Source organism: Meleagris gallopavo, chromosome 15 (genome assembly GCF_905368555.1).
Source record: "Meleagris gallopavo chromosome 15, MGAL_WU_HG_1.1, whole genome shotgun sequence".
NCBI lineage: Eukaryota > Metazoa > Chordata > Aves > Galliformes > Phasianidae > Meleagris > Meleagris gallopavo.
This window is the reverse complement of record NC_139418.1, coordinates 17,402,355-17,523,303: the sequence shown is the minus strand read 5'-3', so window position 1 is coordinate 17,523,303 and position 120,949 is coordinate 17,402,355. Positions and strand designations below refer to the sequence as shown.

At 50.5% G+C, this 120,949-nt stretch overlaps 3 protein-coding genes across 7 annotated transcripts; 1 reads left to right on the top strand and 2 right to left on the bottom strand.

The window, feature by feature from the left end:
• The first annotated feature begins 23,030 nt into the window (after positions 1-23,030).
• On the top strand, positions 23,031-66,561 carry PPP2R2B (protein phosphatase 2 regulatory subunit Bbeta). Its single transcript, XM_085237062.1, is given in 10 exon segments — positions 23,031-23,226; positions 52,859-52,956; positions 53,988-54,153; positions 54,796-54,908; positions 59,069-59,246; positions 60,121-60,285; positions 63,745-63,914; positions 64,012-64,103; positions 64,746-64,847; positions 64,849-66,561. Coding segments are annotated over 10 exon segments (1,329 nt in total). The 5' UTR covers positions 23,031-23,156; the 3' UTR covers positions 65,024-66,561.
• Positions 66,562-67,489: 928 nt separating this feature from the next.
• Positions 67,490-99,553, bottom strand: TCERG1 (transcription elongation regulator 1). 5 transcript variants are annotated; one of them, XM_085237057.1, is made up of 21 exons: positions 99,388-99,553; positions 98,551-98,776; positions 94,894-95,046; positions 94,422-94,647; positions 91,463-91,705; positions 87,620-87,682; positions 86,123-86,323; positions 84,381-84,496; positions 83,140-83,228; positions 82,565-82,725; positions 81,898-81,982; positions 80,972-81,107; positions 79,857-79,946; positions 79,029-79,147; positions 76,834-76,984; positions 72,193-72,357; positions 71,222-71,404; positions 70,654-70,833; positions 69,653-69,736; positions 69,314-69,414; positions 67,490-68,568 (listed from the first exon to the last, which is right to left on the bottom strand). In XM_085237057.1, exons 1-21 carry the CDS (start codon positions 99,477-99,479, stop codon positions 68,367-68,369), a joined length of 3,066 nt encoding a protein of 1,021 aa, XP_085093183.1. In that variant the 5' UTR covers positions 99,480-99,553; the 3' UTR covers positions 67,490-68,366. The 5 variants fall into 5 exon arrangements, with proteins under 5 accessions (XP_085093183.1, XP_085093184.1, XP_085093185.1 ...); XM_085237058.1 differs by having other exon boundaries at positions 83,140-83,225; XM_085237059.1 differs by having other exon boundaries at positions 81,898-81,964; positions 99,388-99,552.
• A 9,730-nt stretch (positions 99,554-109,283) lies between these two features.
• On the bottom strand, positions 109,284-110,545 carry POU4F3 (POU class 4 homeobox 3). The gene is made up of 2 exons (XM_085236605.1): positions 110,426-110,545; positions 109,284-110,144 (listed from the first exon to the last, which is right to left on the bottom strand). Exons 1-2 carry the CDS (start codon positions 110,543-110,545, stop codon positions 109,284-109,286), a joined length of 981 nt encoding a protein of 326 aa, XP_085092731.1.
• Positions 110,546-120,949: the final 10,404 nt, after the last annotated feature.

Genomic DNA, 120,949 nt, shown 5'->3' with positions numbered 1-120,949 from the left:
ACCCGGGCGGGCTCCGCGCTCTCCCTCCGCCCCGCCGCGTGCGGCCGCAGCGATCGCGGCTCCTCTGCTGCTCGGCGACGGAGGGGCAGCGGCCGGCCCGGCAGCACGGCTGAGTCAGCGATCCGCCCGGCCGCGCCCAGCCAATGCCGCGCCGGTGCCGGCCGGGCCGGGCGTCCCGCTCAGCTCCGCTCCGCCCGCGGGGCTCCTCCCGGGGCCGGGGCCGCTCGGCCGGGCCGGCGGTTATGGGGACGGGCAGCGCCGGGGCCGGCGGGGCAGCCCCCGCAGCGAGCCCCTGCCTGCGCCATGTAGGCTGTCTGGAAACGGGGAAGATCCTCGTGGAGTGAGGAGGGCTTGCTTCATGTTTTCCTTTATTTTTAGAGGTTTGGTTGGTTTGGTTTTTTTTTTAAGCTGCAGATGTTTTTCTCGCCCTTTTTTAAATACCGTTTTTGGAAGATGAAATGCTTTTCACGTTACCTGCCTTACATCTTCAGGCCTGCGAACACCATCCTCTCCTCCAGCTGCCACACGGAAGGTACCGGCCCGGGGCGGGGGGCGGAGAGGGGAACGCGGCTGCAGCGCAGCGCTCTGCCCCAGCGATCGGCCGCTCCTGGCGGGGCGCGGGGACGGCGGCTGGCAGGGGTGGTTGTGGCAGGAGAAGGCTCAAAAGGCGGGGGGAAAGCGGTGTAGCAGAAAATTATTTTGATTCTGTAAATGCACGTATCAAGTGTGCGCTAATCGTGCGAACCAGCAAGCAGCAGGTCTGGCTTAAGGGAAGACTTTCTAGTTGTTGCCCTGCGTGGTTTTACAGGTTTATGTGGTTTGTGCCTGGAGTGCTTACTTCATCTGCATGCTCCTAAGAAAATGAGGAAGAAAAAAAGAGAAACCCAACACATCTTGCAGCTCCTGTATTTGCTTGTCTGTGCTCTTCCCCTCACTCAGGGAAGCCTGTTTCCAGGTCTCAGCAGAGCAGCCATGCAACTATTTGGGTTAAATGTAGTGCTCTCAACAGTGCTTGAACTTCATGTTTTGCACGTGGGAATGCAGAGCAGCAGGGCTGCATTTTGCTGAGACGTCAGTGAGAGCTCTCCCATAAAGAGTCCTTTTTCATACTGATTGATAATCCCACGTGATGATTGCATGAATGTTGGCTGTGTGTGAGCAATCAGTTTTGTGAATCATGTTCAGTTGTTCCCAACTTCCCTGTGCGGAGCTGCAGCACTTTCTCTCATGCTCCCCAGCTATAGTCAGTTGTGGTGGATAAATCTGTTGGTTGACAAGCTGTGTCCAATCATACATGTGCTACCAAAGCCACAGAATCGAGGAGAAATTAGGAGGCAAAGCTCTTTTAAGTTACACATGGATAAGGACCAGTACTGCCAGTGTTATTTTGAGGTCATTCAAGTAAGTTTATGTATAAATCTGAAGAAGTGAAGGAAGGACTGATAATTAAATGTGATACAATAAGCAGTGTGAGGAGGGGAATTCTGGCATAGAAAGTAGGGCCATCTGGTGATTCCTCAATAAGGGAAAGTAACCTTCCTGTCACTCAGCTTTCTGCATACTAATTTGGTTACTTCAAGGCTGTACTTGGAATGAAACACCAACCACATCCATGAACAAAATGACAATCGAGACACTGTAGGGATGTGTAGTCATGACTATTTTTGAGATGATTGGCTTCAATCTCTGTCCACAGCATGATGTAGCTATAAGGAGATATGGCAGGCAATACCTTGCCTTGGCTTCTGCTGCTTGGCTGAGAATGTTGTCAGGTTTAAGATATGGAGAAGAAGGGCTGAGCAGGAAGGACAGGGCGATAGACTCCAGGTTGGACTGCTCTCTCTCTCTTGGTTGCTATGTTTTACTTCAAACAGACAGTATGGACTTGAAGAAATAAATTGCTCTGAAATCTATTGGGATAATTTTATCTGCTTAGAATGACTCAGACTAATTCCAGAGTTAGTTACTCTGGAGTTCTTTCTTTGAAAACCTCTTCTCTGAACATTTCTTTTGTTTTCATTTTGACTTTGTCCAAAGGCACTTCATGAGATATTCTAAATAAGTAATTTTTGGATTGCTTTACTGGAATAAGTTATGCAATAGAGAAAGAGACATTGCTGTTTTAGGGGAGGTCATAGCAGAGTACTGAGAGGAAAAAATATTAAGGAATACTGTATTGTTGTGTTATCTGTTCTCATCCATTGCAAAAAAAAAAAAAAAGTTGTACAGAGCAACTTCTCATACCAGTTATCGGATATGTGTCATTAACTGTGGGTTGAACTGGGATCTGGAGGGTTTGAATGACTACAGGCTTAATTGCTGGCTGAAGTGAGGTGAGAACAGGCACAAGGAAGGTTCCTTCCTCAGTCCTCTGTGTGGCTGCAAGGGCCAATGGGGCAGACAAGAATCCTCTGCGTGGGGTCTGGCAGGAGCAGGAACCTGACATGTTGGACTGGTGGAGCTGCACTTGGAGCTGTAGCTTGATCTAGTGGGACACAGACATTCACAAATGGATGGAACTTCTGCGGGTGAAGCTGTGATGATTCAGTGATGGGATTCAGATCCTGCCAAGGAAGTCCTGCACTGGGCAGCTCTTTCAGGCCCTGCTCCACAAGCAGATGATGATGCAGGAGGGCTGAGCCTGTAGGACTGAGAAGGTCCTTCCCACTGTCAGCCCAGCAGCAGCATCTGTCTCCATATCACCCCACACACGTGGCTGTCCTGGCAGAGATCTTCCTCTGCACACAATTCTAATGCCATGGGAATGCTGCAGCACTGTTACATTTCCTGTGAATGTGCTGGTACGGTAATGAATTAGAAGGAGAGGGTTCACCTGGGGGGAGCTGGCACCTTTAACCTCTACGTTGGGTGGCAATGTGACTTGTTACTGCCATTGAGCTCTTGGTGCTTGATGTCATCCTGAAGTGCCAGTGCTTGTGACAGGGTTCAGAGCAGCATCTGCATCCTCAGATTTTGTCAGAGCATTGGCAAGCTGAGCCTCAATGGCAGCTGAGTGAAGCATTCAAACAGGCATTTAGTGTGGTGTTTGAATTCAGTCCTGTTCAAATGCACAGAAACATACACTTGTGTTCCATTGGGCCTAAAGGCGTGCCTGTAGCTTGGCTGAAGATGAGGAGTTCGACAGAATTTGAGCCAACAATGCAACTTTTTGGGCTTGGTTTGCTACTCCTGAGCTGTTTGAGGGTGGAGTATTGCTGTAGAAAAGCATTTCTCAATCTGTCACTTAGATTGCAAAGCAACTACTTGGGTTTACGTTGTTCTCGTGGTGATGTGTGAACTGAAAATTAGTCCAAATATTTCTTTGATACAGAATGTGCACTGTGGCTGTCTAACAGTTTCTATGTGCTGAAAAAGGGTTAAATGGTTCCTTGATGGAGTTGTATTTATGTTACTGATGGGTTTGCTTGGAGCTGTGGAGGAGCTGCAGCAATGATACACCTTGAGAATGTTACACAACAAAACACTTCAGTATGTGTGAACACGAGATACGTGAGCAGTGTGAACACAAACAGACTGACCACAATAACTGCTTTTTTTTTTTTCAAAAACAAAATTCTTTTTGTTTCTGCAACATGTTCAACTCAAGGATATGGATGATTGTTTAAACCCTGAGCTAAGTAATGCTCAGGAAAAAGCCTTTGAATTACACAAACAATGTCCTTTCCTGCAGCCAAGGAAGCGAGCACAAAGAAGGGAAGTGAGAGCTCTGAGGTCACGGTTACAAAGTTTTGGTCATGCGTGTGTTTTTCTTCCAGACCTTACACAGAAACGTATTCCTGTGTTTCCAGGAGAAATGCTGGCTGCTCTACCAAGTATTATTTTGGATGCTTTAGCTGAAGTTGAGATGTAATTGTCCTTGAGTTGAGACTCCTCGCCCTTAAACCTGTTGATGTACCTAGGAGATCTGGGTTGTTAAGTGCAGGTGCAGTTTTTAGTGTCGCAGAGTGTGAATGATGCACTTTTGATACTTTAATGCTGAAATTCTGAATGCTACAATGAGAACTTAGCATTGCTGCTTTCAAACTAAGTTCAGAAAAAAATACGTGCTGAAGATTTGATACTATTTCATTAACTCTAATGAGGATGAGACAAAGGTTGGAGTTGAGTCGGTGCTGTGTGTGGGCTCAGGTGGTAAACTCAGCATCTGTCTGCATCAGCACCTCTCACTGGAGAGCTGACCAGCAGTGTGGCATTACGCTGCATCTCTGTGCGTTCTTTGTGCAAGTAATGTAGATTGATTCAACTGAGGAGTTCAGTAAGAGGTTACAGAGGAGGTACCTTGGGATCAGCAGTAAGCTGAGCATGAGTCCGTAATTGTTAATGTGGAACTTTGGTGCTGGCCGGTTTTCTTGAGGAGAGAAACCAATGTCTCACTGCACTGTGGATAGACTTCTATTTGCTTGGAAAGTTGAGGGGGGGAAAAGAGACTTTCTGCATTAACTATACCCCAAACTGAGATAGCACAGGACCGGTGCAGCTCGCTTTGTGTGGTGCAGTTGAGCAGTAGCTGCCACTGGTAATGAAGGGTTTTGAAATCCTGCCATGCTTCATCTGAGTTGCTGTAGACGCAGATGTGAAGGGAGAAATGGTAAAATGTAACTTGTTAGAGAACAAGAAGTGGTGTGGGGTGCAGAAAAGTCATGGATCGCAGCTGCAGAACTGGAAAACAAAGAGTTTGCTGTACAATTACAAGGCATCATCTGGGTGTGAGTCTCATTAGTTACCATCTCTATTGTCTTTATGACGTTATCCTCCTGGCTGCAGTTACTGCCCTGCTGGCTGCTATCTGGCCCTTCTATTGAATTAGTGCTGGCTTTTTGTTGGGAGATGGTACTGTTAATGATTTACTTATTCTGAGCTATACTCAGTAGGATCACTGGCACAAGTGTGGGTTTTCCACATTGCCTGGGGATCTGAGTATTGGACCAAGGCTGGAAGAAAACATGGGTAGATAGCATGATGATGTTCTGGAAGGATTGTTGTTGTTTTCCCTGTTTTCTTCTGGGGAGAATCTTCAGTCCTCCGTTGCATCTTTGTGTTAACACATCAATCTGATTAATTAAGTATTCCCAGGATGGGGACTTCACTTTGTTGCAGCTCAGAGCAGCTCCAGGCCCCACGGTGGGAGGTGGTCAGAGGAGGGCTGTGTGGGAGCTGCCATGCTGGGCTGGAGCACGCAGTGCCCTCCTGCTCGCTGTCCATCTTGGAATCCTTCACAGGCTCTGCGTATCTTGTCAGCACTGCTGACCAGCAGAGCTGCTCTGACATTGCTGTAGCAGATCCCACCTGACAGAGCTCTGGGCCTGGGCCTGCCGTGACCCTGGGCAGGGCCCCCACAAAGCGCTCTGTGCGGAGCAGCCGCTGCGCTGTCTGTGGCCATAGTGCTTGAGGGCTGAACGTGCAGTTGAATAAATAGATTTAAATGAATAGATGGGGTAAATATGACACGTCTGAATGTTCCTTTCACGGCCTCTGGACAATGGCTGGCTCCCAGGCAATGCTCTGCGTGAGCCGCAGCTGTGTGGTGGCACAGGGCAGCGCCTGGCAGGGCCGCGCAGTGAGGGTGGGCACAGCCCCACTCCCTGGAGGGACAGCAGGCCTTTGTCCCCGTTGCCTTCCCCACAAGGGAGGGCAGAGCCTGCTGGGCTCAACTGGGGTCAAACCGGGGAGCACCAGGACCTGGTGTGCTGTACCCCGAGCTGGGTGCTGCTCCTGCTCGTCTGCCAGCCTGGCTCTGTGCAGCTCTGTGTGTGGCAGTGAGCTCTCCTCCCTCTGCAGCTGAGGTCCCTTCTGTGGGGAGGTTAAACATGAAGCACCTCCACGTTTCTTCAAAAGCTACAGAAGTGTGCACAGAGGGCAGCAGCGCACAGACTGGTTATGATCTCTGCCACCCGGTAAAACGGCAACTTGTTGGTCTCCTGCAGAGCAGCCTCTGTTTCCCTGACCCCAAATCTGCATCTCAGCTTTGGCTCTGTCACCTGCGTGTGCAGCTGGGGCTGTGCAGAAAGCACAGCTGCTGCCAGGAGCTGCTGGCCCTGCTGTGAGGCGGTGCTGCTCGGGCTGCCTGGGGCTGTGGTGAGTCCCAGACATCCTTCTGCACCTCAACCCTGGACTCAGGTGTGTGTGGGCTCTGCTCACCATTCAGGTTTGTGCAGTACATGAAAATATGCTTTGCAGGTGTGTGTCCTGTGGTCTCTGTTCGGTGTCACTATTTGACAAAGTAGAGCTACAGCAGGCTGCACAGCACAAGCTGTGGTACAAGAAGTCTGGAGCAACTTGCCTCTTTTGCTGGGATGACTTTAAGGATGTCGATCTGCTGCTTTAGGAGCTTAAGAGAACTGAGCTTAGCTGGAGATTAAATACTGTTTTAGTGGAAGAAAAATACGCTAAGTGATGAAACCAGCGTTTAAATGGACTATTTACTGAATATCCTAATGCCTGCAAGTTTCAGTCATTGAGAGGCCAAAATGTGGCTTTCCTGTTAAGTTAAAAGTTAAGTTTTAATTCCCAGATGGCTTTTCTCAGCAAGGCTATGAAACAGCACAGCAGTGTCTGTGGTCAGATCCCAGAGGCAACTGTAACTTTTTTTTCATAGAAGCTTTGCCTTTTTGGAGGTGACCCTGAAGGCTGTAACATTTTTTTTCACTTACGTTTGAGCTGATGTTAAAGCTTGAGCTCGAGGGAGAGCATTTTAGGGGATCTTCAACACCGTAGCTCTACCAAAGGCACCTTAAAACTGAGCTGTTTGCCTTGGGGGCACCTCTGGGCTTGGATTTTGGCATTTAGAGTATTTTTTATTAATGCATATGAGAAATTAAAGGTTATTTCCTCGCGTGCTCCAGACTGCAGCTTCCTCTGCGGTGACCGCAGAAAGGAATTCCAGCGGTGCCCTTCATTAAGTGTGGGGTTTGATTACGGTGCTGGGATGCGCGGACTTCGTGGGGGAGGCAGTAAACGCAAGGCGAAGGACCGCTCGTGTGGCAGCTGTTGGAAGTGCTTTAAGTGATCGCAGGCGTTAAACCGTCAGTTGAAGGGAAGCGCCTGAGGGTGGCAGTCTGAGCAGCGCCAGCAGCTCCCGGCTCCGTGCCGGCGCTGTGCAGAGCCGGCGCCGGGCGCCTCGTGGCAGCTTCACATTCACAGCCTCGGCGGCAGGCACCGGTTCTCCCTTAGTTCATTTCTGGGGATGTTACCATGGGCCTTATGCTTTAGCATCAGTGGATCGGTTTTGCCAGCACTGTGCATTACCACAGGTGTTCGTTTTTCTGGTGAGTCGGTCGGGCAGCAGCAGGTGGGAGCTCCATGGCTGCCCTGAAGAACACATAAATTACACTCGAATCAGTGCTAATATTGCAGATTGGTATGTGCTCTATAGGCACAGTGATGGTGCGTGTGTATGCAAATACTGCTGGTGTAACTAGTAGTCTCTAATTAGAGAGGCCGTTAGTTTAATGGTGATGGAATCACAGAATGGGCACAGGTTAGAAGGGACATCAAGGATCGTGAAGCTCCAAACCCCTGCCAAAGGCAGGGCCACCAACCTTCATGTTTAATACTAGCCCAGGCTGCCCAGGAGGATGGAGGAGAATACGAAGTTGAGACTGAGCTTTCTACAGTAATTGCATTCCTTGATTTAGCTGTTCTTCAACTTTTTGGATTGAATGTTGTATCGGCCTCTGCTGTTTGGTGAAGAGCATCAGTCTCCCCCTAATCTCCCTGCATCCTTCCATGTGCAGGAATCCTGCCTGGTTTGTTATTTCCATAAAGGTAAATGGAGTTTTGCGCAGCCATAAAGATATGGATTGTTTCTAGTGAGGGGGGGAAGGGAGAATACTTTATCCAAAATGTTGGGCATGGCATGAAAATGAAGTACAGTATATGAAAACTATTTCTTCTTCCAGCGAGCTTAAGGCTTTGTTTCTTCTGCATCAAATTCTATTTACTTGCTTGTCTTCACTCCTGTGGAGTTGAAACACAGTCCAGCCCTTCTGGATGTGTCAGCAGCAGCTCCTGCTGAGTGCCAGACATGGAAAAGAGCTTCAGTGGGAGAGGAGGAAAGCAGCAGGCCCCTGTCTGGATTCTTCTGTACAAGAAATAACAAACTCTGCCCATGCGGGAGGTGATGGGGAGCTCTGATAGCAGAGTGCTGCTCACAGGCTGGCATGGTGCCCCAGTCTGGGGCTGCCAGGTTCAGTTATTGGTATTCAGGCGTATCGGTGGTAAACACGGCTCTGTTCTCTGCACTGGGGATGAATGGTGCACCCGCATTCTTGTGGTGGTAACTCAGGAGCTGCAAATATCTTTCCTTGGCTGTGGTGGTTGCATTTGCTTTGTGTTTTCTCTTCTTTTGTCCATTTCAAGGCCTCTTAGGAAAACAAAAACATTTTCATTATTAATATATATATATATATTAACAATAATACACAATACACAACTGAAGTAGACTAATGATGTGGTGACAATAGCAGGAATCGTTCCAACAGGAATGGATTTTTGTGCATCTTTGAGGTCCCCTGATCTGTTTGAACCAGCCATGATACCTGTATATATAGAATATATATATATATTCTTACAGGTTTTTATTTTGTTCTTTATCACCTTTGGGAATTTATAAAAGATGATGATTATTTCAGCTCTCGCAGAAACAGGGCTTTATAGTTGCAATTATATTCTCTCAGTGTGTTTTTGTTGCCATAGAAAGCAGTCAGATACATTTGTCTGAATGGTGATGCTCTCAGAGCACTTTCAGTGTGGAAAAGTGCACAAGGCACTGACAGATGTTAGGGTGCCATTAGGAACTCAGCTTGAAGTCTCTAATGCACGGAATTTTGTCTTTTAAGGAGCAGAGAGTCAAAGATGAGAGAGAGAATGCATTTGGGATGATTTCTTTGTACTTCATTATCTGAGCCCATACTCGAGCTTTTGATGTCCCCTGGGGGTGGTGTAGCACTGGTGCCTGGCACTGGGCTGTGGGACAGCACTGCAGCAATGGGGGGTGGGCAGCGGAGCCCCCCTGCTTTGCACTGTGCTGGGTTTGTGTCCAGGCACTTTGGGAAGTCAATAACTGCTGCTGCCCCTCAGCATCCTCCTGCACACTGAAGAGGGGCTCATGAGAGTTGAGACAGACCTCTGTGCATTTCTAAGTGATTCCCATTCCTCCTTCCAGGATACGTGATGCTGTGGGCCCAGGAGACTGTAACAACAACAAAACAGACATCGGGGAAAACTAAACATTGTCTTCTGTTATCTCACCCCTGGGAGGAGCCCAGGTGCAGCTGCGTGAGGCTGCGATGCTGCACTGGCTGATTGGTTGGGGTGGTGCTATGGGAGGCAGTTTGCCAGCTGTGCAGTGCTGGCACCAGGGTTAGAATCCTTCTGCAGCCACCAACAGCCCCAGTGTGCTGACACTGTGTGCCTCACCTGCCCACAGCAGGTCCTTCTGGCCCTCCCTGAGGGTCCCACCAGGATTCCCGTGGATCCGTGTCACATCTTCTGCATGTGCAACTCTGCTGACTGCCTGTGGATGATCATTGCTCCTTTGCTGGGGAAGATCCTCTGCTGAGCTGATGTCAGCACAGTTGCAGCCTGCTGACAGCAGCTCCCATTCAGAGCACGTGTTGAGCTTTGGTTTGGGAGCTCATTGCAGGCACTGAACACCAACATGAACCAGGATGGAAGTCTAAGCCGCAGCTGATGCATTCTTCAGTTAAAGCTGAAATTTTTAAATCAAGTCAGACATTTCTAAACTGCAACATAAAGGTGCTTTGTATGCATAAATGAGATTTGTTAATGTAAACACTTGAGTATTGAGGCCATGGAATAGCTCTTACACTGCTGTAAGCTTACAGCCATAGTTGGTACAACTACCCTGAAGTGGTACTATTTTATTTGAAAAAATATAAAGCAGTAAATTCTAGGCTTTGATGAGGCCTGAGCTGGAGACCATCTTATTGCTACAGAAGTGTGTCATAGGCACTAATTTCCCAAACTAAAGTGTGACCTTATTTGTGTTCTCCCAAAGCTATTGGGTGGAGTTTGGATTGAGTTTGATTTTAAATTCTCATTGGCTTGATACTGAGCTGCTATTGAAAGGAATTAATCTCCATATCCTACTCAGGCCCAGAAGAGATGTCTGGATGAGCACAGTTGAGGAGGTTTTTCCCATTTTGCCTTTGGGTCCCTTTGGAAGAGCTGAGGACAGTCCCTCACACTCACACTGAGGCCCTGGGGGCTCTTTGCCTGGATGTGGTTGGGTGTCAGTGAGGTGCTGCTGGGGCTGTAGGTCTCAGGTGAAGTACACCTGGAGCAGGCTGTGTAAAGTTTTGCATGTTAGCAACCTGCTCTCTGTAAGGGAAGACTGGGAGCTGGGAAATTCCCTGACTGCAGTATTTGTCAGTGCAAATGGTCTCCTGCCCGACATCCACTCCCAGGCTGTCTGTAGGCTTTTTGAGTTTAATTAAGATGAGATTGAAAGGATGGATCTAGGATTAGTGCTGCCAGGGGAGGTGGTTATTAGAGTTGCACGCTGTTTACTTAAGCTGCTTACTAAGGGTGTTTCACAGGCCTTCTCCTGAAGCTTTGTTTCCAGGCTGGGAGGATCCGTCCTCTCATTATTTTTCTTTTTGCTTACTTGTTTATTTTTGTAAATAAAGTGATATTCTTTGGGCTCTGGGATGGCAGGCAGCTCTCCTGTGAGTCTGAGCACTGACTTACTACGAGGTCCTTGGTTTCGTATAGCAGCACAGGAACTTATTGGGGTGATGTTATAAATTGCTGCAGAGCATCTGCAGGGAAGTGCTCGGACCAGAAGCATAATGAGGACTGGCTGATATTGGCTTCAGGCAAAACAGCCTTCATGCATTTGGTATCAAAAGCACAGAAACACATAGCAGTTGTCATGGATAAGTTCTGCACTGTCTGGGAAAGCTGCCCCTTCCCTCAGAGCCCTCCTGGACGGGTGATGTCAGGAGGCTGCAGCAGCAGACATAAGGCCCACAGGGCCGTGGCCTGCGATACATCTGATGGGGCTGTCAAGTTCCAGGCAGCAGCATCTGAACTGCAGGGCTGAGCTGCGCTGCTGAGCTCTGTGGCCCTTCTGCACTGATGGGGTCATCCTGAGTGCCTGCGGGCAGCTGAACTGCTTCCTCCTTCAGTCACAGATAGTGCTGCTCAGGTTGGCTGCTTGTTTATATCAAAGATACTTGTAGTTGCAGATATTCCTCCCTATCATCAGAGGGTTTTAGAAGTGATTTTTCTTCTCCCTGTTTGTGTTGGTGGGTCACTCCCCTTCCTGCTCTGGTTCTAATCAGAAATCCCAGCACAACCACTGCTTTCCTGGCTGCCCAGTGCTAAGGCTTCCTGCAGTTCTGCATGTCAAACCAGCTTCAGCAACACAAAGGAGCTCATTTAAGAGTGCATTTCTAGGGCTCCAGAATTGTTTCCATTATGTCACTAAACATGGGTTCAGCTGTAGCTTGCTGGTGTTCCTTTATCTATATTTAGTTAGTCCTTAAATTGGCACTAAGGTACCCTTCTGTTATTCTGCTCTGAACAGACCTGACTGAGGCTGTGCAGCCAGGAGCAGAAGCAGCTGGCCGGGAAGCATTGCCCCTGAGCAGACCCATTTCCTCCTGCTGTGCCTTGAGATGCAACTCAGTGCTTTTGGGGCTGGCAGGATGACTGCCTGTAAGGAGCAAGCAGGGATCTTGCCTCTGTTCTCAACTCAGCAGCTTGACCTCGTGCACCATTGCAGGACCTGCTCTGCAGTGCTCCCCACTGTGACCCTGGTGAGACCTGGAGGTGCGAAGCTGCTGCTGGGGCTGGATGGTGAATGCCCAGTGACAGCCTGCAGCTTGGTTTTTCTGCTGGGAATTTTATGAATCACTGTTGGTGAGGTGCAAGAGGAGCCATGGGCCCAAGTGTATCGACTCAGTGGAAACATCCATGGAAACAGGAATCTGAGGTTTAAACTTTCTCTTTTTCTGAGGGCAACTTTGCTGCAGCAAAGTCATTTAAAAAAAAAAAGTCTAAAAATTACTTAAATGTTTTGACATCATAGTGAAGATGTGCTGGTGCAGTTACAATACACAACACCGTTCTTGTGAAAGGCTACTGACTATTTGATAGCAGTCTAAAAAACCGTATTTGATACTATGAATGATTTCCTAATGCAGATGATAAAAGAAAAGCAGGCCATCGTAGGCTGATCTTGCTATATTTGGGAAATAAGTGCCTTATCAGCTTTGTAAAGCCATATGGTGGATTTATTCAGAATCAGCAATTCCTTTCAAATGCAAGTTTGAGGCACTCAGTAATGTTTTCCAGCACAGTTCAGTACTCTTTATTTTGTTCTTTTGCAGCAGAAGGCTTGGTTGTGCTCAGCTGGCTGTGGCTGTAGGCCACCTATTGTCTCAGCAGTAGAATTGATCGCTGATCTTAGTGAGCTCTTACAAATTCCGGTGCGCTTCCAGTCATCAGTTCTTGTCCTTATGCAGAGCCATTTCCAGCTTTTTCTTTTCATGTGTTTTTGCAGAATAATGTAGCTTTTTAAGCTCAGTTTCTTCTGGAAATGAAGCTTGTAAGACCACACTCTGAGTGTTTACATGCGTGGCCATCAAACCTGCTCTCTTCTTTCTTCTGCTCCTACTCTGGATTTGATTGGGAGCTGGAGGTGTGAGAGACACCAACTCCATGTGATGTGTGCAGAGGGAGAAGGCCATCGTGGTGCCTGGGGGGATGCGAAGGTCTGGCTTCCAGGGAGGGAGCTCCGTGCCCGATGCCAGGGCCCTGCGTGCTGGTGGAGCCCTGCCCCTGCCAAGCAGGGTCTGTGTGTAAGGAGAATGACAGAATGGCCAGGGTTGGAAGGGACCTCAAAGATCATGAACCTCCAACCCCCACGCCACATGCAGGGCCACCAATAATACCAATCCAGGCTGCCCAGGGCCGCATCCAGTCTGGCCTTGAACACCCCCAGGGATGGGGCATCCACAACCTCTCTGGGCAGCTGTTCCAGCACCTCGCCACTCTCTCTGTAAAGAACTTCCCTCTGATGTCCTCAGCGTGGAGCTGAGGTGACCTGAGTCTGTGTAGAAAGCTGTGGGTGTGCAGGAGAGGGGTGCAAACACACATGGCTGTACCCAGTGTGGTGCAGTGCTGCGTGGGGATGGATGGATGTGAGATGGGACTCCTGGGTCTCCATCAAATGTTCTTCGGTGTAGGTATGTGCAGCTGCGTGTGATTTTTGGTGTGTGTAGCTCTGTTTCTTATGGGCTGCATTCCTATAAGCACTGAACAGTCATGGTTGTGTCTGTGGAATGCCTGCGGCCTCGCTGGCTGTGCAGGAAGCAGCAGATGCTCCATGGCTCGCAGGACTCAGTCCTTACCAGTTTATCACTGAGGATCTCTCCCCACGTATCTGAGCTCAGTGCAATCCAACCTGGTTCTTCTACCACACTGTCTGATCTCTGCCACAAATATCTTCCCCTTGTGCCTATTCCAGCTGCTCTGCCCACCTGCATAATGAAGACATTTAGCACTAAATGGCATCAAAAAGGCTTTTAAAACATTACCTAATTAATCTGCACAACATCTTTGTGAAGGCATTATGCATTAAAAAGCCAGAGAATAGGAAACTAACTGCAAATGGGGATGAGGTCAGGACCTGGTGCCTCTGCTGTGGATGTGTTTTGTATCTAAATGCAGTGTTCTATCACTATATTTGTTTTTCTTACTCCATTTGTTGTCTTAGTCTGGAACGAAATACTTACAGAATATTCACAGGAATGGTTAGCAAAATGGTGGGGGACGGGCTCCCCATCCCGTGTGGTTTTGGGCAGCATTCTCCACACCACACATGGTTTCTTGCTGGACTGGAGCAACTGCTGTGTGTCCACAGCATCACTGCTGAGCTCGGTCTGCTGCCTGCACACAGACAGCTGCTCCCCTGCTGCTTTCCAAGGGCAGCTCAGCCACTGATGAAATTTCACTTATGTGACTGAGATGGCTGAGGAAAGTACTTCTGATGGAATGTCACAGCCACGTCTTTTTGATGCATTATTCGAGGGCAGGAGTGCCATCACACTCTTGACACTTTATTCTCATAAATGTGAGTGTTGGGAAAATTAAGCACAGTAATGTCTGCTAGCAGACCTTGGCAGAGAGGCTATGTGGATAGATATAAAATAGGCTTTAGGTCTTTGTCTGATCGGGTGTGTGGGGAGTTGGATAGGAGGGCTGCAGGAGATGAAGCAAGGCATGTGTTTGTGACAGGCACGTGGGAGACCAGCACCATAGGAGCTAACACCTGTGCTTTGTCCAGGAGAAGCTGTGTGTGTCATCTCTTATCTTGGGGCATCTTTCTGCAGCAGTTCTGGTGTGTACTGCTACGGGCCAGGCTGAACGAGTTTCTAGTCTGTGTGAACTCAGCATAACCACCTGAAATACACCAATGCCTTTCTTCTTTAGCTAATGTGGTTATTGTTTTAGGTGAGTGGTCACGGCATGGAGTAACAGGCACAGAATTTCAAACGTGTAGAGTAAGATGCTCAGTGTTTTGTTGCCTTGGTACTGTGCTGAGTGCCCACAGAACGTGCAAATGAATCGGTCACTCCCCATGAAAGAGTGTTTCTTCCTTTAAATATCCAGAAATCATTAAGAAACATGACAAGAATAGAATCAATTTTGTTTGTTAAATTGGATTAAAGTAACTGCATTCCCATATGGATCGGGCAATTAGATTTAATGCCACTTTGCATATTGTTTCAGTTTCATCTTGGTGGAGATAGCTGTCTGTTTTAGGAAGTAATTTTTCTGAGGGACAATAAAATCGTAATGATCACATCAGTACGTTTCAATGCAGACTCTTTTGCACATAATACCACACTGACCCCATTGCTCACACTGTTCCCATGCGCAGTGCAGGAGGTGCCTTTCTGAGAGGCAGATCTGTGTGAGAGCACACACACGTAGTGGTGCTCGTGTGTAACACGTGTGGCGGAGCAGGCTGTTGGTTCACGGTTTGGTCAGGGCTATTAGATTCCTTCCCTGAGGCATTTTATAATCTGTTTAACATAACGCAGTCATTTGTCTTGTTTGCTGACTGCTTAACAGATGGATTTGTGGTTTTTGTAATTACTATACAAACGGTAATAAGACGTGATATCTTTTATTAATTAACAGGTTTTCAGGTTTGTTTTTCCACATGACGAGGTAGATTAGATGTAAATACCACAGGCATACAAATATTAGTTTTACAGTGTCAGCGTTTTGGGAAACAGCGCAAACTTCTAAGGGTCCTCATGGTGCCCTTCTTGTTGTTCCCAAGATATTCTTTCTCACTTCTATCTAGAAGCACGATCACTGTGTTTTGTTAAAATGTGGTCTCTGTGAATGGAGAGCACAGACCTGGTGATGTCCTAAAGCATTCTCTGTGTATTCTGTCTCTGTGATTTCATTGCGTTTATATCCTTAACATTCGCATCCCGTCTTCCCTCCTGGAGGTTTCCAAAAGTAGAAATCGGGTGTAAAGAAGAGCCATGGGCTGTTGGATTTGCTGACTTTGTCACTGCTGTTCCCTCTTTGTGGCTCTGAGTCATAGAGAAGGAGCACTGCCATCTAAATTCAGCAGCACATTCATGTAAGCAATGTTGAACAGGAAAAGCATAACATTTCTTGGCCTTCCATTAATACGCAGACACTTCAAATATGAACATAATTTAAGCTGAGAGATTATTATCTGAAGGGCTTAGTTCTATAGGAGATAATGATGAGATGCACGTGTAGGTATGATGTGAGCATCACATGGCTTCTACCCTGCGGATGGGCAGCACTGGATGGGTGGAGCTGCTTTCCTTTCGAGTGCATTCCATTCCTGCTCCCTTTACTCAGCTGTGTTGTGGCAGGAAGTTCACGTGCTAAATGCTACGGCTGTCATTTCCTGTGACAACCCTGCCTTTCTTGTAGAACAACGTGGCTTTACAGTGCCAAAGAAGTGGATGAGTCAGGGTATGTTATGATGACTTGTTGATTTTTCTCATACCAAAATAGTTTTGTGCTTAAAATACATTCCACATGGAATGAAGCACGAGTGGGGCTGGGGTTGCTTTCCAGCACTCAGATGGACCTCGAACTTGCCTTTGATGCCTGCAGACTTGTGTCTTTCTGTCAAGTCAGCTGTGAGGAAAGAGCTGGCTGTGAGCGGGAGGGAGCGCAGTGTGCGTTTGTTGCTCTGTGGAGGGTCACTAAAAGTGTGCAGGCTGCTGTGAATTTCAGAACAGTCAGCGAGGAGACCTGCCTGCAGATGGCTGATCCGGGCTTCCTGAATCGTCTGGCTTTCAGTATTGCAGCCAACATTTGTTTTATTTTGCCTTACCCGATGTCGAGCTTTCCACCGGGATGGTTGGGCAGCCATCCTTCGATGACTGCAGAACAAACTAATCCTGATGCAGGTCAGAACTGCTGCTCTGCCAGACGTGCAATATTGTTTTCTTTGGGGAATTAATCCTGTCTGGCTGATTAGCCCGTGTGCTTTCAGTTTTATAAGGATGGCTAAGCTGTATCCAAGTGTTCTACTCAGTTCTGCTGCTAGATGACATTTGAAGACGAGCAGGATGATTCCTATGTAATAATCCTAGTGCAAAGGTTTGCAGTGTTGTAAAACTGGCTGTGCTTGCGTTATGAGATGTAGGTAGCCCTGCTTAAATTTATGCTGTGATTTCATTACTCTTTGGTGTAGTCCACATTCAAATGAAATGAAGGCAGTGGAGTAATTGCAGTTTAGGATATATGATTCAAAATGACAAAGATGTGTTGGTGCCTTCTATTAGCATAAGTCAAATAAAATCCTCCTTTGGAGCCATGCAAAATCTTGTGTATTTAGTTCTGATTTAATAGAAATAAATCTTAAATAGTCATGCTGACAATGTTTCATCCTGGGTTGTGAGGGGAAGTCTCTGAGTGCTCTGTAGAAATGCATTGCCTGACAAACTCAGCTTTTCTCTGGGTCAGACTAACCCCGTTTTCTCCTTTGTGCTGCTTCTGGTCGGGCAGCTGATGGATAACCGGGTTACAGACTGTTGGTTGTTTGGTAACTTTCCAGTTTTCTTCACTGCTGAAGTGTGTGACTGTCAGCTTTGTGGAATTGTTTTTCAGCCTTGGCTCCACGACCAGACTGTTTAAAGTAGGATGGTGGTGAATGATGAGGAAGGATGCTATTGGAGGGCTGTTCACACTGGAATGGACACCAACAGCATCCGGTCCATAAAGTTTCTGTGAGAGATCAGCCTGTTCACTTTGCATCCCCCGAGCAGCGGATGAAGGGCACACCAAGCTGAAGCATGCTCCCATTGGGAGGATAAGGACATTATCTTCAGTATAGTTTTACAGTATTTCTTTTGCTCAAATGCACATGCAAATTCATGTGTTCTTCTATACAGTGACCAAATCTAAATTTTTTTGTATTTATATTGGTGCTTAATACATTGGAATTAACAGTATGACTTTTCTTCACCAACTGGAAATAAATCAATAGGGAAATGTGATAAATAAAATGTCGCCCTTATTTTTCCACCCTGTGCTCACTAGATTTAGTTATTAGGCCTTAGACTTCCTGTAATGGCTACCTTGTGAACAGTGTTCCAGTGTTGTCGTGCATCCTTTCTACCGATCTCAGACCTGGGTACCCAACCAACACAAATCAATTTCTGTCACTCTGCTGTCGTTTTTGGTGGGTTGTATGGAAAGTTGAGACAGACAAAAAGCCAACGACAGCAAATTGCCCCAACCACAACAGGAGGCCTCAGCTGTAGCACTGCTCTCAAGCAGAAGCGTATTCCTTCGCATGAATTGCTCTCAGTGAGTTCTGGTACACTGATGCTATAACAAGTGGCCTTAATCTTCAGACGTGGGAAATCCTATTTACTGAGTAATTATTTAAGCTAATTATATATCTGATGTGAGGAACATGTGACAAAGAGTTCTCACTATATCCTTTAAAAACATTGAAGCCTTGGATCCTCAAAAATAGTCTCATTCTGTTCTGGGAGTGTTGTATGTGTTCTGAAGTAATGTAGTTTAGAAATAATGCAGAGAAAAATGTGTTTGTGGTGAGATAATCTGTAGAGCAATAGAAGCTGCAGTTTGTAACAAGTCTTCCCTGTAAGTGCTTTGTTAGCACTGCGGTTTCACAGTTAGGGTATCTGTTGTGTTATCAGGAGTGACTGGATAAAAAGAAACACATTTGGGTTTTAAAAAGCTGCATTTGAAATCAAACTCCTTTGCAGAAAACGGAGGAACAGTATTTGATCCCATGGATACAAAACGTCCTGGGGGCAGCGCAGTTCCCATCGTACACTGACTGCCTAGGAGCATTTCTGCTGTGTGTCACTGGCACAGGCAAGGTCAGCATCGGCCCGCTGCCTGCCTGCAGGATGTGGCTGGAGCCAGAACGCTGCCAAGGGAAGCAGTTTGCTACAGGGAGCTAAACGACAGCGGGCCGAGCGGCTGTGAAGATGGGCTGTGTCCGCCTGGATGGACAAATAGCAGTGCAGGGCTCTCGGAGGTGGGATCTGCCCTGTTTGCACAACCAGGGCTGGTAGGGATGGATGGGCACGCACAGCCAAGCAGGCTGATTGCTGGCAACCTGTGCCAGGCTGTGTGAGCCACAAAGCTGCCATGCTGCTCACTGCACTGCCTGCTGGTCTGTGCCCTTCTCAGCAGAACAGCAGCTGTTGCAGGTGCAGAAATACAGGTCAGATTGCTATGCAGTAATCAGTAGGCGATCCAGGTCTGTTCTTTGGGACACACAAATGGCATCTCTTCTTCTGATTTAAAGGTATGCAATTGTTATTTCCACCTGCTTAGTTAGCTTTTCAATTCATAATATATAGATGTGCATGTATATAAGTAGTATGTATACATATGGAGTGAGACAGACTTTTACAAGTAACTCTACCTGTGCTTTTGGTGCATCACTGACAAACATAAGGTGGTTCCGTGTCCATAAGAGATGAGGTAGATAACCAACTGCGTAACAATCAGCAGAAGACCAGTTCCTCAGGGAAATCCTGATGCTAGCTGAGAATGACCCAAGGAAATGGAAAACAAACCATGAAAAGAGCTAAGCAGAGAACCCTAAGGCAGTACACATGAGTATATGCCGGATCAGCTCGTGTGCTAGAATAAAAGACAGTTCTCAAAGGAAGTGTGATTGTCCCTCAACTAAGAAAGATAAAAATAATGGAAGAAATTAATGGCGTATCCAAAATATACACAGCCACACATGTGCTTACAGATGCAGTTCTGGCAATACAGAAGAAAATAGAGAACGGTTTTGTACTGAAAAAAGGAGTTGCACTAGCTCAGTTATAGCTGCTGTTGTATGTACAAAAGGAGAAAGACTTCGTTCCTTGAGGAAGGTGGCAATTGTAATAATGGGCATTGCTGCAGTGGTGGTGGTATCTTCTGGATCAGCTCTGCTGTATTTAAGGTATCTGTTATCACAAAGTGTCATTCAGGATGGAGAGTATAGTTGTGCACTGCGTGACATCAGAGGGAGAGAATCTTTCAAACGAGTTGTGGCCTCCAAAAGTGAAAAGAAATGGAGTGTTTAAGGTGTTTCCATAATGTGCATTTAACTGGAGTAGTGGATACAGAGCAGCCTTTAAGGAAGTGTTTATACTACCAGAGTGCATCTCATTGGCCAACTGGGCAGATGAGTGAAGTTTTGGCTAGGTTAAAATACAGATAGGAGAAGTGCTGACAGTGGGCACTGAATGAGGCTGCTTGGAAAAAGGATAAAAGTAGCAAAATGGGCCAAGGAGGCTCTTCTCAGACCTGACAAAAATACTCATCAGGAAAAGAGTAAAAAGAAAGAAAGGCCTGCTAAAATGTCACAGAAACTGCCCAGTCTAATTCAAGGCAGAAGAGAAAACATCAAGAGCAGGTAATCTCTGAGCCAGGGCCAGATGTGACAGTGCTCGTTCCTGTTGCACCACTAACCAGGGAGCAGCAGCATGCAGCGAGGGTGGAAGCAAATCAGATCAGTTTATCACATTCCCTTTGGGAAGCAGAAGTCTCTGTTTTTTGCATTCAACAAATTTTTTCTTTCCTTTTCTGCCCTGAGGCCCTGACCCTGAGTCCCTCATGGAGGGAGGCATGCTACTTGTCCTTCACGCTCAGCCTGACTTCCCAGATTTCATTGTCTTGGTTTAAGTCATGCTGAAATAAGGTTCACAGTTGTCTTTTTTTGGTGCACTGTGTGAGAAACGTGGGGATGCAGTTTAGGAGCACCACATGGGGGAAGCTTTGCTATGCCCGTAACAGCAGTGGGACTCGCATGCTGTCCTGTGCCCATAGGGCTGCAGATGGAGAGGGAAACGCCCTCACGAGGTGCTCACCTGGAGCAATTCACCTGCAGTGTGCGTCCTTCCTTGGGCTGGGTTCGATGGGTGTTTGGTGGGCAGTGCAGGTGGTACCTTTCCTAGGTGTTCCCCAAAATCCATGGGCTCCATGGGCTGTGATTGCCTTGTGGCATGAGCCAAAGTAATGGAGAGAGACCTTTGAGGTTCAAAAGGAATGCTACCTAATAATATATTACAGTTAAAAAAAAAAAAAAAAAGAAAAAGAAAAAAGATGCCTTTCTAACACATACCAGTAATTAGGAAAACAGAATAATACTCATGGAAGTGAAGTAAAAACAGATTTGATGAAGGAAGTTTTTTCATGAGAGCTTCATGCTGAGAATAAAATCAGGTTTGATTCAGTTATTAATAATACGCTGCATAGGTCCTACAGAAACCTATGCACAGAGCCTGTTCTAATGGTAGCAAAATCAGTGGAGTGGAAAGTGTCCTGGCTCTTCAAGAGGTGTCAAAGTACAGAACGTGGAGGCACCTGGGAGCTTGGGAAACAGTGACAGCTCCAAGCTGACCTTTGGCGAATTTAATCTGCAAATGGGTTCCTGCTTATGACAGCTAATGCTTTTAGGTATTGTGGAGGCTCGTTCCTGGATTTTAAAAAGCTGAGAATAAATGGATTTCATGATGCAGCTCCTATGCACGTTGCATAACAAACAGGTGGCTTGCAGATGTATTACAGTGTATTGAGAAACTTTGCAGGACTTATGAATTTGTAATTACACATAACGAGGAGAATTTTTCTAGTTAATAAAGGAGAAACATGGCACGTGTTGAAGTGGAAATACATTGAAAGCAGAACCTGCTGGAAAGGAAGGAGGTTGCTGGTTTGTTCTTATGTTTCAAAAATAATATCTATAACAATTTCTGGAGCTTGTGGTTGAGCTGGGTGCTGCCTTTTGACCAAGAGTTGCCATCTGAGGCTTGAAGGGAGGAAGTTAACATTTGGTTATTAAAAAAAAATCTATCTTCATCTTTCTTCTCTGGAGTTGAAATTGCTTGAGTCAGATTGTATCCTTCAAAGAGTTCAAGTGCCTACCTGCAGGCAAGCACACATTGTAGGTAGAGATAATCAGATATCTGCGTGTCTATATATATGCATTTAATCTTTCTTTTCCTTCTCTTTTTTACTGTGGGACCATTAGCTCCTCTTTGCAGACAGGAAATGGATGTGGATAAGAACACAAGTGCAGAGGTGTGGTTTGTCCTGCCCGGGGTCAGCAATAGCTCCTGGTCCTATAAGTGCCGGTGTTCTCCAAGGTGCAGTTTTACGATGCCTTCTATCAGCCTCCACGTGACAGCATGTCAGAACTGGTCCTGGGGGGGCAGACAGCTGAGGAGCTGGGAGTTCACAAGGTTGGGGTATCTGGTCCTGTAGGAGCACTTGTCTGTGGGACCTGTGAGCTTCTTCAGCTGCGTGCTGTGGCACGGCCCTGCCCTGCCTGCAAGGTGCACGATGGAGTCCTTCAGCTTCCTCACCAGAGGAAGCTGTCTCCCGTGCTCCCCAGGAGACAGGGCCCTCCCAGCAGAATGCTGCTGGCTATAAAACGCTGCACTTTGCCAATGAGATTCTAATTATACTACAATTAGGAGAAGAAATCAAACTGCAGTGCAGCAATGTATTTTACAGTGTCACCCAGCATTTACGTCCATTCCCTCCACATTCCAAGTTTCCCCTCCATCCCAGTAACAGTTATGCTCTGATGATGTGCTGTGCTCTGTGGTGGGACTGAGGGGCTGCAGGAGGTGGGCACCCAGGTAGGACACAGGCTGTGTTCATGTGCCCGTGTTCCTTTGGCATTGATTGGGTGAAGGAAAGCTGTGGGTCAGTCGTGGCTCTGGTGTGAGACGTGGAGGTGTGCCTGCCTCCTCGTGCTGGCTCCCAGGGCACGCATCGCTGCCCTTCTGGGAATATCTTGTATATCAACACCATGTATGAGGTCTACCTCTGAGTTCAGATGCAGCAAGTAACAGAGGTGGAGTCAGGAAATCACCCTCGTGTATTTCTGTGTCTGACGGCTGCTTAGTCACTGCCAAGGCTTATTCCCTCAAAACACACCCAAAGAGTGATTGTTTGGTTTTGGAGTGCACCAGGTGCCACGTCCAGAACAAAGCCTGTCCTTTTGGAAGTGTTCCCTGAGATGCAGGACGCTCAGTTTCCTGGTGGTTCCTGCGTTTGTGCTGTTCACCTGGTGGTGTCATCTCTCCCCCGGCGTGCGTTGACCCTCGCAGCCGTAACTGCCCCGCAGCGCGACGGCTCTCCACAGCTGAGGCACCCTGGAGCAGCCCCGGGCGCTCACCGTATCGCTGCTGGCTGCGCGCTCAGCCCCGTGGCTCGGGACGCCTCTTTACGCGCTGCGGCTCCTCTTCTGCCGGAAAAGGGGCCTGCGGTCAGATCGCCAACGCGCTGCGGTTCGGGATGCGCGGGGCCGCGTTCCCAGTCCCGGTTCTTCTCCAGGCGAGAGCTCCGCCGCGGTAGGGGCATCCCGGGGCCGCCGCGCCCGCCCGAGCTGCGCCGTACCCGACGGGGCGGGCGGAGCGGGGCACGCCCTGCAGCGCGGCGCGGAGCCGTGCGGTGCCGTATGGGAGGAGCCAGCGGCTCCACCGCCCCTGCGCTCCCCCCACGCCGCCGCATTTCGCGGCCGGCCGCCGCGGAGCAGGGCGCGGGGGGGATGATGGATCCGCGGCTGCGGCTGCTGACGCCCCGAGCCCGCCAGCCCGCCGTCAATGGAGGAGGACGTTGAGACCCGCAAGATCAACAGCAGTTTCCTGCGAGACCACAGCTATGCGACGGAAGGTGAGCGCCCCGGGGGCGACGGCGGCGGCAGGTGGGGGCCGCCCCCCGGCAGCATCCCCTCCAGCCTCCGTCCTCCCGCTTCTCCTCGCGCCGCCGGCACCTCTCTCCTCCTCCCCGACATCTCCCCGGAGCCCGGCGCGGTTCGGCCCGCCCGGGGCCAGGCACTGCGGCCGTCCAGCCGGGCAGCGGCAGCTGCTGCTGGGGAGCGGGAGGAGGCGCGGGCCGAGCCCCGCAGAGCCGTGCGGGCTGCGGTTACCCCGCTCCGGTGACTCAGCAACGCCGGACCCGGTGCATTTCCACCAGCATCGCGGCTTGCCCGCACGCTGCAGCCGCAGCCCTCTCCGGATCCGGCGTTGCGGATGAGGTCTGACATCTTGGATGTACGAGAGCCTCTCGGGCGTCAGTCAGAGCTGTACCTCAGCGGATACCGCAAGGACTGGAGCCGCAATCCGGTGTTGCTTCCGCAGTTGTATGCGAGTCGGAGAAGCTCGTAACTGTAGCAAAGGCTCTGGGAGTGCTGCAGCGCTCGCGAGTCCCTGCCCTTCTCCTCGCCGCGCTCCAGAGCCGCCCGACGTCGCTGTGATTCTCGGGAAGGGCAGCGGATGTCTCTGTGCCGCGGAGCCGAAACGGGGCCGATGGGACGGGGCAGTGCCAGGAGCGCTTAGAGCCGGGTTTGTGCCTGAGCAGGAGCGAGCCGCTCCCTGCAGATTCGCGAGCGCTGGTGCGTGTGCGTGTCACTGGTGTGTGTCCGTTCCTCAGGGAGCTGCTGTATGGCTGTGCGGGCCAGGTGAGCACGGGACTCGTTGTCCCACTGCCTGTTCCTTTCTGTGGGAGTCAGCAGAGCTCATGTGGAGCAGAGGAGTTCCTGATTGCAACAAAGCGCTCATGCTGCTGCTGCCCTGCAAAGGCGAGCGTTCCTGATGGCTGCTGTGCTAAGTGGGAAGGCTTGGGGGATGCGGGTGGGCACAGGGTCAGAAGAGGCTTCCTTATCTTAGGATTGTATAGGCGCTTCTCTAAGTAGCCTTGGACAGTAGCTGTTCTTGTAGGGTAGGAAGTATAAATGAGTGTAATTGTTGTTACAGGAGTTAAACGGCTGTCTCAGGGCTATTCTTACTACAAGCCTCTGCAAGAAGAAACATGCTTTCTGACTTATGTATTACAGAGGTGAGGAGATGCCTGTTAGACATGAATGGGGTCATAGCCCTTGCTCAGCCTTGGGCCCTGGCCACTGCTGCACTGGGACGTGAATTTCCTGTAATGGTTCCAGGTTAGGGGAGGTGATGAGGCTGTGCTCAGTTCAGGGATTGAACAGTGAGCTGCAAAGTGCTCACCTATGGCAAGCAGGCAGCCGGAGCACAGCCAGCCACAGATCAGCACTGGTGCAGCCCTCCTGCTTTCTGCCTCAAGAGGAAAATGCAGTTTCTCTGAGACAAAACCCAGTGCCCCATCTGGGCAGTTATTGGTTCTCCTGTCAGAAATGACACCTTACAGGAAACTTTGACAACAGCCTCCACACCAGAGGGCTTGGGCAGGCTGATCAGCTGCTTGGTGAGCAGCCAAACACTCCTCACCTTACTGGTTCATTCTTGTAAGGCTCTGGAGAAAGATAGCATAGGACCAAACTGGTGGAATGTTGTGACTTCAGGACATCACTCAAGGAGAGTTAATCTGTCTATTGGAAAAATGGCACCTTAACATAGTAACTGCAAGCTTTGGATACCTGATGAGCCACACAAGAAGACCCTGTGCAAACTGGCACTGCTTTTGTGTAGCTGAAATGCAAGTACTCAGAGCTGACGGACTGGAGGCAGTGGAGTGATGCTGCAGTGCTGCTGGCTCCTGGCACCGTGTCCCAGTGCCGGCCCCATGTGCCTCGATCCACAGGGCAGGGCTGTGCTGCTGGCCTGGCTCTGCCTGCACAGGTGGGGACGTTTCTGTGTCTGTGAGATGACGCGAGACAGGGCTTCCAGTGGGGCAGTGCACACGGGGCAGGGGAGCTCTGTGCTCCCACCTGGCAGGCAGCCTTGGTTGTGGCCTGTGGAAGGATGAACTTGCCCTGACTGTGGCAGGCAGCACGTACAGATGGAATGTGGCTGCCCTGCTGTGACCTGGCTGGGAGGGATGAAGGGCTGAGCTGTGCCTGCAGTGAGGTCAGCCGGTGGCACTCGGAGAGCTGGGGATTTTCTAGCCTGCTGTTGCAGTGGTAAGATCTGGTCTGTCTGGTAATCCACGCTAAATTTCTCAAAGTTGTACGCTGATGTTTTCAGAGTGGTGTAGGAAATAGCACTAGAAAACTACACCAATCCTCTCCATAGACATGAAATAGACAGAAATGTTTGTAGGTAACCCACTGCTTCCGATTCTAGCTGTAGTTACTCTGCCCCAAAAAGCCGTGTGTGCTCTGAAGTGGTAGGGCTTACTGGTGTGGTGTGAAAGGAAAAAAATATGAAAGAAAATGTTCCTTTTTTTTGGCGTGTGTGCAAAAGCAGCGTATTCCTAAAGTGATCTGGTTGATTACATGCCTTCTGTTAAAAATCCTCCCAAAGCCTGCTCGGAGGGCGAAGACTTGTTTTGGAAATGGAGGTGTCTGTGGTGTGTCAGCTGAGGAAGTAAATAGGCTTATGTAATGTGGTTTAGTGAAGTGTCACTTAAATAGGTCTGGTATTTTTATGCAAATACAGGGTGAGGATGGTATTTCAAAAACACACACTCGGTGCCTTGTTCTTGTGTGACTCTCAGAAGTATCCGAATGAAGGAGATGCACCCGTTGTGCTAATTCGACTCTAGCTGCCAGGGAAGATCGAGTCTCAGAGATGTGGTGCACACCACCAGGGGGTCCGGCCCAGGGTCCTCCCCAGGGTAGTGCCCAGGGTTGGTGGCCCAGGGCCTCGCAGCGTCCCCAGAGTGAGTGCTGTGTGTGTGGAACACTGGGTGGTTTTGTTCTGCTGCAGAAATCCATCTTGATTAGAAATTTTGCTGAGCTCCCAGTCAAAAATAGGACAAATAAAGACTACCTGAATATAAACCAACCATCTGAATAACTTCCACTTCAAGATGTGCTTGCTAGAGATGCTGAAGGGCTCCTCACACCCCTATCCCCAAAGCTGGGCAGTTCCCAGCAGCCCAACCCAAAGCATCATCTCCTGAAGCCCCCAGCTGGGCTGTGAGCCGTGGTTGTGCAGCTCTCCCAGCCACCTGGCTGTTCTGAGCCCTTCCCATGGCTGCAGTTGGGCAAATGCTTCCAGCCGGGAGGAGCGTTGCTCTGCTTGGTGCCCGGGAGCTTGCACTCTGTGGTTTGGATGGGATGGGAGCTGTGGCCATCAGGGCTCAGCCAACGGGACACCAGATGAGAGGCAGAACTAGGGCTGTGCTCTGGGAGGTGTGTGTGTGTGTGTTTATCTCCCATCAGGTGCCTGGTTGGTGGGACAAGGCCCACCTGTCCTCTCTGTCTGTACCTTTTGTGCTGCTGTGGGACTCCAGGGCTGCAGTCGCAGAGAGCCCATGTAGCTCAGCCCTGCTGTAGAGCTCTTGGGGAGCTATACTTTACTGCTGGTCTGGTATGATACACAGGGAAATACTATAAGGCCTGACAGGTGCCTTTCCTTTCCAAATGTCTGTTCCCTTGCTCCAGAGGAAGAGTTCTCTCCTCCGTGCTGCAGACACAGGAGAGCTGTGGAGGAGTGTCTGCAGTGTGCGTTGTGTGGTGTGTGCCCGGCTGTACGCACTGCACCAGGCAATGAGGCATTGGCTGGCATTTCCCTGGCACACTCACTTTCCAGCAGGGCACTTTGGGAAGCTGTGCAGAATGCTTGGCCTTGCAGCAGCCACTCCTGGCTCCTGCCTTTGGCCAACTGGTGCTGTCCCAGTGCAGCGCTTGGCTGCACCTCCAGCAGTGCCCCTGCTGTCTGGCAGCGTGGCCATGTCTGTGGGGCAAGGGGTGGCCCTGGAGCTCTGCCGGGTGCTGAGGATGCAGCTCCTGCCTGCATACCCATGTGCTGGTGTTGGCTGGTGCTTCAGTGAATTGCTCTGAACTGTGTTTCCAAAACCAAATAGATTTGCCATTAAGAAATCTGTCATTAAGCACTCAATTCTTTTTCCCAGTTTAATCTCGCTCCTCCCAGCTGTAGCTCCTCTGCCACCCTCCATTCCCGTTCAGGTGTGCTCCGTGCATAGCAGTCCCTGCCCCATGGGCCCCAGGAGCATTGGATTGTGAACAGCTTCCTCAGGGCTCTTTTGTTCTGGTTTGTGGAGGGAGAAACAATCCATGCACCCAAACCTAGATGCCTCTGGCCACTCATTCCCTCAGGTCACCAGGTGACATAGGGTGCCGCTGCGTTCTCCTTGCACCAACAGAGCTGCAGGGATGGATCAGCTGGAGCCAAGTCTCGCTGTGCTGAGTGCCTAAAAGCTTTCTCAGTGGCCACTTGCTAAGAGCTCTCTGTGGCAGCGACAGTGACTTTTTTCCATCCATGCATAGTCCTCTTAGAAGCAGGAAATGAGGTGTTTCCCCTGTGCCTTGCTCAGGATGAGAGCTACCAGGTATTTTTGTTGTCATGAATGATGTTAATTGCGGTCTGGGGATCATCTGGATTGAGATTTTATTAATCCAGGAACCTCCTTGAAGTGGTTGTTTTATCACGTAAGTACTTTGATTACACAACTCCGTCCTTTGTGCTTTCAGTTATACACAGACACTGTAGGGCTCCCCGACCTCTCCCTGCACGTGGTCCAGTTGTTCTGCAGGGCTGTGGACACGTCTGCTATCTAATCCTGTGGTCACTGCAAAAGGGATGAGCCTGACTTGGCCATTCCTAGGTACCACGTCAAAGCTGACTTGGGATGCTCTAATCTGTGGATTAATGAGAGAATAGATTTGCTTGGGGACTCTGTAATCCTGGATTACTGGAAGTGCTGGGAGCGGGTAATGCTGAGGCTCAGGCCCATACTGATGGGGTGGCTGCAGCGATGCAGAGTGCTCACACCACGGGCTGCATCCGGGGCTGTGTTGGCGCTGTGGTCTCCCTGGGCTGTGCTGGGACAGAGGTGTGATAGCTCTGATGGGGAAACCTCTGAAACCTCCCAGAGCAGCAGTTACCTACAGGGGAACGCAGCTGGGAAGCTCCCAGCTTGTGGGTCGTTAGATCTCTGTGAACAGTGTCTGCAAGAAGAAACCGGGCAAGGTCATGAAAGCTGATGGTCAGCTGCTGCTTGGCTTGAAGTCTGGGCTGGAGCAGAGACATTCCACTCCCAGGGAGCTGGGGGAAGAGATCCTTTGAAAACCAAAATCCAGCTGTGTGAGATGCTGGAGATGGGCTGGCATGGGCTATGAGAGGTGTGTGGAGGTGAGGCAGTGGAGCAACAGCACAGCGGGGCCGAGGCTGCTGTTGACGTGGCAGGATGCTGATCAAGCAGGTTAAAAATAGCAGCTGCTCGCTCCTCCCCAGCTCGGCTGCGTGGCTGCGACCAGGAGCTGGAAGTGCTTATGTCGATGTGCTGAGCAGGCACAAAGCCCAGCTGCAGCCACGGGGACGGGTACCGCAGGGAGCGTGGGGCCACGCCGGGCTGGGCTGGGGGAGCTTGGAGCTGGAGGCTGAGCACCCAGCGCGTGCCCTCCTCTCCCAGTGCCCCTGTGGAGCTCGGCAGCGCATCCCGCGCTCCTCCTGCGCTCTTTCCGGCTCCCCAGAGCTGTGCCTTCAGGTGCTGGCAGCACCCCGGCCCTGCAGTGGCAGAACTGGGCCAGGAGCACAGAGGGGCAGGAGGTCGATGTGCAGGCTGGGGCAGGGAGGGGTGGACGTGGCCGGAGGATGGAGCCACTCTGCTCGCTGGCAGGAGCCCCTGCACCGCGGGTTCAGGCAGAGGTGGGCACTCGGGCAGTGGGTGGTCAGCGCCTCGTGCTGCCTGCACCATCCGTAGTGTCTGATTTCCCAGATGCTCCAGAAGTGCAATTCTGTGTGGAATGGGCACGAGTTGTGTGGCAGCTCTGATGGGAGATGTTGTTCATACATTGTCAGAAGTGCTTTTCACAACTTGCATCCTGCTGTCCTCCCCAGTAAAGGTGAATTTGAACAATTAAAGTCAATATCTTCATTCAGAGCAGTCATTCCAGCACTGGCTGCTATTTTTCTCCTACGTACTACTGTAAGCCTAATTTCTCGAGGGGAAACTTTTGATGGATTTTTTGACTGAAAGATTTTGTTCTCCCATAGTGGCTGCAGCCATGGAGGGATGGAGAACAGCACTGTTTCCCTTTGTGCTGTGCTGTTGGCCTTTGGGTAGCTCTGAAGGCACAAATTGGTGGTACCTCTTTTCAGCTGTCTGGGGTGGGTGCCTGGGCACCAGCAGTGCCAACCTCAGCAGCATGGGAGATCCAGGAGCAGGGGAGGTGGCTGTGTGGCTTCTGTGGCTTTTCTGTTTTGTTGCTTTTCAGTCTTTTACTGCTTCAGGCTGCTAGTTCAAACCAACCCTCACTGCAGCTTCAGCTCGCTTTGTTTTGGGGTCAACTTGCAAAGGATGTTATGTGCTTTGAGGTGCAATACATACCTTAGGAAGAAAGAAAGAAAGACTCCAAGTAGGTTAGGTACATTTTATTGCAACCTCCTGGGAGGTTAGAGGAATCACAGGAGCTTGGGCTTCAGGGCTGCAGGAAAGAGCCATTTCCAAGCAGAACTTCTGCACAGCCTTTTTGTTTCTTTTTACAACTGTTTGCTCTCTTGTGTGTGTGCGAGGCAGTCAGTGCTCAGCAGTGTGCTGCTCTCCTAAATCCGTGCTAAAGCAGATCCTTTGAATGGAAAGGTAATGAAAATAGAAAGCAGAAACCAAAATAGACAAGTAATCCCCCATTTTGATCTCCTCTGCCCTGTGGTTCAGCTCAAAGAGTGGGCTTAAAACACTATCTTAAAACCACTATCTCTGCCCCCCAAGTATGTGAACAAGCTGCCATGATTTGGCTTGGATCAGTCCATGTCCAAATTCTCTGAATAACAATAAAACATTAATGGAGATAAAGACTGTTATCTCCCTCGTGTCTATTTTGTCACTGGAATAATAACTTTAAATATTAAGAGTGCTGAGATTTATAGATGCCGAGCCTGCTCAGCAAAATCTAAATCATGTTCTTTAGTGCATGTTACCATTTATTGCTGCTGTATTGTCTGAAGCCTGAGTGGGTGTTAACCCTGTGATAGCATCCTCAAAGTAGATTTGATACAATTGTGTAGTTTAGTGTAAAAATCTGTTGGCTGTTTGGTTAGATTTGCAGCTCTTCTTAGAGAATATTATGGGAGTGGAGGCTGAACAAAGTGCTGACGCTCCCCAGGAAACGTGGGAGCGGGAGGAGTGCAGTATCGTGGAATAACCACGTTGGTGTCAGTCCAGTGAGCTCAGCTGCGTGTGCATTGGTTCCAGAGTCTTGTAGACTTTTGAAGTGACTTGATTCTTCTTTAAGTTTAATCTTAGCATTTTCATACTTAATTTAGAGGTCCTCATTGATATATCTATTAATGACAAATGTATTCCAGCTGTTATTTAATGGAGCACTCTGCAGCCCAGTGCTTTCTCGGGCAGCTCCGGGTGCTGCTGCTGAGCCCATGGCAGTGGAGCTCCACGTCCCCAGGTGCAATCCTGCCCACGTGAGGCTGTGTCACTGCTCCTGAAATGAGCTGTGCAGCCCTGTGGTTCATCATGAGGCATTTCCTTGTGTTCCCTTTGTTGTGCTCAGTGAGTAAAGGAAAAGTAATCTGACTGATGAAAAGCAGCCTGACAAACACGAGCGTTAGGCCAAATGTCAGTACCTGCTATTGACAATTCATTCCTGTGCAGCCTCGTTGCAGTTAGTAGCTGATGAGCAATGTTAGCAGGCATGACTGATGGCTTCAGTTGCAGGTTTAGTAAATATTGCCGGGTGAGAAGGGGACAGAGTTCAGGAGAGTGCAAAGGAGCCGTCCCCTCCGCCTCGCTGTGTCTGCAGTGAGCACTGATGGATGTGTCCAAACGCAGAGCTCAGGCTGATGGCAGCCAGATGCTGACTGCTGTCTGGGGGAAGCTATCGCTTGTTTAACACCTGGCTGCTGCCATTAAGCTTGCTCAGATATACGTTGCAGAGCAGTAAGTGCTTGTATTCTGGTGTTCATGGTGCAGCTCCTGGAAGAACCCTCTGTCTGTCACTAAGCAAGGTGCTGCAGGAATGTGGCAGCTCTGCAGGGCATAGCCTCAGGAAATGCCATAAGAGCTGCAGTGTGGGTTGCTCATCCCTCATGGAACAGGGAGAAAATGAACTTTGGTTCCTCAGGGCCCTTCATCATTGCTGCCAGATGCAGTGTCCTCAGCGCCCGGTGCTTCGTGTGTCTTTGAGGTGGGTGAGGAGCCCCTGTCACCGCTGTGCTGCTGAGCGCTGCCTCCAGGCACTATGCTTAGCCTTACTGAGACCTCTGAGCAGCTGAGGTGAGGCTGGTTCTTGTCACTGCCCTGATGCTGGGCACATAGGAGGTGCACTGCGGGGTGATGTGGTGCTGGAGTCCACTGTTTCTGTGTTCCAAGGATTGTGAACTGTGGTAGAGAAGTGAACAGCCCAGCTGCTTCTGCAGCCACTTGTGCGTGTTCCCAGCTCCCTTACGAACAGCTCAGAGAATTGCTCTTCTTTAGTCTTTTCATTGTAAGGGAAGCTCTTTGAGCTATGCTGTTGTGAAACACTGTGATGGTTCGTAGGGATGATACCTGGACTGCAGAGCTTTGGTGAGCTTTCTGGATGCAGGGAGCAATAAAGCACATTTTGCTCTTCCTGAGGAAGGGAAGTGGCCCTTGTGGCAGTGGTTGGACTTTGTTCTACCCAGACAACGGGATTATGCAGAGGAAAGGAACGGTCATCATCCGACCACCTACATCAGGAAGTGCTTTCATAGGCTGCTAATTCACACAGGCTCTACTGAAATCTAAAGGGAGCTGAACATCTCGCACTTTTAGTATGAGTTATCTGAGCACGTACAGGCAGATAAGTATGAAATGAACCCTTCTGAAATCAGATGCTGCAGTCAGTCCCCAGCTGCCTGCAGGTAGCTGTTGTCTGAGCAGAGGATGTGGTGGCTGTTGGAGGGAGGATGCTCACAGCTACTCTGCAGGTGAGCCTTAAGCAGTGGTGGGTGGAACTCTGAGCCTGTCTGGCTGCCAGAGCGGTGATCCTCTGCTGGGTGCTGGGGTGGAGCAGGAAGAATGAGAGGAGGTTTCTGAGGGCCCTCCTCAGAGGTCACTCAGTGAACTTGACCTGGATTGTGCCTGACAGGTCATTAATTATAATAACAGCATTGGCAGTGCTGCTTTGTAGCTGGTTCCCTACTGCATAATTCTGGCTAGCAGGAATGGCGTGATAGGTGAGAGATTGTCTCTGGTTGTGAGGATCAGCTCAGGGGTAACACTCAGCTGGAGGATACAAGTAATGCAGGTTCTAGTGTTCCTCTGGTTTGTTTGCTTGTTTCTTTGGAAGAAGCCAAGGTGTCATTGCATAGGCCCGTCAAAATCCTTGCAAGCGTCTCCACAGCAATTATCTTCTGCAAAAAGTCATTATGTTAGAAGAGACTGAAGTGAATTGGGATCTGCAGGTCTCCAAGCAGCGATGTGCTGCTGAATTCTGGCTGTGCTCTGGAGGTGTCCCTCTTCCTCCCGCAGATCTCTGGGCCGTGGGTTCCTGCAGCTCCCAGCCCACGGCCATACAGAGTACAGCTGGATCTTATAGCAGTGGGTCTCAGCCCCATGGCAATGCCTGTGGGTCCCAGACATTATGCGGAACTGGGAAATGTGCTGACATGCTCTGAGCTGCTGATGTTTGCATTTGCCATGATCTTGTGCCAGAGCAGAACCCAGCCCAGGGGTAGGAAGGAGAGTACCAGAGGCATGGTGGCAATGAGGGGCCTTCAAGCTGATGCCAGCAGGTGTGTGTGCGCCTGGGAGGCTGCAGAGCAGCCATCTCTGCTAGCCTTGCCCGATGCTGGGCGCGCTGTTGTGCTGCGTGGTGCCCTGAGCCGCGCGCTCCTCGTGCACAGAGCAGCTCCTGTGCCACAGCTGGGACAGACCCCATCTCACGCTGCTGTGACACTGATACCACGCTCTCATGAGGAGTGCTGCAAAATCCAGCAGCTGGGCATTACTGCTGAAGTACAGCAACAGGTTGTTAAGCGTTTCTTAGACGTGGAGGTAATAAAGAAGCATTCCTTCTGTGTAAAAATGCAGCCAAAGGCCAACACCTGAGGCACGACCTGCTCGAGTCCCCTGAGGTGCTGCCTGTGATGCCATGCAGAGGTCGCCTCACGGCCGGGGCTGTTCGCCTCCCCGGGACACGGCTTTGCTGCTCTCACAGCCAGGGGTGACCCAGGGACAGCGCTGCCACCCGTGTGCCCAGGGCACCTCTCTGCTGCACCGACGGCGGCGATGGTGACCCAGAGCCTCACACCGGCAGAGGTCAGAGCACCTCTTAAAGGAGATGAGGCTTCTTGCCTGAGCGGTACAAGTGATGTGCTGATTCGCGTCCATTAGAGCCCTTCCAGGGTACGTGCTGATCTTGGCAGATCTTGGCAGTGCTGCTGTGGAGCCGGGTGGAAGCTTGCAGCCTTACCTCATCTTTACATGGCTTTAGGAGGAGACAGTGAAGTCTCGTGTTTGGGCATTAGATCTAATGTAAGAACTTTCCAATTGGAATGTTTATGAGTTAATTGCATGATGCTTTGTTTGCTCCCTGCTGCAAGGCAGAGCTGTGTGTGAGGGGTGGGGAAGCAGATCAGCCTTTTTTTGGCTTTGTGTCACCCAAATGCATTATCTCCATCTGGCTGTTTCCTCCCCCTTGCGTCCCTCCACTGGAACTAAGTGTGTACCAGGGGCTATTAATAGCTGAATCCTGCAAGTCTGCTTCTGCAGATGCAATGTTGAGCTTCTGAATCCTAAAACTCATTACAGATGAAGCAGTAGGCTGTGTGGTAGTTAATGCAATTAGGCTTGCTAAGTTAAGTTCTGAGGGCCAAATGCCGCCCTTGCTTTCTGCATGAAGCTCCTTTGGGGCCCTGCCCACAGACACCCCAGCACATCCTCCTGCTGCTCGTGGCTGCCATCAGGACCCGGCCGTGGTGCAAGTAGCAGTGCTGTCTGTTCGATAGCAAGCAGGGTCCTGATCCACACCCTCAGCTTCCCAATCCCACTGTCCCACAGGTTTGCATGGCATTGGGATAGGAGAAGCGTTGGGCTGCTGCTCACCCATGTTGTCCGAGGCCATTGGCTGCTAAGGGTTTGGACTCGCCTTTCTCCTCTAAAAGCTGGAATTGACTGGAGTGCAGCTTGCCCTGTGCACGATGGTTTTCTGTACGAGAAGCCAAATCTCCCATTCTAACAGGGATATCTTACCTGCAGGAGGAAGCAGAAAGACAGAAGGAGACATCAGCATTGCTCCTATCTCAAGGGATAGGGGATTTGGCAGCCCTTACAGCTGGAAGTGGTTGTTGGTGCCTTCTCTTGATACCTCATGTACCCATGCACTTAACTGAGCATACCCAGCTTTGCAATTAACTTTCATGAACGTTCTGCTTGCCATTCTTCACTAGGGGAAAAAATTCACTGCCTCCCCCTGGAATCATTCAGGAGGGCAAGTGAGGTGTGTCTGCTGTGTTAATTGTAATTGTGTTATTGTAAATTCAGCCCTGCTCAGGTGAGATGGGTGCAGTTCTCATGGTGTGTCCTCTTGTGGGTTGGGTGTGTGGCTGCGGGCAGTGCAGGTGGGGGGGACTGCAGCACCCAACCTCTTCCACTGCTGATGGCTGCAAATGTGATACATTCATGGCTGAGGATTTTGAGTTTATTTTTTGCTCTGCTCAGAGTCTCAGGAACTTCAGTTAATTTTATTCCCCAAATTGCATTTTGCCTCCTGCCTCCATAACCGTGTAAATCTGTTGCTAAAGTTAAAGAACCATGACATTATTCTATACATCATTCATAGATCCTTTGCTGGAATTTCACACTTCCTTAAGCTGCTCGAGAGCCTGCAGGGCGTCCTCATCCTGCCACACAGAGCTGCTGTCATGCAGATCCTTGCCCTGGGCAGTGGGGCTGGAGAAGATGGGCAGCCATCTCTCTGCACAGCTTTCGGCACAGTTTGAGCCCTTCTTCAGTCAGCTCTTCTCCTCTCCCCTTTCATCTTTTGTCTGTCTTTGCTAATTTTAGTTGCTTTTCTCTTTCCTTTTATTGTAATCCCTATTTCTTTCTCCTCATCCTCACACCAGCCCTTGTTCTTCCCCTGTTCTGCACCCAAACCTGCTTGTTCTGCTCCCATCCCCTTGCAGGGGCAACGCATGGTGCCACAGAGCTGCTGGCAGCTGTGGGGCTGCAGAGCAGTGTGGGTGAGATGGGGATCTCTTGGAGGCAAGGGGAAGCACTGTGCTGGATTTAGAGAAACTGCCAGAAATGGCTCCAAGCTGTGCTCACGGCTGGCGTGTTCCACCTGCCAAGGACCCACGCAGCCTTGGAAACCAGCAGGGGCTTGGAGTTCTATTCTTAAAGACTTTGTGCCATTAGTTGAGAGAGCTCTGCTTCCCTTTGGGCTGCCAGAGCCAGCTGTGGTTGGGGTGTGCTGTGCCGTCCTGGTGCTGCTGGGCTGTGGGATGGGATCCTCGTGGTGCCTTTGCCCCCTGTGCTGGCAGTCCTGCCCCACCTCCTGCTACGGGTGCAGAGGTTGGGTTATACCTGATGCTGCCACCTGGGTTTATAGGCTGTACTTGTTTGACTTTGTTATATCTATTGATCATTTTCTCCCAACACTGCCTGTTTCTGCCCCAACCTCCAGTAATGGCCCATTCCCAACCCTCTGCACTGTGGCAGCAGAAAACGTTTGCTGAAGTCTTCTTCAATGTGTGTGCTCTGACCTCCACCCACGGGTGCTCCCGCTGACACAGCTTGTAAGTCTGCTGGTTGCACTGTGCTCGTTGACTGGTGCTGGGCACCAGGGAGCCTTCATTGCAGTAGATGTGGCTGGCACCTGTGTTCCTCTCGCAGAGGGAGCGCTGCAGCTGCCTTCTTTGTTTCATGACTTTTATGTTTTCAAGGTACTAATGCAACGAGTTTGATGGATGTGCAGCTGCTACTTAACTGGCTGTAAATGTTCATCGTGAATCCAGGCAGGAAACTTGGCCTGGTTTGGAGCACCACTGCAGAGCTGAATCCCGACGTGCTGCAGCACTTTGTTCTCTCGATTCCTCCCTGTTTTGCGGAGCTCCTGTCTCACCAAACCTCCTTCTTTCCTTGCAATCTGTTTCTGACAACGTGTAAAGTTATTGACAAGGTGATGAAATCTGATGGGCAAGGATTTGCCAGAAAGAGGCGGCTTTTTTTCCTCCTCATAATGCAACTCGTCCCCAGAAAGAGACCTCCGCCCTTTCAGCCCTGGGTGCTGCTGCTGGCTGCAGAGCTGTGGCTGCAGGCAGTGACCGCAGGGCCCAACGCTGCTGTCTGTGGGGCGGTGCAGGTGGTACTTGGCAGGAGAGGAACACACCATGGTGCTGTCCCTGCTAGCTCCGCTTCCCCAGGAGCTGGATACTGCTCACCAAACCCTCCCCTTCTCTTTGGATAAGTGTGCAGCCATTGCGTCCCCTGCAAAGGGAGCGATCGTCAGCTCTGCTTTTAAGCCTGTCTCAAGATGCAATTGTTTTGCGCCTACCATGTTTCCAGGAGCTCTGTTTTGTGCCAGTGGTGCAGGTGAGGGTCACTGAAGTCTGAAGTGACGGTGATGTGGAGGGCAGTCTGACCACAAGCCAGGAGCTGCCTGGCGGAGCCAGTGCTTTATCACCCAGTGACAGGCTGCCTCTGCCAAGTGAGACTGACAGAACGTGAATGTGATCGGATTCATTAAGTGAGAAGAAGCTCCCAACAGATAACAATAATAGCTCATCTAGATTAAGCTTATGGGAATGGTTTGCTGTGAAAAATCCTGTTTTGACAGAGTGCTGGGAAACACTTCAATTCTGTGAAGTTAATGTCCCGTTCAGGTGGCAGACACCCACCTGGGCGGTTCTGGGACATGCCTCGCCTTCAGCTCTCCTTGCAGAGCTGCCACAGCTGAGCGCTGGGTGATCCGTGGGGCTGTTCTGTTGTGCTGCACAGAATGCTGCCAGGCAGCCCATCCCAGACATTCCCATCTCGAGAAATGGGCTGCGCTTCCCTGGTGCCGTTGAAGTATCTCTGCATGGCAGCGAGCAGGAAGCAGCTTGTTGTAGGCACTGCACTCAGTTATCTCCAGGGTGGGAGTGCAAAGGTACTGGTTAGACTTGGAGTTGTCTTTTGGTGTGCTGTTAGCCTTCCAGCCTCCAAATGACACTGCTGTGTTCGGTCTGCTTAATTATGGAGTTTTCTCCCTCATGAGATACGTGCTATTATATTTCCTAACCAGGAGTGAGAAATGATAAAGCAGGTCAATTCTTTGTCCCATCTCCCTTCAACAATAACAACAACAATAACAAAAGGGGAAAACAATATTGATATTTACCTTAAGCGTTGGTTTATGGCTTAGTGGGGTTTCCAAGCAGTTCACTGTGTGCGTTTCTTCTACTTTCCAAAAGCCATTGATTTTTGCAGCACTGCAATTAGAAAACAAGAAGCCTATAAAATGGTGTTATTTCTGTATTTTAAAATGGAGTTTTGGTCTCCTGCTGCCTTTTTATTGGTTTCCCCCTCTCCAGCCCTGCTGAATGTTGCTTGAGTCAGCATGTTGTAATTTTCCTTTGGAGACCCAGGGCTCGCTGGTATCCTTAAACCCAAATGGCACTGCTACAGCTTTGCCATTCTTTGGCTACCCACGTAATAGAAAACACACTCCTTAGGAGTTCGTGCTGCAGTTGTATTGACTGGGAGCACTTGGCTAATCACTTCCTGTAATTAAATTCTTCACTAGGAGTAAAGTTAATCTTCTCAGAACATGTAAAACCTGACCCGCAGCCCGAACCGGCAGAAACACAGTGGTTTATAGGCAGCTTTGTCCAAGCGTAAAGGTTCCCTTTCCCAACCAGAAGCAATTAGTGTAATTAAATATTCCTGCTCCTGAGCCAAGGATATATAACAATAAACTGTAACCGATACAGCAGATTTCCTCCACAGATTTGGTAGGCTTTCAAGGACACGAGGGATCGTTTTGCCTGTTCCCATTGACCCCTAGTAAAACGCAGCTCCATCTCCGTCTGACGGAGCTGCCTTCCCCTCCTGAGGACACGCAGGGCAGTTATGTGCTCCCCTTCAGGGCACTGTGTGAACGTGGACGCGCTCTCAGCTGATCGCAGACCGACCCGAAGTGCTGTGGGCACAGCCCAGGCTGAGGGGTTGCTGGGGACGGGAGCTCTGTGGCTGTGTGCGGAGCAGGAGATGAGGGCTGGCAGCTGAGCGTGTTTTGTTGGTGCTCCTTTCCTGGGCGTCGCCTGCTGCTGTGTGTGGGTACAGCGTCGGCTGCTCAGCCTCCTTTAAATTCATTTTGGACTGATGTTTTCTTGACTCCGTGCTGCTCAATAGGTTTGGTAGAGAGAAATCAAGGAGACTTTCCCCAACTCTTTTTCTCTGTGTTTGCATAAACACATTAATAACCTAATTGCCCAAATCCTTGCTGACTGGCTGAGGCATTAAGCTTGCTACAGGTGGCTGATTTGAGCCATATGGTTTGGTCCCAAGGTTTCTCGGGGTTTTTAGAAGAGGTTCAGAAAGTGCCTATTTGCATCATCTTGAAGCATTGCCATTCCCAGCATAAACAGTTCTGCATAATTTATTACCCTCACTGTAGCTTTCCTTGTACTCCTAAGTTCAACTTCAAAGTACTGCGATCTCACTGGTGATTATTTATGTGCAGCAAAACAAAACAGCATGAAGTGCCGTCCCAGAGTTAAAGTCTTTTCTTCCAATGGGGAAACTCCAACAATTCTTCCACAGTCACAAAGTTTCTTGTACCTTCATTAAAAGTCAGAGTAAAGGTAACCTTTCAAGGATCTGTTAACATTTGCCCTTCCTGCCAGTTGGGCCAATCGAAATGCAGCGCTTACAGCCAGCGCGGTTACCTGGATGATGGCAGGTATTGCGTCAGCTGTTAAGATGTATTTGTCACATCCACTTCTAGTTAGTGTGAGCTTCATGTGCCAGTTATCGCTCAGCATCTCAGTACAGCAGTATTTCAGCTGTAAATAATGTCAGGGAGCTTTAGGATATGACAAGGATATTATTTTCTTCCCCCCAATTTATTTACTGTACAGCACTGGGAAAATACTACTTATGTGTAGACTCTTTGCTAAAGCAGTCAGCTTTTGCCTTGCGTTCTGCCCAGGAGGTGCTCATCCCCTGGGCTCCTGTTTGCTCGTTAGCAGCTGGAGCTGCTGTGGGGCTGAGGGCTGAGCCCTGCGGTGCTGGATGGGCCGTGCAGGCAGTGGAGCTGCGGGGTAGTGGAGAGGTCATCCTGCTGTCTTTGCAGCAAATATTGCATTAAAAAATTCAGAAACATCGGATGAAGCGTGCAAAAATAGCGCCAGCAGTTGGAGTGCTGGGGATGCCCTGAAAGTGGGGCTTCACCAAACCTGCTTTGCTTGTGAAATTTGCTTTCCTAATTGTCAGGTTCCTCTCGGTGTGATCTGGGGTTCCCTGCTGACTGGCTCTGCCCCAGCTTACAGCCCATCTTTGAGAGCCATGGGGACTTCTTTCATGGCTCGCAGCCCTGCAGTCAGAGTTCAGATGCCAGTGATGTGCGCCAGGCTGACGTCAGCCACTACAGTAGGCAGGGTCTGAATCAATCTGTGTGCACAGATCATTGACATCCTTGTTGTAAAACAAATGGCTGCGGTCAGTTAGTCATGTAAAGAAACATCTCCCAGGTCTCATGGCATTATTTAAATCTTAAATCCTCTTGCAGTTTCCTGAACAGAACATCTGCTAAAATTTGGAGAAATTAGACCTGGAATGGTTGTTGGGAACGTTGCTGCCACAGTCTGAGGAGGAAAAGGAGCAATGCGTTTGGGTGTTTCCCCACAGAGGCTTATCTCTGCCTTCGGATGGCCCTTGTCAGCTTGCTGTGCCCTCAGCTCAGTGCAGCACCCCAGGAGCTGTGGGTGGCCCTGCTTTGTGGGCAGGGCTGGTGGTGGCCTCGAGCCCCGTGTGCTGTGGCTGGCCCTGGTGTTTCCCCTTCCATCCCACTGCAGCAGCCTTGGGTACAGGTGGACCTTTTGTTTCCTGCCCCCATCTCCCAGGCAGAGCTCCCAGGAAGCTCTGGTGGTGCCCGAGGCTGTGGGAGCAGCCTTCCATCCACGGTGCCCCACAGGGCAACGCCTCCATTCCCATGCCGGGGTCTCTCTGCTCCCACCCAAAGAGATGGGGCTGTGGGGTGGGGGTGCAGGGCAGCAGCAGCAGGGTGAGCTCCAGCTTTCCAAAAAGCTTCCCTGTTTTTAGGGAAGCTCCCAGTGATTCAGATTTTCTCTCTTCCTGTGATTATGGCAGCAATGCTCCCTCCCAGGGACTGGCAGGCCAAAGAAAATTCATTAATTACTGCAGCAATTAAGCAGTGGAGGTAATGCTGCGCTGCCTGCGGTGCAGTCAGTGCTCGGTGCAGTGGCCGCAGCTCCAGGGGCACGAGAGTGATGGTTTGTGCTGGTGCAGGGCTGGGCTGCAGCGGGACAGCAGTGTGTGCACAGGGCTGACATCGCTGTGCTGTGTGGCAGAGCCTGCAGAGCTGGGCACGATTCAGGGGTGGGCTGAGATGGGAAGCTGGGCAGCCTGGGAGGAAATTCTGATGAGAAATTCTGCTTTTAATTTAAGAAGTTTGGATGAAAACGTTGTCGTGAAAAGAATTAGTTCCTTCTTCCCACAATTACAGGCTGGGAAATTATTCCTAGTGCTTTTTTGCTGTTGCAAAAAATAGGAGCTGTGCATTGGAGTAGCCAGACCCACTGACACAGGCTGTTCCCTTGGCACGGCCCGTGATGCTGATTTCCTCATTAAGTGGCAGAACGCAGACACTTCTTGTGGTAGAAAGGCATGGATTCGCTGTGTAATTTTCACCTACATTTATCTATTTCTATTTAAAGTGCTTCTAAGCAGCTCAGAGCCATCTAAAGCTGGATGTGCTGCGCTCCATCCCAGCCTTGCTGCAGGGCGAGCTGTCAGTCAATCTGTCTGTCTGTCCTTTGGTCCTCAGTTCCTGAACATCGGTCCCTTCTGCCCAGGGCCTGGAATTGGTGTCTGCCGCTTTTCTGCCGTGATTAAAAAAAATTCAAACTGCGGCAGCCCCAATTTACAGTTCATGTTCTGAGAAAGTGGCTCTTATGTCTTGCCAGCCCTCAGCACGTTCCCTTGTTAAATTATGCATATGCTAATGAAGTGTGAAAATCAGCCAAATAACAACTCTGTGTAATAGCTTAATGTCCCCAGAGCATTGTGGCTTTTTTTTATTATTATTTTTTGATTTGTGACCCATTCTGAGTCTCATTTCTGCAGGGTGTTCTTCCAACAGCTGAGGTTAATTTGCATTTTCACTTTTTCCCCTTCTGAAAGAAGCCCAAACACGTGCTCGCAATCCTCAGTGCGTTTTCTGTTCTGAATTTGGTGATCCCCAGGCTTCCATTGCAGTGGTAGCAATTTCTCAGCACAGTTTGTGCAATCCACACCGCTGTCCCCAGTGTCAGCGGGGTCTGCGGGACACGGGTGCCCCACCAGTGCTGGGGGGATGGCTGGCCGTCTGGGGGGGTCTTGGCAGGGCATCGCCTGTCGGTGGTACAGCCCCCACCACCAGGAACAGAGCTCCCAGCAAAGATCCTTAATTCCCTGTCAGAATCAACTTAATTAAATCCCATCTGACTGAGAGAGGGTTTTCATTTGATCTAATGAACGTCCGTACTTCCATTTGGAAGCTTCTTACGTCCTGTAGTTTATTCCCTAATAACAAGTGAGGTTTGTTTGCCTGCCTGTTGCCACTAAAGATAGACTAGAATGAAAGCCAAATGGAAATTTCCTTCCAGGAGGACAAAATCCATGGAGTGATGATTAATTAAATATGAAAAGCAGAGGGGGCAGGGAGTGAGTTTGGTGGCTGGAAGGGCATTGCAGCAGCAGTGCTCCGGGCTGCCCCACAGACTGGTGGGCGTCCCTGGAGGGCTGTGGGGCAGCTCTGCTGCGGCTGTGCTCAGGGCTCTGCTCTGCCTCTGCCCTTCCGTGGAGCCCACACGTCCCAGCAGGAAGGTGCTCGGCTGAACCCCATGGGCTGCTCTGGAGGGCGTTTTTTCCGTCAGCTCTTAAACTGTAGCTGTTTGCACGCTCAGCTCACGATAAAGAGAGCAGACTGCTTTAGTGGTAACGGCAAGGCTTTGGCAGGGAGCAGCCAGCAGGTGCCCCTTTCTGTGTGCTACCAGAGGGCTTCTCCAAGTTCTGCTGTGTGCGTTTCTTTCCGATGACGATGAGCAGCCTGGCAGGGATGCTGACAGTTGGCATCATTAAGCTTGAAGATATTAGTTCTCTAATAGTAAAGAGGAATTCCTATTACCACAACACAACAGGTCCCAGAAATAGCCTGGCCGTGGTCTCTCCATTTCAGATACAGAGTGATTTATTGTGCAGGGAAGTAAGCAAGGTTGTATCTTCTTCTGGGCAAACTTGAGATGGTATTTCAGCTGTGTACCAGATTCTTACCTGAGCTGGGAGAAAAGCAGTACAGGCAGGCGTGTGTTTGTTGAAACAGAAACTCCTGATTGGTTTAAAAAATATATATTTGTCGTGTGTTATGAGGTCAGGCTGAGGGAGCTGGGCTTGTTCAGCCTGCAGAAAAGAAGGCTGCGGGGTGACCTCATTGCAGCATTTCAATACCTAAAGGGAGCCTATAAAGAGGAGAGTAATCAACTCTTTGAAAAGGTTGATAACTGCAGGATGAGGGGAAATGGTTTTAAGTTGAGGGAGGGGAGATGCAGGTTGGATGTCAGGGAAAAATTCTTTACAGAGAGAGTGGTGAGGTGCTGCTCCAGCAGCTGCCCAGAGAGGCTGTGGATCCCTGTCCACCCCTGGAGGTGTTCAAGGCCAGGTTGGATGGGGCCCTGGGCAGCCCGGGCTGGTTTTATATATGGAGGTTGGTGGCCCTGCATGTGGCAGGGGGTTGGAGATTCATCATCCTTGAGGTCCTTTCCAACCCTGTGGTTCTTTGATTCTGTGATACTTACAGTTCATAGAACAAGTGGGGTTTGGTGTTGTTTGGTTTGTTTGGTGCTGTTTGCTTTTGGCTCTCTGTTATTTACTAGCAGCACACCTGCAGCACTGCCCTGGGCTCTGCTCAGTGTGTGCAGAGCTGGGTGAGCTGCTGCAGCTTCGTGCTGATGTTGGACAGCCTTGGTGGGGCCGGTGCCTGCAGTGGGGACCTGTGTGCTTACAGCAGGGGGTGCTGAGCATCCCTACGTACAGTAACACAGCACACACTGCGAACCAATGTGAGCAGAAATGCCAAATTCTGAAGATGAATTCGTTTATAGTTATAATCTGTCTTCAGCTGCTTCACAAATTACTTCTAAGCAATTCATTTTAGAGACTCAGAACATCATTTTATGAACTTAACGCCAAGATGAGGAAAGTTTAATTAAAACACTGCATGGAAACTGTCCTGAAACGCTCTCCTTCAGGGCAGACTGAAAGTGGTGGCACAGTGCTCATCTTCTATGGAAAGAAGCACTAAAGGAGCCAGAAGTGGAGCTTTAACCCGAGTGCTGGGGGCTGACCCAGTTGGGGCTGCTGGGCTTCCCCAGCCGTGCCCATTGCTCCCAGAAGGGCTGTGTCCCCCAGAGGCACTGCTGGGCCCTGGGGCAGCCTGGCAGGGGCTGCAGTGCTGCTGGAGCCCAGCAGAGAAAAACCCTTCCTTGGTGCCTCTGCCTCGGAACTGCTCCAGATGTTGGATTAAGCCATCTTTAGCTGATTAAATTCTAATCCGAGCAACAAATGCCAACGACTGTCTGTGCGTGGCTTCAGTGTGTTTACTTTCTCCTAAGCACAGAACTGGGATATTAGGTGTGTTCTTTCCAACGCAGCGCTCTCCGGTCTGTGGTTTCCACTCTATTCCTCCGGAGCAGAGGGATGCTGGGGTGGCTCAGCCACTCTGGGCTGCTGTTTGCCTCCCATCAGGCACACTCCGTGCTGGATTTCCCATTCCCCATGGGTCCCTGCATCCTTGCGGCCGAGCAGCATTTGCCGTTCCTTACCTCCCTGTCACAGCCAACATCAGTGCCCTGCCTGAACCCCCGGCAGGAGGAAGTCTGTGCGAGTCGCTGCATGTTGTGCTCTCAGCATTCACCCTGACTGCTTGTTCCTTGTGCATCAAACGGGAGTAATGGTAGAAGAACAGAAAGACATCAATGCAAAATGTGACAAATTTCAGCCATAAGCTGAAAACAGCTGCTGGCTACAAGAGGAAAGCTCGCAGCTTCCAAATTTTACTCACTTAGCTGACATTTGGGTACTTCTAATTACAGTTTTTAAAAAATCAATAGGTTTTACTGATAAGCTGACAGATGGCTTCGGCGAGATGACCAGAAAGGCAGAACGCGTGGCATGCTGAGCGCTTGGCAGAGCACCGGTGCCGCTGTCAGCACAGCCAGCCTTCTGCTGCGATGGCAATCTGACGGAGCTCTGCGTGTGTCGGGGTTTCCTTGTCCTGCAAGGCACTGTCTGGAGAATACGTGTGTAACGATGACAGAGCTGGTTGCTGTAGCCGGCAGCACAACATAGTCTTTGCTAGAAAAGAAATCTTTGTATTTCTGCCGAGGGAAAAGATGTTCTATCTATAAAGGACTGGTAATATCTAGGAGTTGGTGTACCAGCTGCTCAGACTGCAGCAGTGTGGTGTCGCTGGGACCGATGGGCTTTCAGGAGGTGTTTAGAAACCAGATCACTTCCTTGGCTGCTGCCTGCTGTGTGCCACGAACCAGAGGAGCCCCAGGGTTTGATGCCCCAATCCCACGGAGATGGGGCTGTCCGTGAGGCTTAGATGGTTCTTGGGATTCCTTGGAGCTTTTAGAGGTGTTAAAGTGAGAAGGACAGAGGACTTGATGAATGCTTAGGTGCTTTCTACATCTGATTTATTTTAGGATCACCCTTTTGCGGACAGACATAGATTTTCTCTGAATACTCTGAAGGGTTTTTGGCCAGCGTTCCCAGCCTCCCAGCAAAGAGGGGCACTGTGAGCTCTGCAGCTGGCCAAGGCGTGCGGTGCAGCAGAGGAGCCCGGAGGGCTGCGTGTGTCAGGAAGCTGTGCAGCCTGTGCTGAGGTGGGCAGTGAGGGCTCCCTGTGAGCTGTGAGTTGGGCACCGCGGTGCTCAGCGCTTCCCTGAGACCGGCTCCTTCTGAGCGCCCGTGTCGAGCGGTTACAGAGCATTAAGCCTTGGGAGGACAGTGGGAGAGAAATAAATCCGCGTTCTTTCATGTAAGCACTTTGAAACAGGCACTGTGGTGGGGGAAGCTGCAGAGCTGCTCTGGAGGAGCTGCCAGATGGAAATGTCTCCAGTTTGGGTCGGCAGCACTGAATTATTCTGCACTGTAACAAGGGCAGAGAAATTTTGAATGTGATGGTATTTTTAGCGTTTAAATCTAGGAGATTTATTCCATTTTGGGAAAGATTCGCAGCTGCTGCTATCTCAGCAGCATTGCACGGTGCTGTTGGGAAATGTCCCCATCTTGCTGAGCGCTGCACCCTGCCCAGCCCTCCTGAGCCAAGCCATGCTGTGGGGAGGAGCTGGAGATGCAGTCCTGCAGAGGTGCAGACCGAGGGCTCGGATGGGCACTGTGTGGTGTTACCCTTTGTTGGTGTGTAATAATGTTTTGGGGCATTATGCCGATGGTACGAGACTCTTACTGGGCTTAATGCAGTGGAATTGATTTCTGTTTGCCAGCCTATCATTCCCCTCAGTGGGGAAAAATCAATGCAGATCAATCACATGTGATTTTGCATGTCATTAGATCCACACTGAACCTCTGCTGTCCCACTCCCTTCCATGCCCTCACCACGTGGCACCGCACTTTGCAGGAGGACAGATTGCCCAGCCCAACCCCAGTGACCCACGGCCAAACCTTGCTGTGTTCATGTAGGGTGGAGGAGCACATCCCTGCATGCCCACCGTGTGTCCTAAGAGTTCCTTTTAAGTCCATCTTTTTTGTAGCCAAGCGGCCTTGGTGCCCCTCTTGTTTGGTTTCTTCTTGACATTTTCCACAGGCAGGGAAGAAAGCTGCAGAGGAATTGCAGTGAGATTCGGGTCCTGGGAAGAGCCCATCTCTGCAACTCTCAGGCTGTGCTGGAGGCAGGACGTGTCCTGCTCACCCCGTGCTGCTCTCAGCCACCTGCAGCCCTGTTTTGTCTCATGGGAGCCTTTCCCAGTTCCATCACTGGGAGAGGTGAGTGGGATCTATGCAGCCTCAAAGCCATGAACTGGCCAGGACTATGCCACAGTTTCCGTATGCAAAGTCCTTGTCACATGTGGGTCGCAGAGGCTCTGCTCCCAGAAATGTTCTCCATTTGTCAGCCAGTCACAGCTGTGGAGGGAAGGCACCGTTTGCCTACATGTGCTTGGGGCTGAGCGCTTTTGTTTTGAGTGGGTTTTTGAGTGGGTCAATTTATTTGCTTTTGTAAATACAAACTTATGAAACAGAAAGAAGGACGGAGCTCCTGTTAAAAAGCTGTGCAGTGTGCAAGCCTTTGCACTGGTGCTTTTGCAACTCTACTTCAAAACTCCAAATGTGTATTTAAAGTTCTGATGTGTGGCACGAAGTTGTCATTGCTGACATTGGGTGAATTGCAGGTAATGGGAAAACCCCACAGTCTCCCTTCGTGTTGAGAGGCAGATGAAAAGGATAACTGAAGAAATCTCTTTTAAGCAGTGAAAGCAGTGAGCCTCACGACTTCCTGACTGAGACAAGACCCACAGGCTTCCATGGGGCTCAGGGCTGAGAATCCTCCCTGGGAGTAGAGGCCCATATCCACACTGCTTTATCCAGAGGAATCCCAGGGGCTGCGCCCTCAAAGCCCTTTCTGAGCTCCAGGGTTGTGCTGTGCCATGGAGCAGTCGGGTGCAGAGTTGATGCTCTGGCTCTGCGTCAGCATATGGCCGAGTTCTGTGCTGCTCTCCCTGCACCGTTCAGTTTTTCATTGCCTCTCTGTGTCCCATAGTGGTGAAAGGTGGATGTGTTCCTGCAGGAGCAGGACCTGCAGCATTCCTGTCCCTTCTGTAGGTCCTGCTCTGTCCCCGCAGTGCTGGGGGTCTGCCCTGGGGTGGGAGATGTGCTGACGGTGAGCTTCTATCCCACACTTATCAGTGTTAAACTGGATTTGACATCTTATAGCGTGGGATTTGAATGATCTAAATCCTTCTTCATTTGGCAGCCTGGTTTGCTCTTATTTATGGTGCTTCCCAATGTACCACCATTCGCAGGCTTGAAGGCTTTGTGTGTGGTGCCACTGGCCAAGTGATTCTTACCAACAACAGAACACAGGGTGTCAGTGCCCCCCTGGGCCCTGAGTTCCCCTCAAACTCCGCTTTGTCCCAGTAGGAGCACCTGTTTGTCTCACTTTTGGAAAGGGATAATCTGGGGTCATGTTATGTGAGGACGCCTCAGTTATAGTTGGAGTGGTGTGTGAGGGGTTCTCCCAGTGCCGGCCTGTGGTGTCAGCAGTGGGATGTGGGGTGGGCACATCTGCCCCCCACGTGGCGTGGAGGACACAGGGGTGCTGCTGGCTGCCTTGCACTGCCTGGGGCTGAGCAGCACCAGGACACAGGGACGTGCGGGATCTGCAATGGCCACGTGGAGCAGAAGAGCTGTGCAAGGTGTGGAGCTGCAGGGTAACTGTGTGTGGTGACGTGGAGATGTCAGCTCTGGGCCTGGCTAGATTGGAAACAACTGACTGCAGCCGTGTGCCTGACTCATCTGTGGATCTCAGACATAAGCTCTGCTATTCACAATCTTCCACTGTAGCCAATTTATCATAATGATGCTTACAATAATGCTCTTGCTGCCTCCAAAGCGTTTTCTCTTCAGTTCACAGAGAAAAAAGGTTTACGAAAATATGTGTGTGTGCCATAGTCCTGCCATGCCGATGGAGAGAAGCAGAGCGCAGGAGAGCTGTGTGGCTGCCAGGCTGCAGAGGGAAAATACCATCGTGTGCTGACTTTGTTTGGAGCTGATGGGGTCCGAGCAATGGAGCTGCACATCCCCACCAGCACTGCCTGCCCTGCTGCAGCTGTGGGACAGGCTGCGAGTGTTGGGAGCACATCAAGGATGCGTTTGTAATGAGGTACTGCAGAGATTTGGTCATCCAGTAAAAGTACTTCTGCTGAGCTGGTGTTCCTACCTTGCAGATTTCCTGGGCTTTTAATCTTGCCCTGGTTTGCTGTGCTGGGACAGCCGTGCAGTGCTGCAACCCACTGCATCCGTGCTGCTGTGCCAGCGGGCACTGCATGCATGATGTGCAGAGCTGCCCCATTGCACCTTTGGAGACACAGTTCTGCTCCTTGGAACAGAAAGACTTCAGGAGGAGGTGTTCAGAGTGAGGTGGGGATGCGGGCTGTCCCAGTATGGGGTTCTTGGGGTGTCTGGTAGCACGGATGGGATGCATGGGCCCTGGGCACCAAGGGCAGCCCCTGGCTTTCTCATCCATGTTTAACAACCACTCGTTGTCCCTTTGCTGGGGAATGTACCTTCCTCCCACAATAGGAGAGGGGAAGGGGCACCTTGCCATTCAGCAGCACGTGTGCATATCAGGGCGTGTGTATTATAAATTTTCTATTTTTCTGATGAAACTGCATCACTACGGTGAAAATCAAATCCAGCCCTCGATATTTTTAGCATGAAAGCGTGAAGGAACATTAATGCTCACAGAAGGGAGAGCTGCGGGCTGATGCTGCTCGGAGGGGAGGGTCTCCATGGAAACAGTTTTCTTTAAATTCTCCACATTCGGGGCACTGAGCATGTAGGAGGCAATGAAGGAAATAGAAACAGGAAAAAAAAAAAAAAAAGCAAAAAAAAAAAAAAAAAGCATTTTTCCTTCTTACTGTCACAAAACTACTATAGGAACCTTAGGAGAAATGGACTTCAATTATTGATCATTTCAATGCACACACACAGGAATTTTAATGAATAATTGCCGGTCTGCTGTGAGCACGGGGTGGGACCGGCGGGCAGCAGCCCGCAGTGCGCTGTGCTGGGGCTGCAGCTTCGACGTGGGACATCTTCCAGGAGGACCCAGTGCTGCTCGGCTGCTGCGCTGTGATCTTTTCTAAGCTCCGTCCTTCTCCCCATGGGGATGCTTTCCCGGCTGCTGCCCGCCTGCTGTTGCAGCCTGAGGGTGTTGCGGCAGAGCCCAGCCCGGCCCGCGGGACCGCGGTGAGGTCCCACCGCCGGGGGAGGAGGCGGGGAGGAGCCGAGAGTTTCAGCCGCCCTTTGCACCTCTGGGCAGCTTCAGGTGGTTTGTCCGGGACGCTGTGTGCGCTGGGGCGAGAGCCGCTCGTGTCCCTGGATCACGGCGCTCTGCTGAGGAGCGAAGAGGCCGCGGGTTGGGTCTGCGAGCGGCCGCCGTCCGGAGGATGTCTCAGTGCAGCACGGAAAGTTACTGCAGAGCACTGGCAAATGGAGTGACCTAAAACCGGAGCTGGTGATGGAAAGGGTTTTAGAAGGAAAAATGCCTCCTGGTGTGAGGCGCAGCTCTGTGCTGCTGCAGCAGTGTCTGCTCAGCCCTGCCCCCGTGCTCCCCAGGTGCCATTTCTGCTGACGTGGAGTCGGCAGAGGGGCCGTGGGGATGTTCACCCCATTGGAGGTCACCTGCGCTGCGTCGTGCACTGCTGGAGCCGGGCCTTTTCCTGCCCTGTGCTCCATACCCAGCGCTGCTCCCTGCCCTCAGCACTGCGGGTGGAGCTGTGCTGCTCAGAGCCGTGGCTGCTGCCCTACCAGTAAACAAGGCGTTTAGCGGCAGTGTGTGGTTGGAATGTAGCCTTAGAATTAGGAGCTGTTGCGTATACTGTGCTAGAAAGTAGCCTAAGAGTAAGAAAATGTTGCCTAAACGTTGCTGGAAAGCAGCATTGGGGTTGCAAATGTTGCCTGAGCTGTTGAGTCCACTGCACTGGCAACTGGAAAACGTTAACAATGAAAACCTGGGCTTGTATAGGGCTTAACCTGGCGCTGCTGAACCCCATCTGGTTCCATACACAAAGTCTGTCAGTATTTGAGTGTGTTTCGTTTTAGCTGTGATACGTATCTGTGCTGGGGATGTAGGGAGATGTCTTTTGGATTGATTTTTCAGGGCTGAGGGTACCAACAGCTGTCCTGGCCTGCAGGAGGCAGCCACTGAGCGAGGGGCTCGGATGGAGGGGCACTGTGCCCGTGGATATTTTGCTCACCAAAGTGCTGCTGATTTCATTTTGGAGGCCCGTGCAGCACGGTTACTATGAAAGCTTTCCCTCTGTGTCTCCTTCAGCCCAGCAGATCCGAGGTTACAGCATGGGGTGGGTGCAGGGGCAGAGCGCTTCCAGTGCTGGTTGTTAACAGCAGCATCAGAGCCACATCCTGCTGGGTTGGCTGCTGGGTTGGGGCAGCCTGGGCTAAAAGTGTGAGGAAGGCTCTGTGCACCCTCAGTAACGCTTGTGGGCAGTGGTGCTGTCAGCCCATGCAGCTGGGGCTCTGCCTGAACCCAGTGGGTGCAGTGAGTGCAGGGTCACGGGGGGCTGCAGGCTGTGCCACCCACACATGGGCTCTCACTCCCATCTTTTGCTTTTTTTCCATAACTCCATGGGGAAGAAGACAGCCAGGAAGGCTTCTCATCCCCATCTTTTTGCATCAGTTGCAAAATGGGACTGATGTTTACGCAATAATTCAAATCCAGTCAAGCAGAAAATAACAGGTGTGTGAAGGAGCTCAGGATCCATTTGGTAGCTTGAAATGAACCCCCAAAAGACTGAAATTCCGAACAGGTGTTATCAGTGCTCAGCGATACAGCCAGCACCGCTGCACTTAGCCTGGCTCTGAACCAGGCTGGCGCTTCTGCTTTGCTTTTCAGTGCTTCTATTAATGTTAGTAACAGATGGTTAAAACCTTCCCGACAGATTCTGCTGCCCACACGTGCAGGCTGATGCAGAAGGGCTCCATGCAGAGGACAAAGTGCTTTGCTGAGCAGCGTTCCCAGGCAGTGCCTCAGCCCCCATTGCACTCCTGGTCCCGTTCGTTCACCACTGGTTGCTGGGGTTTGTCTTTGCAGTTCTGTCTCCATCTGCAGGGAAATGGGCTTCCGAGGCTGTTCACAGCCACCAAACGTTGTAAATGAATTACAACAAACTTTGGAATGCGTTCACGTGTCATTACAAATATGCTTAATGCTGGAGAGATGAGGTAATGTGGGGAAGAGGAGCGCATGTTAATGGCAGCAGCGTGGAGTTCATCACTCAGCTGCCTGCTGCCATCTGGATTCTCCCAGCTTGGCAGCTGTGGGGGCTCTGCGCACATCACCAGGCTGAATGGATGCAGGAAGTGAGTGAGCACCCAAAGCTGTCGCTCACTCCAGTGAGTTTATGAAGGTCGCAGTGACTGCGGTTACTCTGGAGCTGCAGCTGACAGCTGAGGGCTGTGGTTACAGCTGGGGCTGATGCACAGAGGAGATCCACCATCTCGGGAGCAGTGGAAATGGGGCAAAGCCGTCACTGGTTCCATTTAGGAAAGCACAGACATTGAAAGGACTTCGGGGCATAAAGCCAGGAGGAACTTGGCTTCCTGCTTGGCAGAAATAGTGACTGTGCGTTACTAATGGTGATGGCAGGGTTTGCTCTGTGCTGAGCTGTGTGCTCTGGAGGAGGCTCTGGCCAATCTGCTGTAGTGGCCTCTTAGTGGGTGTTCCAGAGGGATGCAAATGACGGAGGCAGAAGGGGTGATCCAGACTGTGTTTCAGGTATTCCTTCCACTGCCCCATGGCAGCCAGTGAGCAGGAGGGGCCGTTCTGGTGCTCACAGTACTTGTGCCCTGGGCACACTGCTGCCAGCACACGGGGTCTGTGACCTAATGCAGGCACGGGAATTACAGCTGTGGCTGCGCTGCCCCGTAGGTATGGGATATCAGAGGGAGCAGAGACTGATTCTGCCAGCCCTCGCTGCAGGAGTGGGCTGGCGTTGCAATAGCTGAATGCCTTTCATTGCAAAATCAATCTCGCACCAAGCACTGGGGCTCTGAGTCTGCATCCACCCTTCCCTGTCCCCTGCTCTGTTTGCTGCGCTCGAGGCAGCTGGTGACAGCAGTCGGGCAGTAATTGTCATGGAATTAACCTCTGACATTCTTTTAAAAATAGCCCCAATAAATCCAATCATTAGCAGCTCTCCTGCTTTGCCTCAAGGGTAAGCGCGGCAGATTAAAGTCTTTACGTGCCGCAGATCCCCGCCTGTCCCCTGCCGTGGTGGGAGCATCCCTGCGCCCCGAGGCTGTGGGACACGGAGCAGCGCTCCAAAATGCTGCAACTGTCATTACGTACAATAGAAAAGCTGAGATGTATGGAAATGTCACAGGGGAGAGAAGGCGCTGCCTGAGCTGCGTGGGAATGGTGCATTTAGATGCCTGTGAAGCCACTCTGCAGTTACTTAAATTGTCTTTGTCTTCTTCCTTTCAGCTGACATTATCTCTACAGTAGAATTCAACCACACCGGAGAATTGCTGGCAACAGGGGACAAGGGGGGTCGGGTTGTCATATTTCAGCGTGAGCAGGAGGTAGGTACAAAATGCCATTTTATCCTTGTAAAGCAGCGTCCTGTTGTTTCCTAATCTGTGCCTTTCACTCTTAACCTCAGTTCTCTCCTAGCAGACTGAGAATTGGAAAGAGGCAATTAGCAACAAGACCAGGAGTGACGCTGTAGAATGCCCTAAAATGCTGCTTTGCATTCCCACACACCTCCAGCCCTGCTGCAGCTCCCCGTAGCCCAGCACGGGCACAGCTGGCTGCCATCCACCCCCGGGCCCAGATTGGGGCACTGTGCCCTCAGCTCGGAGCAGAGCGGCCTGGCTGGGAGCAGAACTCCTCGGGGGTTCTGCACTGCATGGGGCCACCAGCAGTGCTCTGGGGCATCAATGGGTTGCGCTTCTCCCAGCGTCAAATCTGCACAGTATTTCTGTGTATGCTGGGGGAAACTGATCGGTATGAGGTTACATACAGACGCTTTGTTGGCCTTTCTGTTACTATTCCATTGCATATTTCTCTCTTTTTCATTATTTTCCCACTTTTCTTAAACTTCCACCTCCCTGACACCACCTGGGATGCGTTCCGTCCACCTCCTGTTTGACACAGCCGTCTGCTCCAAGGGACCAACATCTGAGTGTGCAGGAAGTGACGTGCAGCACAGATCCGCTGGACTCCCCCAGCCCCACTCAGAGCCCCGTGCTGCACAGCTCCGTGGCATTTGGAGAAACGCAGCCTGGTAGACGGGTGCCTCTCTGGGCATTGATGGTTCTCAGACATTGTCACCTTTCCCAGCAGCATGATTCCCATTCTTGTGGCGCTGCTCCCAGTGCAGTCTGTGCCACAGGGCTCTGTGCCAGGGCCCCGACCTGTCCCCTGGGAGCTGTGCTGGCAGCGCAGGGCTGCAGGCTCAGTGCAGAGCTGTGGGCTCATTGCAGGCTCAGTGCAGAGCTCAGCTCCCAGCCCCAGGGCAGCGCTGGGACAGGTGTGCAGTGAACCTTGGGGCGAAGGAGTCAGTGGGAAATGTTCTCTCCGTGTCTTACATCCTCTCTGTCCTCCTCCACAGAGCAAGAACCAGCCCCATCGCAGGGGTGAGTACAATGTGTACAGCACTTTCCAGAGCCACGAGCCGGAGTTCGATTACCTGAAGAGTTTGGAGATCGAGGAGAAGATCAATAAGATCCGATGGCTCCCGCAGCAGAACGCCGCCTATTTCCTGCTGTCCACCAACGGTGCGTGTGGCTGCAGGCAGGGAGAGGCTCCTCTGTGCGCTTTGTTCTGCTGATGGCTCTTGTTGGGAACTTTTTGAGAGCTTTCTGGGTGAAGTTTTTGTTGCTGTTTTGTTTTTTTTTAAGCCACGGCTGCTGTGTTTCAACGTGCAGCTGTGCTCAGCTCAGCAGTTCTGTGCTATGCTCAGATAAATATCATGAGGATTCAGGAATATTACTTGGGATGAATGGGACCTTAGGATGGATGTGACTTAATTACTTCAGGGGACAAGGAGGGTTCTAATTATCTCCCGTAACCAACTAACTTTGTGTTACAGAATTGACTCTATTGATCATCGTAATAAAATTCAAAGATTTACTAAACTCATCTGGGGGAGAATTACTGGAATGCAATGAAGATTAATTATAGAGCACGACGATCTGTTAATAGAGTTTTTTAATAGTTTTTTGATTAACAGGGATCTTACCTCTGTGTTTAGGACAGTGTGTCATATTGCAGTGAGTTGTAAAGCGATGCTTTGTAACACATTCCCACGTTGCGCTGCTTCTTTCCGTTCTCGCTCTCGAAGTAACGTGGCACAGAGATCCACCCTGAAGGAGAGCGGGCTCGTAGCAGCAGCCAGGCGTGACTCTGTTCTCTCGCAGATAAAACTGTGAAGCTATGGAAGGTCAGTGAGCGCGACAAGAGGCCGGAGGGCTACAACCTGAAGGATGAGGACGGCCGCCTCCGAGACCCCTCCATGATCACCTCGCTGCGGGTGAGCGGCCGGCGCGGTGCGTTTGTCTGGGGGCTGGGATGCGGACAGCAGTGGGGGCCGGCAGGGCTGTGTGTCCAGGGGGTGCTGCACAGCGGGGGGTGCAGACACACTGTGAGCACAGCGATCCCGCAGCAGTGCCCAGAGCTGCTGCCCTGCTGGGACGGAGCCGCAGAGCTGCCTCCTTTGCACTATTTGCAGCACAGTGGCAGCTTCTGCAGCAGCAGCAGTTCCCTCTCAGTGAATGTTTCTGCCCACCTAGGTGGATTACCACAGGCCTCCCGAGTCAGATGTGAACACCTAAGGCTGTGTGCGCCATTTATTGCGAGAGAGATGCACGCGTGGACCCTTTAAAGCAGTCACCCTGTGCCTGGCAGTGCTGGCAGAAGGTGCAGCTGAACCCGCTCCTCCTATGAGGGTCCCTGGGGCTGTTTCTGAACTTTATTTGTGCACGGAGACCTGGCCTGGGCAGTGTGAGGTCCTGAGGGGGGGCTGCACCATGAGGCTGCATTCCTGTGCCTGAATTCAGAGCAGAGACTGAAGGTCTCCCTTCACCTGCAGGCCTGGGAACTCCAGGTACACAGTAATGTCATGGTGGCATTAATCAGCCAGAGCAGCTTGTGATTTATTAACCTCCTGTCAGAGTTTGCATTCTAAGTACTCGAGTTTGGTATTTATGAATATAACGCTGTCGATATGTCTGCCCTTGGCTCACTTTGTAGCTTCAGGCTTCATTGCCAATTGAGCCATCCAGAACCTCCGACCCAGTTCTCACCTCTGCTCCAGGTGCTCCTGGGGCCAGCAGGTGTTTCCTTCATTGAGCAAGAGACATTTCATTTCATATGTATCTGCATCTGCTGCCACGTTTCAGGCAGAGTTTGCAGCCCAGTGCAGCCCACAGTAGGGGCCTTCCTGGGGTCTGGCTGTTGGTGTAGGAGCTGTGGTTACTGACTCTGAGTGGGATACAGGTGTTTTTAAAGAGGTATAACTGCGGTTGAGTAACTTGAGCTCAGGGTAGAAGTGATGCCTGTTTCAGTTTCCAACACAAACTGCTTGAAAAGTGACGCTGGTGTTGGTACATCTGCCAGGTTTCCTTCCCAGCCCGTGCTGCTGTCTGCACAATTGGCTGTTGGCATTGGCTGGCGGAGGTTGGCTGCATCCTGGCGTTGGCATTGGCAGCAGCGGGCTGGGCTGCAGTGGGGTCGGACCAACTTGGGCATTTGTTGCAGACATTCAGCCCAAAGTCACAGCTTGGATTGCAGCATGGTGCTTGTTGGCTGCACAAGTTTGCCTTTTTGATGCCTTCTAATGCTCCCTACAGTTTCCTGACATCTGTAGCAAGCAGCCCCATGGGAACATGTGATTCCTGCTCCGTATCAGCAGGTAGAGGTAAAGCACGATGTGAGCGCTTGGTGTTGCGGGTATTGGTATCCATGTGCACAACACCTTCTGTTCCTAAGGATGCAAAAGAGAGCAGCCTTCAGTCTGCTCCAGTTCGCACTGGTGGGTTTCCTCAGGCAGATATTTACATAGCTTTTGGTTTGACTGCTGCTTGGTGTATCCTGAGCACTTAATGCTCCTCTGGTGCTCACGTTTTGTTCATCCATCCACGGTTCCATGTTCGACCGCAGACGAGCAATAACCACCTTGCTGCAATCATCTCTTCCTATTCATTGTAATGGTTTGGATTTACTCTATGAGCATTGTTATCTGAGGAATTTCCAACCCACGTAATGCAGAAGGACTATTTCCCTCTGTTCAGACCATGAAGGTCTTTGCTGTCCTTGGGAGAGCTTTGCACATCAGGGTAGGTCCCAGCCCAGCAGCCTCTGCACCTCATCGCAGAGCTCCCTGGGTGCCTCCTGCACCACTGTGCACCAGGGACTGTTGGCAGGAATCGTTAACACAGGTAACAGCCAGGGCTGAAAACTCTTTAAATAAGGACTGCGTTGCCTTAGATCCCTGCACGGCACAAGGCAGGGCCGGGAGGTGCACGGCTATTGCTGTTGTCACAATGCTGTTTGTGATTAAGAGCTGCTGTTTCACTCAATTTCAACAGCATCCATCATAAATAGTTTCATATCTCCCATTTTGCCAAAACATTCATATTTTTTGGCTTCTGGGTGCAGTTTCATGGAGAGTTTGTTCTTCTCCTGTATCAAACGTGCCCGTGCTCACAGACACCCATGGCCTCGGGAGGGCCGTTTGTTTTCTGAATTCTTACTGCAGAATTCAGGTGCAGATGATGTAAGTCATTCTGAAATGTAAAAGCAGGGACAGATTCTCAGTTTCAAACTAAAAAAGGATTCTGTCCTGCTATAAAAACAAGGAGGGCCAGGGAGGCAGCTGGGCTGGGGGTGGTGCTGGCGGTCACTGCCCCGACCCCTCCAAGGTGCTCTGACTGCACTGCAGGGCTGGGTTTGCCCTCACTGCTGCAGGTGCTGCTCCTGAGCCCCTCTTCCCCTGGCCAGGCCCCACGGGGCACTTTGGACCCCCACAGGAAGGGCTCTCCCACACCTGGAGCTCTGCTGGTGCTGCACAGAGTGCTCGCACCGGGTGGCCGGGAGCAGGGCTGTGCTGGGGAAATGACCGAACCAGGAGCTCCATCAGTGCACGGCTCGGGGCCAGACAGCAGGTTTGTCTCTATGGGAAGGGGTCTTCTCAGATGGCGTGAGGAAAGACCAGTAAGGCCAAGTCCTGAGGAACATGAAGCTGTTGCTCTGCCATGAGCGTGGTAAGGAGCGGTGGGGTGGGATATGTGTGGGTGATGGGAGCACTCTTTTTGCAGGAGGTGCCTGGTAAAAGGCAAAAAGAAAAATGAAGAGACAGTTTTTTTAAAGTGAGTAATGAATGGCATTGCCCCCTTCCACAGAACAGGAAGTAATGTAATTTATTAGTGCTTTACTTTATTTGACAGCCATTCTATGTACTTGATGCGGTTTGTTACACCAAATTACCCTTTAATCATGGGTGTATGTAATACCAGGCACTACCCTGCAGGTCCGCTCAGTAGCTGAAGGGCTGCACCCAGGAGCTCTCAGTGTTGGTGAAGGAGGCGGCGGAGTGCAGCCCTGCACCTGCACTGCTCCCTTCTGCTGCAGCCAGTGTAAGTAGCACACTGAGACCAGGCTGGGACCGTGCAGGTGTTGGATCTGCAGATCGCCCCATGCCCTGTTTGGACACGGGCTGTGCTGTCGTTGCAGTGCTACTTGGCTGGGCACAGCCATGGGTCTGACTGGGGCATGGCCAGGCTGCACAGCAGTGCTGAGCTCCGGAGCCTGTGATGGATTTATTTTTGCATCCAGAGTGGCCCAGTGTAAGGTTTGAGCCCACGCCCTTTGCAAAGCCATCTGACGGTCTGAGTGACAGCCCACGTCCCGCAATCTCTGAGCACGATGCGAGCCTCCGTCCCCAGATGGCTGAGCAGAGTCCTTCAGCAGCAAACGATGCATCATTGAGTGTGTCAGGCTGAATTAGGAAGCAGGCACATCACATTAAGCTCAGGCTCCGGGCTGGCAGTTCCTGTGTTCCTGTGTCACTTGATCTGGCTGTCATGCTCCCATCCCCACCTCTGCAGCCATGGGAAACCTCTTCGGGCAGCACACAGAAAACATTTGCTGTGATGGAGTGGCTGGAGGGCACAGCTCCTGGCGGGGGGAGCACTGGTGCACGCAGCTGCCTTAAGAGCACAGCGTCTGAAGTTATTAAGCACGCCACTCCTTGCATGTGCTGCTTTTGTGCCTCCCTCCATCCCCTCACGTTTACGTGAGCTACACTTACAAATCCAAAGGCAAACGTGTATGACACTGCTTCCTATTTCCTCCACTGTCCCTGCCCCGTGCTTCCCTTCCATCTCTTCCCCTCCTTTACTCCTTTACTCCTTTACTTCCACCATTCACCGTGGGGCAAATCCAGAAAATCTGAAAGAAAAACCGGAGCTGATCCAGCACGTAATACAGCACTTCTGTTAGCAACAGGGCAGGAATTTCACATTCCGAAGTGAACAATAGGAGAGGTTTTGCTGTTGTTTGGCCGAAGTAGGAACTGTTGCTGCAGAAAGCTCCGGACTCGCGCTGTCGTCTCCCAAAGCAGACGATGCTGCGGTGCTGCCCCACGCGGCTCCAGCATCCCGTGCCCAGTGCTGACGTGCCGATCCCCTGCAGGTGCCGGTGCTGCGGCCCATGGACCTGATGGTGGAGGCCACTCCCCGCAGGGTGTTCGCCAACGCGCACACGTACCACATCAACTCCATATCCGTCAACAGCGACTACGAGACCTACATGTCGGCCGACGACCTGCGGATAAACCTCTGGAACTTTGAGATCACAAATCAGAGCTTCAGTATCCTTTGGTGGTGTCCCTGGGCCCCTCTGCTGCCAGGAGCTGTATTACAGAGGGCTGGGCTCACAGGGAAGCATTCTGTCCTTTCTGACCCAGAAAAGGGAGAACCAAGGGAAAGGTTTGACCCGTCGTGATTTTCTTTGCTGGCGTTACTAAGTGGTCCTGCTCACTACGGGTTCATTACTGCCAGTTACCCCAGATCCTGCCAGGAGGTCGGAGCAGGAGAGGTGGAGGTGCGGGGGCAGAGCGCAGCGAAGCGCTGCCGCGGGGCTCGGTGCTGTGCAGCACCCACAACACCCTCGGTCACAGCTTTGGCTGTCCTCATCCCCAGAGCAGTCACTGCTGCCTGTGCTCGTCTGCGTGGGCTGAGCCACGGCAGCGTGCTGGCAGTGCTGGGCGCTGAGCCCCCCCCGCACTGTGGGACCCCGCTGCCACCACTTTGAGTTCTGCCTGCAGGGCTGAGCCGGGGCGGAGGGATGGGGGTGATGTAGAAGACAGATGCCCTGGGGGAGACGAGGAGGGGAAATCTTAATAGCGCAGCAGGGAGACAGGCTGCCAGTCACAGGCGCACAAATGAGATCGTGCCTGTCACCCTCCTAACTGCTGCATCAGAAATAATCACGGCGGGGCACTAATCACCACTGGTATTTATATCGTGTTCTCTCCTGAGAAGCCCCCGGGGCACGTGGCAGGGTTAGGCAGCTGGAGTTCAGCAGCCACAGGCGTGTGGTTGGTGGGACCCACGACTGAACGATGCTGCAATGTCTGCTTGTTTTGGAGAACGAGGGGAGGATTTAGGCAAAAGTTGAGGGGTTTGGTGGCCCGAGGCACCAATTCCACGCGGGGAGCGGCGGGCTCCTTCACTCACCCCCAGATATCGTGGACATCAAGCCGGCCAACATGGAGGAGCTGACGGAAGTGATCACCGCCGCCGAGTTCCACCCCCACCACTGCAACACCTTCGTGTACAGCAGCAGCAAAGGCACCATCCGGCTGTGCGACATGCGCACCTCCGCCCTCTGCGACCGCCACGCCAAGTGTGAGTGCTGGGGAGCCGGGCGTGCTGCCTGCTGTGTCCGCAGCAGAGGAGGTGCAGAGGGAAGCTTGCGTGGACGTCTGGAGATCTGAAAGTACCAGCCACCCCAGGGAGGTTGTGGAGTCTCCTCTGGAGATGGTCAAGGCCTGCCTGGACGCCTACCTGGCCTGGGGCCCCTGCTTTGGCAGGGGGTTGGACTCGATGGTCTCCTGAGGTCCCTTCCAAGCCCTACAATTCTGTGAATTTGTGAATCCCAAACCCTGAGCAGAACACGTCTCTCTGTTCTTGCACTTCATGACTGTCTCACAGTCCTGCAGTGACAGCTCCAAGCTGAGACTCGGAGTGCGATGACAGAGCCAAGGCAATCCCTTTCCCTGATGCTTTGGAGGCAGCAGTCCCTACACAGCGACTGCCTTGGTTTGGTGCTGCCTTCAGCCCACAGTGAGATCCGACCAGCAGTGAATAAGAGTTTGGTTTGATCTCGCAGTTGAAATTGTCTTACTGATTTCCCTCTGCACCTCCGAAGCAGCAGCCTGAGTCGATTGCGGCGCAGCAGATATGTAAGTTGAAATTGAGACAGTTCATCAGAGTTCAAAATGAAAAGCGACATTGGCTTTGGAGGCAAGTTCTCCGGCAGGGGTATTTAATACCTGCCAGTAGTATTAAATGGGGAGGTTGGTGGCCCTCAGGCAGGGGGGTTGGAGATTCATGATCCTTGAGGTCCCTTCTAACATGGGCCATTCTGTGATAGCACTGCACATCCCTGTTGTGTTCATTTAGACAGACACACTTTGCAGCTTAGGGGCAGATTTACTGAAGTGCTCTTCTGATTAAATTTTGCCATCCTGTTTTACCTGAGGCTGCTGGCAGTGGCTCTGTTACCTCCAGCCCTGCAGCTGGAAGGGAGAATGGCCCCTTCCCGTGTCAGCACCGGGATGTGGGAGGTCTGCCATGGTATTCAGAAGGTCTGGCAAGGGACAACTCCACGGGCACAGAAAAATCTCAGGAGTTGTCAAAAGCACCATAGGGAACCAAGGGAAGCGTGGGGCTGCTGGGGCAGGTGGTAACAGCAGCTGAAGTCATCCCATTCTGAAAAGCCTGAAAAGGAAGAAAAGCCCCATTGGGTGCGGTGCATAGGATGGGCTCTGCGTTGGGGGTTGTAGCAGAAGTGCTGAGTCAGAGCTTGAAGCAGTGATGGAGCACCTGGTGGGAAGGCAGGGCCAACCAGGGGAGCTCAGCTGTATGCAATGTGCCTGATGGAAGGGCTGGAGCCGGGATCCACCCCTTCCCAGCCTTCATTTAAGGGCTGGCAGTGGAGGTGAGGGGATCTCACTGGGGATCCCTGCATACCTGAGGCCTTCCGAAGGTAAGCAGCTTTTTCCCTTAGTTTCTGTGCTTACAGGTGTTCCATTTGAGCAAATCCTCACTTGCTGCAGCTCAGGACTTTGCCACTCCACTGTTATTGCTGTGCTTTCTGTTGCGTTACAGCCTTACGGGAGTCAGCCCTGGGTACAGGCACACCTTGCTGCACAACTGCTGTCATTGGCAGCATATTCTCTTGTTGTTGTGGTTTGTTTGTTTGTTTTTCCCACCAAAGCCTTTTATACAAGAAAAAGGGCATGTAAATAGAGTGCAGGGATCTGCTCTCGCTTTAGGAACTCCCTGCTCCAGGCACATGAAGCTCATCCTGCCTGGGGCTGAAGATCTGTGGTGCAGAGCTCTCATTGCCTGCTGTCACTGGGGCGGCACACAGCCGGTAGAGCTGAGATGTGGCAGTGCCTCCAGAAACAAATCACCTCCTTCCTCGGCCCCGAGCAGCAGCTAACGAGTCCTGCTGCATGCAGCAATAAGCCTGGCAAGACCTCGAGCTAAAAATTAACAAGCTGATTGTGCAGAATCTCCGGAGGATGACAAACCTCGTCTGCCACCCTGGGCTCATTTAGCTAATGAGGAAACAAACCTCTTTGCCTCTGCAGCACTCCCCAGTCTCCATTTTAAGTGAGAAATCTGTTGTGGCCCGCAGCACGAAGGGAGTCCGCCTGGAGAGGTGGCTGTGGGCTCTGCAGCCCTGTGGGATCGTCGCTGCAGTGGGGGCTCTGGGTGCTGTGCCACGGGCTTTGTGGTGCTTTGGATTTCCTGGTGTGTGTGGCTAATTGTCCCGATTAGAGTTTAAATGAAGGAGAGAGAGAAAAGACGAGGCTTGAATCGGTGTTACAGAAATGGAGGGGCGGTTGCATTCACCGAGGAATGGAGCCGTGTGCTCTGAGCTGCCAGCAGAGCCCTCTGGCTGCAGGCACAGCCATGCAGGAGTCGGACAGCAGCGCTGCGCGGGAGCTGCCCTGGCCGCAGGCACTCGGGGCGCACTGCAGCCTGGCACTGCTCAGCCCATCAGGACCTGTCCCCAGCTCTTCTCCTCCTGCTCGTGTTCTTGGTGCTGCCATCGCCTCTTGGGTTCACTCTCTGAGGCATCCTGTGTTTCAATCTGCAGTTTGATGCTTTCTACTTCTACGGTATCGGTGATGTTTCCTCTCGTTCGCTCACTGTCAGTGTAACATCCCCAGCCCTAAGAAAGGGCTCTATTTCTACGTCAGGCCTTCTCTCTGCTGTGTTGGAGAATAGCTGTGATGAGCACAGGGCTGGGCCAGGGGTGGTGGAAGCGAGTGGTCGAACCCAGCCCTGGCTCTTGGAACAGCTCCCTCCTGCCTTTGTTTTCTGGGTGCTGGGGGCGTGGGTGCCAGGCAGTGCTCATAAGCTTTGTGGCCGTGTCAGTGTTGGGCAATGGATTTCTTTCCAGTACAGCGTGAAGAGGAGGAGCCTCTCCTTGTTCCCCAGCAATATTCTGTAGTGCTGAGCTGGTGAGGGGTCTGGAGGGGTGGAAGGAAAAGGTCTGACAGATGCACTCCAAATGCAGCCTGTTCATTGGCGCAGACCTTTTCTTTAAAGCTATGCCTGCCCAGCTGACGTTACTTTGAAATTGAATTTATAAATGCATTTAATTTGGATCTTCATCAGCGCTCTTCAGGCTGTACAGGCTGTGATTTATTCAAAGACATCGGATTAAATCTGTAGGTTACTGTAGCTATAAAATATTTACATTGACTTTCAGTTATACTACGCATTGATTTCTACATGGAAAGGTACACGAGGCTCTAAATCCTTTGGCCTTCTCTTGTGCTGCTGATAGATTGGTCTCTGCTGACCCTTCCTGGTTATGGCACTCATTTAAAAATAAAGGCACTTCGGTTGCGTGGCGTCCATAACATTCCGGCGCTTGCTTTGTGCCGTGCCCAGCAGTGGGAGTGCTCACAGTGGGCTCAGCGCTGGAGGCTCAGGGTGCTCGTGGCCTCCCGTGTGCCCGCTGCGTCCCCTGCTGCACTGCACCCCTGGGACCCCTCCATGCTGGGCAGGGCAGCGCATCCCGCAGGGTCACCGATGCCAGGCCTGTCCCTTCCTCTCTTGCAGTTTTTGAGGAGCCTGAGGACCCCAGTAACCGCTCCTTCTTTTCTGAGATCATCTCCTCCATCTCCGACGTCAAATTCAGCCACAGCGGGAGGTACATCATGACCCGGGACTACCTCACTGTCAAGGTGTGGGACTTGAACATGGAGAACCGGCCCATCGAGACCTACCAGGTGGGCTGGTGGCAGGGCAGGGTGGGATGGGAGGATGGGAGCGGCGGCGGGCCTGGCACGGATGTCCCCTGCCTCATTCCATCCGCCCCGCCCCCAGGTCCATGACTACCTGCGGAGCAAGCTGTGCTCGCTGTATGAGAACGACTGCATCTTCGACAAGTTCGAGTGCGTGTGGAACGGCTCTGACAGGTAAGGGGGGGCTGCGGGGCTGGGCTGGGCGCAGCTGGGCTCTGGGCCGGGTGCGCGGGGCTGCGAGCGGCTGCCTGGCTCCTGGGGCAGCGGCTCCTCGCTTACCTCAGCCTGGCTGCGGCTGCAGGGGCGGCGGGGCCATCGGCCTCACAGCAGCACCGCACATCAGTGCAGAGAGAGACAGCTGGGCCTGAATTCCGAGTCTGATCTAAATCATGTTACAGCTCCGTGTATTCCATTTAAGTCGGGGGGAGTTTGTCTTGAAAAAGGTGTGAAAATCACTCGGTTTGGGTCAGCCAAATCTTTGCCATAAAGAGTGATATCCATGTAAGAAATTCTTGTCTGCATGAGCTCTTCCTCAGCTGAGAAGAAAGACGCAGGGTTGGAGCAGCTCTGCAGAGACAGGCTCCAGGGAGACCTCATTGCAGCCTTCCAGTGTTTAAAAGGGGATTATAAAAAGAAGGGCCATCAACAAGGGTCGACAGGGATAGGACTTCCAACCCAAACCGTTCCATGAGATGTCTGAGCACACGCCTGGCTGCCTGGCTCTGCGTGGGTGCTGGGCTGAGCGGGGCTGGGCAGGGAGGAGGTGGAAATGGGGCTGTGGCCGTGCTCACTGACTCGCCCTTCCTGCCCTCGCAGTGTCATCATGACCGGCTCCTACAACAACTTCTTCCGCATGTTTGACCGCAACACCAAGCGGGACGTGACGCTGGAGGCCTCGCGGGAGAACAGCAAACCGCGCCGTCCTCAAACCCCGCAAGGTCTGCGTGGGAGGCAAGAGGAGGAAAGATGAGATCAGCGTGGACAGTCTGGACTTCAGCAAAAAGATCCTGCATACGGCTTGGCACCCTTCAGAGAATATCATTGCTGTGGCAGCGACAAATAACCTGTATATATTCCAGGACAAGGTTAATTAGGAGGACAAGTTATTCTTTAGGAGTCTCTCATGTACTGAATACTAGTAAACACAAGATTCCAAATGTTTCTTTTCTTTTTTTTTTTTTTTTTTTCCCCCTTTCTTTCCTATTCCTCTGTTGAATTGCTGCTATGTGAATGGCAGTGTGCAGGGGCAGCCCAGCTGCAGTGGGAGTGGGGCTGAGCGCACCGAGCCGCCCCCAGGTTTCCGTTTACCCACGTGCTGGGAGCTCGGACTCAACACGGAGCAGCTGGGGGGTCTCAGCTTTTGCTGTCCCAGTGCCCCGGTGGCGTTGCTGTAATGGTGGCTGATGTGCGGGGTGGTGAGGCGGCAGTGCGGGGCGGCTGTGTGCAGCTCGGTGTGGGGTGGTGGGTTTTTGTAATCCATGCTGATTCTTTAAAGCTTAATCCTAGAAATATCCCACCTATTATTTCACAATATCGGAGCCGTGTCCCCATTTTTCACATCTGTCGTTTTGCCATCATCATTTCCTCTTTTTACCTACAGCAAAACCAAACGCAGAATGGAATTGTTGTGCCCAGAACTCCCAGGAAACTCCCCACCGAACCTCCCCAGGATTTGGCTTTGTAGATACTGTGGTGCCTTTTGGGTATATGAAATACCTTTATAAATGATGCTTCCAAAACACACTGATTGCAAACCAAATTGAACCTGGGCTTTTTTTTTCTCTTTTTCTGCACTTCTTGTATTTTGCTGTGGTCATTTTTATTGTCCTGTTGCTGTTCACTCCTGCACTTCATGCTCTCTCTCTCTTTTTCTCTTTTTAATTTATTTATTTATTCCTTTTTTTTTTTTTTAAGAAAAAGTTCAAGTTGCTAATTTATGACATTCTAAAAGAGAATCCAACCCAATACTGCTCTCCTCCAGAGGCTGCCCACTGTCCTAGATTATAATAATAAGTATAATAATAAAACCAGTAACTCTTCCTCTGTGCATGGCCAGGCTCCCCTTTCTACTCTTAAGATTGTTCAGATCCTTTTTTTTACTCGAGCAAATGTCAAAAAAAAATTTTCAGTCTGAGAACCGCTCCTGCAAGACCAAGTGAATAAATAAAGTCAATTACAGCAATTACCACCATCACTTTAGCAGTGTCCCCATGAGGGTGGCCCTGCTGTGCAGCTGTGCTGCATCCACCACACCTGTGTCCTGCAGGGAAGCTTCACCCGGCTCTCAGGGCCAAGTGCACTCTGCCCACAGCCCCTCTCGTACTGCGCGCTTCGGACGCCCTGCAGCTCCTGTGGTACCTCTGGCCCTCAGCCTCTAATGAGGAGCGTGGGGAGGCCCTGCCTGGAGTCTGTGGGGCAGGAGCAGGGGGCATTCGCCATCCCAAAGGGATGAGTAAGGGGGACGTGCGCTGCCTCACGCATTTACTACAAGTGGTGGCTTTCAGGAGTACCTTTTTTTTAAAATGGTTAAAAAAGAATGCCAAGAGTAAACATTTTTTTTAAATGTCCTTTTTTTTGTTCTTGTACAGAAAGCCTGCACTCTGGTACCAGAAGTAAAGTTGTTCCAAACGTGCCTGTGTGGAGCTGCTGATTGTTGCGCTTTCCAGGTGGCTGCAGCTGGGGCCATGCTGGGGGCGTGCTGCTGGGACAGAGCCCTGAGAGCTGGGGGGGTACAGGACCTGGGCAGCCCGTCACCCACTTGCACGCAGTGCAGGGCACCACCCCTGTGTCTGGGAGGCGCTGGCAGCTCCCAGCTCTCAGCTCAGCAACGCCTGGGATGCTGAGGTTTGCAGTGCTGTGTCCTTCAGCATTCCTTCTGGCCGCAGGCTGCACCACGGGGCACTGCTGAGGGGAGCAAGGCGTGCAGCAGCAGCCATCAGAACTGAGTCGGGGGTGAAGGAGTCGCCACTACAGCAACAGGCGACGGCTTTTTCTTCAGCTGAAACCTCTGCTGGTAGTGGAATCGGTTTCACAACGAAACCAAAGCCAGACCAACACTGCGCAGAGCAGCACTGCAGGCCTGCACCCCCACGGGGACAGGACTCATTACTGCTACCGAGCTGCTTCCTCCACAGCCCGAGTGCTAATTCTCTGTTGCTGCTGGTGATGAATTTAAACAGAGGCACCTAATTAGAAGCTGTAGGGCATGGATAATGCTGCAAAGGCAACGTTATACAAACAGACGCTCATTTACCTTCATATTAATGACACGACCTTAATCTCCCACTCCTCGGCCCAGAGGGACAGACCCACACCCCCCGTGCAGGCAAAGGAAGAAACGCCACAGCCTGAAGAACTGAACTGGAAAATAATTCTGTTTGGCACCGAATTGCACAGATGCTGATCTGAATGTTTATGAAATTTAATTTGATGCTGTACAGTATCACACAGTTTGGCAAAACACAGCCAACATTTTAGGCAATAGGACTTCAGTTCTTTGCTCTGCTCTTGTATTCACAACTCCAACAAAACCCAACAAAAACTGGCATTAGGCCTGTACAATCCATATAAAAAAGGAGTTGGTTTATTGTAGTTCAAATACATAAACTGAACAATCCCAACATTTCAAAATTAAACTTTAGAAACACAAGTTTAACATTCAAAACAGGAGTATAGTTTACAAGAATTGCCCAGAAGGGGAATCCACAGTCTAATCCAGAAGTATGCAAAGATCACTTATCGTAAATAAAAACATTTATACAACCGTCCTGCTCTGTTGGGTAGCCACTGCTACAGCCACATCTTTCCAACTGGAGTAAAAATCATTGGACAGATCTTTGCCTGGGCAGAGCAACCTGATTTTGTTTCTAATCCATGGATAGGGTAAGGAACAAAGCAGACCTGTGAGCAAATTTAATTTGGTCTCTGCAGTGCTAATTCTTCTTTTGGTTTTAACTCGGGCTCCAATGGATTTATCACCACATACAAGGGTGCAATCAAGCACGGAATCGGCACCTGTTACCACAACGCAGCCCTCAGCCATCAGCAGTTTCAGCTACGGCAGCATCTCACCTTCACAGCCAGCCAGCCCCAGGGCCACGCTCGCATCTGAGCCCCACGCACAGCTCTGGGAGCTGCACCACTCTGCCCCTCCTGCCCCACTGCTCCAGGACACCCGGCACAGTCAGCACAGCTGGGCCCCACCAGTCCTGCCCTCAGAAACTCATAAATAATCGCCACGTTCTTTTTTCCTCCTCTTTTTATATACATTTTCTACTTTTATACAGAGACCATTTTACGTTCACAAATACTGCTTTCTCCTCTGTTCCTAAGATGGTTTTGCAATATATTCACGGTAATGTATATGTATAAACCCGACAGATGGCTCATGCAAGCTTTTTGATTTAACAGATACTCTTGCCTTCAGTGACCTCAGCGCTACTTTGTCGTCCGTCTCGTCGGCTCCGAGGCTGTGGGCGGCGGGGGCGGACCTCGGCGGTCCAGGTCGTCCACGTAGGACACGATGAGTTTGCGTCGCTCCTCCGGCACGCAGTCGAGCACCAGATAGCGCTTGTCGTTTTGTAGTATCTTCTCCACATCCTTCAGATGCTGGTCTGACTCCTGGATCAGCTTTTTGGATCTGGAAGCAGGCAGAAGGAATTACTGCCTGGCACGGCCTGGGCTGCCGCCCCACTCCGCAGCGCAGCAGTCGGGGGCAGAGCAGTGCCAGGGAACCTGGGCAACAACCACTTTCTGCTCAGAATCAGTCACAGCAGCAGTACTCAAAGCAGAGGAGGACATATCTGTAGCCCTCGTGCTAAATTACTTAAGCACCATGGAAGACTTGTGCCTGGCTGCCATGGCCTTGTACAGCACTACATGAACCGCCTAAATGCTAAAAACTTAGGGGGACAAAAATCGAGAGTTTTAAATTAGGCATCCAACTGAGGCAGACAATTAGGATTTCACAGCTTTGGTAGTAAACTGTGTGCGCTGCGATTTGCTCACTGAGTGGCATCCCCTGAAACCAAAACTCCAAAACACTCCAGTGACGACTGGAAGGGCAAGGACTGACACAAGCACAGAAGATGGCCCTCACCACAAAATGAATCCAATGCCTGACAGCCCAGGGTAAACATAATGCCATTCTGAAGCAAAAGACATCTGTGCTGGTTTGATTTTCATTATTTGTTAACCATTAGAGAAATGTCAAAGCAAACCAAAACAAATCCTCTACCAACTACAGATTATTATTTTTTTTGACAGATTAGGAAAAAATTATAGAATAAGTTTAGGCAAAATTATTCTAGGGAACAAAAGAGCAGCTTCTTGCCACTTACACACAAAAGCACAAACAGAGCTCTTGGTGACATTCTGCTACACACCTGTATGTTATAAATTTGGTCTCCTTCAAGAGTGTTCGGAAGTCAGCTTTGGCAGTAATGTATTTGTCTCTAATGTACTCCTCAAACTCCCTTTGTTTTTTCTGAAAGACAGAAGACAAACTCAGAACGTCGAACGCAGACAAAGTACTTCATGCAATTCGACATACTGAATGTAAGTAGAAGTCCCACGATGAATGTATTTTTGTCTACTTTTTGCATTTTTTAATTAAAAAATATTAACATACACATAAGGCAGGCACCATTTCAGCAGTCCCTGATTTTCCTTCTCCGTATCCTGCACCACAGTGAAGGCCAACAACAGTAATGCAAACCTCTTACCCGGTCACTTGACGAAAATTTAATGCACCTCGGGTCTTCTTTAATGATTTTTTTTACTTCTTTCCATGTCGATGTTAAAGTTATCTTTCAAAAGAAGCAAAAATAGTTAAAACTGCAAGAAAAATTATATCCTACAGATGTGGGATATAAATATTACCACATCTGAAAGTAAATATCCCCAAAGCACACCAACAAAATCACTGCTGTATCCAAGTGTTGGGTTTTCATCACTCCTATTTCTGTACTTGTGTTTTTTGTTATATGATCTCATACATTCACTTTTCTTCAGACACTTTCGAATCAACATCCTCCCAGACATCATTTACATTCTAAGACCTTTTTCTAGAACATATCTACGGATATATGCTGTGAAAAATTACCTACAGGAAACCGGCTTCAAAATAACATCTGCCATTTGATTCTGTCCCACTAAGATCTGCCTGCCGTTCTAAGAGCTTTTAACCAATGCCTTAAAAACACTCAAAGCTGTAGGGTTAAGAAAGCCGACTGAAGCTGGTACACAATTTTAAAAGACCAAGACTCGCTAGAGCCCCACAGCACACTGAGAAGATGACAGGCTCCCTCAGCGTGGCACAGAAGTTCAAATTAAAAAGCATGATTTAAAACAGAACGCTGAGACAGACAAAAGATCGTCTGCTGGTATCGAGATAAACACACTGGTTATTTGAAAGAGCAAGATGCCATATAGAAAAGAATATCAAGCAACTCAATACTGAAGAAACGTAACATCCTGCAGGAGATAAAAAAAAATCACTGATTAGAAGTTTAAATGCAAATGAACTGTATGTTAAACTGAAACAGAACTCAAGATAAGTAAGGAAATGTAACGCTTACATTTTTCTTATGGAGAAAAGAGACTGGTGAAGCAAACGGTCCCAGGAAATAAAGCCAAACAAAAATTAGCTCTTGACAGAAAACTGAAAAGTCCAACTCCCCACGGACTTGCAAATATCTCATGTCTGAGCATATTTAGCTCTTACCGCTGAAGTTTCATCCAGAAGTTGCCTGAAGTGTTCCCTCTTCTTTTTGGTAAGTGCTTCGATGTGCTCATTGAAGAGCTTTTCTTTCTCTTCTCTTTCCAGCAAGGAGCCAGACTCCCATCGGTGATCTTTGCGCAGGGTCCTTCTGGTGTCAGACCACGACACATCTGAGGAACGCACCTGGGCAAAGGGATGATTATTTCTGTAAACATGTTTTTCTAAGGTTCACTGACAACTGTTACTTAATACTCAGCGTTCTTCTATCCCCTCTACTACAATTCAAATTAAAAATTAAAGCTCTTCAAAAAAAATTCAGAGACAATAGCAGCTTTCTGTGAAACACAAACCAAGCAGCAGCAGAGGGAAGCACTACGCATTAATTCAAATGAAGGAGGAGAAATCCTGCATTTGTCCTGGAAGAGTGTTCTCTTGTAAAGAAGATGAAGACAATTCTCTATCTATGTAAGCTTAATTGAAAATGCCAAAGTGCATTTCATACAGGGCATCAACTGGAAAAGAATGCACTGCCAAGCTCCTGGAATGAAGACAGAACCCGTTTGTGCCTTACCATGTCAGACAGCAGTGCTTTGAAGTTCTGTATAGCTTCCTCCCGTTTGTGCTGCTCACGCTCTCTGTCGATCTCCTTGGTTTGCTCTGATCGAGCTTTCTGCACTTCTCTTTCTCGTTCACGCAAACTTGCTTCGATGCGAGCTTGTCTTTCCAGCTCCTTTTCCTTTTCAGAATCTAAATTCTGCAATGTAAGAATAGAAGTTTTTCCTCAATAAAAACGACCTGACATCTTTCATGCTTTCATTAGGCAGGTTAGCAAATTAAAGGATTATCAAACCGAAAGTATCTCAGCACAAAATACTTCAAAGTGATGTAAGATCTACAAGGCTACAAAATTTTGCTTCAAGAACTGCTGAATTGCTGTAGGGGCTGCATGGGGGAAAGAAGTCTGGCTGCAACACACACTTGTTCTGATCACAGAACGACATTTCTCACGAGTGCTTCCCTCACTGTGAGTAATGGCTGAGGGAAGCAGTATAACCACCTTCAGCCAACCTTCACCTACTCCACCATCAATCTCCTTGAAGAGAAAGGCAGGAACGCTGCATTCAGAGACAGGCAGCAGTGAAGGAGCTGCGTGTGAACCACCCACCATCCTGGAAGTTCAGCTGATACGAAAATCACATTTTGGATGGAAAGTACCCATTTTGGTTCAGTCGTCAGTGCGATGTCTGCACGTTCTGAAGCCAATGACCTTACAGGACTCTGTTTTTTCTGTTCTGAGTAAGTTCACCCGTGCATGAATGCAAGGTATGCGTGCAGGCACACACACACCATGCAGCAGCAGAGCCATGGACAGCACTGCTAAGACTTGCAGCCGTTCCAGGGTGCTTCCACAAATAACCACCGGGCAGAGTTTTCTTAAGCATGGAAAGCGTGAGGCTATCTTACAGTTGTAGTTCCCTCACACATCATCAGCAACGTAACCAGCAGAACATGCAAAGTTACTTCCAAATGGCACACACGTACCTTAGCTATTTTTTCAATGTACTGTTTGAAAAGGTCTTCCCTCTGTGAAGAGCTATCCACAGCTTTGTAACGAGGGTCAGTCTCTACTTTGTCCTTCACTTTGCTCCAGCGAGACTGACTGTCCAGGTGGTGGTTAGCCAGTAGTTCAAAGAAGTCCATTTTGATCTATTTTACAGACAATAACAGAAAGATAACACTTGAGAAAGAGACTTTGATACTAGCAGTTTGCTCTTATGAAAGAAGAAATGAACTTACCTCCATTAGAGGGAAGTATACTAACATTACATACCATTTTAACTTAGAAAAAGCATTAGAACTACTAAAACTCCGAATTTAGACCTCACACATCTAAAACTCACTTCCTCTTTAGGAAGATTTTACAGCAGGAAGATCTGCTAAACCTAAGATGAGCTATATTCATTAGAGAATGATTCACCAATTTTATTTCTTCAATTTCAGCTCATTTTTTGAGCTTTTACATATCAAAATAACAAGCTACTGATTCTCCACTGCAGCATTCCACTATCAATATCACAGAAGCTATGCAGTTTTAAGCAGGGCTCTAAATAAATCGTGCATTTAAGGACTCGTATTCCAAGTGTGCAATAAACAGAGGTAAGCACTTGGATCTACTCTTAAGTAGCAGCATCCTAAGATGGATCTAACCAATAAAGAACACATACAGCAGTAATTAAGTGAATTACATTAAAAGACAGATATGCAAATAAGGATAATTTTTAGTTTACATTTTCAGCTTTAAATGGGATGTCAACACTCTGTCCAAAATGACAGCACTCCCAACGGCTGGCAGAGCATCAGTCCTGCTGGATTTTTGTTCTGCTTTATTTGTTTGTTTTTGTTATTGTTGTTTGTTTGAATCTTAAGACAAAAGCGAGCAACCAATTTTCACCCAAACTCCCAGAATCAGCAGTCACAAGAGCAACTCCTGTGCCTTATTACACCTCTGTTTTCTGGGGTAGATGATTTCCCTCTTTCCTGACTTTAACTTCTAGCTGATTTTTCCTTTTTATTGCCAACACTTGATGCCACAGAAGTCTGGTTTGGCATTTAAGACCCCGTGTGTGAGAACAGAAGCAGGAGGCCTGCTGTTAGCCTGGCTCCCTGAGCAACCTGCAGCCGTGTCTGTGAATGGGCAGACTGGACACAAGGTCGAGCACGCTGCCTTCGCGGCATCCCAAGCCTTGCTGACTATGGAGCAAAGTCTTCGGTCCCGGCACAGCACTAAAACCATTAGTTGAGAAGGACTGGCCATTCGGTTTGTGATACTTATCACCTCTCCTCATCCATCTGAAAATCACCAAAAGCAGTTCAGCTCTGGGACGCTGAGGTTCACAAAGGAGGTGAACACACTGCATTTCCAGAGGACTGCCAGCCTGCTGCTCTAAAATGATTGGTTTCGGCACGTAGGAATGAAACAAAGCTCAGAACAACATTCTGCAGGCTGATCCAGCGACAACTTAAACTCTTTACAATATTAATACATAAACATCAAGGATTTATAGACTTTTTTCTTTACTATCTCAGAAAGGTTCAGACAGTAGGCAGAGATTAGAGAACAGCGGTTAGAGCCAGCCGAGGAGTTACTCTGTATCTACAGCACTATCATTTTGCTTAAAAAGCTGAACAAAATGCTAAGCAAACCATTTATTCATTTTAAGATAAAGAATGTTGTTTCAAAACATCTTTAAACATGCATGCAGTATAAAAATATGAAGCTTTCTAAGCCATGGCATTAGAAATATGTCAAAAATCAAACGGTGCCCAGATCATAATACAGAAGTCTATAAAGTAAGGGTCTCTCAGAGCTCACCAGAAGCACCCCGCACCAACACCCTGCAAAAACAGACACCTTCCGTGGAAAAAGGCGATCAGATCTCGGAACACAGCACTGCAGGACGTGCTTCCACAGCAATGCAATGCAAGCCCAAAGCCTACCAAGCCCGCCCCGTCAGGAACAGCATCCCAGCCCCAGCACTGTGTGCCCCCAGCCCCCAGACTGACGCTCCGTAAGCAACAGCCGCAGGAGGAAGGGAGCACTGAGCCAATTCCTCCTAAGCAGCACGAGCGACTCTCCAAGCAGGGGTTTCACTTCGGCCAGAACTACCTTTCACCTGCAGCATCTGCAGCACAAGCACTGCGATTTGCTTTTTAGTTAAAACTTCAGAACGTCTCACCAAAGAACAGCCTTTTAGGATCGCAGCTCTGGGATCTGAAGTTCAGTGCAGGTGAGCAAACAACACATAACCAGCTGGCAAACAGCGCAGAGGGGGACCCTCGGCAGGGCTGCCACAGGACAGCAGTGCTGCCCAGCCCCACAGAGCCGCAGGCCAGCCCCACAGAGCCGCAGGCCAGCCCCACAGAGCCGCAGGCCAGCCCCACAGAGCCGCTCCCTGCCTGCTCCCCCCAGCACTCGCTGCCCCCTGCTGCTGAGCGGAGAGCAGCTGAAAACCCAAGCGCCCATCAGCAGCCAGTGAGCCGCAACTCACAGCAAAAATCAAAACGCTGGGTGACTCCAAACCCTTACATTAAAGATTTCTGTAAAGTGGATCCTCCTTAAATCGAGATTTTGGACTTTTAAAACAGACTGAGAAAGCTTCAAGTTCAACGCTTTAAATTTTCTGTTGTTTTAAACACTTTCAAAATCAAAGGAAAATAAGACCGAAAATATTTCAGGTGTATTTAGGTCTTTTTTTTTTTTTTTTTTGGCAGTTAACACATTGCAGGTACAACTCTCATCACTTCACAAGGAAAAAAACTAAAAAAATGTAAAGTACCGGAGCTGCGGGAGGCTAAAGTCACCACACAGAGATACCAATTCTTTCCTCACTAGGGAATCCCATAATATTTGCGTGTCAGTGATTGACAGCTGTCAGACTGAACTGATTGACAGGCCGCACAGCACATAACTGTAAAATCTATCCACTTGTTATAAAACAGAATACATAAAATGGTTACAAAAGGCTTTTGGAGAAAAAAAAACATTATTTCAAAAGCAAACAAACACAGTCTCTCTTCTTTTAACTTTAACTTAAGAACAATCATGCAACAATACAACATTTTACTTTGCACTAAGCTGTAAGAATGCTTTAAAGCAGTATGTAAAATTCTAGTTCTGAAACACATCAGTTCTCCTCTAAGAGCACAATCATTTATTGAAAATATCGGCAATCAGGCAACATTTGGAAAAAAAGATCAGAGCTCCTGGATTAAGAAAAAAAATACACGAGACTTATTGAATAAGAAAACTGTCTGCAAATCTAATGTGCTGTTCAGCATTTTTATCCTCTGCAAGTATTCTAAGTGAAACATACATTAACTTTACGTTATGAAATAAAGACTGCAGACTTCAACATGTTAAAAATCAGCCTTTAGAGGTTCTTTTCTCCACTCACACACCACACAGGGACATTGCAGGAAGGCTGCACATTTTGGTGGTAGCACCCAGTGTCACCTCTGCAGTCAATTGCTCTCCTAGCACTGAGAGCACAGCAAGGGAAGGAAGCCCAGCAGGGTAGGGGAGGTGATTCTGCCCCTCTGCTCTGCTCTGCTCTCTCGAGACCTCATCTGGAGCACTGCGTCCGGTTCTGGAGCCCCCAGCACAAGGAGGACATGGAGTTGTCCAGAGGAGGGCTGTGATGATGATCAGAGGGCCGGAGCACCTCCTCTGCGAGGACAGGCTGAGAGAGCTGGGGCTTCGCAGCCTGGAGAGGAGAAGGCTGCAGGGAGACCTCATAGTGGTCTACCAGTACCTGAAGGGGCCGACAGGAAAGCTGGGGAGGGACTTCTTGTAAGGGCAGGTAGTGACAGGACAAGGGGAAACGGCTTTAAACTGGAAGAGGGTAGATTTAGACTGGATATTAGGAAGAAGTTCTGTCCTGTGAGGGTGGTGAGATGCTGGCACAGGTTGCCCAGAGAGGCTGTGGATGCCCCCTCCCTGAAAGCTCAAGGCCAGGCTGGATGGGGCTGCGAGCAACCTGGGCCATGGGAGGTGTCCCTGCCTACAGCAGGGGGCTGGAACTAAGTGATCTTAAAGGTCCCTTCCAACCCAAACCATCCTCTGATGCTATGAAAGCCTGCTCTTGACTATTGACACTACGGTCAGATGACATTTGGAATTCATTAATCTTTAATAGCTGACCTTTAATTCTAATAAGCAGCAGTTTATACATAAGATATATTTACCGAAAGATTAAGTCACTGAAGTGCTAGCTTTAAATGGAAAGAAAACATGGAAGTTGTTTGAAATTTACTTGGAGCAGCCTGCAGAGAATTCTAAGGTCTTACTGCCTACACTAAGAGAACAGAGAGGTAACAGCCAGCTCTGGGTCTCCCAGCCAACCAGGACAAGAACTGTGTTCCTCTCAGTGCCCAGGGACAATATTTTAAAGTGTTCTCAGTGTCACAAATATAAGCTCAACACACTCTAAGTGAGTATACCTGCAAACTTAAAAGCAGTTAGTTTGGAAAGACCAAAGAGACATCTGTGAAGAGCTTACACTGTAAAACACCTACAGGAAGGGAAGGGCTGAGTCCCAGACAAGGCATGCTGCCATCCAAGCACGAGCTCTGTCCCATCTCACTCAGGCTCACACCACTCAGCTAAAAAAAAATTCACCTTACCTTCTCACCCCTGGTCTTCGAATCTTCCTTTTCCTTCTTTCTTGCCGCTGCGATAAACTCATTAAACAAGGCCTCTCGATCTTTCATCTTTTCAATTGCCTTGAATCTCGAGTCTTTAGCATGCTTGGCTGCAAATTCACTAAAAGTAGTTCTGCAACAAAATGGCAAGTGAACTCATGTGGCAGAGCTGTCTTTGCTTGGAAGCAGGTTAGCAGAGAAATATTTCCTCTGCTGGTATACATGCCAGAGCACAATGAAAAACAAAAAGAAAAAAAGAAAAACCATCCTATGTTCTCACTGTAGAGATGCTTGATCAGTGAATTACAGAAAGGAGTCCAGTGTAGGCACGCACACGTTAGACACTTGTAAGGTATTGGTTTGCTGCTGTTTTGGTTTAATAGAACTACCTGCAGAACACGCAGGTGGTAGGTGTAGGAAGAGAAACTACAACACAACCAAGAAGAGGAAATGAAAACTCAGCTGGCTGTAAGTTGTCTTTTTTGTGGTTAAGCAGTTCAGCCACCAGTCTTGTCCAGGTATTTCACAGCTGTGAAATTAAAAACTTTGCATGCATTCACTTGCAGCCAAACCATGCTAAGAGTTTACCAAGGAAATCATCTTACTGTGTTAGTCACAATGTAACACTGGCTGCCGAAATCTTCCCCTGCAGTGAACACTGTATTGCCTTATCTTAAAACACATGGAGTTGAAAATACTTCACACACTATGGGCAGTTGCAGCAGTACTGGGCTTTCAACCCATTATCCCCATAGCATTTTCCTGACAGTTCTCTCACCTCCAGGGCCAGATTCCAATCTGTGCAGTAGATATAGTACTGCCACTTACCTCAAAAAAAACCACTATTCTGCTTTTTCCAAGCTCTGATGCAAATCTGGCCCCAAGAATACGTGAGACACTTATAATCATACGAATGTTTTCATCACAGCATGGAAATAATTAGACTTGGAAAATCCAGCCTACTGTTGCTGTAGGGTAAATTGAAACAAGAAGAGAATTTGGTAGCTTGTTCAAAAAGATTAGAAAATGAATGTACAGCTATATTGAAGAACAAGAGCTGCTTAAGTGGAACACAAACTCTTGAGCATGTTGGACTGAGATAGATGATTAAAAGCAGTCTGACGCTCACAGAGGTACAGCAATATCTTTAGACAAACACTGAAACCAGAAGACAAAGGATAAGATTAAACAAGACAGTCTTTCAGTCGGAGTTCTCTCTCCCACCCCAGTCCATAATTAGGTAAGAATCAGTCCCAATACGACACACTGCACATATCTTGGAAGCTGAGAACACTACAGCTAACAGGAAGCTTTGATGCTGGTCTGTGAATGCTACGTGGAACTCACTGATCCAGTTTTTCTTAAAATATTCTCATGACTCCATCCGTCCTAGACTACCAAAATCTCTGCCCTCGTTAAATGAGCAGACTGGTGCTTTACAGTAAGAGTTGTGAACCAGATTTGAAGTCATGTAAGAATTTACATAACACTGGGTTCCCTCAATTCCCAACGCCGGTCACTAAAATAATTACACTGAAGCAAACCAAACAAGCAGTTTCTTCGCTGTAAAAGAATTAATGCCAAGTAAGCCAAGAGATGCTGAAAGAGAACGCTCACCTGTTGACATAAGCACCTATTTCATGAACTCTACGCGAGAAAGTTGTGAAACAAACATTTCTAGCAATGTAATCCTGAACGTTAGTACATTTACTGTTATCATTTCACTGTTACCACTGCATGCTGCCCTGGGTGAGAAGGGTAAGTAACAATTTTCATATTAAACAAAACATTAAAAAGTTATATTATTATTAACACACTTTTAAACAGAAAAATGTCCCTTCAAACTCTCAAACTGATGAATCCTCCCTAACACTTCTCAGAGACTACAAATATTCTTAGGAAACAGGGTTATTAAAGAAGAACTGTGGTGGATCTTGAAACCTCTCACATTCCAGAGAATGTTGTGGGAATTTTTCAAAATGACTAAGAATACATAAGATGTGATAAAGTTCCGTTATTTTATAGACTAATACAGTAGGCAAAAAAAGATTTTAATACCTCGTTTTTCTCCTCTTTGACCATTTTGAAAGAGGTTAATGAAGTTGATCTACCTACCACCACCCAGAATACTGGGTTCTTGCAGTGCTTATGCACACGAATGACAAAGAAGTTCCTACCTCGGGTTAATCTTTGATTCTTCCATCATTTTCTTGAAATCCTCCTTGGCCTGCATTATTTTGTTTTTCTTCTCCTTGCGCTCTTCTTCTGCTCGGGTTTTCACATACTGATCAAATACCTACAGAAACATCACAAAACATAAAAACCTGCACCACATCAGCTCTAGGCAAGGACGGAGAAAAATCCCACTTCTTTCCTTTTCCCTTGGCCCCTTTCTCCCACCACAGAACCAACACAGACAAGGCAGAAAGAATGGTTACAAGTGCTCTGTACTTGAATGTGTGAATTACTCCAATATTCTGAACTCCAACACACTGAGCGTGTGCTCTGGGAACAGGAACAGTTCCTTACATGTTCACGTTAACATTTTACTGGGACATGTGTTTAAGCAAGCAGACACTTCTTGTGTTTTTGAGTTTTCTGTCTGTGTACATCCATTCAAAGCTTCCTGAGTGAGAACTTGCTTAAGAATAAATGAGGTGTTTGGGATTTTTAAACTATTTTTTATTACTATCATTTTTTCAACTGCATTAATCATTACTCCAGTAGTTTGACAAGATACTGAAGATTCTGACCATTTCATTCAGGTTTTGGGAAGTTTTTGTATGCATACAACTCTTACTGCACTAAAATGCTTATCTCGGAACAGCAGAACTATCAACTCACTTCTTTTTGGCTTTTTCAATTTCATGACAAATCCTAATCATAATAAAAATCCCTTGCAACATTGATTACTCAGGAAGGCTTGCATGGAGAAAAAAATAATTGACAGAGGATTTAGATAACACCTGCAGTAGCTGGAAGGAGAGTGAATTTGACTTCTTTACCTGTTTTCTTTCTTTAGGGTTGAGAAGTAAATAACGAGGATCAAAAACTATCTTGTGCAGTTCTTTCTCCCATGTTGAAAAAGCAGAGACCTTTAATAAAAATAAAGTCAGACTTTAACTTAGGCTTAACTTCTCTTGAATATACAGAGGTTGTACAGTTTGGCTTAAAAAATATAGGGCATGAAAAGAGAGAGACAAACTCGTGGTGAAGTTTTCATCGCTAATAAATGATGAGCTATGGGGGGTGGCCAGAGCAAATTCCAACACTAATTGGCTCTGAAAACTTTATAAATAGTAGCACACACTTAATTACTCATTAGAATAACTACTGCTGTGTGACATTAAAAAAAAACTAAGAAGTCAGTCTTGAGATTTTATGTTCTCAGAAAAAATACAGAGCAGACATTGGATGTAAGCGTTATGATTTTTAAACAACAGTTCTGGTACAAGAGATTCCAGCTTAAACAGGCTCAATTAATCTTAGGAAAGCATTATTACAATTAAGCCATGACATTAAGCTGTTGAAACTAAAAAAAAAGCTCACTGGCAGCTGGAACCACTTCACATATTTAACTTCCAAAAACCCAAATTTATACTCTAATAGTCTGATTTGTTTACCAGAACTGGTTGGTATAAAGGAAATTCCCAATTTAGTTAACTAAAAACAAGAAGTCTCCCATTTAAGGATAAGAATGTACAGACTATTTACTGCTTTTCTACGGAATTTTACTACTTACTGGAACTTACTGCTTTTCCCATGTAGGAACACCTCCCAAAACATTAAGTGTCCATTTCTTATTTATTTTCACTGGCATCTTCCAATTTTATGCTTACTTAGCTTGGATTTTATTTTATTTTTTCTCTCTCCTCCCCCCTCACCTCCATCTTGAAACTGTTTAATTTTACCTATTTAGAAATGAAATGCTGATTTTAACATTCATTGAGATACAGACTCTTGTACCAAACACAACCATGAACTGGAAGAATTACGAAATTGTTTTCCTTGTATGAAGTGCTGCAGGTCCTGAATTGGCTAAGAACGAAGATTTCTGTCTGAATCTTCCTCTCATTCCTCCACTCAGTCACTCATTCACACACATGCTTATTTCCCTAACCCCTCTTTCTAGAAGCATGTCCTTGAATTGTTTCATCCGGGCCTCCAAAGGGACGATGGCTCTCTCTCGAGCAGCTTTAATTTCAGCTTCCATAGCAGCCTCCTTCTCTGAGTCAATATCTTTGTTATCATCCTTCCTGGGGAAAAAAAGGAAATGAAGCATACAGTATGACTCGAGAAGTAGCAAGTCAGCTCTGCGGGACAGAGGTTAAATGATAACAGGTCACACAACAGATAGGACAGGTTACTTCAGAGGTACAGCCTTACAAGTCATGACCATTCTTTGAGACTTGGATAGGAATGCTTTCATATTGAAAGAGCTCAAGGAACCAAGATATTTTCAACAACTTCAGTGCCAAGAAACGAGCCTAAGAACTTAACACATTCTGGTTGTGTTCAACGGCCCCGCCAGACGTGCAGTAGATTTTAGGTTAGCTGCACTAATTCTCTCATCTCCTGTTCAAGACTGTGAGGCTCTGTGAAAAAGACTACAGCAGTTAATTCAAACTGAGAATACCTTACAGTGATTAAAGCAGAAAATGCTGTAACAGAAGTGACATATTTATCCATCAAAACATTTCTGGAAAGAAATGCACAATTTGGTGATTTATATTTACCATGGGCAAAAGTGCTTAGCTCCAAACACAAACTCACAAACTATGAACAACTTTATGATCACCCCTAAGAGTACAAAACAACAAACAAAACTGTGAAACTGTTTTTAAAATAGCATGTAGAAGTCACTCCGACTAAAATAATGCCTGCTGCTTCCATTACAGAGAACAACGTGAAAAAGGAAATAAAACATTCAAACTACTATAACAGAGTGAAAAACAAATCTTATAGAAATAACTGCTATTAAAATCTAGACTGTTGGACTTCGTGCAGATATTCATAAGCAAGATAAACAACCAACTCAAAACTTACTTGCGCTTTTTAATTTTAATTGGCTCATCCTCATTTGCTTCTTCTATAGATTCATGCTCTTCTCTAACTGCAAAAGATTTCAATACTACTTTAGGTTTTCATCTTTGATGACTCACACGTGAAGCCTTACACAAAACCAGAGGACGGACAATACATGCAGTACTGCATTCTGATAAGGGAAGAGGCATTCTTAGTTGCTTCCAGAAAAACACCATCAGGATGTTCTGGTGGGACTAACAGATTTATGGTAGGCTTTGTATTTAAAATGATGAACACTGACCTTTTATTTCCAGGAAAAAAGTCAGACTAAGCAGCCTAACAAAGCACATCTGGATCTCCTGGTTATGTACTTGCATTTAGCTCTCCTCCAACTACCAAGCCCATGTGTCATCCCAGGATCATTTACTACAACTCATATCAGAAAGATGCCTCAACTGAGCAGCCTCTTACGTGCTCTCCATTCTTGGCAGCTGTTTTCAAACTGCACCACATCTGATGTTCTTGCATTCCCACCCTCTTTCTTGAAGAGATCCCAAAGCTATATGCATTTTTTGATACGTCTACATTTTTCTCACTTATTTAGACATTACTAATTTTGGAAATGAACACAAAATAGATGATAAATTATATTCAGCCTTTTAAAGGAAGGTGAAAAGAATGCTCTTACTGAGTTTTTTCCCTTCTTCCATTCCTTTTTTGTGAGGAGGTTCTTGAATAATTTTGTCTACATCAGCTCTTCCAATAAGGTCATCTGGCCTGTCCCACATGGAAAGACGTGTGGTAGGGTTATAGAAGAAAACACGCTCATCACCGGTCCACACCACACACCTAGAGATTTAGCAGAAACAAAACGTCTGGTTTTACCTTGTTATATTGTGTTCATACTGCCATATGAGTATTCCACATTAAAAAATTGGATTGTTTTGGTCAGCAGCTGCACCTATTCCTTCCCCAAAGCATAGGGCAGAAGTAGCAAACAATTCTGGGGGGCCAGAATTTCACAGCAGATCAGGAGGAATCGGCAGCAGGAAGGGGAATGGGCTATGGAACCTATGCCAGTAATGCACCTCACAGGACTGCAGACTGCAGTGAGCGTGAGACACAAAGACTCCAATGTTATCTGAATCAAAAGTGTGCCATGAAAGGATCTTCATGCACTATTACTTGCTCTACCTATCCAGCAACATTCCTTGTGACGTTTCAGTCCTCCAGTTGCAGGCTGCAGGGAAAATCAGTACCTACCATGGGGTTCCTGGAATAGGGGTGGTTGCCACTGGCTTGGCTTTCTGAGCTGCTTTTTCTTCTTCAGTCATTTCTTCCTCTTTTGGCTCCTCAAGATAAAAGCAAACAAACAAAGAAACAAGCAAGCAACAAAATCAAGTTACAGGATTTAGGCAATGATAGCTAAGCAACTACTTGTTCATTACAGGGTAATTTACTTGTTTTAAACAAGCAATTGTATTTTGAAACAATGCTATTCACCAGCTCACAATTCCACCTCAACCACACTTCCAACAAAAGCACTGGAATTTCGTCACAGACTGTAAGAGCTGCTCCAAAACTCCATCTAGAAAACCTCCAGGTGTTTGCTTCGCTTAGACTTCATTGAAACCTTACTTAAATACTTCTCTAGATCTGCACAAATCTTTGACATAGTTCATCAAGGACTAAAATGCAGGGGCAAAGACATATGTATTTGTTCTTAAAATCCATTTATCCAAAACAAAGACGTGAAGCGTGAAACAGTCGAAAGTCCACAATGACCTTTGTAACAGAAATAAACAAGCCAGCTGCGACCTCAAAAGTAAGCAGGACACAGGGATAGCAAAAATAATAATTGAATTCTGCATTTTTGCTAAGAAGTGTACATACAAGTTCACAGGCATCAATATAAAAATGTTATTTCATTTATTTTTTCAAGCACCTTGGCATCTTCAAAACCTATGCTTTTTCAGCATGACAAAATCCCTTTCAGGAAAAAAAAGGCTGATTTTTTTACTGCAGTGTAAGCACTGAACACCTTCTAGCACATGCTTTCCTGACAAACTAAACAGATTGTTATAGCACATGGGAAAGTGTAAGGTTTGTTTCAAAGTAGTAAAGAAACAAAGAAATAGCTATTTAAGGATTTTAAAGGAAAAGTTTCATTTTTGTGAACACCTTAAGAAGAGCAAAAGATTGATTATGTCTGTGCAATCAGATTACTTTTTTTTTTTTGCTATGTTCATATTAATTTTGTAACTTAACTCAAACTCTATTTTTTCTTTTAAAGTTGTCTTTTTCTGTTAAAAAAACGCTATAGGGTAAAAAAAAAAAGAAAAAGAAGAAGAAAAAAAAAAGGCTTTCAAAAATCACCCCAGAAGTTCAAGAACTCAGATTACTAACCATGTTTCCTGTCAATAATGCCTGGTCTACAGATGCATCCACCCCTGCAGGATGTAGGAACTAAAATGACGATACTATTTGGTTGCAAGGTCTTTTACCTCCTTTATAAGCTCTTTTATAGGTTCTTCTTTTGGCTCTTCCTCCTCTGTCTCCATTGGTAAAGGTTCCTCTGTAGGTTCTTTAATTGTCTCCTTAATCTTCTCTTCCATTTTTTCTGCATGAAGATAAAATTTTCCTTAATATTGTTAGCAAACGATGATAGAAACAGTTGTGTTCTTTCCAGTATGACTGTCCAAGCACAGCAGCAAAAACAAAACTTATTTTTAATGTATTTTCACCACATTCCATTCTTGCACTTTACAACGCCAGCTTACAAAGACGTGACTATCTCCAGTAGCAAGATCTATGTGGGACTGAAAATGGAAATACTGTAAGACAGTCTATTAAGAAGCCAGCTGAAAGTACCACCCCTCAGACCAAGTGCCGAGTGCTGCATTCTGGTTACAAAAATGCCATGCACCGCTACAGGCTCGGGGCAGACTGGCTCAAAAGCTGCATGGAGGAAAAGGACCTGGGGCGGTTCGCTGGCAGTCAGCTGAACGTGAGCCAGCAGTGTGCACAGGTGGCCAAAGAGACCAATGGCATCCTGGCTGTGTCAGAGACTATCGGCGCAGCCAGCAGAGCAGGGAGGTGACTGTTCCTCTGTACTCAGCACGGCTGAGGCTGCACCTCCAGCGCTGTGCTCACCGCTAGAAAGAGCCTGAGGCCCTGGAGCGTGTCCAGAGAAGGACGAGGGAGCTGTGAGGGGTCTGGAGCACAAGTCTTACGAGGAGTGGCTGAGGGAGCTGGGATGGATCCATCTGGAGAAGAGGAGGTTCGGGGAGATCTTATCACTCTCTGAAAGGAGGCTGTGCTATGGTGGGGGGGTCAGCCTCTGCTCCCAGCTAACAGCAACAGGATGAGAGGTGATGGCCTCCCATTGCACCAGAGGAGATTCAGGTTGGATATTAAGAAAAAATTCTCCTCAAAAAGGATGGTGAGATATGGGGACAGGCTGCCCGGGGAAGCAGTGGAGTCACTGTCCCTGGAGGTGCTGAAGAAAAGGGCAGATGTCACGCTGAGTGACATGGGCTAGAGTTAGCTGAATTATTAGAAAGATGGATATCAGTTACTGAAATAACTGTATAAATGTTTGACGTACGTCTAAACGACGACCTGGTACCGAAAGAACCATCAGACAATAAGAGGAAGGACTTTCTGGTCTGACTGGATTTGCTTCCCCAAAAAAGATTTTACACACTGAATAAGAGCCGTGAGATCTTTCCTCTTTTTCCTTCTTTCTGATACAAGTATTTTCCTCCAAAGGAACAACACCCATGGATACAAAGTGGATTAGAACAAATGCAAGTCACAGAACATGACCAGAGCACAACTTCAGACTTCATGGAGAGGAGGCAATTTCCTTTTTCTTCACATTTCAAAACTGTTTACAAACTTAACCTTTCACTTAGCCTTCAGAATTTTAATGACTTTCATTCTCCCTGGTTTACAAACTTTAAAATAAATGATCTTTTCCCCCATTTTCTATCTTCCTGTAATTGAGGTCTCCTCAAATTTGCGAGTCTGTACAGTACTTACGTTCTACAGGAGTGAAAAAGTGCATCTCAAATTGCCACATGAGACTCGTAAGTGACTTAAATGGATCCATACAATCAAGGTGTAAAGATACGCTTAAGACAGATGAGGGATTAGACAAATTCTTGTTCACATTTCAAACACAGCCATCAGTAGTCGAAGCAGTTTTGCCTCTCCCACATAGTTATATTTAAAAAAACAGTACCTTTTTCTTTCAGTTCTTGGGGTTTTTCCCACGTTGATTCCAAAGTCCTGTTGTTGTAGTAGTACGTCTTTCCATCTGCTGTTTTGTACTCTGTCCACTCAGACACTGCTGTCGCTCCAGCCAGTGTGGCAGGTGAAGCAGCAATGGCGACCTGAGGATGGATCATAGGGACGATGGGAGGTGCCATTCCTGGCAAGACACCTACAGGAAGGGGGAGCAAACAAAGGAGACGAGAGAAAAGAAAAGGAAACAAAACAGTAAGTGACAATGAAATACCAAAGACCCCAAACCTAGCACGTTACTGACTGACTTTACAGGTAATCACCCCACATCAAAAAAGGTTATTTTCTACATGAGATTGAAAGCAATGCATTGTTACTAAGTTTTCTTCCTATGTATTAATGATCACTGATGCCCATATTACCAGGAAAGTTACGTAAATACATCTTAATTTTAATTAATATTCAATTCTGCATAGCACAAGGACAGCTGGGCTGTAGATGTTTGCTTTAATACGTCAAAATGAGAAGTATTTTTAAAGTAAGTTTTTATTATTTCTCTAGAGCGATTTAAACTGCAGAATAGTTCTGTTATTTTAGGATATTCCTAAAGCTGCTGTGAAAAGAAACAATGCTGGCCTGACTCTGAGCCACAGGATACATTGTGGAGCAGAACTCTGCTAAGTCTTAAATCCTGACTTCATCCTAGCATCAATTCAGAGCCTTGGATTAAAAGCAAAAAGAATGAAACTATTTCAGAGTTTGTGATGGTTCTGTTTAGTAGTAAAGACTGGAAAAAAACATTTTATTCACATCCTAAAGCAAAATGACAAGCAAATACGCAAAATAAAACAACCAAAATGCTACATTCTTATTTCTCTGCTCGATCAAAGAAAATGGATATACTGACCATGTTTTGAGTGACAACTCGTAGAAAGCAGGCTGGCTATGACTAGCACTACGAGATCATACTTTTCAACTTTTAACATTTATGTGAAAATCTTTTTTTTTTTTTAATAAGGGAAAAGGTACGTATTACACATTGCCATGAACTTATTTCAGTAAATGGCTTTTCTTAAATGCACAATTTGAAAGATGGTAAGTTTCATATTAAGACACACAAACACGCACACCAGCACGCGAGCACAACCATGTCACTGCACATGTGGGGGGAGAACAAAAATCCACACACAGGAAACTACTAACTGAGAAGTATGGGCATGAAAAGGGACACAGTTACCACAGAACTCAATGGTTACAGAACACTGTACTGGATTTGATGCACAAAATTAGCTGACGCTAACAGTTAATTGGGAAAGCTACTTCCTGGCCAAACATGGCATTTGCATTTATACTGCTTTTGAAAATAAAGTGTGTGTGTATATATATATATATTCAATCAATTGGAGAAGCAAATAAATAAATAAAATATAAACCACAACATTCACTACCATGCCAACTTACAGACAAAACGAACTAAGATGGGTTTGAAAATTACCGGTCTTGGTGGTAGCGACTGTCTTTACATACGGGCAGCTGACTATTTGCATCATTGCTACACCTGCAAAACGGATAAGCAAGCATGTTGGAAAGCTGCCATGGTACGTCAGCTACCACTGGGAGTCTGGGTGCTAAGATTTCCTGCCACAATTTGGGATGCCATTCAGCAGGCAATAAGAGCCTCCCGGCAAGAGAACAAACGTTTTGTACACTGATACTTTATGCCAGATCCAATTTTAAATTAATCTTACGCTGTAGCAAGTTTCTACCTCCATTAAACCATCTGTTCAGCAATTACTGGGATGCCGCTTAGAAAAAATAAGTGTGCATCTGAACGATGACTCAGGGGTTTAAGTTCATTCAGGGGGGAACGGAGCCCTTCATGCAGGGGCAGTACCACGGGAGCAGACTGCTAACGGAGACGCTCTGCACGGACAGCATTCGCTGACAGAGCCACGCGAGCAGCAGCAGCGCAGTGAAGCTATCAGTGCTGCTGCCGTGCCTGGAATGAGGAGGGAAGGGCAGCAGGACAGCCAGCCCGGCGAGCACCGCGGGGAGCTGCGGGGTGAGAGCTGCACTCGGCTCTCGAGGAGACGCGGGGGAGAAGGCTGCGGTGGAAGGAAGGGGTGCAGTAATGCAAGCAGTGAAGCTGCAGAGGTACACGGCACTGTGCTACTGCAGAGGCAACAAACGTGGTCCTCACTTTTCATTTCCCAGAAAGCTGCGAGCTGAAAATGCTCTAAAAACAACATCGGCCCTCAAAAGGCAGCAGCACGAACTTCTCTGCTCTCCAGCTCCTAAGAAATGGCACAGCCACAAAGGGGAAGCATCAAATCCTCCTCAATTAGATGGAAAATTTAGTAAGAAATTAGACAGGGAGAAGGAGAATGCATTTCCCAAACCCTTAATTTTCAGGTATGGAAGGAAATTGCAGAAGTTCTCTCTGCATGAGTCAGGTTGGGACACTCGGAAATGGAAATGCTTCAGAAACTTCTTCCCCTAACCTGTATCAGTGCTCCCATGCAAAGCTGGAAAACCTCCAGTACAAAGTGAAATTAAACCCCTGCGTTTATAACAAATGTAACTACTGTTTTTCTTCAGTAGAGATCTAGTCCCAAAAGCATATTAAAAATACTGCCAATTTATTTCAAAAATATTTGTGAGCAGATAGAATTGCAATGATCTTTACTAAATACTTCCATGAAAGAATCCAAAACAAGTTTTACAAAAAAAGTGTGAATTGAGACACAAAAACATCGACTCAAACAGCACTGAACGAAGTATTTGTCTAAATTTAGGAGGAATCATGTTATGTACTTCAAAATGAATGAGAAGATTCATTTTGCTAGGGAAGGTTCAGCATGTCTTAGTGGGGGCAGCACAGGCTGTGCCGTCTGCAGGACCGCTGTGCTCACAGAGCCTGCAGTGCAGATCACACCGAGCACCGCCCGAGCTGTTTCCTCTGCCAAGCTCCAACATACAGCTACCTTTTAACAGACGAATTAAGAGAAAGCAGACTTACTTTTTAAGGTCTGAGATTACGAGATATCACTAATCAACTCTTCCATTGCTCCGTCTCACTGCAGCGTAATGCAGAGAGTAACTGTGAAATCACGTGGCAATGGCACTCATCAGCTGTCTCTGCAACTTGAGAACAATCCAGCTGACTTTATGTAATGGTGCTGAAAGTCCCAAATATCTGTACGTTACAACTTTGTGAGCCTTTCGGAATTCACCTTGTACTGCCTTGGAGTCATCTCTACTTCTTTTCACTTTCTTTTTATTGTAAGGCAGCGTAAAGATTTCCTTTTCTTTGATGGTGGTTACGAATTATTACAATCAAGCTAGAGCTGGCTGAAAGAATTAAGCTGTTTTTATCCTGTGATCAGGCAAACTAACAACTTAGACTCATCAGTGGGAACAGACTCTTTGCTGCTAGGTATCCTCCCGTATGTTATGAGTTCAACCCAGAGGGCTCATCTCACCAAAGACAGTACCAGGAAAGCTTTGGAAGAACCATGTTTTCAAACACGAGTTTAAGAAGGAGAAGACTGATGCTCTGTCCTTTCCTCTGTATTGCAATATTCAAGGAATTCTTTAACAAGCAAAACAACACCAAACCAACCACGCAGCCCCACCTCGTTCACTGGCACCCATCTCTGCTGCTTTAACCATCCCCATCTTAGCAGAGTTCACACTCCAGCAGCTGATTAAATCCCCCCAACACGCACAAACCCTGCATGCTCTGCTGATGCCTTGCTGACAACGTCAAGAACTGCTGCTAAGAACAGCTGGCTGACTGCTTCTGAGGCCACTTCTGCTGTTCTCCAAACCTCACAAAACCCTGACATCAGCATTCTCCCTGTATCCTCTGTTTTTCATTCAGCCTTGGATATTACGTTCAGAATAATATTTTGCCTATCCTAGAACAGTGAGAGCTACACTGCAACAGCCTTTCCAAGCACAGCACAGACGACAATAGCTTTACCTCACTGTTTGACAAAAAATACTCTTTTAAAAAGAGCAACTATAAGTCAGTCCTCTCTTCTTATCTCTCAAAAAATGCTTTTTATTCCACGCATTTCTAACTAATTAGCAAAACTAACATCCATCTTAGCTGCCTTGACATTTCTATCTTTTGATAAAAGAAGGTGTGGGAAGCGTCCTAGAGAATTGTTTTTCATCCAATCCATTCACTGGGAGGTGAGGAGCACCCCTCCCATGTACTGCACCCATGTACTGAAGGTACAGGAGAAAGTCATCTTGCTCTGTCTGTACAAAAGCACAAGGAGGCAGCTCAGAGCCCTTCCTTGTAAGTAGAAACTAACTCTTATCCAACATCACCACAACCTAAAACCTCTCCTTGCAACAGAAAACCATCAGTGTATGGTTCATGATATTACACATCAGGGAAAAAAAAGGTGATCACTTTTGAACTAGAACAGGAACTCAACAGGAACTCACTGCAAACTGAATTATTTAAGTCATTAAGAATCAGTTAGGACCCGTTCAATGATTACAAACAGCAAGTCAAGTCCAATGTTTTGCCAGCCTAAAATATTCCAGCATCTAACTAAATATTGATTGAAACCTGATGAAATTTGATTTATCTAGACACCAGAGAGCTCCCACCTAAGACTTCTTCACAGTAGACTTTGCATCTGAATCTAGCATCCTGAATACTTTCATTTAAATTGTCCCCAGTTTAAACCTCCACATTTTGCTTCAATTTTCAGCATCATACTTGAGAGCTGCAACAGAAGAGAGCTAAAAACACCTGACATCACCAAGGGCAGTGCATCTGAATGGTAACTTTTCCTGCTCACAAGTTATTTCAATCTATTTTTTGGGGGGAGGGGTGTGCAATCCATGTCCTAATTAATATTCAAACACAAGACTCTGGGTCTAAATCAAGCAAGCAGAATAAAATTAAAGCGAAACTGTAATTGGCAGAATGCAGTCCTACCATACTCTCAGTCACTCTTAGATTCTGTCCAGAATCTCACTCTTAAGTAGGACGAGGAGATGGACACATGCTGTAGGACAAGAGCTGCACCAAACACTTCCTGGTATTTTCTAAAGTATTTCCTGGTATAATCTAAAACCGAAACGTTCACATGTTTAAATGTACCATTTTCTGATATGGATATCAAAGAATCAGTAGTCAAAAATTTAATGTTCATTGTTAATTAAAAAGTCTGTCTGCTATCCCTGAATTCTTTCAAAAATACTCTAAGTGGAGAGGATTCAGGCAAGTTCCATACACAGTGGACACATGAGTGCAAACAAATTGACAACATGGACATGTAGCGGACAAGACAATCACAGTTTGCCAATTTACCTGGAAGTGGAATAGGCATGCCAGGAAGGGGGACACGAAATGGAGGTACCATTACTGGTGGAAAAGCAGGAATTGCTGCAGTTGGTTGAGGTACTGCATGAGGAACTGCAGGAGGCAATGTCTGTGGGACTGGCTGGGGTACAGTCTGCACAGGTGTAGCAGAAGGAGCAGAGGTTGAAACACTGACTGATGGTGTGGCAACTGAAACACCCGAACTTGGGGTCTGGTCTTGTGTAGTAGGTGCTGATAAAAAACAAAACAAAACAAAAAAACAAAGAACACCTTGTATCTCAGATACTACAATATATTCGCTGCAAACATACTGGCTCTCTGTTTCCCAGCAGATGTTACATAAGCAGGTATGCTTAGAATCAACAGAAGACACTCTTGGACAGAAAATAGCTTTTGCCTTCTCTGTAACACGAAGTATTCACAAAGGAAGTCCATTTCAGATTTTACTTTGCACCATTCGTTACTCCTCACAGGACTGTACAGTGGTGGCAAGGGTACAGCAAAGGACAGGGCTCATTCATAAATACATTACATTCTACTCTGCACCCCGTTCAGAAGAACAGAAAGGGAACATCACAGAAAGTTTCAAATGGAAAAAGCTTATTCTTATATTGAATTAACAAAGGTTCCATTGTAGTGAGCGTAATAACCAGCACGTGCATGACAACAGCTCATTTAAAACCATGCTCATGAATTTGTGATCCAAAATGGAAAAATGTCAATTAAGGAATGTGTGATTAAGCACGGAAAAGGAAAGTACTTTTTGTTCAGAAGCTGCAAGAACTTTCTTGGTTTTCAGTGCCTCCCAGTGGAAAAAGACAATACCAGCATTCAATTCAGCAATCCCTGTAGCATGCCTGAAATCAGCACGTAACCAGGAGCAGTGCCACATGACAAAGCACTGGCAAAACAGAAACTAGAGGCCTGATGGCTCCAAGTCAAAGACCAGCCCTGAAATTCATACTCTGAGGTTTGGTAGAGGAGGAACTGTTGAAAAATGTGTTAATTTAAAAAAAAAACAACCAACTTATAAGCACATGATATACGGGCACCCTGGATGCCTTCTTTATTTAACCATAACCAGAAGCACTCCCAACCAGGTATCAGTATTAAGCTACTTAGAAAAAGATTTTTGGTCTGTTGTTCTTAAGTGCTTCAGGACAAGAGAGAGTTCTTAGTCTAAAATTTAGGGAAACAGAGCCAAGAGTGAGCACGTGATTTGTTTTAAGGCCCTCATCAAATCAGTACCAGATGAGGATGGAGCTCACCAGAAGCCCCAGACTTTTGCAGGCCAAGCCCAAGAGTTGTAAAATTCTTTCAACTGATAAAATGTTATCACCTGGGCACAGACACCAACAGTCACAGTTCTTGAAAGCAAAGACAAAGCTTAGCAGGCAGAACAGGCAGAAGCAGAACAGACTCTCAGCATTTAGTACCAAGACATTTTGCTTCAGAGAAGGTGCATGAAGAGCGACATCAAAACCAGGAGCAGTTCTCAGAAATCTATGCCAGCACCAAACGTTCACCTTCTGCCTGCTTCCAGTTTCTCAGCAAAATGGCTGCAGCCTCAGGTGATGACACCAGACCTATTTCAACACAGCAGCTGATCACAGCTTTATCTTTCATATTAAAGCTCTGAAAAGTTTTGAGCAATGCAGGTTTTCTGCTCCTTCAGTGACCTCCTTCCAGGACTAACAAAGCATACCTTGTGGGTTACCCAAATGTGACTTGCTTTCAAACAAAGATACCAGGGTTAAAAAATTAAGCTTGACTTGTCTCTCTTGTGGCGGCCTAAAGGTCAAATATTTCAATGGGACACATCTGCGTGCTAGAGCTGGAGTTCAGACAGCTCAGCAATTGCTCATCTTCTGCAGACGATTTTGCCTGGCCCACTGTACACATTTCTGCCTGCACAGCCACAAGGGCTATTAAACAACAGGCTCCCAGAGCAGCAGAGATGCTGTGCTTTCAGTGCTCTGCACACAGGCAGAACACAAACCAAAGTCTTTGCTAATTAGCATGCCTTGCTTTGTCCACACACTGTGATTTTACTCAATTGTTTGCTGGTGACGTACACATGCAGACAGATTTGAGTACCTAAGATAAGAATCTGCGTCGATGCTCTAGAGGCATTTGTGAGCACGTATATGCCAAAGTGTATCATAAATTATTGTTTGATGCAGTTGCTGCTTATAAACATTCATTATGTCCATGCTGCACAAAAAAGACCCCTAAACTCCTGGGGTTTCTCAGTAAGAAAATCCTTAAAAGCAAAGACTTAGACCATGTAATCAGCAGTCAGCTTCAGACTCTTATTCAAAGGTCATCTGTGAATAATAAGGGGCTAAGGACTTTCTTTTTCCGTTTTTGTGCAGCTCCAGCAAATGGGAACTTATGAGGCTCAGCTAGAAAGCTACTAGTGGTAAAAAAAAAAGACATCAGAAGCAGCTCTATTCTGCAATCAACCAATTCTATGTAGCCCAGAAACAGCACTGAAAGATTTCCTCTTAAAGCAACAAATGCAGTTTTGGAAACAGAGGAAATTGGTACAACTGTAATTCCTACCTCCATTTTTTTTTTTTTTTTTTTTTTTTTTTTTGAGAGAGAGAGAAGTACTTCTAAAACCAGTTTTGCTTTAACTGCAGTCAAAAGGAAATGGATGTATAATAACTTTGATATGATGTGATAAAAAAAAAAAAACAACACACAAAGACCGAAAGAAAAAGGGCTGCATGCTGACCGAGATTCATCTACCCCAGCACAGCACTACACTAACTCTTCCAAATCAGAAAAAAAAACAACAACAAAACCCATGCAGTGTTCTTCTGGATTAAATACTGTACTTTGAACACATCCCACTCGATGTGGAAATTGCTTCCTGCTGGATACTAACTTTCGCTGCAGCAGCTCCCCAGCAGCACAGCGCGAGAAGCCCTCAGGTACTCACTGGAATTCGTCTGCGAGACCGACGTGGCCGTGGTTGTGGTAGAGGTTGTGGAGGACTGAGTGCTGGAGGAGGTTGACGGCGACGCGGCACTGCTGGTTGTTGGTGTGGAGGCACCGACCTGGGCCTGGGCTGCCAGCATCGGCGTCAGCTCCGACTGCTGGATGACTTTCACCCCATCTGGCTTAGTCCACGCTGACTCACGCGTCCGTGCGTTGTAGAAATAGACCTACGAGTTCAGGATGTCACGTCAAACAGGTGCTTATCTGAAAGGGGAGCACTCATCAGAGCTTTAGCTACTCCTGCTCTAAGCGCAATTACGTAATTTTAATAAGAGAATCGATAGAATCATAAAGGATTTTACCATGCCAGCTTTTTTAAAAAATCCGGATGCCCGCATGTAGGACTGTGCAAGGCAGCACCTCGACAACGGCAGCAGACACCCTGACTCTGCCGTCCCTGGTGACCGTCTCACCTTGCCATCCGGAGTTTTGTTCTCCACCCAGATCTCCTCAGCTGGGGGCATCGCTGGTGTCCCAGGGGCAGTGACAGGCGGCATTCCCGGAGGGAACATCATTCCGGGAGGCGGTGGCATGCTGCCCATGGGAGGAGGCATAAATGGTGGTCTCTGAAGGCAAACAACAGTAATAATGTAATACCATATTCAAACTTGCATCTACTGAAGCATCAACGCCCGTTACAGCCACGCTAAGGCTAACTGCCCATCCTGAGCGCTCCGACAAAGCAGCCTTAGCTCAGAGAACTCCCCAGCAGACCCCCGGGTATGGCGGAACAGCAGAGGGAAGCGCTTTGCACATGAGACATTGCTGTAAATGCAAAGCAGCAGAAAAGAGTGGTATGAAAAGGAGCAGGGTGAGGGAAAACTACTCTCTGAAAAAGGAGAAAGAATCCCCATGCAAAAAAGAACGAGTGGTGGAACTGTTCCTGAGTAACTGCCCCTCTGACTCCTCACGCTGTGAAGCAAAATGATTCCTTGCATTACTACTGCAGTCACACAATGACAATTATTTAAAGATTAAAATCAGAAGCAAGCATCCCGTTAATTAGCACAGTAGAGCTGTAGATCTTATTACAATCCACTATGCACCTCAAACATCCATTAACTGGAAACTCTAGCTAATGCTAATTAAAAAAAAAAAATCACAAATCTTCACTGTCACATGATCAGAAGAAATCCAGCACTGCCCTGCACGTTCGCTCTCACATGAAAACTGAATGCCTGGTTTTCTAATTAAAGGTACGTTCATTTATCTCACTTGTTTATTTGGACTGTTCTGAAATTTCCTGTGTGCAACAAGCACAACAAATGCTTCCCTATAAAAAATGGCAGTCAACAAAATTCATCAACTTGTTTAATTCACTCTGCATGCACCCACAACGGCCCCAATTATTCACATAACTCCAGTTTTAATTAAACTTCAAAAGATTTTCTCCCCGCAAAAGCAATACCAAGACAGTTCACTGCAAAAAGCTTCCAGCCCTACCCTCCTATCTGACAGGCTCCATCCAGAAACGCACACACGCAGCAGGATGGATGAAGGCTCTGCTGAAGCTGTGATGTTTGCAGGAAATCCCACTGACAGCAGCTGGGTGGCTCAGTGGGATGTGCCGTGCGAGCCAGCACCGAGCTGCACCCACGCTCTGGAACCTGAGTCCTGCCCATGGTAGTTTTCAGTGCGTGCAGTGTCCTTGGATCCTGCACACATTTGGCTTCTTTTGAAAGTTTTCCAGAGATAAGATCTCTGCTGTAAGAGATGCATTTTTAACTGCTTTTTAACTCATGTACCAGCTCTGATTTTTGTTCAGCACCGTTGCAAAGGAAGTGAAAAGGCCACTGACAGCTCCTCCATCTGGCCGTTAGATGATCTCTCTCTTTGCTACCCTACAGCCTGTAAGAGAACCCCAGTAGCCCACTTTTAGTTTGCTGCTGCTGCTTCCTGAAGAAAAAGGAGTTGGATTGTTCTAGGGCAGCACGAGGAGCAGAGGAGGATCCCAGCATGCAGTCAGGGGACCCAGAAAACAGCTCAGCTCCACACGAAGCACCACATCACCTTTAGAATCATGTGCAAAGCAGAGCACGGTGCTGACAGCACAAAGAAACGTAGACAAGCTTGGTGTGTGAATTTCACGTATGGCAATGAGCCGTAGAAGACATTTAGTGCACGGTATGATTGAACAGCCACAATTAACAGCTGAGAGCAAAAGCACATTCAGAATATAAATCAAACACACAAAACAATGAGATGTCAGGGCTCCGGGTTTCAAATTAACTGGCTGATTCTTGAAATGGTGCAGGCACCAGGAAGCACGGTCCTGTGCTTCCTTCCCACACCTTCATTTCCTTCAGATCTCTCTAGTCTGTGAATGGGTGCATGGATTTTAATACCATACCAGTGGGAAAACGGGATCACAAAGCACCAAGAGAAAGGCATGCCATGTGGAAATAGTGTTAAAAAAAACTTAAGCTGAGCATGAAGTCATCCAAGACCAAGAACAAGGTCCTGGTACCAGATGAAGGGTACAGAAAAGACAACTTTGCACTAGATGAGTGGGGGCTGCTGACATCCCACAAATTTACTGTTTCCATCTTCATCTCCACCAGTCTTTTCAACTGAAAAGAAAAGCTCCTTCACACTGCCAAGTTCCAACACTGTGCTTCATGTCCAAGGGAAAAAAAAGCCTGCTATGGAAAACACACACTTTTTCTCATACTCCAGGTGATGACAGCACACAAGACGAGGCTGCAGTCTGATGTCGGTTTATTTCACGTGAAGTCCACATTAAGTCCTTGCTCCTGCACTGGTGGCTGCTTTGCTTCCTTTCCTACTGCTCCACCACTTGCATAAAGCTATATGCAGAGCCATACACTCCCATGCATTGGGAGTGATGTGGAAAGAAGCTTCTGTAGCTCAGCTGTCAAAGACATAGGCAAAGCAAGACCAAAAATACCATAAAAATACCAAAAATACCATAGAATAACCCATGTTACCACGTTTTTTTCCTTCTTGCCCAAATCCCTACTCTTTCAAACAAACTTCACAGCACAGAAGTGTTCCATTACAAAAAGTGGATTTAAACCATTACTTAAACACCACACAGTATTATGCACCACCTAGAGCCCCACACGGTAATCACACCGTCCTGATACCCCTACACTGCTATTACAACAAAACTTTTCTTACTCCCGGATCTGTTGTACCTTTCAAACTGTCCAGGTATCTGCAAAGGAAGCAGAAGTACTTAAACATACAACATGATAAAAGGTGAGCAGAGAGCACCTGACTTGAGCCCAACAGGTTCACAACGCGCTCAGACCTATCCAGTAGGTGCCAGGAACACTCAAGGTTAAAAAGGAACAAAATCCAGACAAGCACCAAAGGTACTGTGAGGTAAAGAAGGTTCTCCCCCAGACAAAGGAGAACACGGACTCACGTCAGTATGAGAGCTTTGTGCTGATGATTTGGTCAAACCCTGCGCTTACTCTCAGGTTTTTCAGATGTTTGCTCAGTGTTTGTCCACTGACAATTTCTGGTGCATCACTACTGACACAGCCTTCTGAATGCAGCACTGAAACGAAACACACTTGATCGCTGATTACAGATCTGCTTATCAGAATTACTGCTTGCCTATCTGACCAGTCCATTGGCGGTGAGAACTAGCAGCAAACTTCCACAGCAATTGCCGTTACGGTTCATGCTGGAACTCAGGCAGAATTCAGCTCACTGTACCGCAGTACCTTCTGCCAGTCTGTGCCCATTCACCATTGCCCAGTAAGCAGTCACAGCACACCACGACACCCCAGAAGGCCGACACACACATCAGCTGTGCGTTCTTCCAAGCGCAGAGGGCTGCGCACAGCTAATTGCTGCATTCCGCACGGCCACAAGGCACCGAAGTGCGGCGGGGTTTTGGTTAATGCAGGCGGTGAACTCACTCTGCATAAACCACTAACACAGAACTGCCGTAAGGAGTTGAACGCAGGGCTCTTCACACTGCCGCACGTTCCATAACGCCACACGAAACCGCGCGCCATCCCGGCTGCCTTCTCACCCTCCTCACAGCTCTCGTCTCCCCCTTCCCACACACAAACACGGCGGACCGCCCGCCTTACCTGCAGGTGCGGGGGTCCCATCGGCGGCGGGATCCCTCCCGGGGGCGGCATCGGAGGCATGCTGGGGTCGAAGGGAGGGCGCCCGAAGGGGGGGCGCGGCGGCGGCGGGGGGCCCCGCATCATCCCGAAGGGCGGCGGAGGCCGCATCAGCGGGGGGGGGCCGCGCAGCACCGCGTTCGGGGGCGGCGCCGGGCCGCGGAACCGCAGCGCCTGCTGCTGGGCCATCCTGCGGGGAGGGGAGAGAAACCGAGCTCGCTATCGTTCACTGCTGAGCTGCAGGGAAATCAATGCTCGTTAAAACAACAAAAAAGCGAAAGCTAACAAAGCTCAACCGCGTGAGGGGAAAACACCGAACCTGCGCTACGTGAACAAACCGCACGCAACCTCCAGCAGGTTCTGCCCTGCGCAAACTCGAAGGACGGCGCTCGTTAACTTCTACGCACGGGGAGAAACAACCGCCCGGGGCTGGAAGCGCCCCGCCAGGCCCGGCTTCGGGCCCCGAGCGCCGCACACGTGCGGGGAACGCAGCGCCCGGCGCCGCTCCGAGAGCGGAACTGAGACGGCACGAGGGGAGCGGGGAGCGGCACGGCCCAGCGCCGGGCCCGGAAGCAGGAGCCGCGTCCCGCTCCGCACCGGCACTGCCCGCCCTCCCGCGAGGTCCGGCCCGGCCCGGCCCGGCCCGACGGCCTCGCGCGGCGCGGACAAAGGCGGACGGGGCGGGACGGGAGCGGAGCCCGCAGCCCGGCTTCCCTCAGCCGCTCAGGCCGCGCCACGGTTAGGCCTCGGGGGGCCGGTCGTGGCCGCGGCGCCTGGCCGGAGCCCCGCGCCGCGCGGTACCTCAGCTCGCCGCCGAACCGCTCCGCCGCCGCTGCCGCCTCCCCCTCGCCGCCGCCAGCCCCCGCGCCGCCGCCGCCGCCCCGTTCCGCCATCGCCACCTCGCAGCGCCGCCGAGCCGCTGCCGCCCCGGCCAGGCCCCGGCGCGCCCCATTGGCCGCCGCCCACGCCCGTCAGCGACGGCGGGGGCGGGACCGCCCCGCGATTGGCCGCTACGCCCGCCGACTTTGAATGGGGGAAGTCAGACGCACCGGGATTGGCTGCCGGGGTCCGTCCCGCGCCGCTCGCGAAGCGGTCACGTGAGGCGTGCCCCAGTGCGAAGACGGGAAATGACGTCACGTCCGCCGGAACAGGCGGTAGGAAAAAAGCGACGGGAACCGTGTCCAATCAGCAGGCAGAGCGAGTGGAACACGTGCACCAATCGGATCGCGCAGGCGGCTGCGCTCTTCCAATTGAAAAGGCGAATCGGTGCCCAATGAGCGGGCGCGGGTCTCCACCACCTCGTGGGGGCGCTCCGCGCCGCCCCGCCGCTGTCCGCGTGCGGGTGGCGTCGCTCCGCGTCCGTGCGGGGCTGGGAGTCGGCAGGCAGCGCCGGGCGCGCGGAGCTGCGGTCAGCTCGCTCCGTGCGGGAGGACTGTCCGTAACGAGTCCTGGGGTGGGAGCCCCGTGGGTCCGGTTCCGGTCCTGCCGCGGCCCCGGGGAGCGGGTGCCGGTGACGGGGCGATCCCACGAGAACGGCCCGGCCGGGCACGGTGCGGAACGATGGCCGCCCGCAGCTGCAGCACAGCGGCGCTGCCCCGTTCCGCTCAGCAGGAACGTTGTCCGCTGAGCCCGGTGGCTGCAGGTGCGTGCCCGGCACTGGAGCGTCAGAATGCCGGCACAGCCGCCCGAGAGTCCTGGAGTCGGTGCGGGAAACGTGGCCGCAGCTCAGCGGCTCAGCCGAGACCGCGTTTGTTCCACGTCGCTGAAACACGGCGCGTTTCCGTGGCAATTCCATGACATACCGCACGGCACACTCGCTGGCCCCGGCTGCTCTGATGGCTGAGCGGACCGTAGGTGCAGCCTGTAGGAACTGGCTGCAGGAGCTGCGAGCTCAGGTGTGACGTTGATGTTTGAGATGCAAGACGTTATAAAACATTCTGCTGAAAAGCCCCCACTGCCGAGCTGCACATTGCAAAAGCAAGAAGCACCTGAGAGCGCCGGGAGGCGGACCTCGGCACGTCCCTGCAAAGCCGCGGTGCTCCGGCACATCACAGCCCCAGCAGGGCTCGCCGGGTCCTCTCGTCCCAGCCGTCTGTGGTTCTGCCGTCCCACTTTTCCCATCTCTTTCTTTATGTCACAAAAAATAAAATAAAAATAAAAACCCGTCTTTTCCTAAATAATAATTGAAATTACTAAGGGACTTTTTGATGGGGCTGTGCTGAAGAGATTGTTGGATACTTTGATTTTGCAGCTCAGTTTCTTTATTCATGAGTTTTGCTCAAAGTCGCTGCGGCCGTGAGAGCAGCTGACAGCTGTGGGTGGTTGGGGCTCCCCAGCAGCACAGTCCCGCTGCCTTCATCCCGAGGAGCTGCAGCACGGAGCTGTGCGTGCAGTGATGAGAGCCTGTGCTGCTCTGCAGGGACGGGACGGGCTCAGCATCCCCACCCCGCGCCCCAACAGGAGCGCTGTGCTTTGTGACGGCAGGAGATTAAAACAATTTTTGGACACAATTGCTTAGATCCTCCCCAAACAGTGGGGCTGTCTGTCTGCCACTAGCGTCTTTCATCCTCTTTTTTCATCTGCTTGTTTCAGGATTGTCTCAATAATTCATTAATTACGGGCTGGCAGAGAGGAGCATCTGCAAGGCCCCCTTCTCGCGTTCAGCAGAGATCTGGCCCCGTTCCACACACAGCCCCTCACCACAGCCCCTCCCTCGCTGCTCAGGTTTGTTTTCTCAAGAAAGCATCAGTCGGTAATTCCGAGACTGCAGCTGTTTCAAGAGCAATTAATTGTGAGATGCAATGTGCAAGTCATTGTGATGAATTTGGTGTCAGTCAGCTGTTCAGCACGATGTGGCTTTTGGAAATGGTACATCTATTGCATTTTAAATGTCCAGGTTTAAACTTTACCCAGAATTTAGTTGAATTCTAGATTCTTATTCCACAAGTTGCTGTGTGAGGGACACTAATTGACAGCTGAGAGAACTCTGGGAGTGTAGAGAAAAAACGGGAGCAGTGGGACGCAGCCACCAGCAGGGCCAGGCTGCTCATGTAATGCACACCATGGGCAGAAATCCTCAGGGCTGTGGCTGGGAACACATCTTGGGTTTGCTCCTTGGGGAAGTGTGGATTCAGTAAGCATTTGGCCTTGGGGTTGGACCCCTTCATGGAGATCCCAGCGCTGCACCAGCTCCAGTGACTGCGGGCAGTAAGCAGAGATGTGACAGTGCGAATGTAACGTCTCCAAGGCAAGAGGGGTGTCCAGAGAGCTTCTGTAAAACCTGCAGCCAGGGCAGCAGCAGCAGCCTGGTGCTCCACCCATGGCTGCTCCTCCCTGCTGCTCTGGTGCTGCACCCATGGCCCTGCAGGTCTGGGCAGCTCAGCAGCAGCTGGCTCTGCTCCGAGCATCACGGCACAGAGCTGCTGCTGCAGGGCCACTGGGAAGGGAGTATTTTCTTGTGGAGGTTTCTAAACGTTCCACCTTTCCAAGTGTTCAAGTTGCTGTAATTTTTAAAAGAGTATTTTTTAAGTGGTCCCACATCACTGTCAGACATACGGGAGTTCCATGTTGTGATTGCTCCCTCCCAAATCTGCCCAAATTCCCAAGTTCCTTTGGATACGTCAGGTGGCCTTTTCCTCCCTGCTCACAGCGATGTGACAAACGCTGACCCCAGCGCTGTGCCAGGCACCCCGATGTGCTGCCCCAACCCCACCACATCCAGCAGCTCCACCACAGGCTCGGAGGTGCTGACATGCTGTCATTCTTTTTCCATTTTTGTTTCAGATTTCAGGTTGAAGTGTGATGCTGAATTAAAAATCTTGCCCTGGGCTGTCTGCAGGGCCTGCAGGCTACCGCAGTGCCAGCATCTGCCAAGGAGACCCAGGGGTGCTGTGTCGCAGGGCCAAAGCCCTGGGCTGGCACCGGGCAGCAGTGGGGGAGCCCAGCTGGAGGGGGCGGGCAGCACTCCTGGCATTCCCATACCTGATGTCCCCATTCCCAGTGTCCCCATTCCCTGCCCTCCCTCACCCCTCATGCTATACAGCAGGGCTGTGGGCTCGGTGCGGGCAGGGTCTGCACAGGGGCCTGGGACAGACCCCCAGCTGCCAGCAGACCCATAGCAAACAATGCAGCAAACAGGAACAGTGAGCATCTGTGCTGGGCATCCTCTAACGATGCTGTTCCTGGCACCACAGCCCCAGCACAGCAGCCTGGGTGGCTCTGGAGGCAGATGTAGGGGCTGACACTCGGTGATGGCCAACCCCTGCCCCATGTGCAGCACATGCCCCTCACACCCTTCTGGCTGCCATGAGCACTGTGCTCAGCCATGGGGGGAGACACCCATGTGGGAGCTCTGAGTGCTGTTAAACGTTAACGAGGTGTGTCCCTGCATGCCACATTCACTGCCACACAGCACACTGCACACAGTCCCCAGGCACGGAGCAACTTGTTCTGGCCTCATTCTTTCCCTATGGTTCCGTGAAGAAAATACAGATTTCTCTCAGCACAAGGTGCTGAGGTGCTTTCATAAGAGAATAGAAATCTGGCTGCATCAGCTGCTTTGCAGTTAGAAAACACTCGGTCTGTCCGTCCCCCCTCCCTGATGCAGCACCCATCCCCCTGTCCCCAGCACTATGCTCCTCCCTTGGCACCCTGCACCCACCCCCTGCTCACACTGCTCTGGCCATGCCTGGTGCTGTTGCGGAGAAAGGACCGTGGCACTCGGCCGTGGTGAGGCTGCAGAGATGGGGCGGGTTGCAGGGAGCCCTCTGGCAGCGAGAGCAGAGGGTCCTCAAACCTGGGCTTGTTTGGACGTCAGGGAGCGAACACGGCCAACAAAGCTGGGCCAGCTTTACTGCTGGTGGGCACAGCACGGCTCTGCACTGCAGCGCCTTCATGGGGTGCCTGGCCCTGTGGATCCCCCAAAGCCATGGGGAGCCCCCGAGCAGCGCCCGCCCATCGCAGTGGCCTGGGATGCGGCAGGAGGGTGCAGCGTGCCGGGGACACTGAGCTCCGTGGGAGTCCGGGGAACGTCCCCTGCTTGAAGAGCAGCCGCATATCTGATGCTAATGGAAAAAGACCATTAAAAAGCTTTATGATATTCTGTTCTCCTACTTCTAGTCCCTCTCTCCCTTCATTGCTGCTGGCATTTTATGAATTATTGATGTGTCGAGGTGCTCTGCTCCCCGGTCCCTGCTCCGCCGCTCACGGTGCCTGCGCCGCCCCTTCCCCGCGGTGGCTCCATGGGCCCAGGCTGCTCACCGCAGCCACCAGCATTTGGTGCCCATCGGGTGCCCGGCGGCACAGCATGAGGCCCCGGGCCAGGGGTTCCCCAGGGCAGGACTGAGTGCGGAGCTCCGAGGGCGGCAGGAGGGGGAGGAACAGGCAGAGGCTGAGGGGCTGCCGGCCCAGCAGCATGCAGGAGCAGCCTGGGGGGCAGGGGCAGCCTGGGGGGCAGGGGCACGGCCGGGCCCCGAGGGCAGAGCCGTCGCGGAGCTCCCTGGCAGTGCCCCGGCCTCTGCCGAGCTTTCGGCCGCCGGGCAGCGCCGTACATTGGAGCAACGCGCTGCTCTGCCCGTGCTTCGGCTCTGCAGCGGAGTCCTGGGCAATGGCATCAGTGTTCAGTCCCAGGACGTGGGCTCTCACGGCCAATCGCCTCAGATTTCAGCGGCGGGGGCTAATGCGTTTTCCATGTTGCTGTGCGTGCACGTGGCACACGGCCCGTCGCACACGTGGCGCTGCCGATCCGACCCCACTCGCTCACGTGTCCACTCGCAGGTACCTGGGCCTTCCTGCGTCCCCGCTCAGCATGGCCGTGTCTGCGGGGCGAAGGGACCCCCGGCCGTGTCCCCATCGGGGAGCAGTGCAGGAGGACAGCCTGGGCTGGGGGCACAGCCCAGCCGAGTGTGGGCAGAGCACGGCCGCCCCACGGCACGGGGAGCAAGCAGTCCTCCTTCCCCAGCAATAGACAGAAGTTGGCACATTTCCCCGGATGCTTTTGTATGTTCTCTCTGCACTACTTCAAGGAGAATTGTTCTTTTTTTTTTTTTTTTTTTTTTTTTTCAGAGGCAGAAAACTGCACTCAGGCCGTAATGTGGTAACGTTTGTAGACTAATTTGTTCTGGCATTTGGGGAAGAAAACAGATTCAGAAACAACTGAGACATCAAACATTAAATACCGCCCCGACTCGGATCCCCGCACACCGTGCTCTGGCTGCAGGGCTGCAGGATGGCTGCTCACACCGCTGTCTGCACTGCAGTCCCTGCCTCTGTGCTGCACTGCTGCTGCCCATACACCCCTCAGACAGCTCCATCCTGCAGCAGCATTCACGATTCAACCTGCCCAACTCATTACCTGGTTTGTCCCTCGGTTTGTCTTCCAGCTCTGATGTCCCTTCACGTGTTTTGCCGTGTGAGTGTGGGTGTTTTTGGGCAGGCTGTGAGCAGCACAGTCCTACAGGTGGCCCTGGAAGAGGATTTCAAACACTGGAGATGAAGGGATGTTCTCTGCATGCCATAAATGCTGCAGCTCTGTGCAGGGCTCAGCTCGCTGTGTGTCTGAAGAGCTCAAACAACCACAATCCACTCTGCTTGTCTTCTCTTTTTAGAACAAGTGATGCAGACAGGCCCAGTGCTCAGCTCAGCTCAGAGCTGCACTCCCGGCTCTGTCCCCCTTCCAGCTGCACAGACAGCTCTGGGTGCTGCTGGGGTGCAGCCTCTGCCCTGCATGGCTGCAGGTCCATCCCTGCACTGCAGTGCCTGCTGCCCTCATGATGCTCTGAGGACCCGGGGCCAATGCAAACACAGCCTCACACTGTGTGTGCATTGGGCACACTGGGCTCAGGAGGAGAAAAACCAAAGGTTTCCCTGCAAACCCACCTGCATACACCTCTCACAGCTCCGCAGCCCTCACACGCACGGTGTGCTCCAGCACAGCACAGGGTAGCTGTTCAAACACTCTTGTATCTACTTCTATTTACACCCCCGGAACATTTAATGACCTCACCAAATCTCTGGCGGAAAGAACAGCAGCTCAGCAGAGCAGAGCCCCCTCCCGTGCAGTGCTCCATTTTGGCCACGCAGAGGGCAGCACCCCCAGTCCCACCCCCGGCCCCGGGCACCCGCCTCTGCCCAGCGCAGGGGATGTGTGGTGGTTCCTTCCATGCATTGGAGGCTTATTTCCAGCAGGTAGGCTGAGGGCATTCAGCTCATTCAGTGCTGTTTCAGAACAGCTGATCTTGATCTATATAATGGTATTGCACATTTTTAATTGTCTTTGGATTTTAAAACAAAGATTTCATTTCATCAGCATGCTGTGCCTCCATACAAAATTCTGTTGAAGACATGGTGACACAAAGCTCCATATATATGGTTCTGAATTTGCTTTAAGAAACAACGTCTAATTCATGTCTTGATGATGGAAGAAATTTGTTTCTAACATTTCTAAGCAAACTGCAAAACACAACCGCTCTCATTAAAGACAAATTTGCTTAATTGCCTTAAAACACCGCTCTGAAGGTAATTGGCACAGCCACTCCTCCTGCTCCTATGGGTGCAGAGCAGTGTTCTGCTTTGAGCCCATGTGCTCCCACAGAGCTCTGCTAAATGCCCAGCTGAAGCTGATGGCACTCAGCGTCTGCAGAGCAATGGAGGGGAACGCAAGGAGCGGGGTGGGATGTTCTGCTTGGGTTGGAACTGGGCAGGATGAGAAACTGTGTGCAGCGGAGATGGGATGGAGGCCCTCGGGGTGCCCAGCGGTGTCCCACAGCCCATCCTCCCCTCCTGCCCCTCCTCTCCTGCCCCCAGCTCTGTGCATCTGGGGGCTTCCCCCCCCCGCCTCTCCCTGGGATATCAGCTGTGCTTCTATTGATTTCCGCCCCACATTTGTTTTTGCTATTCATTATTAATGGGATCGTTTTTCTAACCTTCGTGCATGAAGGCAAATTTTGTGTAAAAATCAATTGAGTGAGCACCGCCAATGGCTTGTTTGGTTTTCTTCGCTTTCATCTCTGGTGTGCAGTCCCTGGGAGACACAGGGCAGGATATTAAGGAACAAGCATGGGAGGGAGAAAAAATAATAATAAATCAATCGTTAGTGGTTTGTGAACCATTCGAAGGGATTTGCCTACTGGTCTTTGTCTCACGCACGTGTCTCACAGAGCAGCTCTCTGCTGCCCATCTCCCTTTGGTAATACTTCACTTTCTGCTTTCCAGGGCCTTGGAAGGGGCTGCAGGCCACACTACAACCCCACCGCTGGGGATTGGCCACAGAGTAGAACTCTTTTCTCAGTTCCAGACCCAGCCTGAGCCCTGGCTGCGCGGGAGGGAGTGGGCAGTGAGCAGCAGTGGGAGGGATGGGTGCTCTGCAGGGAGTGCTGCCGCCAACGCTCTTCTGGGTGCCAGTTCCCCGTCTCCCTTCCCTGCATTGCCCCTGGCATCGTTTCCCAGCTCCAGAGCACTGCCCCTCACACCAAGAGGAAAATACACGCTGTTTTCCTGTGCTCCTTGGCACCAAACGCCAGCTCTCAGCTACTCCTGCTGAAGTCAAAGGAACCGATGCCCCAGCTCTGGGGGTTTTGTCTCAGTGCATTCACTGGAGCTCTGGAAGCCAAACTCAAGGCATCAAGAAGTGTTAATGCAGCGTATGCTGACCTCCAAAGTGAGGTCCTAAATGAAGCACTCAGGTCATTCAAGAGAGTGAAACTGGGCAGAGGGCCACCTCAGCCCTGGGCCATGAGGAGCTCCTCCCGGTGCAGCTCTGTCTCCATGCAGAGGAACCTGGAGCAGGGAAGGATCGTGGTGTCAGTGCGGGTGGGAGAGGAGCACGCAGAGCTCTGGTTCTGGAACAGTAACTGTAAATTTCAGAGTCTAAAGTTCATTTAGGTCTTGTTTTACATCTTTAGGCCATTTTTGGACCTGGCCCAAAAGGACAAATGTAAAACCGTCACATAGCAGAGACAAAACCAGACCAGTCACAAACTAAAGCGGCAGGGACACCTTTGCCATCCCAAGAGCAACACGATCCCGATCCCCTTTCGGCAGCGGCCGGCAGGAGGACGCGTCCCCACGGCTGCAGCGTGGCGCAGAGAGGTGAGCCGAGCCCGGGCGGGGCGAGCGAGCAGCTGAGCGAGGCTAACATGGGCTGCAGACGGCAACAGGAGCGCTTCAGTGCGCTGGAATTCCCGTTCCGTGCTGGAAGACAAACGGCGCGAGGCTGCCGTGTCCTTCTGCAGAAGCGCTGACCGCGTTCAGTCCGGATACTCCTTTTCCATGGGTTAAAGGCTTCTCGGGATTCGGATCCTTCTGTTTGAAAATTCCTTCGAATTCCGTGTATCACAAACAGTGTTTTCGCTTTAACAGGAAGACGGCGTCGGCTCCACTCCCCGTCGGCAGCTCCGGCTGTGGGACCGATCCCAGCAGCACCGGCAGCTGCCCGAGTGAGCAGCGGGCAGAGCAGCGGGCAGAGCAGCGGGTGCAGCCCCGGCCCCTCCCAGCTCCCCTCGGTCCGGCGGCCGCTTCCCGGGCGGGGCAGGCCGAGGCCGGGGCCGTGCTCACCGGCCAGGAGCGGGTAAGGAGATAGAAATGCCCCTACCTGCTTTCATGGCGGAGCTCCCGTTGGAGCTCCCAGCCCCTGCGGCACCGCCCGCTCTGCCGCAACGAGGATCCGCCGAAACGCGAGCGGGCAGAAGGAAGGCTGCCGTCTGGATCTCCTCCTGCCCTTTTTATACAGTGGGAGGCAATTAATATTGCATCACCCTTATTTTAAATTTTCAGAACCCACAATATAATGTAATGGCATAAGGGCATGTATTATTAAAGGACATTTGATTGGGGGAAAATCGTTGGGGCTGATTGGAAAAAGGCGGCGAGAGGAGCGCGCAGCTGCCCGAGAGCCGCAGCGAAGGGCGGAATTGTCGGATCCGCTCCTACCGGGGGCGGCGGGCAGATCCGGCTCCGAGGTTCGGTGTTTGTCACTCATTGAAATGCCAAAGCGAAATATTCAGAAGAGCCTCACGCTTCGACCATTAATTTTTAATCGTTAAGGTGCTTCTGGGAATCATAAATAAAAGCCTTTTCCCCTTTTAAACAGCATTACAAATGAGCCCGCGGTGGGTTTGTTTGGGAGACGTTTTTGTTCCACTCCAACCGGAGGAGCCGCGGTCGTCGCCCGCCCGCCCCTGGTCCGGGCCGGGGGCACAGCGGGGCCCGACGGGGCGAAGCTTCGTCCCGGTGTCCGGGGGAAACGCACCGGAGGACGATTTTCGTTGATTTCGCGCTCGCAAATATTCTCCTCGGTCCTCCCAGCGCCGCCGGCTCGGAAACGAGACAGGGAGCCAGAAACGACACGTTCCCTTCGGGTTGAAAAATAAAGCCTTTATTCCAGAGTCGAGGTGGGGAGCGGCGCTCCGTTCGGAGGGCGACGGGACGGGACGGGCGGGGAGCGCACACGGGCCGGAGCTCCCGGCGCTGCACCCGGAACGGCCCGCACACGGCTCTCCTCGCGCGACAGTCCGGGAAACCGCTGGGACGCCGCGCCCGACCACGAGGCCCGGGGGGCGAGGGCGGCCCGCCCCGTCCCGGGGCTTCGGTGGGGCAGCAGCGGGGGTTCTTCCCGTCCCGTCCCGTCCCGCCCCGTCCCGCCGAGCCCCGGGCGCAGCCGCGCCGTCGGTGGGTGGGGGTGCCGCCCGGCCGGGCCGCCGTCAGTGCACCGCGGAGTACTTCATGCGCTTCTGCTTCTGGCGCTGGTTGCAGAACCAGACGCGCACCACGTTCTTCTTGAGGTCGAGCTTCTCGGCGATGGCCGCGATCTTCTCGGACGACGGCCGCGGCTGCAGCGCGAAGTACGCCTCGAGGGAGCGCTTCTCGGGCGCCGCGATGGACGTGCGTTTGCGTTTGCGCTCCGCGCCCGCGAAGAGCTCCGGTTTGGCGGCGCGGTCGCGGTGCGCGGCCTCGGCCTCCTCCAGCCAGGCCTGCAGCACGGGCCGCAGCGCCGTCATGTTGTTGTGCGACAGCGTCAGCGACTCGAAGCGGCAGATGGTGCTCTGGCTGAGCGAGCCCACGCCCGGGATCTTCAGGTTGGCCAGGGCCGCCCCCACGTCGGCCTGGGTCACCCCCAGCTTGATGCGGCGCTGCTTGAAGCGCTCGGCGAACGCCTCCAGCTCGCGCGGGTCGGACTCCACGTCGGGCAGGCAGGGCGCGGCGGGCAGTGGCGGCGCGGGACCCCCCGGCGGACCCACGGCCACGGGCAGGTGGCCCACGGCGCCCAGCGGGTGCGGCGGCAGCGGCGCGGGCACGGCCGGGGGGTCGGGCAGGGCCAGCGCGGGGGAGAGGTGCTCCAGCAGCTCGGCGTCCAACGTGGGGTGCGGCGGCGGCGCGGGCAGCGCGGGGTGCGGCAGCGCGGCGGGGGCGGCCGGGCCGCAGGGAACGCCGCTCATGGCGTGGTAGGTCGCGTCCGGCTTGAAGGGGTGGCTCTTGGCGTGGGAGACGATGTCGACGGCCGCCAGAGCCTCGGCGCGGGCCAGCAGGCTCTCATCAAAGCTTCCAAATATATTGCCCTGGAGCTGCGAGCAAGAATGCGCATAGTGCAGTCAGTGGGGAATACTGTCATCTCCGGATTAAAAACCTCGCCGAGCACGGAGATTCCTCCTCAAAGCTCAGGTCATAAAAATTAATATGAAGGCAGCGGCTTTGCTCGAAGAGACATGTGGATCAGAGACGGGAGAGGGGAGCGGGATGGGGGAGCGCGGAGACGCGCGATTGTTCTGCTGACATGAAAAAAACATTAAGCGAGCGCCTGTCAAAAACCGTGCCTTAAAGCGGTAATTACGCTCCAGCTACATACCTGCGGGGCCGGGAGGCAAACCCTGCGCATCGCCTCCGCGCCGGCATGCAGCCCGGAGTATTTGGGCTCCTGCAGGGCGGAGTGCATGGGGAAGGGCTGCTTGGCGTTCATGGCCATCATCTTCGCGCACCTCGCAGGTAGGCAGCCCCGGACATCGATTCAGGGTTGTCTCTGGCTCGCCGCCGTCAAAGTGAGCGATTGGCACTGACGGAGCGTCACCCCGCGGCGCCCCCCCCGCTCCCTCACTCATCTTACACCGCCGCCCGGAGCGGGCCCCGCGCACGCGTGTTGCGGGCGGGAGCGAAGGGCGCGGGGCCCGCACCGGCTCGGGACGCGCCGTCGGGGCGGCTCGGTGGGCGGCGGGTCGGGATCGGCGCCGGCCGGGCGGGGAGACGGCCGCTCCGCCGACCCCGAGTTGCTAACTGCCGTCGGGGGACCGCCGAGCCGGGCCGGCCGGGGGGCTGCGGCCGAGGGGCAGTGCTCGGACCCTGCGGGACCTTCCCGCGGCCGGGGGTATCGCATCAGCCGCCCGTGCGGACCCCGCGGCTCGGCTCAGCTCGGCTCGCTTCCGGCTGGGTGCGTCCGGGCGAGGGGCGGCGGTCCGCACATCGCAGTCAGTTCTGCGGGGCGCACAGGACTCTGCCCCCACCCTCTCCCCCCCCATGTGACTCGTTAAGAGAAAAAAGACAACTCCCTCCTCCCGAAATAGTCCTGAAATGGGCATAACTGTTCCCGAGCGATTGTTACTGATTTTTGATTTCTCATCGCCTTCCCACATCTTCAGACGTTACCAGACCTTGGTGGTCTGGGGATTTAAGTAACCCGCACGTGGGAAACGGCCGATTATTTAGCAAACGTAGCACCCGTGCCCGGCTTCGAGGTTTACAAGAGCTTTCTGCGCAGAACAAGTTCGGTTTGGTTTCCCGACCGACGCGCTGCCCGTGCCGTGGTGGCCGGAGGAGAGAAGAGGCGCAACCCGTGGGAGCGGCGCCCATTGCGGGACGGCCGCGCACGGCGCAGGCGCTGCCGAGTCCCGCTTCCCCGAGCGGGGCCGCGGGCTGAGCGAGGGACGGGGCTCCGGCGCGGGAGGCGAAGGGGAGAGAAAGGCGGCCGTGCGGTGTCAGCACCGCGGACAGCGCAGTGGCGGGGCGGCCCGGCGGCTCCCTCCCGCCGTGCCAGGAGAGCCGCGCGGGGCCGCGAAGCTCCGCGCCCTGATTTACGATAAAAAATTTAAAGGAAATCATTTATATTTCAAAGGGCCTAAATAGCTGCATGAAAGTTTTATCCGAAGCGGCACCATATTTATAGGCGGTCCTACTTTGTTGGGAGTAATTAATAGAGGGATGCTTTTCAGACCTTCGTTTTATTCTTAACCCTCCCCTTATTTACCCGCTCCGGCTGACATCAGTGCAGCAGAGCAGCCCGGCAGTGCGGTGCTGGGAGCAGTGCTGGGTGCAGAGCTGGGTGCAGAGCTGGGTGCAGTGCTGGGTGCAGTGCTGGGAGCAGTGCTGGGTGCAGTGCTGGGTGCAGTGCTGGGAGCAGTGCTGGGTGCAGTGCTGGGTGCAGTGCTGGGAGCAGTGCTGGGAGCAGTGCTGGGAGCAGTGCTGGGAGCAGTGCTGGGAGCAGTGCTGGGTGCAGCGCTGGGAGCAGTGCTGGGAGCAGTGCTGGGAGCAGTGCTGGGTGCAGTGCTGGGTGCAGAGCTGGGAGCAGTGCTGGGTGCAGTGCTGGGAGCAGTGCTGGGTGCAGTGCTGGGTGCAGCGCTGGGAGCAGTGCTGGGAGCAGTGCTGGGTGCAGAGCTGGGAGCAGTGCTGGGAGCAGTGCTGGGAGCAGAGGCTGGGAGCAGTGCTGGGAGCAGTGCTGGGTGCAGTGCTGGGTGCAGTGCAGTGGGTAGCAGTGCTGGGAGCAGTGCTGGGTGCAGTGCTGGGAGCAGCGCTGTTGCAGCGCTGGAGCAGTGCTGGGTGCAGCTGGGTGCAGAGCTGGGAGCATCGAGCCTGGTAGCCAGAGCGTGCTGGGCGCAGTCCCCATTCCCTGGAGCTCCTCTCCCCTCCCGAAGGATTGCACTGCACTGGCACTTCTCCCCATCCCCACACTCCCCTTCCCTCTGTTGGCCAGGAGCTGCAGCAGCCCGTGGGGCCTCCAATCCCACTCCCACGTGGGCTGGCAGATGTGGCCCAGGCACACAGCAGCCAAACATTATGTGTGCACAGAGCTCTGCCCAGGGCCGTGTGGCATCCCAGCCCAGCCCAGCCCTGTGCCACAGCCCAGCCCGAGCCCTTCTGCTGCTCACACCGTGTGGTGGTTTTTCCTTCCCTCCCAAAGGCCACTGTTCTGAAAGACACTGAACGGGGTAACCTAGCTGCTGAGCTGCCTTTAATTAAAGCTGTAAAATATTGATGTTCCTGGCCCTGTCTACTGACGTTACACCTTACAAACAGAGGAGAGGAGTCCAAGGGATAAACAATAACAAGTTAAAAGAGCCCAGATGGTTTGCCATCAGAAACTATCTGCAGACTCAAAGGTGTCACTGCCATAGATTTCAGAGATCATTCATCTACTGGTAAATAATTAATGGTATTTCTGGAAGAAAAAAAACCACCAAGCCCATACCCTGATGAAACATCACCGCTGACTCATTGAAAATCTGAAGGCAGCAGTCAGATTGAAGGCGTGTGCTGAGCCCACGGTGCCATCCTATTCTTTGTCACCATTTGAAGGTCGTTATCCATTTTCCTAAAACATCAAAACATTCTGCTCTCATTTAGGATTTAATTCAAAGCCCATCACAGTCGGCGTGCTGTCAGCAGGCTCTCGGTTTCATTTTATCATTTAGTTGGAAGGATTTGTAGTAAATGCTTACATGGGGGTGAGGGATGCTCTGACATACAGGAGTCCATCATTTAACCACAGTTTGTCCTCACACACTCTCTACGATGGGCGGTCATCAGCGCTGCCAACACCACCACCAGGCTGATGTATCTCACCCCATTAATTTTCCTCAGTTGCTCTTTAGAGCACCCGTGGTTTCCTGCAAACAGCCCACGGTGCTGCTTTACACGTGAGGAGCTGAAGCGAGGGGACCGACTCACGGATGTGAACCTTCTGTCCCTTTGCACACACAGCTCCCACCCACTGCTACGGAGCTGCATCCCCTGCCCAGCACTGTGTGGGGTTTCTCCTCAGCCTTCTTCACTGCCCATCTAGAAGAAATGACATTTTTTTTCTCAAAGAATGTTTTCCACCCTCCAGTAAGGCTCCAGGACTGAGTTGAGCTCTTTGCTGAGGCGCAGCGCCTTCTCTGAGGTCGCTGGAGCCCTGCAGGAGGAGCTCTGCGTTGAGCCCAGGATGTTCTCAGTGCACCCTCAGCCCCACACGGCGCTGCATGCAGCACGATACGGCCGTTCCACTGCACAATCTGATCGAGGAAATGGCTAGGATTACCCAGACGGTCAATTATTCATCAGCTAAACGGCCCAGCATCAATTACCTGGCTTGATTCTCTTATTCATTAAGGAGATTGAAGAGCCCGACTTAACAAAGCCAAAAGAAAGTTGCTAAGCTACAGCAGCTGCCCAGCCTCACGGGAGGGCCGCGGTGCCACCCTGCAGTGGCTGTGTCCTGCTGGGGTCACCACGAACTGGCCAAAGGAGCAGCTGAGGAGGACGTCGTCCCTTCGTGTCTCTAAGAGTGCATTCATTTCCCTTAGAGAGCGTTTGGTGAGGTCTCATCAAAGGTGGAAGTTGGGGTCTCACATTTGGGATGTGGGATGTTCAGATGGTGACGGTGCTGCCCACGGAGCTGCTAAGAGGAGTGGGGAACTGTTGTGATGTGCTCACTGCTTCCAGTTGAATAATAGGGGCTCTCTTTCACCTTCTGCAATTAAAAAAATTAAAGCATTTTGCCTTCTTGTCTTTTCCAGCCGCATGCAGGGGAGCTCTCAGAGACCTCAGCTTTGGATGTGACACTGAGCACAAACATGGGCATTCCCAGAAAGCTATGCAGGTGTTTGCAAGTATCACCTCGAGATCAAAAGTATTCCTTAGAGGAATATTGTGTCTGTATTAAAATATTAAAAGAGCAAAAGCAGTGATGTGTGTTGGAGGGCAGCGGGGATGGCACTCCGTCCCGTCGCAGCCGTTGGGAATGGATGCAGTTCCGTCTCTGAATTTTTCAGCAACGGTTCTGGTTGAAGTCTGATGGACACGAGGAGCTCCATGCACTCCTTTGTGATGTGCATGAATTATAGAGCTTGTTTCGTGTGTCTTTCCCTGAAATTGAAACTGTAACGAAGCAGACTCTGATGCTCCTTAAAAATCAAACCCATCTGTTTCCAATGAAGATCACACGAGTGACAGCGATATTTTCCAAGGCAGGAGGAGGGCAGAGTGCTCATCTATCAGGCATCTCTTTCTTGTTATATTTGCTCCTAACTCTAGAAATACATCTAAATGTGGTCTAACAAGACTCTGCTCCGCAAGAAATTAATGAGGAACAAACATTAATTATTCACGGCCTGAAACAGGAGGTCTGCTAATGTTCCCGCTCATCAACAAGTCGCACAGCTGCAGCACACAGGGCAGCCCCGGGGAGGAAGCAGGAGAGCGCTGCGATCTGTGCCTCGCTGCCTCCGAGCTGCCGCGCCGACCCGGGGCTCCCAAAGCCGCCTGGTGGCACCCAGGGTAACACGGCACAAAAAGACCCCGGGCATCGCCGCTTAGCCGGCCCCGCTGCCCTCCCTGACACAGGGAAAGTTAAGGGATAAGACGAGGAAACGAACAGCCGGAGCGAAACGAGCGGCTGCAAAAGGCACCGGCGCGGTCCGGAGCCGGGAACGGGCGCTGTTCGAGCTGCGGCCGGGATCCCGGGGTGCGGAGCTCCGCCCCGGCCGCCGCGCTCGGCTTTACTGCGGGCGGAGCGGGCGGTTCTCCTGCGGGCCTTCATCTGGGTGGATGCGATGATGTGAACCGAGCCGTGCTGCCCGGAGCACACTTAGAAACTGAGGGCTCCAGTTAGGAAAAACTGAAGCTAAAGCGTAATTGGACAACGCGTTTCTTCCAGAAAAGAGATTGAGATATTAAACAAAATCAAGACGTGTTTCCTCCGAAGAGACAAAATTACGCGGCCAGAAGCCCACAAATCCTTTCCCTCTGCCAGAATCCTCAACCTGGAGCTGCGCTCCCGGTTCTGTGAGGTCGGTTATTGCTGTAACAAAAGCAGAGCGGCTCATCCATCTCAGCGCAGGCACGACGTCCCCCCGTGGTGCAGCGGATGCTGTTTGTCTGCGCAGCCACCTGGAGGAGCCCCGAGTGTGTGGAGCAAAGCGATTTGCGGCGTTACAGCATTCAGCAAGAGCCAAATTGGAGCAAACTGGGGCAGGGGAAGCAGCTCTGCGTCCACCCCATCCGCCTCTGCCAGCACGGCCCCACGGCCTCACATTCACCACATTTTGGTCATCATCCGCAAGCCAGTAAGAGCAAAGATACATTTCATTAATTATCCATGATAATTAACATAGAGATTGAAAAGCTTAAATATTTCCAGGGGAAAATAATCAGACTATTTTGCATTTGGAAAGCTTTGCACTCCCCATTCAGGCTGGATTTAAAGCACCACAAACTGTGCTAAAGCAGCAACAGCTCAGCACTGACCCCACGGCAGCCTCAGAGCCAATGAGGTCACACAGACAGACAGATTTGGTGACTTGTCCGTACCGCAGAGTCTCTCCTCTCTGTGTCCCATACAGTTCAAAGCTCCGTTCAAAACTGCACCCTAAAACCATCCCAAGGGGAGGATTGGGCTGCTGGGATCCTGGTCTGCGTTGCAGCAGAGCCCTTCCCTCTCTTCAGGACCACAAATCCCCCATTCAGCTGCTCACCACCCTAACACCAAACCAGAGCCCTTCCCGCTGTTAGAGTTTCCCACCATGTGTGCTTTGGGAATTGCTCTGCATCCATTCTGGCTGAGCAGGGCGCAGTGGGACCCCTGGGGCTGCGTGTTGTGCCAGGGAGGGGATGTTTGCTGAGTCCCCCCTGGGGGCTGTGGTGCCCACGGACTGAGAATCACAGCACAGCAGTGGGGGGTGGTGGGGTTCTGTGCCCCATAGCTCTATGAAATTATTCAGCCTGCGCTGCTTTCACATTCCTTTTACGTTAATGCTCCCTGAAATCTTCATTAAAATTTGAAATTAAAATGTAACAATCGGAGGGGGGCAGGGAGGAATTCTGTCACCTAACATTAAACTCATCGCTCTCACATTTACATTTCCTGGATTTTTAATTAGAGAAGTCACACGAGGCGGTCACTCGCACCGCGCAGGGCTGTGTGTCACCGCAGCTCCGGGCGCTGCAGGGCTGCAGGGCTGCTCTGCTTTCAGCAGCTCTTCTTGTCAGCATCTGTGACATCTCTGCTTCTTGCTCGGTTTCTCACCTGTCAGACGTGTTGAGGAGCGCCGCTGTGATCAGGCAAAGTACATCTTGACTCACTGAGCCACCTTCCACCGAGGGGCAAATGTCCCCCAGAAAGCCTGGCAGGTGAGAGGCGTTTCCAAAGCAGCGGAAAGTTCATGGTTAAGAACCATTGCAGAAAGCTCTGGGGGTTCTTGGAGCACCTCAAGGCTTTGCTGTGCAAATCCTCCCACACCGACACTGGTTTATTTTGGGGGGAGGGTGACCTCAGGAGCACCGCTCAGAGCCCCCACGGCCCCACAGCCTCACAGCCCTGTGCTGCTGCAGCAGCAGACACCGGGGCAGCACTGCTGTCACAGAACTGCTGCGTTCCTCACAGAAACGTTGGTCTCAGGGCAGTGCTCACTGCAGGTTGCTCTACAGCTACTCCTGGCACTCTCTGGAAGGCACCGGTTCCTCCCAGAGCCCGTGGGAGCCCAGAGGCTGCAGGGAGCACTGGGGGAACTGGTGGAGCTGGGCAGTGGGAAATCGTCCAGTGCAGCCCCAGGCGAGAGCTGCATCCTCCTGAGCTGACAGCTGAGGTCAGATGGGGACACGGCGGCCCTGCAGGGCTGGGGAGGGCAGGCAGTGGAAGCTCCTGGCAGCTTGTAACCCCATATCAGCCCTCTGCCCACATAACCACCCCTTCGAGGCAGTGCACGCCTTTTGGGATCCCTTCCTGCACCTCGGACAGACCTCAGACACTGACACGGTGCAGCCAAATGAGCGAGTCTTACTGCTGGCCTTCCTGTCCCAGTCGTCCTCCTGCCCCAGCAGAGCCAACAGCTGCAGCCCCAGATACCTCCTTACTGGCAGCTGCTTCTGGCCAGAATTAGACTCATCTTTCATAACTTGGAATTGGGAGTTGGGAATTCACCTCTCAGAGAAGTCCTTCTCACTTTTCTTTGACCTACAGATAACCCAAAGTCACATTAAAAAGCAGAAACAAAAGTGGATGGAGTTGTTATTTGACATATCTTCAGCCACCAGAGACCGCGCAAAGGTACATTATACTCCAAATAATTTTCACATGAATTACTAAAGTGCCAGGGATGTTTAATTCATCAGCATTTAAATAAATCAGAGCAGAGGAGCTGCACGCTGCCGGCAGACGCTGTGCTCACCTCAGGAGCACTCAGTAACAGGGAGCTGCACCGTCCTGCATCATAGCACCGCACAGCACAGCACTGCACTGCACAGCACTGCACTGCACGCACCGCACAGCACTGCACAGCACAGCACCGCACAGCACTGCACAGCACAGCACAGCACTGCACAGCACCGCACAGCACAGCACAGCACAGCACTGCACAGCACCGCACAGCACTGCACAGCACTGCACTGCACAGCACAGCACAGCACAGCACCGCACCGCACCGCACAGCACAGCACTGCACAGCATGCACAGCACCGCACAGCACAGCACCGCACAGCACAGCACAGCACAGCAAGCACTGCACAGCACCGCACAGCACCGCACAGCACTGCACAGCACCGCACAGCACCGCACAGCACAGCACCGCACAGCACGCACAGCACCGCACAGCACTGCACAGCACAGCACAGCACTGCACAGCACGCACAAGCACTGCACAGCACCGCACAGCACAGCACAGCACAGCACCGCACAGCACCGCACAGCACAGCACCGCACAGCACCGCACAGCACTGCACAGCACCGCACAGCACCGCAGCACAGCACTGCACAGCACAGCACAGACTGCACAGCACTGCACAGCACAGCACCGCACAGCACCGCACAGCACAGCACCGCACAGCACTGCACAGCACCGCACAGCACCGCACAGCACCGCACAGCACTGCACAGCACCGCACAGCACAGCACAGCACCGCACTGCACTGCACAGCACCGCACAGCACCGCACAGCACCGCACAGCACCGCACAGCACTGCACAGCACAGCACAGCACTGCACAGCACTGCACGCCACAGCACCGCACAGCACCGCACAGCACAGCACCGCACAGCACCGCACAGCACCGCACAGCACAGCACCGCACAGCACCGCACAGCACCGCACAGCACTGCACAGCACAGCACAGCACCGCAGAGCACAGCACTGCACAGCACAGCACCAGCACAGCACAGCACTGCACAGCACAGCACCGCACAGCACCGCACAGCACAGCACCGCACAGCACCGCCACAGCACAGCACCGCACAGCACAGCCGCACAGCACCGCACAGCACAGCACAGCACAGCACCGCACAGCACCGCACTGCACTGCACAGCACCGCACAGCACCGCACCGCACTGCACAGCACCGCACAGCACCGCACAGCACAGCACTGCACAGCACCGCACTGCACTGCACTGCACAGCCCTGCACAGCACCGCACAGCACTGCACAGCACTGCACTGCACAGCACCGCACCGCACTGCACAGCACCGCACAGCACCGCACAGCACAGCACTGCACTGCACAGCACCGCACTGCACTGCACTGCACAGCCCTGCACAGCACCGCACAGCACCGCACAGCACTGCACAGCACCGCACCGCACTGCACAGCACCGCACAGCACAGCCCTGCACAGCACTGCACTGCACTGCACTGCACAGCCCTGCACAGCACCGCACAGCACTGCACAGCACTGCACCGCACTGCACAGCACAGCACTGCACTGCACAGCACTGCACCGCACCTGCACAGCACAGCACAGCACCGCACCGCACAGCACAGCACAGCACAGCACAGCACCGCACAGCACTGCACTGCACAGCACCGCACAGCACCGCACAGCACACGCACCGCACAGCACCGCACAGCACCGCACAGCACAGCACAGCACAGCACAGCACAGCACCGCACCGCACAGCACCGCACAGCACCGCACAGCACCGCACTGCACAGCACCGCACAGCACCGCACAGCACAGCACAGCACAGCACTGCACTGCACAGCACTGCACAGCACAGCACAGCACCGCACAGCACCGCACAGCACAGCACAGCACAGCGCTGCACTGCACAGCACTGCACAGCACCGCACAGCACCGCACAGCACCGCACTGCACAGCACCGCACAGCACCGCACAGCACAGCACAGCACAGCGCTGCACTGCACAGCACTGCACAGCACAGCACTGCACTGCACAGCACTGCACAGCACTGCACAGCACCGCACAGCACTGCACCGCATGCACAGCACTGCACAGCACAGCACTGCACAGCACTGCACAGCACTGCACAGCACCGCACAGCACTGCACCGCACTGCACAGCACCGCACAGCACAGCACTGCACAGCACAGCACAGCACTGCACTGCACAGCACCGCACAGCACAGCACTGCACCGCACAGCACAGCACCGCACTGCACAGCACCGCACAGCACAGCACTGCACAGCACCGCACAGCACTGCACTGCGCAGCACTGCACAGCACTGCACTGCACAGCACCGCACTGCACAGCACTGCACAGCACAGCACAGCCCTGCACAGCACTGCACAGCACAGCACCACACAGCACTGTACAGCACAGCCCCACCCCGCAGGCAATGAGGGGCTCTGCTCCCGGCAGCCCCAAGCCCAGCAGTGTGGGACGGCTCGGCTCTGTGAGGCAGGGGGACCTTTGTTGCAATGGTAGATCCCAGTAAGAGCCACAGCATCAGCTCTTAGATGCCATCCTTCAGGTGATACAGAGGCAGCCCAACGCAGCTGGGTGTGTTTATAAGCTTCAGTAAATATCTGGGCTGAAAGCAAGATGGGGAGCAGGGGAACACTGAACACCCACAGCAGTGCTGTGAATGCATCACAGCTCGTAGGGAGGCACATCCAGGGTCACACTGGCAGCGATGCACACGAAGCACAGAAATGCATTGGGTGCTGCGTGTGAATGTGGGGCTGCAGCAGATGCTGCCTTACAGCACATTTATCCCACGTCAGTCCTGCACTCAGGCCTACAAGCACAGTGGTGATGGCGAAGGGTTCGGAGCATCTCCCAGAGAGGGGAGAGGAGGGACCTGGGAACGTTCAGCCAGGAGAGAGGGCTGAGGGGCATCTGATCAGTGCTTGCAATGCTCCGAAGGCAGGTGGGAGGCAGGTGTGCAGTGACAGGACGA

Coding starts and splice junctions, on each gene's coding strand:
- POU4F3 (XM_085236605.1), bottom strand. CDS start 110,545: ATGATGGCCATGAACGCCAAGCAGCCCTTCCCCATGCACTCCGCCCTG. Junction 110,145..110,425: donor TTTGCCTCCCGGCCCCGCAG/GTATGTAGCTGG, acceptor TCTTGCTCGCAG/CTCCAGGGCAATATATTTGG.
- TCERG1 (XM_085237057.1), bottom strand. CDS start 99,479: ATGGCGGAACGGGGCGGCGGCGGCGGCGCGGGGGCTGGCGGCGGCGAG. Junction 79,148..79,856: donor ACCCTAAAGAAAGAAAACAG/GTAAAGAAGTCA, acceptor ATGTTTCTGTAG/GTATTTGATCAGTATGTGAA. Junction 70,834..71,221: donor AAGCACTGCTGTCTGACATG/GTAAGGCACAAA, acceptor CCCTTTGCCCAG/GTGCGTTCCTCAGATGTGTC.